Here is a 144179-nt window from a genome sequence, read left to right on the forward strand (position 1 = left end):
TTTGGAATCTCTTCAAGGGTGAGACTCGATAATCCCCTCGTTGCTACCATCTTCTAGATTGCATCTTGGCTTGGATTGCGTGTTCGCGGTAGGAAATTTTTTGTTTTCTATGCAACGTTATCCTACAGTGGTATCAGAGCCGTGTCTATGCATAGATGGTTGCACGAGTAGAACACAATTTTTTGTGGGCGTTGATGCTCTTGTTATCTTTAGTTTGAGTACTTTGCATCTTTGTGGCATAGTGGGATGAAGCGGCTCGGACTAACTTTACATGACCGCGTTCATGAGACTTGTTCCTCGTTCGACATACAACTTGTATTGCATAAGAGGCTTTGCGGGTGTCTGTCTCTCCTACTATAGTGAAGATTCAATTTACTCTTCTATTGAAAACACTAGTATCAACGTTGTGGTTCATGTTCGTAGGTAGATTAGATCTTACTCGAAAACCCTAAACCACGTAAAATATGCAAACCAAATTAGAGACGTCTAACTTATTTTTGCAGGGTTTGGTGATGTGATATGGCCATAATGTGATGATGAATATGTATGAGATGATCATTATTGTATTGTGGCAACCGACAGGATCCTTATGGTTGTCTTTAAATTTCATGTTGAGTAGTATTTCAAAGTAGTTGTAATAGTTGCTACATGAGGTGAACAACCATGAAGACGGCGCCATGAACCTTGACGCTACGCCGACAATGATGGAGATCATGTCCGTTGATGATGGAGATCATGTCCGTGCTTTGGAGATGAAGATCAAAGGCGAAAAGACAAAAGGGCCATATCATATCACATATGAATTGCATGTGATGTTAATCCTTTATGCATCTTATTTTGCTTAGAACGCGACGGTAGCATTATAAGATGATCCCTCACATTAATATCAAGATAATAAAGTGTTCTCCCCTCGTATGCACCGTTGCATGTTCGTCGTTTTGAAGCATCTCGTGATGATCGGGTGTGATAAACTCAACATACAACGGGTGTAAGCCATGTTGCACACGCGGAATACTTGGGTTTGCTTGACGAGCCTAGCATGTACAGACATGGCCTCGGGACAACGGAAACCGAAAGGTTGAACACGAGTCATATGGATGATATGATCAACATGTTGATGTTCACCATTGAAGCTACATCATCTCACGTGATGATCGGTTTTGGTGTAGTGGATGTGGATCGTGTACCACTTAACAACTATGAGGGATGTTGTATTAAGTGGGAGTTCATTAGTAATTAGATTAAAACATGAACTAATTATCATAAACATAGTCTGAGTAGTATTTTGAATTAATTTTGTAGTATTGGCATCCGTTTTCTACCATGCGCTAGTCTTGTAATTGAGATAGAAATACTGTTAAAATCTGACAAGAAACTTTACGGATTGGTACCGTATTGTTAAACAATCAAGAAATGATTAAGTCCTAGTGCAAACTTTTAGTAAACCTCACATTGTTGATTCAAAGAGCTATGGTTTCAATTAGTACATAAAGTCATCTTGTCTCCATGAAACTTGAAGTTCAAATCTGTTTGAAAAGTAAGGAGCTGAAAATTTAGTTTTCAGAAATAATCAAGGTATGAGATATATGTGATATCTAAAACCTTATTTCAAGATGATAGAATATAATTTGGTGAGACTACATAAACTCATAAGTTTTATGGGAATGTACGAAGGTTGAAGACGCAAGGCGTCCCAATCCTCCAACTATTGGGACACTAACGATATTCGCATATCCATGAAGTGATTGTCCTTAGTATGCACGATTGCCATGACTCGTAGTTTTGAAACATCACGTGATGATCGGGTGTCATAGATTCTACGTGTGCATACAACGGATGCAAGCCAGATTTGCACATACGAATACTAAGATTAAACTTTATGAGCCTAGCATGTACAGACATGGTCTCATAAAGTCGTGATGAATTGATGGATAAAATTATGAGTGAAATTGTTCATCATATTAAAAGATTACTAATAGTGAAATCCGGAACACTTGTCATATGATGATCAACTTCAAAAGTAAGAACCTCAAGATTATTGGTATTTGACCAACAAATCTAGAAGTTATTGATGTTGAAGTGTTTTTCTGAATAATGAGGAAAGCTAAAAGAGAAACTACAAAAGATATTTTGGCGGAAAGAAATAAAAGACTAGAAAGTCTAGCTCAGGTGTATATAAATGATATACATGTTATGGTTGTATTCCTAGTTAAGTCACACTATGAAATTCTTGGGTATTAGTACTATATTGGTTGGTATGAAGTGTCATACAAAACAACGCAATACAAGAATACAATGGCCTAAGTGACTGACAAGGAATATGATAGGAATGCACATCTGGAACAAAATAAAGTGTTATTATGTTCGTCGTTAGCATTCTATCTAGCCCTTAGAATTTATAATAAAGAACTTAATAATTGTTATTTTGCTCTTGTCAAATAAAAACAATGAGTTGTTCAAATTATGACATTACTCCATGTACGATGGATAAGTTATTATAAATTTTAAAGGTGAAACTCACATACATAACACTGACGCTAAAATGCCGTAAGGCAAATGATTTGAATTCCACTTATTTGTGGAACCGCTATTTAGGTCATGTTGGAATGGAACGCATGAAGAAACTCCATGCAAATGGATTATTGGAGTCATTTGATTTATGAATCATTTGGCGCTTGCAAATCTTTTCTAAAAAGAATAACTAAAACACCGTTCATAGGCCAAGAGTTGAACGGGCAACTAACTTAGTGAAAACATACATGATGATGTATGTGGTTCACTGGACATAGTTGTGTGCGGGAGATTCTTCTACTTCATGAAAACTTCAATCAATGAATTGAGTATATATATGTGGATATATTCGATAAGGAAGAAGTTTGAAACATTTGAATAGGTTCAAATAAATTTCAGCATGAAGTGGAAATCATCGTAATAGAAAAGTCAAATATCTATGATTGGATCATAGTGGAAATATTTGAATTACTAGTTTTAGCGAACATCTAAGAGAGTTATGAAATTGTTCTACATCTCACATTTCTTGGAGTATCATAGTGATGATGAAGTATCCGAGAGATGTATCCAAAACTTGTTGGATTAATGATGAGATAAAATATTATGACGCCATTATATTTTTGTGGATTATGCTTTAGTGACAACCGCTTTTACACTAAATAGAGCATCATCATGATCCGTAGAAATGACACCATACGAGTTATGACATGGGTATAAACCCTAATAGTCCTTTCTTTAAATTTTGGTCTAAAAGTTTACAACCAAAATCGGATAAATGTCTTTGTTGGTTATCCCAAAGAATTGATTGGGAATTCTTTCCACTATGAAGTAAACGACAAAAATGTTTGTTAATGTTACTTGCTTATTTCCAAGAAATTGTTTTCTAGCAAAATATTTGAGTGGGAGGACAATAGAACTTGATAAGGTTTGTGAACCTGAGCATAATGATCAGAGTAGTGCAGCATCGGAAATTGGTTCCGGAAGCGACCACGACGATCATGGCTCCCATGACTACAAAGTGTTTTAGCCATGGAGATCGAAGTACATATTGAACCTTGTAGGTATGGTTTACTTTGTGATCAAATAAATGATTTGTGAACAAATGATTGATTATTGAACAATGATAAACCAACTACAAACAAAGAAGTTATGATGGGCCCTGACTTCGTTAAAATGGCTATACGCCATGAAATCCAAGATAGATAAATACTTTTTGAAAGTAAATAGATCTATAAAATTGATGGACTTGGATGAAATATCCTTGAAGAAGCTCGACTTGTCGAAAAGTTGTTTACGACAAAGTTCAAAGAGTTGACTACGATAAGATTAGATCTTCCGTAGCAATGCTTATAGTCTATGTGGATTATTCTAGTAATCACTACATATTTCTTTTATGAGATATGCTAGTAGGATGGCAAAATACATTACTTATCAAACGTGTATATTAAAGGTGTATACAAGATACAACCAATTGTTTTGCTAGTCCGTGGAATACTAGATAGGTATACAAACTTCAATTGGATGAAGTGAGTATCACGGAGTTGGAATCTTCACCAGATGAAATAGTCAAAGAGTTTTTGATTTCATCAGAAACGATGAAGAGGCTTGCATTTGCAAGAAATTAAGTGGGAGCGCTGAGACATATTTATAATACTTTATGTAGATGACATATAGTTGGTTATAAATGATGTAATTATATACTTGATTAAAAAGGTTTCATTGAGAAATTAACTTCAATGAAAGGATATGGACTGAAACAAATTTAGTGTCAAGATCTATGAAGGTAGATTGAAACAAATAATAAGTTTAAGTCAAAGTACATAGAATGGATATTGAAGTAGTTCAATATAGAAATATTAAGAAAATGTTCTTATCATGTGAAGGTTTAACAAGACTTGAGTGTATCTGACACTCGATGAGTAAAAACACATGAGTGATTTTAGATCATGAATAATATGTGCATAATCAGATATCTTGTGCTCTAAAAGGTTAGGAGCATATACCAGAATGATTCATGTGATGACCATTGAAAAACAGTAAGAATATTCTTGAGTACTTAAGAAGAACCAAGAATATATATATATATATAGTTTTTGTATGAAGAAATGACAAACAAATCGCTGTAAAGTGTTGCACCGATATTTGTTTTGTCACATATGAAAATAAAATTTCAATTTCAAATTAGACTAAGTGTTGTTTAAAAGGTAGCACAATGAGATAGAAGTTGTCTATGCTAGATTTAGAAGAGTTCTAAATATTGTGACGGATTCTACAAAAGAAGGCAGAGTATGTCATTGTTTTGACAATGACAAAGGATGTTAAGTCAAGAGGTTCTTTTAGAACTTGGTGTAGTTCCGACAGAGTCAGAACTTTGAAGCTATATTGTGTGTGACAATATTAGTGACATATTTCAGACCGCAGAATTAAGGTTCCACCAGAAGACCAAACATATTTAATGCCGACTCATTTGGAAATGAGTGATGCGTTGAGACGAAAATGAATTACAAAATACATACGGTTCTGAGCATGTCAGATCCGTTGACTAAAACCTCTCCCGTGAGCAAAACATGATAAAGCACCGGAAGGCCAAGGTGTTATATCTTTACAAATGTAAACTAGATTATTGACTCTAGTGCAAGTGGGAGACTGAAGGAGATATGCCCTAGAGGCAATAATAAAGTGGTTATTATTTATATCTTTATGTTTATGATAAATGTTTATATATCATGCTATAATTGTATTAACCGAAACATTAGTACATGTGTGATATGTAGACAAACAAATAGTCCCTAGTATGCCTCTTAAACTAGCTTGTTGATTAATGGATGATTAGTTTCATAATCATGAACATTGGATGTTATTAATAACAAGGTTATATCATTGTATGAATGATGTAATGGACACACCCAATTAAGCGTAGCATAAGATCTCGTCATTAAGTTATTTGCTATAAGCTTTAGATACATAGTTACCTAGTCCTTATGACCATGAGATCATGTAAATCACTTATACCGGAAAGGTACTTTGATTACACCAAATGCCACTGCGTAAATGGGTGGTTATAAAGGTGGGATTAAGTATCCGGAAAGTATGAGTTGACGCATATGGATCAACAGTGGGATTTGTCCATCCCGATGACGGATAGATATACTCTGGGCCCTCTCGGTGAAATGTCGTCTAATGTCTTGCAAGCATATGAATAAGTTCATAATAGACCACATACCACGGTACGAGTAAAGAGTACTTGTCAGGAGACGAGGTTGAACAAGGTATAGAGTAATACCGAAGATCAAACCTCGGACAAGTAAAATATCGCGTGACAAAGGGAATTGGTATCGTATGTGAATGGTTCATTCGATCACTAAAGTCATCGTTGAATATGTGGGAGCCATTATGGATCTCCAGATCCCGCTATTGGTTATTGGTCGGAGTGAGTACTCAACCATGTCTGCATAGTTCACGAACCGTAGGGTGACACTCTTAAAGTTGGATGTTGAAATGGTAGAACTTGAATATGGAATGGAGTTCGAATATTTGTTCGGAGTCCCGGATGAGATCCCAAACATCACGAGGAGTTCCGGAATGGTCCGGAGAATAAGATTCATGTATGGGATGTCATTTTATGTGATTTAAAATGATGCGGAAGGTTCTATGGAAGGTTCTAGAAGGTTCTAGAAAAGTCCGGAAAAAACCACCAAGGAAGGCGGAGTCCCGGTGGGACTCCACCTCCCATGGCCGGCCAACCCTAAGGGGGAGGAGTCCCAAGTGGACTCCCCAAGGGGGGCCGGCCACCCCCTCCCAAGGAAGGTGGAACTCCCACCTCTAGTGGGAGTCCTAGCTTGGGTAGGTTTCATGAGTTATGGAAGGTTTTGGTGTGGGGTCTTATTCGAAGACTTGTAGACCAACTCTTGGATGTTCCACCTATATAATGAGGACCAAGGGGAGGGGGCCGGCCACCCCAAGCACTACAAGGTGGCCGCACCACTAGATGGCCGGCGCCCCCCTCCCAAACCCTAGACGCCCCCTCTCTCCGCTATAGCTCCCGCATGCTTAGCGAAGCTCCGTCGGGATTCTCCACCGCCACCGACACCACGCCGTCGTGCTGTCGGATTCAAGAGGAGCTACTACTTCCGCTGCCCGCTGGAACGGGGAGGTGGACGTCGTCTTCATCAACAACCGAACGTGTGACCGAGTACGGAGGTGCTGCCCGTTCGTGGCGCCGGTGATCAAGATCTTCTACGCGCTTTTGCAAGCGGCAAGTGAACGTCTACCGCAGCAACAAGAGCCTCATCTTGTAGGCTTTGGAATCTCTTCAAGGGTGAGACTCGATAATCCCCTCGTTGCTACCATCTTCTAGATTGCATCTTGGCTTGGATTGCGTGTTCGCGGTAGGAAATTTTTTGTTTTCTATGCAACGTTATCCTACAGTGGTATCAGAGCCGTGTCTATGCATAGATGGTTGCACGAGTAGAACACAATGTTTTTGTGGGCGTTGATTCTCTTGTTATCTTTAGTTTGAGTACTTTGCATCTTTGTGGCATAGTGGGATGAAGCAGCTCGGACTAACTTTACATGACCGCGTTCATGAGACTTGTTCCTCGTTCGACATGCAACTTGTATTGCATAAGAGGCTTTGCGGGTGTCTGTCTCTCCTACTATAGTGAAGATTCAATTTACTCTTCTATTGAAAACACTAGTATCAACGTTGTGGTTCATGTTCGTAGGTAGATTAGATCTTACTCGAAAACCCTAAACCACGTAAAATATGCAAACCAAATTAGAGACGTCTAACTTGTTTTTGCAGGGGTTGGTGATGTGATATGGCCATAATGTGATGATGAATATGTATGAGATGATCATTATTGTATTGTGGCAACCGGCAGGAGCCTTATGGTTGTCTTTAAATTTCATGTTGAGTAGTATTTCAAAGTAGTTGTAATAGTTGCTACATGAGGTGAACAACCATGAGAATCCTCGCAGTGCTCCTCTCGCGACCACGGCATTAGCGCTTCCTCAAGCTTCTCTCCACCTTACCGTCGCCGGACCTCGTTGGCAACCGCAAGCTCGCCGCTTCACCGGTGAACCTCTTCCTCTGCGACTCCGCCGCCTCAGGTTAGGCTTAACTCACATTTGCCCCTCTTTTGCTTGCTTTCTAGATCTTGGGCCGGTAGTGTATTTACTTCCTCTTTTCTTTTGCTTTTTCTCTTACTCGTAGATCTTCGCGCAAGGGTACCCCATGGGATTTGTGTTTTTTCGGGTCTGATCTCATGTCTAGCGAAGAGTCCTCCTCCGCTTCATCTTCCAGTAGCCAACATAGTCAATCCTCCGACGGTTTAACCGCCGATCTTGTCCAGATGGACATTGATGCCGGTAGCGACCAAGAGGCCGGTAGCTCTAGCCATGCTTCCGGTGTAGATCCTGCCGGTATCACCCGCGGAGCCTGGATGGGCTCCAACGTTAGCTAGTACGAGATTGACTGGCTTTACCGGTCCAGAAGGATTCCGGAGGGTGTATCCTGCCGGCTTCCTGGCGATGAGATTGAACCGGTACTTCAACCCGGTGAACACGTTGTTTTTCTCGCTCACTTCGAGCGCGGCTTCGGCCTCCCCGCCTCCGATTTCTTCCGGAGTTTTCTTGATTTTTACCAACTCCAACCTCATCATCTTCCCGGCAACGCCGTTTTCTACCTCTCTTGTTATGCCACCTTCATGGAGGCTTACATCGGCATTCGTCCCACTCGCGAGACGTTTGCCCGCTTCTTTGCTCTTCGGATCAATTCCGTTCAGGGCAAAGAAATTCCTAAACCCAAACCCCCCGTGCAATGCGGGTCTTGCATCATCGGCTCCCGCCAAGGGAGCCCTTTCTTCAAGTTTTCCGGTCTCGAGTCCTGCCGGTTGTGGCAAGGGACCTTCTTCTATGTGAAGAACGACGGCGCCGCAGATCTCATCAATCTGCCACCTTTTAATCCGGCGCCGCCCAGAAAAATCAACTGGAGCTACAACCCGAAGACAGATCACATCGAAAGAAACCGGGTGATACGCTTCATGGAGAAGCTGATGAAGGAGACTAACATCTGCCCCGACGATATTATCCGCGCCTTCATCTCGCGCCGGGTGCTTCCTCTTAAGCGTCGGGCTCACAAGATGAGCGAGATGTACGGTCCCGGTGATCCTACCAAGATCACCGGCCTGGCTCTCAGCAAGAAGGACATTGTCCTCAAGGCTAGGCAGATCTGCCAGACTGCCATGCCGGATGATTGGGAATGGGGCTTCCGGCCTCTCAGTTCCACTAACCCTCCAACTCAAGAAGTAAGAGTTTGTGTAACCCGGGTTGCTGTACCGGTGACTTTTATGCTGTGGCTAACCCTTTTTTCTTTTGTTTTCAGGCCAAGGACCGCTTCCCCCGCATTGACGCAGATCGGCGAGGCCCTTGCCGGAAGCGCGCTCTCGACAAAGTCGACCCGGACCCTTACATTCATTGGCAGGACCTGAAGATGGGCCGGACGCCAGCCTCGCGCCTCGGTAAATCTCCACCCGAAGCATCCGGTTCGTGCGACGACCTGACCTTGCTTGAGGTAGCTCTTCTTTTTGATCTCTTATATTCTCCTGTTATTGTTCCTCTGTAGATGTTCCCTCAGCCAACATCAACCCGTAGGTCCACGAGCATGTTCCTCCCCTGCGGGCCGAGGCAGGCCACGAGTTCGTGGAGAAGCTGATGGCCCGGGGCCAGAAGAACAAGGCTCCGGCCTCTGATGCCGGTTCGAGCCAGGCCCCTGCATCCAAGCGCTTCCGGACTGAACCCTTTGCGGGGAAAGTCGCAGGTGTGAGGAGCTACAAGAGCAAGCAGATGCCGACCTCTTCTGGGTAAGCCCCTGTTTCTCTGCTTGTTTTGTTTTTACCAAGTTCTTTTCCGGTTGCTTTTTTCCAACCCTTTCTTTTCTCTCTTTCAGCCCTACGCTCAAGCTCGGCCCCAGGCCTGAGGGCTCTGCCGGATCCACAAGGACCTCAACCCCTCCTCCTCATACAAGCCCGGCACCATCTGGTGCCGGCAACGCTTCTGCCTCCCCCTTGGGAGGCACCACAAGTGCGGGGCGTGCGGCCCCTACACCGCCAGACCACCGCGCGGAGGAGGAACTTATCTCCCCTCCGGAGAAAGAAGACACCGGCGCCAGCAACATCGGCGCCGAAGAAGAAGCTGCCGGGCGGGCGGAACCTTCGGTTCCTCCCGTCCTAAAGAAAAAGAAGAAGAAGACCACGGAGTCTTCCCCCTCCAGAGCCGCGCCGGATACTTCCACGCCGGCTTCCTCCAACCTGGGTCAGGATGCGCCCGACGCTCCCCCTTCTCCCAGGACCACGCCAACGCCACCACCGGAAGCTCCTCGCGCCGAGCCAGCCGGGGCCACGTGATACGTCTCCAACGTATCCATAATTTCTGTCGTTCCATGCTTGTTTTATGACAATATTTACATGTTTTGCTTGCACTTTATAATGTTTTTATGCGTTTTCCGGAACTAACCTATTAACAAGATGCCACAGTGCCAGTTCCTGTTTTCTGCTGTTTTTGGTTCCAGAAAGGCTGTTCGGGCAATATTCTCGGAATTGGACGAAATCAATGCCAAAGATCTTATTTTTCCCGGAAGGCTCCAGAACACCGAAGAAGAGTCGGAGGAGAGCCAGGGGGCCCCCACACCATAGGGCCGCGCGGGCCAGAACCTGGCCGCGCCGGCCTAGGGGGAGGCCACCCTGTCGACCCCCCTGCGCCGCCTCTTCGCCTATATAACCCCTTTCGACCTAAAAACACAGTACCAATTGACGAAACTCCAGAAAGACTCCAGGGGCGCCGCCGCCATCGCGAAACTCCAATTCGGGGGACAGAAGTCTCTGTTCCGGCACCCTGCCGGGACGGGGAAGTGCCCCCGGAAGCCATCTCCATCGACGCCACCGCCTCCATCATGCTCCGTGAGTAGTTCCCCCATGGACTACGGGTTCTAGCAGTAGCTAGTTGGTATAATCTCCTCCATGTACTTCAATACAATGATCTCATGAGCTGCCTTACATGATTGAGATTCATCTGATGTAATCAGTGTTGTGTTTGTTGGGATCCGATGGATGATACATTATGATTAGTCTATCTATAAAGTTTGTGAAGTTATTGTTGCTGCAATCTTGTTATGCTTAATGCTTGTCACTAGGGCCCGAGTGGCATGATCTTAGATTTAAGCTCTATACTTATTGCTTAGATTGTATCTACAAGTTGTATGCACATGTCGCTGTCCGGAACCAAAGGCCCCAAAGTGACAAGAATCGGGACAACCGGAGGGGATGGCGGTGATGTGAGGGACACATGTTTTCACGGAGTGTTAATGCTTTGCTCCGGTACTCTATTAAAAGGAGTACCTTAATATCCAGTAGTTTCCCTTGAGGCCCGGCTGCCACCGGCTGGTAGGACAAAAGATGTTGTGCAAGTTTCTCATTGCGAGCACGTACGACTATATATGGAAAACATGCCTACATAATTAATGAATTGATGTTCTATCTTAATGCTTTATCAATCCTATCAATTGCCCAACTGTAATTTGTTCACCCAACACTTGTCATTTATTGGAGAGTTGCCACTAGTGTAGATCGCTGGGAACCCCGGTCCATCTCTCATCATCATATACTTGTTCTACATGTCATTGGAAGTAGTATCAACTATTTTCTGGTGCCATTGCTCTCATATTGCTATTCGCTGCTGTATTCTTTGTTACTACTGCTCTCATATTACTGCTGCTTTCACATCACCCCTGTTACTAGTACTTTTCCAGGTGCAGCTGAATTGACAACTCAGTTGTTAAGGCTTATAAGTATTCTTTACCCCCCTTGTGTCGAATCAATAAATTGGGTTATACTACCCGCGAAGACTGCTGCGATCCCCTATACTTGTGGGTTATCAGGACTGTTTTCTGGCGCCGTTGCCGGGGAGGCATAGCTCTACTCATAAGTTCACCTGGGAAGTACACTCTACCTTTCTCTCTGTTTTATTTTATTTTGTCTTGCTTAGTTTACTTTTGTCTAGTTTATTTGTGCTTAGTTTATTTCTGTCTAGTATTAGTTTGCTTAGTTTACTTTTGTCTAGTTTATTTCAGTTTTGTTTTATTTTCCTCATATACCCAAAAATCCATAAAAATTTGAAAAACCGAAAAATTAAAAACTGTTGTTATGGGAGAACCAACAACCTAGTTGGAGCTTATAGAATGTTATAATAATTATAGAGAATCAAGAACTGGTAAAATAATGAGTGCTATGATAGAAAAATTGAATACAATGGCTAGAATCTTGCTTAGACGCCATGATATAAACTGTTGCTCTCAACAGGATACTAAACATCTTAAATTTCAATGTGGCTTTAGTGAGGAATTTTTAATTACGAACTATAATCGGAATTGCTATATTCATTATGGGTTCGAAGAGGTAGAACAATTTGTCTTATTTATGGGAGCCTCCGAGATAGAATCCTTCATGGTTGAGAATTATGAAACTTGTGCTATTTGTAAGGACCTTAAAGATTATGTCTCTACTATCCTTAATTCTTGCATAGAATGCTACAGTGGTAATCCTTATATCATTGATTATAAAGAGAGACTCATTAATGCACAAGAATGCACTCACAATTTGCAGGAGCCGGTGGAAGAAGAAATTGATGAACCTGAAAGCGCATTGGATGAAAAAGAGGAGGAAATTGATGAACTTGAAAGCTCATTGGATGAAAAAGAAGAGGAGAGCGACGAACAAAAGGAGGAAGAATGGATTAGCTACCCATGCCAACCTTCTAATGAGAGTAACTCTTTATCTCTTACATTATTTGATTGTCCTCCATGCTTACCGAAAGAGGTTGAATGTTATGTTCCTGTGGATTCTCTTGAAATATTACCTATGAGTAAAACTTGTGAGAATAATTATGCTACTGTTATATACGATAATCCATGCTACTTTGATAAATCTTATGATAATGCTTTGTTTGTGCCTGATGTCGAAATGCATGGTACTAAAGAATTTTGCTTGGCAAATGTTTATGATAAAGCTTTAGATGATGGTCCTATGTTACTTGATAATATTAATTGTACTACTAATGAAAATGGGATTGAAGAGTTCTTGACTTTATCTATGAGTCCCATATCTCTTGAGATTGATCAATCATCTTGTCATATTATTGATAAAAGTGAGTTTGAAAGTTTTAATTCCACTATTTTTGAGCTTGATAAAAATTATGTGTTTGGAAATCATGAAAAGTATGCTGCATGTGATAGTTATATTATTGAGTTTATTCATGAAGTTACTGAAAATTATTATGAGAGAGGAAAATATGATTGTAGAAATTTGCATGGTACTAAAACACCTCTCTATGTGCTTAAAATTTTGAAGTTACTCTTGTTTTATCTTCTTACGCTTGTCACTTTGTTCTTCATGAATTTATTTGTGCACAAGATTCCTATGCATAGGAAGTGGGTGAGACTTAAATGTGTTTTGAATTTGCTTTTTGATGCTCTCTTTTGCCTCAATTCTTATTTCTTATGCGAACATCATTAAAACTGCTGAGCCCATCTTAATGGCTGTAAAGAAAGAACTTTTTGGGAGATAACCCATGTGTTATTTTGCTACAGTACTTTGTTTTATATTTGTGTCTTGGAAGTTGTTCACTACTGTAGCAACCTCTCCTTATCTTAGTTTTGTGTTTTGTTGTGCCAAGTGAAGCCTCTAATCGAAGGTTGATACTAGATTTGGATTTCTGCGCAGAAACAGATTTCTATCTGTCACGAATCTGGGCTGTTTTCTCTGTAGGTAACTCAGAAAAATATGCCAATTTACGTGCGTGTTCCTCAGATATGTACGCAACTTTCATTAGTTTTGAGTTTTCTGATTTGAGTAACGGAAGTATTTCTTTTAAATTCGTCTTTACTGGCTGTTCTGTTTTGGCAGATTCTGTCTCTGTTTTTTGCATGGTCTCTTGTGGACTTTAAGCGAGGTTTTCTAGACGTGGAGAGCTGTAGCTAATGTTTTATTGAGTTCTTGCAATGTGTCACTACAGGACCAAGGTGGATTCAAATTTTTTTTTGAGTACTAACCCCTCTAATGAAGTTTATGAGAAGTTTGGTGTGAAGGAAGTTTTCAAGGGTCAAGAGAGGAGGATGATATATGATCAAGAAGAGTGAAAAGTCTAAGCTTGGGGATGCCCCCGTGGTTCATCCCTGCATATTTCAAGGAGACTCAAGCGTCTAAGCTTGGGGATGCCCAAGGCATCCCCTTCTTCATCAACTTATCAGGTTTCTTCTATTGAAACTATATTTTTATTCGGTCACATCATATGTGCTTTACTTGGAGCGTCTGTGTGCTTTTATTTTTGTTTTTGTTTGAATAAGATCGGATCCTAGCAATTCTTGTTTGGGAGAGAGACACGCTCCGCTTTTTCATATGAACACTTGTTCTTCGTTTTACTTTTAATGTTCAATGATAAAAGTTGGAAGCTACAATACTTATGGTTATTTGGTTGGAAAAAGAAAATGCCTCATATGTCTTGGATAATTTGACACTTGGCAATTATTTTGAGCTCTCAAGTAGATCATGATTAAGTTTTTTCATGTAGTTTGAACCTATTAATGGAGAACTACCGTAGAGCTTGTTTAAATTGGTTTGCATGATTGGTCTCTCTTAAGGTCTAGATATTTTCTGGTAAAGTGTTTGAGCAACAAGGAAGACAGTGTAGAGTATTATAATGCTTGCAATATGTTCTTATGTAAGTTTTGCTGTACCGGTTCATACTTGTGTTTGCTTCAAATAACCTTGCTAGCCCAAAGCCTTGTGCTGAGAGGAAATGCTTCTCGTGCATCCAAAACCTTGAGCCAAAACCTATGCCATTTGTGTCCACCATATCTACCTACTATGTGGTATTTCCTGCCATTCCAAAGTAAATTGCTTGAGTACTACCTTTAAACAATTCAAAATTTATTACCTCTGATTTGTGTCAATGTTTTATAGCTCATGAGAAAGTATGTGGTGTTTATCTTTCAATCTTGTTGGGCAACTTTCACCAATGGACTAGTGGCTTCATCCGCTTATCCAATAATTTTGCAAAAAGAGCTGGCAATGGGATTCCCAGTCCCAAATTAATTAACCAAAATAGACACTCCTCCATGGTATGTGATCGTTGGACGGCACCCGAAGGATTCGGTTAGCCATGGCTTGTGTAAGCAAAGGTTGGGGGGAGTGTCATCATAATAAAACTAAAATAAAAAGGCACTCCTTCATGGTATGAGATTGTTGGCAGGCACCCGAGGATTCGGTTAGCCATGGTTTGTGAAAGAAAGGTTGGAAGGAGTGCCACACAAAAATAAAATAAAATGGGAGCCGCTCTTTGAAGGTTTGTCTGGCAAGGGGGTTAGAGTGCCCACTACCATTCGTTGACAACAACAAACACCTCTCAAAATTTTTTTTTTTATGCTCTCTTTATGTTTTCAAAACCAAAGCTCTAGCACAAATATAGCAATCAATGCTTCCCTCTGCGAAGGGCCATTCTTCTACTTTATGTTGAGTCAGTTTACCTACTTCCTTCCATCTTAGAAGCAAACACTTGTGTCAACTGTGCATTGATTCTTACATACTTGCTTATTTGCATCCATCATATTACTTTATGTTGACAATTATCCATGAGATATACATGTTGAAAGTTGAAAGCAATCGCTGAAACTTATATCTTCCTTTGTGTTGCTTCGATGCCTTTACCTTGAATCTATTGCTTTATGAGTTAACTCTTGTGCAAGACTTTTGATGCTTGTCTTGAAAGTACTCTTCATGAAAAGTTTTGCTATATGTTATCTATTTGTTAGCAACTATAGATCATTGCCTTGAGTCACTTCATTCATTTCATATGCTTTGTAATAGTATGATCAAGGTTATGTAAGTAGCATGTCACTACAGAAATTATTCTTTTTATCGTTTACCTGCTCGGGACGAGCAGGAACTAAGCTTGGGGATGCTGATACGTCTCCAACGTATCCATAATTTCTGTCGTTCCATGCTTGTTTTATGACAATATTTACATGTTTTGCTTGCACTTTATAATGTTTTTATGAGTTTTCCGGAACTAACCTATTAACAAGATGCCACAGTGCCAGTTCCTATTTTCTGTTGTTTTTGGTTCCAGAAAGGCTGTTCGGGCAATATTCTCGGAATTGGACGAAATCAACGCCAAAGATCTTATTTTTCCCGGAAGGCTCCAGAACACCGAAGAAGAGTCGGAGGAGAGCCAGGGGGCCCCCACACCATAGGGCCGCGCGGGCCAGACCCTGGCCGCGCCGGCCTAGGGGGAGGCCACCCTGTCGACCCCCCTGCGCCGCCTCTTCGCCTATATAACCCCTTTCGACCTAAAAACACAGTACCAATTGACGAAACTCCAGAAAGACTCCAGGGGCGCCGCCGCCATCGTGAAACTCCAATTCGGGGGACAGAAGTCTCTGTTCCGGCACCCTGCCGGGACGGGGAAGTGCCCCCGGAAGCCATCTCCATCGACGCCACCGCCTCCATCATGCTCCGTGAGTAGTTCCCCCATGGACTACGGGTTCTAGCAGTAGCTAGTTGGTATACTCTCCTCCATGTACTTCAATACAATGATCTCATGAGCTGCCTTACATGATTGAGATTCATCTGATGTAATCGGTGTTGTGTTTGTTGGGATCCGATGGATGATACATTATGATTAGTCTATCTATAAAGTTTGTGAAGTTATTGTTGCTGCAATCTTGTTATGCTTAATGCTTGTCACTAGGGCCCGAGTGGCATGATCTTAGATTTAAGCTCTATACTTATTGCTTAGATTGTATCTACAAGTTGTATGCACATGTCGCTGTCCGGAACCAAAGGCCCCGAAGTGACAAGAATCGGGACAACCGGAGGGGATGGCGGTGATGTGAGGGACACATGTTTTCACAGAGTTTTAATGCTTTGCTCCGGTACTCTATTAAAAGGAGTACCTTAATATCCAGTAGTTTCCCTTGAGGCCCGGCTGCCACCGGCTGGTAGGACAAAAGATGTTGTGCAAGTTTCTCATTGCGAGCACGTACGACTATATATGGAAAACATGCCTACATAATTAATGAGTTGATGTTCTATCTTAATGCTTTATCAATCCTATCAATTGCCCAACTGTAATTTGTTCACCCAACACTTGTCATTTATTGGAGAGTTACCACTAGTGTAGATCGCTGGGAACCCCGGTCCATCTCTCATCATCATATACTTGTTCTACATGTCATTGGAAGTAGTATCAACTATTTTCTGGTGCCATTGCTCTCATATTGCTATTACTGCTGCTGTGTTAGTGTTACTACTGCTCTCATATTACTGCTGCTTTCACATCACCCCTGTTACTAGTGCTTTTCCAGGTGCAGCTGAATTGACAACTCAGTTGTTAAGGCTTATAAGTATTCTTTACCTCCCCTTGTGTCGAATCAATAAATTGGGTTATACTACCCGCGAAGACTGCTGCGATCCCCTATACTTGTGGGTTATCACCACGCCAACACCGCCGCCGCCCAAAACCTTGAAGACCGTCAAGGGGAAGGCGACAGCCTCCGGTACCTCCTCTGGCGGCCAGCAGCCCTTGGTGCTGCACCCCCTCCTGCGCTGCCATCGCTGCCGGCGAGAAGGCCACCGGCCTGCTTGGCCGGATTACAGAGTTCCGGTGCGAAGGCTGGGAGTTGGGGCACTTGCTGCCCTACGCCCAGAAGTGGAACGTCGCGGACGTGTCTGAGGCGACCCGCGGCCTGGGCAAGGACCGGCTACCGGCGCCTGACCCTGCTGGTACTCGGTGCTCATAGGAGCATTTTATGCGGCTGCGTCGGGCCGTCAAGGAGCTGGACAGCGCGTGGTTCGATGCCACGAACAATATGATGGTAAGTCTCACCAACCTTTTCCGTTTTTCGATTTACACCGGTTTCTTTTCTTCCGGATCTTTTCTATCTTTTCCTCAACTTTTGAACTTATGCCGGTTTCTCTTTCTTGCTGAATCTTGTCTATCTTCCCAGTCCCCGAGTTTCGTGTTGAGAACGTAGCTCTTAGCGCGAAACTTAGGTAAAAACGCGCGAAACCGGCATAGCCACTCCCCGAGTTTCGGGTTAAGAACTTTGCTCTTGGCGCGAAATTAGCTAGAAACGCGCGAAACCGGCATAGCCAGTCCCCGAGTTTCGGGTTAAGAACTTTGCTCTTAGCGCGAAACTTAGCTAGAAACGCGCGAAACCGGCATAGCCAGTCCCCGAGTTTCGGGTTAAGAACTTTGCTCTTAGCGCGAAACTTAGCTAACATCTTTTTCTCGTACAGACCACGGCTGACGCTCGGAAGATCCTCTTTGAGGAGCTTCTTTGGGAGCACCGGGATCTCGCTGAGGCACACAGCAAGTGCCAAGGTAAACTTCTGTGCCTCCGGCATCCTCTTACCGGAAGGTTTTCTTTCTCTTAGTACTTATGATTTTCTGCTTGAATAGCTATCCCGGAAGCTTCTATTGAGGCCCTCAGGACGCAGCTTGCCACCGCCCAAAGTACTGCTTTCCGGTTGGCTTGTTTCCTCTTCACTTTATCAGTTCAACTTTTGCTAACGACTTCTTTCCGGGTTCCAGAGGAGAAGGACCAGCTCATCCGGCAGCATCAGGAGGATCTGAGCGCCCAGAGAGCCATCTCCAAGGAGCTCAAGGATCAGCTTATCCAGCTTGGTCTTGACCATAACAAGGCGCTGAAGGCCGCCGAAGCCGCTGCGGAGACCAAGCTGCATGAGACGCTGGAGGATGCTGGCAATGCCAATGTGGTGTTGCAGGCTAAGCTGGAGGAGGCCGCCAAGGCGCGGAAAGCAGCCGAGGACAAGGCCGCGCGGCTGGAGGCGGAACAGAAGGAGTACGACCTTCTGGTTACGCAGACTGACGCGCTTGCCCTCCGTAAGTTTCTCTTTTTTCTTTCCCGGTTTCTGCTTATAAGCTTATCTCTTTCGGTAGCATTTGCTTAGCTTCTTTCCTTTGTCTTGCAGGGCTCTTCCCGGACTCCCAGGCGTTTGCACAAAAGAGGGTTGGAGAGCGCCGGGTTGCGCAGGCATACCAGAACCTGGACGCACCCTGGGATCCCTATGACCATTTGGTCGCGCTGAATGCGTGGGTCTTCCATATGCGTTGCGTGGATCGGAACCTCTCTGACATCCCGCAGGTGGCCACCCAGCTCTACAGGACTCTCTGGCCTGGAGAAGAAGTTCCAGACACCTTCTCCCTCATCAGCGACCGCTTGAAGGGTGCCGATCGGAGGATCCGGGAGTGGCAGTGTTCAGCTGCCCGAGCCGGAGCAGACTCAGCGCTTCGCGTTGCCTGCTCCTGGTACCCGGAGCTGGACCTGGATGCCCTCATCGGCGTGCGTGAACAAGCTGAAACCGACCTGGACCCGGTTCTCACCGCGAAGCGGCAGGATCGAGCGTACCGGATCACGGAGTACGCTGAAATGCGCACCTTCACCCCCCCTCCTCCAGACGTCAAGGACTATCTGAGCGACGAGGAGGAAGGTGAAGACGCTGAGGAGGCCGGAGCCGGTGATGCGCCCCTGGATGGTCCCGACGCCGACGACGCTCCTCCTGAAGCCCCTGTTGCCTAAGCACTTCTCGTTATCTGATTGCCTGTGATATGCCTGTTTGCCCTGTTCGACTTTGAAACATTGTCTGTTAAATTCTACCCCGGTATGCCGGGGTCTATGATGTAAGATAAACTTAATCCTTCTTTTGGTTGTGGTACAACAGTTTGTGCCGGTACGCTATACCGGTAGCTAATTAACTTATGTTTGCCTTAGCATATTTGCTTGTTGATTTGCTTTTTCTTGCATTGCAAAGATTCCGAAATTGCTTCCGCATTCAATTCGATGCACATTTGGCTCTTTTGCTTTGGCTCTGCCTGCCTTCTCTGGGCGTTCTTTGGCGTATGAGCACAAAGTTCTTTTGCCAAACAAACATTTTCTTGAACTTAGAAATAACTCGAAATTTTTGCAAAAAACCGGTTTAGCCGGGGTTAGTTAAACTTTTCTGGATTGTTCGTTCCCACTCTCTCTTTTCGTAGTTCGCGTGCTTAATTGCTACCGGTTTATCTTGCTTGCCATGAAGCCGGGGTGCGGACAGCAGCAGAGTCGAAGACTCCGGTAGGTTTAGCACGCTACTAAACCGGAAAGAAAAAATGTTCACTAAGCAACCGGTGAACTGAAAAAATAAACATATTGCATGCAACTTTAGGGGTAGTCCCCGAGATTCATTCGAGGTTCCGACATCCTTTATTTATAGCATATAAGGTACAAAAAAGGAACTTCTTACACCACAACTTCAAGAGTAGGAGGGACGCAACAGAGCTACGTTCCATGGACGCTTGCTCTCCTCTCCGGACCTGTCCGCCTTTCTTTTTTTCCATTCCTGTGCATCAATCAAGTAATAGGCATCATTGTGGAGAGCTTTGCTCACAATGAAGGGACCTTCCCATGGAGGCGAAAGCTTATGCCGGCCTTCAGTGCGCTGCACCAGGCGTAGCACCAGGTCTCCTTCCCGGAATACTCTCGGGTTAACCTTCCGGCTATGATAGCGTCTGAGGTTTTGCTGGTAAATGGCTGTTCTTGCCAATGCGAACTCTCTTGCTTCTTCTAGCAAGTCCACATCATTTTCTCTGGCCTCTTTTACCTCTTGCTCGGCATAGAGCTGTACTCTTGGTGAATCATGGATGATGTCGGTTGGTATGACCGCTTCTGCTCCGTAAACCATGAAGAATGGAGTGTATCCGGTGGACCGGTTTGGAGTTGTTCTTATGCTCCATAACACTGATGGTAGCTCATCGAGCCAACACCCCGGTGACTTTTCCACCGCCTCGATGAGTCTTGGTTTGATACCGGAAAGCACCAAGGCATTCGTTCTTTCCACTTGGCCATTGCCTTGTGGGTGTGCTACTGAGCACAAATCCAACCGGATGTTGTTATCCTCACAAAATCTTTTGAACTCACCCTGAGCAAAGTTGGTTCCATTGTCAGTGATAATGCTATGCGGGTATCCATACCGCAAGATGACATCTTTTAAGAACTTCACCGCTGTGCGCCCATCACACTTTGCAAAAGGTTTCACTTCTAGCCACTTGGTGAACTTGTCTACCATGACCAAGATGTGAGTCATGCTGCTCCTTGCAGTCTTGAATGGGCCAACCATATCAAGGCACCAAACAGCAAATGGCCATGTTAGCGGTATGGTTTCTAAACCGGATGCTGGGGTATGATTTTGCTTGGCGTACCTCTAGCACCCATTGCATTTTCTTACCAAATCCTCAGCATTTTCCAAAGCAGTGGGCCAATAGAACCCATGCCGGAACACTTTCGCTACCGGCGCCCTTGATGAAGCGTGGTGCCCGCATTCCCCCTGGTGAATCTGCTCAAGCATTTCTTTTCCTTCTTCCGGTTTCACACACCTTTGAAGGACACCGGTAACACTTCTCTTGTACACCTCGCCATTGATGATGGTGTATGCTTTGGACCTCCTCTGGATCCTTCTGGATTCGTTTTCGTCATCCGGCAAGGTGTCGTTGATCAGGAATTCCTTAATAGGTTTAACCCATGATGGTGCCTCCCGAACCAGAAACGCCGGTGCGTCTATCTCCATGTTATCCACCAGCATTGTTTCTTCCGGTATAGCTGCAGCAGTCCCCGAGCTTGCCGGTGCAGTCCCCGAGTCTACCGGAGCAGTCCCCGTGTTTACCGGAGCAGTCCCCGGGTTCCCTTCATCAATATCCATGGGTACTATGTGCGACTCCGGTACGAAAATCGATTCCGACTCCGGGCTTGGTTTGATCGAGGTGCCAATGCTATTCCGGGAGGAATTTCTTGCCTAGATGAGCCCAACTTGGACAAAGCATCCGTGGCCTCATTTTCCGCTCGTGGCACATGGTGAAACTCACATCCCTCAAAGAAGCCGGCAATCTTTTGCACGTGAAACCGGTACGAGGCCATGTTTGCATCTTTTGCGTCCCAATCTCCGGAACTCTGTTGCACCACGAGATCTGAATCGCCGTAGCAAATGATCCGGTGCACACCGATCTCTTTTGCGACTTTAAGCCCATGAATCAGAGCCTCGTACTCGGCAACATTGTTTGATGCCCTGAAATGTACTTGCAGAACATACCGGAGATGATCTCCTTTCGGTGAGGTAAGCACCACACCGGCACCTAGACCCTCCTTGAGTTTGGATTCGTCGAAGTGCATCTTCCAGTACTCTATTTTCTGATCCGGCGGCTTGTATTGCATCTCCGCCCAATCAACAAGGAAATCCGCCAAAGCTTGCGATTTTATGGCATCTCTCCTTTCATACACCGGTACATATGGTGATATCTGAATTGCCCATTTTGCAATCCTTCCGCTAGCATCTTTGTTGCACATGATATCAGAAATGGGTGCCTCGCTCACCACTTTCATGGGGTGCTCCTCAAAGTAATGCTTAAGCTTTGTGGCGGCCATGAATACGCATAAGTCATCTTCTGGAAATGAGGGTAGTTTTGTTTTGAGAGGGAGAGCACCTCGCTCAGGTAGTATACCGGACTCTGGACGGTTTTTCCTTCCTCTTCTCTTTCAACTACAACCACTACACTCACAACCCGGTTTGTTGCTGCTATGTATAATAGCATAGGCTCTCTTTCTAGAGGTGAAGCCAGTATGGGCGCTGTGGCCAGCATTGTTTTTAGCTCCTTAAACTCCGCGTCTGCCTGAGGGGTCCAGACGAACGTATCGGATTCCTTCATGAGAGCATAGAGTGGCAGAGCTTTTTCTCCCAACCTGCTTATGAACCGGCTTAGCGAAGCCAAGCTTCCGGTAAGCTTTTGTACGTCTTTGAGATCGCGCGGTATAGTCATTCTCTCGATGGCCCAGATTTTTACCGGATTGACCTCAATGCCCCGGCTTGATACGAGAAAGCCAAGCAGCTTGCCGGCAGGAACACCGAAGGTGCATTTTGCCAGATTGAGTTTCATCCGGAATCTTCTCAAGTTATCAAATGTTTGCCGGAGGTCATCGATTAAGGTTTCTTTTACTTTGGTTTTTACCACAACATCGTCCACGTAGACTTGCACGTTTTTTCTGATCTGATCAAACAAGCATTTTTGCATACAGCGCTGGTATGTTGCACCAGCGTTGCGCAAACCAAAAGGCATAGTGACATAGCAATAAGCCCCGTGCGGGGTAATGAACGCAGTTTTTATTTGATCTTCCTTTTTGAAGGGGATTTGGTGGAAACCGGAATAAGCATCTAAGAAAGACAACAGCTCACACCCTGCAGTGGAATCAATCACTTGATCGATCCGAGGTAAAGGGAAAGGGTCTTTCGGGCAAGATTTGTTCAGGTTGGTGTAGTCGATGCACATGCGCCACACCTTTGGAGCTTTTGCTTCCAGGTTCTCTTCTTTCTTCTTCTCGACCAGCACCGGATTGGCTAGCCACTCAGTGTGCAGTACTTCCACGATGAAACCGGCAACCAGTAACTTTGTCACCTCCTCTCCAATGATCTTTCTCCTGTCTTCAGCAAACCGTCGCAGCGGCTGCCTTACCGGCTTTGCATCTTTCCGGACATTTAAAGAGTGCTCAGCTAGCTCCCTCGGAACACCTACCAAGTCATCAGTAGACCAGGCAAAAATATTCCAATTCTCACGGAGGAAGCTGACGAGCGCGCTTTCCTATGCCTCATTCATGCCGGCACCGATACGAACGGTGCTCTCAGGGTAAGCCGGGTCCAGCACAATGTCCTTTGTTTCTTTTGTCGGCTTGAACGCCGGTGTGCCTAGGTTTGCGCTCATTGCCGCTAAACTCAGCTGTGAGGACTGAGCCAGCGCAACAACAGTTTGCATCCTCCTCTTCTCCTCTGCGATCACCAGCGATTCTGCCAGGTTTGATCCGGCGGATGCCGTTTCCAGTGAGACTTTGTAGTTTCCCACTATAGTTAAGGGTCCACGAGGTGCCGGCATCTTCATCTTGAGATACGCCGTGTGAATTGAGGCCATGAAAGCAGCCAATGCCGGTCTCCCCAGCAACGCATGATAAGGACTATCTAAGTCCACCACCTCGAACTCAAGGTTTTCAACCCGACAATTGTCACGTCCTCCAAACGACACATCCACCCGGATTTTTCCAACCGGTGCGCAGGACAGGCCCGGAACGATTCCATGGAAAGTTGTACGAGTTGGCTGAAGCATGTTTTCTGTTATTCATTGTGTGCCGGTACATGATGTTTATGCTGCTCCCATTGTCTATCAGCACCTTGCTGAACTTGACTCGAGCGCTTGGCCCTTGCATGATTGGGTCCAAGACAAGAGCATAGCCACCCGGGTTAGGCATGATCTTGGGGTGATCCTTGAACGACCACGAGATCTCTTGATCAGGCCACAACATGTATTTTGGCACTGCCGGCATCACCGCGTTCACTTCCATAGAACGGCGATGCAGGCTCTGTCTGTCGGTTGGCTCAGTTACGAACACAACGCAGCACATATCTGGGTCATGGTAAACATTCCGGCCCAAAGGTGCCGGTGGAGGCAGTTGGCCATTGCCCTCTCCCACCTGGTTAACTTGCTGGTACTGCTGCCGGTTTGGCTGTACCGGTAAGGCGTTTGCCCCGGTAAGCGGTGGTGGTGGTGGTAGCTGCTGTTGCCGTAGCATATCTTGGGGTGGTGGTTGCACGGTGGAGCACCCTTGTGCTTGTGCATCTTTCGCTGCTCCCTTCAGCATCAAGTACTTGGTCCAGGTACAATCCTTCGTCAGATGATTTGACGGGTGAGCCGGATTCGGTGTGTGCCACCGGCAAGGCTGGTCCATGGCAGCTTCCATGGTGTACTTCGCAGGTTCTTGCCAGTTCTTTTTCTGGCCCCAAGGTTTCTTTTCGACCCACTGTTTCTTTGGACCCGCCCATGGCTGCGATCCGGTTCCTTGCCTCTGACTGCCGCTGGCCTCAGAGTTTTCTTGTGCAGCAGCAACTTGCTGCGGACCGTACCTTCGATCCGGAAAATCTTCCCTTCTTTTGTTGTTCCGGTTATCCCGGTGTTTCTCTTGGCGCTGCTGTGGCGGGTTTGATTGCTCCGGCTCAGGTTGTACTGCCAGCTGCATTGGGTCTCCCAACGCATAGTTATCCGCCACGCGTATCATTTCCGCTAGCGTTGTCGGCATGTTCCGCTGCAGCTTTTGCCACAACGGCGAACCTCTTCTGCACCCACTGCTAAACCAAGCAATGGCTTGCGCCTCTATCACCCCTTCACAGGAGTTCCTTGTGGTGTTCCACCGGGCCAGGTAGTCCCGGTTTGTTTCATTCTGGCGCTGTATGCACAGAGCGAGCTGCTGCGGCCTGTTTGGCCTTCGGTAGGTGCTGCTGAAGTTACTCGCAAAAGCTTCCTCAAAGTCCAACCAACCGTTTATGCTTCCTGCCGGCAAGTTGTTCAGCCAGATTCTTGCCGGTCCCACCAAGAATGATGGTATCATTCTCACGGCCCAACGCCGGTTTCCTCCTCCTGCTACGCTTCCTCCGCCACCAGCGACGTATACCGCGGTTACGTAATCTGCGAGCCAGTCTTCCGGTTTCGTGGTGCCATCGTATATTTTTGTGTCACGGGGCAACTGGAAGTTGCAAACCGGTGGCCCCTCTTTCATGATCCTTGGACCAAAACACTTTGGGCCCGGAGGACCTTCTGCCTCGATCATTTCCGACAAATATACTCTGTCCAGACGGTGCCTCGCATCCCGTTCTGGCAGGTATCTTTCTCCCAAGCGTTCTCCCAATGGGTTCCGGTATGCTGCCGGTCTTGTGGAATCAGCCTCATCATAACATTCCGGTACCGCGGCCCTTGCCTGCCGGTACCTTGGGGGATCCATCTCCTCCTCATCATACGCTGCCCTTGCAGCTCGATAATTTTACCCGGTTTCGTGTCTACCGGCATGATTGTTTCCGGCATAGCCTTCTTTGGCGTAGCCTCTGTTTGCCCCTTGGCTTTTTCTACCGGCATCGTGCTGCCGGGCTTGTTGTTTTCCGGCAAGAACCGGATCATACACAGTCATCTGCTGCGCATTCATCTCTTTTTCTCTTCTTCTGTCCGGATGGGGGGACGAGGCCTGCCCATGGGACTTGCTACTGGCATTCCTTGTTGAACGCGCGGATTTTGAAGCCACAGCCTTGTTCAGCTTATCAAGCTGCTCAGCGTTCTGCTGCTCGATAGTTTCAAGTAGCTCCCGGACACGCTCTTGTTGTTTTGCCAGAGCGTCCCCGGAAAGCGATTCACACAGCTGTACTGCAGCTTTAGCAGTTTTTATAGTTTTATCCGGGCTACTGTACTTAGGCTTCTCTACAATGCTCACAGATGCAGAAGTGCTTTTGTCGGCATGAATTTCTTTACGCAGATCCTGATCAAGATTGCGAGCCTTAAGCCAGTTCTCCGGTATCCTATTAGCATGAGCGCTAACAGAAGCAAAGACATGGGCAGCGTTATACTCACGTATGGTTAGGTTCAGCTCGCGCTGCGCCCTGACGACATCCTTGCCGCTCTCGAGCATCTTCTGGCGCTGCGCCTCCAGCTCCGCCTGAGCCGCTGCCGGGTCGACGTTCTGCGCGATGGGTGTGACGAGGACGCTCATCGCCGCTTGGAGCGGTGTCTCCAGTAGCGCGGACGATGCTCCCGCAGCGCCTGCGTCGCGCTCGAGCGGTGGCTTGGCCGCACGGGTTGAAGCCGCACGCCCAGCACCTTCTTCCACAGCTTCTTTGCCGGCGCCAACCACGCCTGCCATCATCACCTCCACGCTGCCGGGTGCGCGGCCAGCATGTAGCCACCTTGGCGGATCCGGCGCCACCAGCACCGATGAGGGGCGCTGGCGGACGGGAACGGTGCCGAAGTAGATGCGATGGCTGCCGAACTCGATGATGCGGCCGTTCTTGGGGAAGATGCCGCCGTTGGCGAAGCAGCCCGCGTTGTCGTTGATGAAGTCCATGTCATAGATGCGCTGCACCAGCGCGGACACCGTACGCTGGCCAGCGACGTCGAGGATGCCCGCCCGAATGTGAACTCCAGCAAGCGCCACTTCAAGCCCCACGGTGGGCGCCAACTGTCGTCGTGGCGAACGAGCAGATGCCATGGGATGGCTTAAGTTGGGGCCGAATGGGCGCAAGAGGATTCGGGGGAGGGTTTGTGATTAGATGGGATGAACTTCCGGATGCTTTCCTCAAGAACTCAGCCAAAGGCAAGGGTACAAGAAGAAACACACAAGGAAGAACTCTGCTCTAGATCACGATCTTCATTGATCTCCACAGGATACAGGTTTTCTGGATACAAGGTTCACCTAGTCATTCATTATTTTAGATACGGGTGTGCCCCCTCTCCTTATATAGGGGAGAGGGTGGCTTACAGAGCAAGAAACTCTAATGGCATCTTTGACTGGACAAACTACTTTACAAAACTACTTTAATCATATATGACGCCGGGGTATTCTTTAATCAGGAAAGGTGACGTCCTCCGGCTTCTTTCAGCGTCATCCCTCTCATTGGCGCCAGGGCTTCCTTTAAAGCCACTTTGCTTAGCTCATCCTTATCCTCTAGCTCTGAAGAGAATCTTTGACCAGTCTTGCCGACCTGCCCTTCTTACCGGTAGCCCGGTGTCTTCTTCATCCGGTTCCGGTATACCCCTCTTGGGGATACCGGCCTGATTTTACTTAACCAAACTCTTATCTTTGTGCTCCGGTATAAATATTAAACCGGTATCTTGATGGCTCAAACCATCCGGTTTGGCATGCCTTTGGCATACCGGGGGGTCATCCCCCCAACACGTGTCTTTGCGGGCTATACGTGACCCCACTAGTCAGAAGATAACGGTCAACCGTCGGGCAACCGGCCGTTACAGCATCTGTGATGGTTTCAGACAAGGTCTTGGGGAAAACTGAGGAAAAACTAAGGAGCTGGAGAAAACTGAGCACAACTAAGAAACCGAGGGCACGAAAATAGAAATCCCTTTCTGAAAACAAAACAAAACAAAACCTGTTAGTATGGGTTTAAGGATGTTCGTCAAGAGTTAAATGCAGCATTAAGGCAATAAGGTATCTGTGAAGCGTGCTGAATGATACTAGTGTTTAGTATGTGGCCGTTTCAGGGGCAAAATCTCATTTGCAACTAGTTGCGCATGCAATTCATTTTTTTTGTGACACTTTCGAGTGTCCAAAAAATGCAAACTAAAATTCTAGACAAACAATGTGTTATATCTTGTGCATATGTAAAGTTTCATCCAAAAATATGTCAGAATGTGACCTGTGTAAAAAAGAGAAGATATACGTAAATAGTATCACGTACTATTTACATATCATTTATTCTTTTTGCGGAGAGCGCAGGAGCTTCCCCATCGTGGTACGGTGTCGGGCTGTTCTTGGCAGTTGGTCTCGCGGGGCGCGGGCATGGTTGCGTAGCGGCGAGGCAGATTTATTGGGGGATGGATCGATGGGACGCCGGCGAGAGTGGGAAGACGAAGAAAGAAGGCGGCATGTGAGGGAGTTCACCGATTTGGTTTAAAAATTGGCGACGGCGACACATTTGTTGGCTCGCGACTCGTGAGGCCACAGACAGCTACAGGTAGAGCAGGAAGTTCGCTCTGACTTGTTTACCTCGACTCAGACTGATCACTGCTGTGTCAGAGCGAGACAAGGTCAGGATATTATTCCGATACGGACGTCCTAGTTTTTTCAGATAGCAGGAGAGGAATACTATCTCTCGATCTGCAATCAAACACTATCTAAGGTGCTGTAATATAAACCTGTCTGAATTTCTCGCCTTGGCAAGGGTGACCTCGAGAGCATGGCGATTTGAATTTCAGGGCATCTCCAGCGGCGCGACTTTCGGACCTCCAAACGGACGCACCGTGTCCGTTTACGTCGGGCCAAATGGTCGAAATCGTCCCGGCATCCGTTCGCGTTGGGTGGCTCCAGCGGCACGATGCATAATTTTTTTTCATTCATGAAGCCATAATTTGCATTAATAAAAAAACATAAAAAGGGCAGAAAGGCGTGCTAAAAGTAGGTGCTGCCTAGTGGTCATCATCGCTGACGAGGTCAATCAACTCCGGCGTCGGCCATGGAAGCTCGTACGCCGGCGGCAGAGGAGGTACCGTCACATGGGCATGAGGCTGTGGCCAGGGATCCCACGCCGGAGCAGCAGGCGGAGCGCGGTCGTTGGAACGCGTCGGCGTGGCCGGAGGAGTCACCGGTCTCCCCTGCGCGAGCGCTGACTCGCGGAGCTGGATTGCGAGCCCGTCCCACAAAGCGAGCTTGTTGAGCTCGTCCTGCTCGCTGTTGGCCAGTGCCATGGCAATGGCCTCCTCCTCGGAAATGTCCGGCGGCTGGGTCTCCGGATCCCACGCCGGTCCGCCGTCGCCGTGGTCGTACTGTGCCATGGTCACGTCCTCGTCCTCGTCCTCGTCCTCTTCTTCTTCTGCGGCGATCTCGCGCTCGAAGTAGTCTACGTCGGCGAGGTAGCCAGCGCGGCGGCGCGCATCGAACTCCGACGCCCCGAATGAAATCCAGTTGTAGGAGTTCAGCGCGTACGTCGGATTCTCCCGCAGATCCGGCGGCAAGATCGATCCGCGGCGGCGCACCTCGTCCCGCCGCTCTCGCCCCTCGCGCGGCACGGGGGGAACCGGCACGCGCCTCGAGTTGAGGTACCAGCCCCCTCCCGGCAAGTTCGCCTCCGGCCATGGTACCGGCCGGTTTTCCTCCCATAGCTGCCGTGCGAAGTCGACGCCGACGTACCGGCCGACCCGTGCCTTCTTGCCGGACCGCGAGCCGCTAGACTCGTGGTCGTTCTTGGTCTTGTGGAACGGCCAGCATTTCTTCCCCTTGGCGTCGGTGGGCTGGATAACGTGGGATGTGGCAATGGTTTGGTCGGGGAAATGGCCGCCGGCAGCGTCCCTTTAAGAGGCTCGGACGCCATCTCGCCTTCAATGGCCTGCCACTGCAATGCCGCCTCGCTGCGCACGCTCGCGAGCCGAGGCGCGCCATTAACGCGGCCCTGCAAAGGCTGCAGCGCGCCGCACGCAAGTAATACCCTGGAAGACGATGCAGTTGTGTCTCTGCCAGGCGGACCCGTGCGACGACCGAGCGGACACTTTCCGCGTCCGCCGAGCGTCCGCGGGTTTGCGTCTCCGCGAACGGCCCGGTCACTATGCGTCGCCCCGCTGGAAGTAGTGCCAAAAGCATTTCCGGTTACGCCGGACACAAACGGTCGCTCAGTATCTGTTTGCGTCGCGCCGCTGGAGATGCCTCATGGCCTACCACGAGACATGGACACAGGGGTTGGTGTTGGTTGGGAAAATGGTGAGTTTGACAAGACCGCATACAACTTGACTACTTCTTCTTCAACCATAGTTCATGGTTGGCACTGACGAAGATCCAAACCGGAGGCCCCATGACTTGTTTAACCAAGTGGTTTTCCCGCTGAATATTTTGTGGAACTCAACGAACAATGAGAGGGGGGTCGCCAGAACTTCCCTTTTGCGCCGTCGTCCTCGCCAACTTGATCAAACATGGGCGTGATAAATTGGCAGAGGCACGGGGGCATAGTAGTAGTAAGTAAAGCTCGGCGCCGCTCTGACTTTGCAACGGCGGCTCTGGGTCACCGTCAGGCGTCAGCGAGGGCACAATTCAATGACCGGGGTTCGCAAAGTCCATCTCTTTGACTCCGTGAAGCGCTACCTTTATGAGAGGCTGTGTATGTACTGTACGATTTATTGGGGAGGATGAGATTGTCCACGTCGCTTCTAAACTACACTGAACCCGATGATCCTTGTATGGGCCGTGAGCTCATCTCCAACCATGCGACCTAAGCATCCGTTTTGGGCTGTTTGAGTGGTCGCGCGGACACCCGGACAGCGTTCCGCGTTCACGTGTCCGTTTGGATCGCACGCTGCGTCCAACGCATGGACGCAGCGCAAATTCGAAAAAAACAAAATTTAAAATGCTAATTCGAATTAAATTTCATTAAGAATATGCCCTATTTTGGACACATTTGTACATAGCCCTATTTTGGGCAAATAAACTAACAAAAAAAGCACTCTATATGGACTTTAAAATTTAAAACAAATTAAAAAAAACCCTAAGCTAGGGTTTGATCGACGGCGCGGTGGCCGCCGGTGCGCCGCCTAGTCCCTGTGGGCGTCGTCGGCGTCGGCTTCAGCATCGACGACGTCCCCCGGCGGTGAGGCACTGTTGTGGCTCGACCGCGCCGGGGACTCCGGCCACGGAGACCACAGGGCCTCCTCCCAGGGGGAATGGGGGTCCGGAGCCACCCGAGGAAGCGGCGGCGCACGGAGCAGCGCCTCCTCCCTGAGGCGCTGCTCCCTCTCCTGCCAGGCGCGGCGCCTGGCCTTCTAACGCCGCTCCTCCTCCGCGCGGCGCCTGGCCTCCTGCCGCCCGCTCCTCCTCCGTGCGGCGCCTGGCCTCCTCCCGCCGCGCCACTTCCTCCTCGTCCCGTCGCGCCTGGCGGGCCTGGGCGTACAACTCCCAGGCCTCGGCTTCCTCCACCGCCCGCCGGGCCTCTTCCTCAATCGCGGAGGTGCGAATGGCCACATGGAGGTGCGTCCATTTCGCGTCCTCCTCCACCGCCGAGATAAGCAGAGCGGAGCGGAGGTCGGGGTCCTCCTCGGAGGACTCCGGCTTCGGCTCGAGCAGCAGCGGCGGCGGTTGCGCCAATGCCGCCCCGCCGCGGGCGGTCTCTCCGATGTGGAGGCCACCGCGGTTTCCTCCGGCCCGCAGCGCCAGCGGAGGACGGCAGCAGCTGCTCGCCTCCTCGTCGTTGGCTCCGGGAGCGAACCGTCGCTTCGGGGCCATGGCGGAGGTTGCGCTCGGGGAGTGTATAGCCTCCAGTCCACTCCCTTTCCACTATACACTCCCCGGTCACCGACAGGTGGGCCCAAGGGAGACGAGCAGCCAAGTGGCCGGACGCGACCGGACGGCGCGTGCCATCCGCGGCCACGCAAACCCGGTCCAGATTTGGGCCGGGTTTTCGTCGTTCCGGACGCCGCGGCCATCCGCATTTGCGGTGCGTCGCCGCGTTGGACCGCTTTTTTGTCCGGCTGGACCCATCCGGATGCGCGGGCGCGGGATGGGTCGCCGTTGGAGATGCCCTGATGTTCCAAGGGTGACTATTGTTGCCTAGCACCTTTTGCTGATGATGTATTTTTCTGTGCGAGGACGCGGATGCATGATGGCGTCAGATAGCATTTGAGCAGCGAACTCCGTGCTCATTTCTGGTCTCTAGACGGCGGCACGGCGCGGCATGGTCGTGCCGTCCTCCTACCGCTACACGATACTGCCCCGTCGTTTGACTGCCGCTCCGCTGTGTGTAATCGTGGTGCGCCGCCGCTGGATGGATCGTTAGGATGTGTTGAACAGTTAACAGTAGCAAATAGCCTAAAAAGAACAAACAATTTCTGTATTGCAATCAGATTAATATATTTGTTAATTCACAAAGATTAAGAGTTGGACATGTTTGCTCAATATATATATATGATCAGATTAGGATGTATAATCAACGCAGGAGCACTTTTTTCAGAGCCACCTTACTTACTCAGATATCGTCCGCGTGATTCATCACAGCAAACAAAACAAAATAACTTGTAGAATACTAATACAGTAAATAATAATCAATGAACACAGATTGGCAGATGGTTTTGTACATTCCAAAAGATTAGCCATACGGAAAAAGTCAGAACATAATAGTTAGCTCCGATTTTTTTCTTAGATTGGGTAATACACATGAGAGATAGAACCATCGATCAGATACCCCTTGAATAATCATCACAACAAATCTTTCAGCATCGACTAAACAGAGCAGCTACAACGCAAGACTGCAGGACGATCGATACTCTATACGAACTCCCTCCAGTTGCATAGTATGCAAGTAATGTACATGATCAGCGACTGCATAGACTAAACATGGATGCTACAGCTCATGCATTGAATGAGGATGCTATCCTGTACGAATTGCATCCACCTAGACAACGTAGCGGTGTACTACATCTTCATGTTAGACGGCTGATTCCTACTAAGCAAAGCACGCTACATCTCCTAAGACCTCCCATTCCTAAATCCACATCCATCGCGGGCGAGTTTAGGTAGCACGTTCTAACTGGATAAATAAGCATAACGATGTCACTAACACACAATACGGTACCATCGGAATGGAAACCAGTCGCACCTGGAAGGTGCGTGCTCATCGAATCTCTGGAGGTTCGAGCTAGGCTCAGGAAGAGCCACATGATTCATAGAAGTTGGGGGAGATGGGACACCAGATCTGGCGTGGATGGGCCGCGGAGGAGACAATGACACTGTATTTTATACGGAGTACTACTAGTCTAGTAGCTGGCAATATTGATGTGGCTTTAAAAACCCAACAATTCTTCAGGATACTTTTTTTTTTGTTGAACAAGAGGTCTTCAGGCTATAAGAATCCACCAGCTCTTCATCGTGGAGTGTGCTTACAAGGGGCTAGGTGTAGGATCATTTAGGCCAAGTAAAATAAATTTTGTGAACATAGATACTATTAAACTTACTTCGATAGTAAGTTACATAGTTATTCGACCACAAAGCGATTTTTTCTCATTTGGAACTTATGATTTGCCTAAGCTACATACTTTCGAATTTGGGTATGAAAAATGGCACACAGATACATACGTACGTCCTCTGATGGTCTGTTATAGCGTTCATGAGTAACCACATCCCACTGCGTATTTTTGTGCGTCAAGCATCGCGTAGAGCCAAATGAGCATGGAACGCGCCAATGAATTATGGTATGTATGCCTCAAAATGTTGTCCAGTTTGGGGACAACCAGACACTTGTCGGTACAAATGCGGGCGGGTGTCTAGGGGCACGCAAAACGTTCTTTTCAATATATTTTTGGACAACACTTATATCTAAACAAAGTGCTAAATTCATAGAAAGTTAGTGTGAATACAACAAAACTTAAATTAATCCTAAACCTAAACTACTCTTGCGAGTCATGGGGGGCGATGATGGATGTGTCCTTTACCCAAGCGTACATGACGGTTGTGCAGCTCGGCCAGTCTGCAGCTGGGCCATCGTCTGGACTTCCTGCTCGTCATACTTGCCAACGTCGTACCAAAGAGTCCTCAAGCTCCAGCTTGACGGCAGTCGTCTGTTGCGACAAGCGGATATGGCCACGTCTATGCCCTGGTCCTCCTTTGCATCGGGGCTCGTCTTGGGCTCGCGGATGGCACACGCGACCCTTGAGGCTGGGGCAGCTTGTGTCGCTTGGTGGGCGTAGATGCGTCACCGTTACAACGGATTGCCCCAAATTCTTGGCGCCTCGGTAGGCGTACTTCCAACTGGGAAAAGGAAGTCTCACCAGTCGGACTCTGACATGTACCTTGGGTGTTGTCATTCCGCCTTCGACATGTTCAGTCTCTCGTCGGCGATTTCAGCGTAGGGGTATCATGGCGATGCATTTTGGACGTCTAAAATAGTCCCGCTCGTTCGTTGCATGAGACCATCGAGGCAAAAATGGTCGTTTTTTACCGCGCGTTCGTTTACACCTGGATGTCCTAGTAGGCCTACGCATAAATATTTTTACCTAATTTTTCCCTTTTTCATTTAACCATAGATAGAAACATTAGATAGTTGGAACATGGTTTAAAAATTGGAAAATAATAAAATCTAACTAGTGTTGGACTCGCGGGTTTCGTTCTTTCGCTACTAAGACTGAACACTCTCAGAGACCTAGTCGCCCAAACTATAAAATCCAGCTGGGTTATGTGTGCCTATATTCTTAGATGTGCAGGAAGAACATCCAGAAACCTACACTATTGGCTTCAATTGGCCGGTGGCTACGCTGCAAAGATAGAACACTTGAACAACACTAGATGTCCGTGTTCTCGCCGGACTCGTCTGTGTGGTAGTGTCTACGGCAGGATGTCTTGTCGAACACATTGACGATCATCTCGACGTCACCTTCGTAGAGGAAGGTGAAAAGGCATCCGGCCTCGAGGTTGTGGGCGTGGGCGAACTTGTCCCACCCGGTGTGCATGTACATCTTGCCCTGCTCGTCGAACAAGATCTCGACAGGCCACCGACAGAAGCCGCATCTGCTGCAACTCAGCCAGCTCGGCGCCGTCGACGAACTCGGCGAACTTGTTCGGTAGCCGCTTGATGTCGAGGGGGTCCTCATCGATGCAGATGATGAACTGGAAGCACCTCGCCTCCTCCGAAGACAACGACGACGCAGACGATGGCTAGAGGCGGGGTGATGCTGCCATTACGGCGGCCCCGACCATGGCCACGGCGACCGTGCTCGCGGCTCGACCGCCTCGCTGGCCACCTAGACCAGCCATGGATTCCCTCGCATGCTTGTGGAGAGTGACGCTACGGTGGAGGTTGTGCGGTGGCTAGGGTTTGTGTGGAGTAGATGAGATGAGGCAGTCGAGTGCACGCCCCTGTTTATATAAGTCGGAGGCAACCGAGGGGCGCGGCACGCGTGGCATTGCCATTAAATTCGTTAGTAGAGGTGGGTGGCGGCCGCTCGGCGGGCGAGGCATCTCCATTAACTTGGATCAGAGTGCCGAAGAGAAGCCTCGTCGCTAGTACTGGCACGCCTGAGAAGCTGCAGACGGTGGATGGGGCGGAGAAGAGAGTCCACTAGGACTCCTCTTTGGCCGAGGCCGTCGAACGCCACAGGCAGCAGGACGAGGAGGTCGTTCAGCGGCATGCACGACGCAACGAGTGCATCACTCGGATGCGCTCCGACAACGGCAACAGCCCCTCAAGCCACTCCGGTAGCCAGTAGTAGGCTGCGTGACTGCGATTAACCCCGTCTGTAGCAGGCCACGCGACAGCGAGTGGGTACAACCGTCGTAGTTTTAGGTTAACTGGACTAACCATCTCTGTAAAGATGGACCTTTTGGCCAATCAATAGTAATGAGGAACTGTTTTGCTTACCTTTGTCACTGCCCACAAACGCAGTCACTCGGTGCAACCGCGTAGCGTCCGTCTCCGCGGACAGCCTAGTCACTATGGGGTAGGGTAGATGCATTTTTTGATCGGGCGGTTGCAAACGGACGCGTGCCAACCCCCCCCCCCCCCCCCCCCCCCGTGCTCATTTCTGGTGTGGCGTGGTCGGGCCGTCCTCCTGCCGCCGCACCATCGTTTAGCTGCCGCTCCGTTGTGTGTCATCACACCGCCGCTGGATGGAGCGCCTACACAGAGGGGTGGATCTAGGAGGGAAGGAAGACGGTGATTATTCATGGCTGCCATCGTTAATTTAAATGAGAATATAATAATAAAATCATGTTATATTTAGAAACATTTCTTCATATACCATACACATATTTGAAATCTTTTTCTTTTCTTAAAATCAAATCAAGCTTAATCTTGGTTCATAAAATGCCTTGCAAGCACGGCACTACTTGTTGACTTCATATGAATACTTAACAAACGAGTTGTAAGCATGTGTTGAACACTTCGGAGAGTATAACCAATGAATACATTTTAGCAAATAGTTTGCACCGTTGTGAGGCAGCCTACCGAAGGATAAAGTTTTAGTCGAAAAGGCACAAATAGCTTCTGCATTGCAACCAGATTAATATTAATTAAATCAAAAATATTAAGATTCGCACATGTTCTCTCTGAATATATGATTAGATGTATAATCAATGAATGATCATTTTTTTAGAGCGACCTTACTTAGATACTTTCCCCGTGGTTAAACACATCGAACAAAATAATACAATCCGTAGAATACTAATAAATAATAATTAATGAGAACAACTTGGCGGATGGTTTCCACATTTCAAAAGAGTAATTAGGTACACAAAAAAGTCAATGGGTTAGCTCGGATATTAGTCTCGAATTGGATAATACACACGCGAGGGTTAGAATCATTGATCAAATACCGTCCTTGCATAATCATCAGAACAAACCGCATACCATCGACTAAACAGATCATCCACAACACGATAGTGTAGAACGGTCGATACTCCATACGAACTCCATCCCCGCTGCAGTAGAAAATCAAGTACATGATTAGGGGCTGCATCGACTAAACATGGACTCTACAGCTCATGCATTCGAAGATGATGCTATTTTCTACGAATTGCATCCACCTAGACGTGGTGGCGGTGTACTCACCCTTCCTATTGTACAACCGATTCCTAGCAAGCAAAGCACGTTACATCTTCCGAGACCTCCCATCCCTAAATCCACATCCACAGTGGGCAAATCCGATGAAACAAGTTTGGGTAACACAATCTAACCGGATAAGCAAGCATAACGATGTCACTAGCACACAAGATGGTACCATCGGAGTGGAAACCAATTGTGCCTTGCAGGTGCAGTCCAATCGAATCTTAGGAGGTTCAAGCTAGGTGCGGGTAGAATTGAATAGTTCGTAGAAGATGGGGGAGGTGGATGAGCAGTGGAGGGAGTGGTGCCGGATTTTATACTACTCCATAAGTAGTTGTTAGCAAAAAAAAAATTGAGATGTAGTTGCAAGAATATTGATGTGGCTTTAAGAACCCACCGGCTCTTCACCTTGGCGTGTGCGTCCTAGAGAAGTGTGAATACAAATAAATTTTAATTCACCTTAAACCTAAACTATACGTCGGAGTCATAGGGGATGACGATGATGGTGGTGTCATTTACCCATGTGCGCATGTCAGCCTTTTATCCTAGCCAGTCATCATGCTAGCACCGGTAGGAAATAGCTCATAGACGTAAAAAAAATTTAGTAACGACACAACTTAAAAATGTCATGCCGCCGGTATTTGGCCATAATACCGGTGGTGGCATACCGGATTTCCATACTCTCCCAGTACGTATTGCACTCTTGACGACGTGTGTCATAACTATAACGCCGCCAATATGGTTGACCATCCAAAATCTGCGTCTTCCTATGTCGCCTAGCGAGGCAATCTCTACCACCCGCGGACGTGCTCCACCATTGGAACATGGCAGTATGGCACATCAGAGCGCATGCGCTATTGTGGGCAGCCACTCATGGGTGCACTCGTTGTTGGAGTGCAACATGGCACGCAGCGTATGAGCATTAGCACCAGAGGATATCACAGAGCTCATCAACAATATTCAGGAGCCACACACAATGATCCTGCATCTCTTCAGCGGGAAGTCATGTTTCATCAGAAGGCCTATTGAAGAGGACACTAGAAACCCATCCACCCGACGGCCAAGAGAGCTCGCACAAATAAGCATTCATCGCATCAAACAAAAATTGGAAATCAAATCCAGAAGACCAGAAACACCGAGGGCACTATTTGTTTTTCTCGATCAAGGAGCATAGCCCCAGCCTCTGCATCCAAAGGATGCACACAGCTTTCTTTTTTATTAAATTATTCGTAATGCCTTATAAGGGGAATACAAAGATCAACTCGAAGTCTCCTTCCTAGCGACAACTCGTAATACCTATGATGAAGGGGGACCATGAACAAGGCCATACTCGCTGACGGTACACCAACACACATCATCCAAAAAGCAAAACCCTGAGGGTGTGCCATTGCGCACGTCACAGAGTTCGCAACCTCCATCTATCTCAAACCCATCTCCAAGACAAATCAATGCATTGACCGTGCCAGGCCTACTGTCGATGTCACCATAACACCAAACAGCTCCACCATCCTGCCCGCGTCCAGTAGTCCTCGCCCGTCTTCGATACCCCGTAGCTCCACGCCGCCAAGAATCATCGACGACAATGTGGTAGATGAACACCACTCCACCAAAACCACCTCCATCCAGCCGCTGCTCCAAAAACGATGCCCCAAAAGGTAGCACGACGCAGGGAACGCTGTCATCGTCCGATCCTGGCTGGATCTAGAGTTTCCCCCGGAGCAGCACGAGTGAGTTCCCGTGGACTGCGAAACGATGCCTTCAAGAAGGAAGCGACACTTAACGCCGCCATCGCCCGCCAATCTTGACACGGTTTTCACCAATAGCCGCGAGTCCCCAACTCGGCGAGAGCAAACGGAGAGGCTAGCAAAGATGATGCCTTCGCAAGGGAACAACGCCAATAGCCGCCATCATCCGCCAAGAACGAAGTCAAGGCGCGGTGTTCGCCGGTGGCCCCTTCGCCGCTAGCTCATCGTCGACTATATCTTCATTGCCGGGGTAGAGGATCTCGTGATCCGCCACCGCAGCAACCAGCCGACCTCCTCCGGCGAAGAACAAGGCCGCCTCCGCCGTTGAACTCAAGGCTCCTGCCCCGGGCGACCTCGTGTCACGGGAGAAGCCCGAGACCATCTCCACGCACCGGTGAGAGGTCGGAGGGGATGGCCCAGACAATGGGGCCTGGCCGCCGCCCACCACCAGCCCCTGTCGGCGTGCTGCGGGGGGAGCCGACGGGAGGAGGGAGTCTGCAGCGCCAGGCCGCCGCCGCCCATCCATCCACGCCGACCGGTCGCAGCGTCGAGGAGGAGGGAACTCGTCCGCCGTCCACTGCGCTACAGCGAGGGCACTATTTGTTAACTCCTAAATTGATAATGCCCAAAAAAAGATGACGGTGAAGCGGAACAAATCAAAGGATACACAAAAAATGTTTATTTCTCCAGAAAAGATTTGTGGTAATGACCGTCAGATAGAAGGGAAACACTATTTTGTTCAACTAATCATGATTTGATCAACTGAACTATGTATTTGTGATCAACATTCGACCTAGACAAACCGATTGCTTCATAGAAAAATGAATTAGTTTAGGCAACGAATTTATTTTAAGTTGGACATGTTCAAAAAAATAGCAGAAGCACAGCAGCAGCCTCACAAGCGTATTGGTAGTTGTTCATTACAGAATGCACAAGTTTGCTCAGAATTAATATATGATCAGTTAAGGATCTATAATCAATGAAGGATCACCTTTTCAAGAGTTACCTTACTCAGATAACGTTCTTGTAGATTCATCACAGCAAATCGTTAGTTCTGCTCGTTATTGAAAGATAAATAACATGGAAAAAAAGATGGAGGTCTACTCTGAAAACACGAACAACTAGTGAATTGCTTTTATAATCAATGAAGGATCACCTTTTCTGATAAGCCGAAGGCCAAAAGTCGGGATGGCTACCCTTGGCGTACTCCGACGGCTACCCTCGGCGTACTCCGGGACATTGGCGTAGCCCTGGACACGTATCCCTCCAAAGCCAGGCCATGACGGTGTTGTCACATCGTTAAAGCTACGCCGAGGGCTGCCCTAGGCATAGCCTCCTCCCCTTGATGGAAAACACTGCCACCGGTAAGCCTTCTGCCAACGGGCCGCTTTCAGGTGGGCTTGCGGCACGCGCGGCCGGACATTGTCCGTGTAGCGTCCGGCCCGACATGTCGGTTTCCCAAATTTGGGGTGCGAATGGGTCACAACGAACGGGTTGGTCCATTTACGTCGCCCCGCTGGAGCATGCGCGGGCGGTCCGTCTGTCCGTATGCCCCGCTAGAGATGCCCTAACATGTCAGCTCACGTAAGTCTGTCCGGATGAATCTCGGTATTGCCCCGGTCCTAAAATATAAGGCAAATTTTTTCGCCAGGTTTTTGATTCATAAGTTTTATCACTAATATATATACATAATCATATAGTTTCAGAAAGTATAAAAAATGTCGTTGCTTTCGTCCTACAAATCTCATTCATTTGATATATATTTATATAAACAATATCCTTGTTGGGCTCGCATAGTGTCAAACAACCAGAAACAATTGTACACTGTCTGCAGCTCAATCAAATAATTTCTGCGAGGGCATAACTGGAACAATTAAACAGATATGTTTGCCAAGAACGTTTCTGAAACCGAACAAATGATGGAGAATTTGGGATCAACACAACACATGCTATCTGCATGTCAATAACTGGATAAACTTACGTGGTGCGAAAATTGAAAATTCTGATATGGTAGAAAATGGATTGTTTCTTAGTAAGAAAAAGCTGGCGCTGAAAAGTGGTTAAAATGATCCAACTGAATTTTTTGCATGTCCTCTATTTCAAAACTTGCAGAAAAAGCACTAGCATAAGGGTTGTACTGTGCTGAATATTGACGTCGTTGCATTCGGAGCAAAAACAGATATCGCACATCAGGAATACACAAACTGAAACTTTCATTTGTTACAGTTAAAAGTAGATATACAGCTATCTAAAAAATCGATACACAGCCAAGAAAACCGTGCACAGTTAAACACCATAGTCCACATGTGCAGCAAGCACACCCCAGGTAGACAAACATGTCAATTACACTGTCATCCTTCAGATGGCGATGACCCTGCATCTCTCCAGTGGGAAGTCATGCTCCATCAGCCGCCGTGCTCAGCCCTCTGCCGAGCATCACTCATTGGTCTCGTTAACCCACATCATCAGCTTCGTGCCGAGGGACTGGTCAAGCATGTAGAGTGTGCCGTGGTCCTGGACAACTGTCGGACCAGACCAGAATAGGGCAATCTCGTCTGTTCAGACCATTGTGAAGCGACCTACTGAAGGATACGTTTTTATTCAAAAAGAACAACACTTGCAGTCAGATTAATATTTGTTTTTTTTTTAAACGGAGGCAAAAGCTTTGCCTCATTCATTAATTAAAAAGAGAGTGCACAGTTTTTAGGAGAAAACCGTACGAAAACCTACAACAACAGGGTTAAGCCCATACAAGCAGCACACCTACAGAGACCCGAACAACAGAGCCACACCCTCTCTAGCCAACAGAAGAGACCACAAAGCAACATGAACAAACACTCCAAATACGACACTCCAACACCACGCCGACAAAGATAGGCCATGACAATGGGGTCACCCGTCAATCAACTGCGGATCCAGGGTAGGCTGCAACCAAGGTGGCGAGAAAATCGCAAACCTCTCTGGCGACGACAGCTCCTGGCACATCACCACTAGGAACCACATGCTTGCCGGACTCAGGCGATAGTGAGACTGTGGCATCAATAACATCACTCTTCTCAAAACCAATATCAGGCGTGGTTTGCAGCATCGGAGCCAAGATCCCGTCTATACCCTCGCTCTCAGAGGCCGCCGGCACAACAGGCAACAGCGACTGGCAGGGACTGCCACGAGGAGAGAAACAACCGTAGATATCCTCCTCCTCAACAACAGATGACATCTGCTCAACGGAGCCAAGAGGAAGCGAAGCCTGCACGGTGGTGAGTTCCTTCCCACTAGAAGAATATGCCTCAGTTCGCTCCAAGGAATCACCAACATGTGCCAGCAACAGCATGAGCCTTGCCACCTCCTCACGAAGGGGGCGAGACGCCTCCTCGACCAACTGAGTGAGCTCCATGCGCAACAAGGAAAACTGGCACTGAAAGCGAGAGTCCAAACTGGTGTTGACATTGCACTCCTCACAGCACCTAGGAGAGGGTCTTGGGTGCGATGATACAGGCGACGACGAGCGGCACACGACCTCAGCCCAACTCCGGGGCATCGAGGGACGACGAGGCTGAGCGGACGGAGAGCGGCTCCGCTGGCACAGAGAACAATCATCCGAAGGACGAGCACAAGAGTCTGGGGAGCGAGAACGAGCGGCTGGAAAGCGTGCACGACAGAAACGCTCGCGGTGACCAGGACGACGACAACGGATGCATCTGAACGGCTCACGGCATGTGTTGACGTGATGGTCACGCCCGAGGCACCGGAAGCATCTTCCACGAGCCCAACGCTTGAAGGCGAGACTACGTTCGAGGCCATCCTTCTGAAGCAACGACGACGGCTCACCGACGGGACGGCCGCCCCGACCCACATGTACCAAGCCTTCCTCGTCCCCAAGAGCGACATCAGCAGCAGAGAGGCTGCCACAGGGCTCCGCAGGCACCTCCATCACATGGCGCACATCAGTGGTGTCACGAACTGAGCGAGAAACAACATCTTTGGAGGAGGCCAACAGCAACTGTGGAGCCAATTTTACATGGTCGACATCCTCACCGAAGCCCAAGGAATCCTGAAGCAAACTCGGGGCCGGCAGCACATCTTCAGCAGGAACCTCGTCATGGCCACCCGATGCAACCGTCGACAACAACAAGGACCCAAGCCCCTCGATCAACACGGCAGGGTCGTAGAGAAGCCCATCGAGACGGCGAGGTCCGGTTGAAGGAGCAGTTGGCGCTGAAGAGTTGGAGTTGGATGCCTGCATGTCCACGGACTGGCACGGCTTGGGACACTCGAGCACAGCCTCCACCAACTGGTGAGCTGAGAGGGAGCAGTGTAGCTGTTCCGCAGGGATCAACGCTTCAAGAGGAGCTGCCACCAATCCTTCGAGAAGCGCTGCCGGCTGTCCATCAGCAGGAGTGAGGCAGCAGCCCACCGGAAGGAGAGAACGCGGCGGAGCCGGCTGAAACAGCCGGCCGGAGGTGGCAGAGGCGGTGGGCTGGACGGCAAGAGAGGCCTCGGTCGCAGGCCTGGACCGAGGAGATCGCCGCATCCTTCCACCAATGGCAGGGTCGGACCTCATGTGGGCGAGCATCGCAACAGCAGCGAGTGCGGCAGCGGGCGCAGCAATAAGCTGGCGCGGAGGCGCGTCCAGGATGAGCCCACTGGCTTCCCGAAGCGCCGCGTCTTGGATGCAGTCGGCAGCCACAGGAGGTGTCGGAAATACAGGCTCAGTCGGAGTTGTAGACGGAGCGCCGACGCACATGCCGCTGACGTGGGTAGAGGTCGCGTCGAGGGTGCCGGAACCGGTGGCGGCGACCGCAGCGGAGTTCAGACGGAGGAGGTCGGCCCGGCGGCGGCGCGCACGCACCAGCCTCGGGCGGGGTCGCGAGAGCCCCATCGCATACCTGTCGCGGAGGTCGGTGTGGAGCTTGCCGTGGACTCCCGCAGCACGGCTGCAGCAACTCGCCGCAAACTACATACCTGTGCCGAACTGGTCGAGAAGAAGGAGCACAGCAGCCCTGACTTTGCTGTCGGATGGGCCGACTGAAGGGGCAAAGGGAAGAGCACGCGGAGGGGAACCTGGATCTGAGTCCGGTGCGAGCGGAGCTAGCCGGAGCAGAGAGATCAGGGCGGCGGCGGCTGCGAGCACACCCGACGACGAGCAGGGTCGCGAGACCTCATCCCCTCGTTTCCCCTTCTTCACTGAGCCGGTATTCTCAGATTAATATTTGAAATTTCAAAAAAATAAGATTTGTGCCTGATCGCTTAGGATATATGATCAGATTATGATGCAATGCAGGACCATTTTTAAAGCCACCTTACTCATATACCGTCATTTTGATTTATCACAGCAAACAAAACAAAACAATGTGTGGCATACTAATAAATAATCGATGAAGACAGCTTGGCAAATGGTCTGCACATTCCAAAAGATTAGGCATAAAGAAAAAGTCAGAACATATGAGTTAGCTCAGATATTAGTCTCAGATTGGGCAATACCAAAGCGAGAGTTCATTTTTTTAATAAATAGTAGGCCTAGCCCCACGTTAAATTAATAACGCTGACAACGGCAAATACAAACGTGCTTACACATAACTTAGAGGCAACCGACAACACAAGCAACATAGAAGATAAACACAAGGGCACAGCTTGAGGCACCAATGCCACAACTCGACACTACAGACTAAAAACTATGGGGTACACATCAAAGGAGGAAGCACCTAGCAACAGGCCATCGTCCGCTTCAGCCAACACATCAGAGCCCGTACTTCGTCGTCTTCACCTCCGGAAGGGACCCCATGTCCCTCGCCTTGGCTCGAAGAGCGCCGACCCCTCCGGAGGCGAAAGAGTTCACCCTAGAACACCGGGGAGCACCAGAAGCATGCTGCCAGGAAGAACCCACTAGAGACGCTGCAGGAACTCCACCAACCGATCACCACCACCAAAGCTTCAATCACCATAGCAGGCCACAGTTGTTGGATGAAGACGCACCAAAGCCGAAACGACTGGAGTCGCCACGGCCACCTCCGGCGAATCGCTCAACAACTATCCCTTTAGTCCCCAAGATGGCGCCTCCAGGAAGGTGAACGACATCGCAACTCCGCCGTCATTCGAAAGGGGAACCAGGGCCTTCACCCAAGACGGGGAGGGGTAGTGAAGGACGATACCTCGACGAGGCCTTCAAGAAGGAGCACGGCGCCCGCAGCATCATCACCGTCGTGGCCAGCACCGCTGGCCAAGGATTTCCCTCGATACCTGCCCGCACCGAACCAACCCACCTTGCACCTGGACCGACGGAGACCGCCCAGCTAGCACCAGATCAGGCAGGGGAGGAGCAAATCCGGCCAGAAGAGGCTTCGAGCTTCAGATCTGGGACCAGGGCCGGCGGCTCAGCCCGGCCTGACCTTCGGCCACCACCTCCTCGCCGCCCGTACGACCGAGGGAGGGGGAGGGCACGGACCACGGATGCCATCCACCGCCGAATCGACGCCGTCCACCCCACCCGGGGCCGCCACCCCGGCGCTCCAAAGCCCTCCGCGCGAGGCAGCGCGGCGATATCCCTGCCGCCACCTTCCTCGGTGTCGCACGGGCTTGCCCGGCAGCCCCTCTGGTGGCGGCGAGGCTGGGGGGGGAGGGGTAGGGGGGAGGCGGAGCTAGGGTTTTGCCCCCGATGTCACCCCAAGCGGAGCGACACGGGAGGCGGGGGGTAATTCCCCAGGCGAGAGTTAGAACTACTATCGCTCATATTCCGTCCTTAAATAGTCATCACAATAAACTTCAAATCATCGACTAAACAGAGAAACTACAACGCAATAGTGCAGGGCTGTCGATACTCCGTACGAACCACATCCAGGTGGATGAGAAAATAAGGTACGCAATCAGCATCAGAATCGAGTAAACATCGACGCTACTCGCAAAAAGGTCGCTACTGCGAATTGCATCCAGCTACACAAGGTAGCAATGTACTCGGTGTTCGTGCTGCACAACCGATTCGTACTAAGCAAAGCACGCTACATCTTCTGAGACCTCCCATCCCTAAATCCGCATCCACCGCGGGCAAATCCGATAAACGAGTTTGGGAAACACATTCTAAACGGACCAACACGTATTACGATGTCACTAATGCGTAATACGGTATACCATGGGAATGGAAACCAGTCGCACGTCACGTCGCACCTAGGTGTGTGCCCAACGGATCTCAGGAGTTTTGAGCTTTGGAGCGAAAAGAGACAAAAGGTTCGTAGAAGAGGGGGAAGTGATTTCGCATGGATGGGCCGTGGAAGAGGGCGTGGCGCCGGATTTTGTACTACCTCGTAAGTAGTTGCTAGGAAAAAAACTGAGATGTAGTAGTTGCTAGCAATATTGATGTGGTTTTAAGATTCCACCAGCTCTTCATTATGGTGTGTGCGTCCTATAGAATTGGCATAGAACAATTTAGAGTTTTTCCAATTGTGTTCCCAAACCGCCTCCTGCAAAAGCGTCGGATTGGGGATGCTGCACCATGGTGTCGCGCTTGGGGGAGTCCATTCCCAGTCGTGTTCCCCAAACATAGCCCTCAAACTTTGTTTTATTTAAAGTAAATACTTTATTCATGATTTTTGAAATGCTTTGTCGCTTTTACATGAAAAAAAAACCATTGAAATGGTCGACAAAGAACATCCAAAAACCTTGGCAATGCGTCAAAAGAGGGCATAAAAACATAGACTAGAGGTCCCCTGGAGTGGACGAGAAAGAAAGAATTTTTTCTCGGAGCAACCCCCAGGTTCCAGACCCAGGAGTTCACTTTCCCGTATGAGCATTCGGTACATATATAAGTCAGTAGAAGCACTCGCCTTCTTCTCCGCCATCATCGATGTCGTCGCATGAGTCGTAGTGGTAGTGCATGCGGAAAAACTCGGCGTCGAACACCTTGGTTCTTATCTCGTCGTCGCCATCATAGTGGAAGTTCACCAAAAAGTCGGCCTCCAGATTTTCGGCGCGGGCGAACTTCTCCAACCCGATATGGAGGTAGATCTTCCCTTTCCTGTTGAACAAGACCTCTATGGGCCACCAGCGAAAGCCATTGCTTGCTTCCTGCAGGTACACCCCAGCTGGCTCCCGGCCGGCGAGAAATTCCGCGAACTTGTTCGAGAGCTTCTTCTTCTTGAAAGGGTCGTTGCTGATGAGGACGGTGAACTCTAAGTACGTGTCATGGAGGCATTCCGTCTCATCTTCCTCAGGCGACGAAAAGCGTGCAGGAGACAGCGAGTGTGCTGCACGGCCGACCCTGCCCCTGCCATGGCCGGGGCGGCCGCGTCCACGACCATGCGCGTCCTCTCAGCGGACAGTTGAACTTGCCTTGGAGTGCGTTTCTAGAATGTTGGGTGGCATCGTGACAGCGCTAGATTTGAGTGCAAATGGCGATGAGCGAGCACCCCATTTTATACACCAGAGGTAGGCGAGGGGGTAGTGGCGCTTATTAAAATGCTGGCATGCAGGACAAGTTGTGACGAGATGTCTCCCTGCGCGTCTAGGGAAATTGCAACGTCGTTCGCAGAAATTTATTTTCCTTGGCCAGAGGTGGGGAACGGGTGAGCGGAAACTCTGTGTGGATGACACGGCTGGCCCTCCACTCGTCACATCGCTTTTAATTGCGGCTGGTGCCCCCGCACCGTCCCTAGCGGGGACGGGCTCAGGGCGCCGACCGCCGTATTGAGCTGCGCTGGATTGAAAAGGGCTTTGGGATGCGGAGCTAAATGCAGTTAAAGTCTGGCGTACTCTAAATCCCTTTAGGTGACTGTTTATGGGACGCTACTGGAGTTAGGGGACAACGTTGGTGTGAATGCAACCAAATTTCAATTCACATTAAACCTATACTACACGTCCGAATCGTATGGGACGATGGCAATGGTGGCGTCCTCCTTTACCTGCGTGCGCATGACCACCGTTTATCCCGGCCATAGGCTGGCACTAGTAGGAAATAGCTTATAGACATGAAAAAATAGTATCGGCACAGGTTAAAAATGTCACGCCGTCGATATTTGGCCAAAATATGGGTGGCACTATAGTCGGTGTGCGGCTCAACTATTACGCCGCCAACCATTACGTAATCTGTACCAACTGCGGACGAACCTTGCTAAACATAGCGCCTACGCGATTAGTCGTATGGGCATGAGCACCAAATCAACAAATCAAAGGATACACGAAAAATGTTTATTTCTCCAGATAAGATTTGAAATACTATGCACTTGTGGCGTGGCGAGTGTGTCGTCGTCCGTTTTTATTTCTCCAGATAAGATTTGAAATACTATGCACCGGGGACTTTCTCCAGATAACAATTTCTCCAGATAGTTTTTAGGAGAAAACCATGCGAAAACTATACAAAGACACCACGGGGACTTTCGCGTGGCGAGTGTGTCGTTGTCCGTTTGTATCAGCAGTGTGTTCGAGTGGGTTTGTTCTTGCCCCGTGGTGTCTTTGTATGGTTTTCGCAAGGAGTACCTTTTCAAAAGCTACCTTACTCAGCGTTCTTGCAGATTCATCACAGCAAACCGGTAGTTGTGCTCGTTATTGAAAGGTAAATACATGCCAAAAAAGATGGCAGTCTGCTCTAAAAACACGAACAACTAGTGAGTTGATTTTCATTTCAGAAATGCATGTGTCTTCTAAAAACACATGATCAGATTAGGATGTATAATTCGAAGGAGGCCAAGAGCTACCTTACTCAGATACTACCCTTGTGATTCATCGCAGCAAACATGTAAGCAAGGGGAACTTACTGAACCAATGAATTAACTGTCACCAAATATTTCAAGCAGAGCACCATTGTGGAGCACTCACTGAAGGTTAAACTTTTAAGTGGAAAAGCACGGACATGTGATCATGTTTGCTCAGAATAAATGGTCAGATTAGGATGCATAATCACCGAAGAAGGCCTTTTTCAAGAGCGACCTTACTCAGATACCGCCCTTGCGATTCATCACAGGCTCACAACAAACGAGCAAGAACAAAACTCATAGCATCTGTTCAGTAGTAGTAAACCAAATAACCAATAAACACTTCAAAAACTCTTAGCAATTCTAGCAGAAATCAAGGGAATTTTCTAATATATTAGTCTCGGATCGGGAATAGTCACGCCAAAGGGTAGATCCATCGCTCAGATTCAAAATCATCATTGCAAGCCTAAAACTACTAGCTCAGCCGCCACGTCGACTAAACAACTTTAGGGCATCTCTACCAGCCCGTAAAAGGGCCAAAACCGAAAAATAACCGCCAGTTTTCGGGTTCGGGCTAAAAAATGGCGCAGATCAGTGACCGAAAACGAGCCAAAACCGAAAAAAAGTTTTCAGGCCGAGACTGAAAACCCAACTCGCCCTGTATTTGTAGGGGCTGAAAGAGCGAACTGAACGCGAACCCCTACTCGTGGCGCGCTGAAATTTCAGCTCGAGCTAACTGCTTCCGCTAGTAGAGTCGCCGGAATCCAACTAAATTCGCCGGAATCCAACCAAATTCCGACGAGCTCACGACGGCGTGGGGCGGCGTGGGGCGAGCGGAGCGAACGGGCTGGCCGAGAGGGCTGGCCGAGGCGGAGCGAGGCGAGGCTGGCCGAGAGCGCGAGCGAAGCGAGGAAGCGGCGAAGCGGGCGGAGCTAGCATGGTGCGAAGCGAGGAGGCGGGGCGAAGCGGCCGGCGCGGGTCGAAGCGGGCGGCCGCGAGCGTGGCTCGACGAGCGAACGAAGCGAAGTAGGACGGGAGCGAAGCGGCGGCGAAGCGCGACAAGCGCAGGCGGGCCAGCGAAGCGGGCGCGCAGCGTGCGACCAGTGGTCGGGCGTGGCCAGCAGCGCGGGCGCAGCAGGCGAAGCGGCAGCGTCTGGCGAAGCGCAAGCAGCGGCGTCTAGGCGCAGCAGCGCGGCAGCGCGAGCGGAGGCGGGTTGGGGCCGATGTGCTGTTGCTGCCTTGGCCGGCCGGGAGAGCTTTCAGGGAAAGAAGTCTATATAACCCCCACAAATTTCAGAGTCTGGACACAGCACCCCCTCAAGTTTAAACTGGCACATTTAACCCCCCAAACTTTGCAAAACCGGACAAATTACCCCCTAGGCTGTTTTGCACGGCGGTTTTGCGGATGTGGACTGTGGTGGACCTGCCGATCACTTGACTTATACTGCCATTTAACCTTAGGACCCATACGTCAGTGTGATGAACCGGTTCTCTCCTGTTTTATTTTGTCTCATCTTTTGCACGGTGACTGCGACCGGGGGCGGCGCTCATAACTGCGCGGCCCTGCATGCTAGGAGGCCGACGACTGGCGCAACCCAAACCATCCGCTTGTCCGCCCTCCGCCGTGCTAGTTGAACTTACCGGGACGACGCCACCAATTAAGCCGGTTAGCTCTGGGTGGGGACAGCGCTTACATGGCGTTGGTGCTGGAGCCGTCGTCGACTGCGGCGTCGCCGACGAGGCGGTGCAGGCGGCGCACCTCGCGCGGTGAGCGTCCAGCTGCTCCGCCTGTTCGTACTTCTTACTTCTTAGTCAAGCGATGCCTGCATGGGTTGTCCTTGCGTCACCATGTGCTCACAGTGTCCAGAATAAACCTGAGTTAGTAGCTCAGCTGTTTGCTTTGGTAAGGTTCCTATACACGCGAGCACACACATACACTGCTCAGCTGATTTCGATCCATCTAGCGGCGGCATCATCCAGCAGCAGCAGGCATACTTGCATATAGCGGAAGCGCATGGGGCCATGGGCTGATGACCAGGCGAGTCGTGGCCAGTACATCGACAGCCCGCGGACAGAGCTACAGTGGCATACAACGGCATGCACGGCAGGTCCTGCGGCGGTGCACGTGGAGCTGGAGATGCCGACGCGGGTGTGCGGGTTCGCGCCTCCATGCGTACCACGGATCACAACTTCACAAGAGAGAGAAGCGAGCCGGTGCAAAACCGCTTGCCACATATGTAAAACAACCAGCCAAAACTGCTTAAGTCAGGGCTAGGGGGTCATTTGCCCGGTTTTGCAAAGTTTGGGGGGTTAAGTGCGCCAGTTCAAACTTGAGGGGGTGCGTCCAAAATCTAAAACTTGTGGGGGTTATATGGACTTCTTTCAGCTTTCAGGGAAGAAGATGATAGGGAAGAAGAAGACAGGGATAAAAAGAAATATAGGAAAAAAAGGAAAAAGCCTGACATGTGGACTTTTTGGTATATTTAGGGAATATGCTTTTTTGCAGTTTTCGTTTACAGTCTCTGTTCTGCGCCAGCTATTTATCGACCCGTAAACACGAGTTCGGTGAACTGAACTTCGGGTTTTCAGTTTGCGTTTTTACGGGCTCTGTTAAAGATGCTCTTAGGCACAACGAAGAATGTTGATATTCTGTTTGCTGGTGGGTGGTGTAAACTTCGCCCGACTATATGTGGAGTTTAGCGGCAGCAAAGCACTAACCAATAGAGACACGCTACAACATTCGTCTATTAGAGAAGGTCAGAGAGCGCATAATCTAGCAATTCTATACTCTGCAAACAAAACTCAGCCAATGCGATCCCCCTTAGCGAAGAGGTACTAACAAGGCACTCACACAATTGACAATTTTATTTTCATATCCATTGTAGTAGGGCTATCTTACTACGCAAGTATTTAGCAAATTATTATCGGCAAGATTAGGTGTAAGTTGTTCTATGATCGAGTTAAACAGCTCCAAGCCGTCCATAACCGTGGACACGGCTTTACGAAAATATTTACCCTGCAGGGGTGCACCAATGTTATCATACACGCATGCTCGAACCCGCTTAATTACGGCGGAGTCTCACAACAAGACCGTTCCCAGATCAACAAGAACGCCTAGGGGGGCCACCCGACTAAGCTACCCGTAACGAATTTCGGCCGTACTCCGAAGCGGACTCAGGGTTTGCGTCGGCGGCTAGGCGTGCAAACCACACGCTTCGCTAAATGTCCCGCAAGGTACAGTACAGAATGTAAACACCCGAAGGCAACAGTAAGTAAAACATGGCATACATGGCATAGGCAAATAAAACCAAGGTTGTGGCCCCCTTTTCAACAGACTTGAGAAATATGTAATGGGTGATGGGGGTCCCGATAAATCCTCCCACGAGTGGTTAGCGCGCTCAGTCTTAAAACAGATAACAAGAATTCGGGTCCTAGGGGACACAAGCGAGACAAAAATCCGATGCTTTCGCAAAGGGGCTCACCGATGCCTCTGCGTATTATTATCCCTTAGCAATTTTTAGTTGTAGCAAAAGTTATCAACATCATTTTCAAAAAGGTAGTACATGTGTCAACTTCCCAACAAGATATCCCGAACATTTCGAGATATCAACAAAACCCTAAACTCGCCTACAACTCGCAAAGCTGGCAAATAACAAACATCAGGTAGGGCGAGGAGGTGTATCTCGGTAATATAGGGTAATAGGTGGAATAGGACACGTGACACAACAGAATAGCAACATACGGACAGCAATATATAAAAAGAGCATGTAAATGTTAAATATGTGAAGAGGTGGGATCGCCTGTCAGATCAGAGGTAGAAGCACCGACATGATCCTCCTGGGGGTGCTCGTACTCCTGCTCGTACTGCTCTGCGTCGGTGTCTACTCGAGAAAAACCAAATAGCACATACAAGAAAAGTAATAGCACAAATCAATACAAGTAAATGCAATGCGCAATATGATGCATGATGACATGGCAAGATTAAGTGGGGTGCTCATAATTCACATGAAATGATAAGCACCCTCATATATACTTTAATTCAATTTGCAAGTTTTATCTTGCACTTTCCATTTTTCAAATTCAACAAACTTAATATGTTTGAGTATCAGAAAAATATGTAATTTCCAAATATAAACTTTGTTTCAATTTTTGAATAAATAAAATTTGCCAATAATTCAATTTGGGTAATTCAAAATGCAAACTTGCATAATTCATATCTTTGAAACTACAACTCCAAATTCAATAATTTTTATATCTAAATGCATCAGAAAAGTGAGAGGAATTCAAATCTAGCATCATCAAGTTTTATCTTGGACAATTCATAGATGATGCCAATGATGCATGATGATTTGAGTTTGACAAGATACGGCGTTCATACAAGGTAAGGTGTGGAACTGGGTTAACTGAAATTTTAACACTTGCAACTGAAACTGTGACAGTTGCAGACGGTTTTACGCACGAATTTTAAAGCGTAGATCCAGTGAGATCTGGGCAGGCTCAGAGGAAGATCTAGACACGTTGAGAACGAGGAATGTGCCAGGAGTAGGTTGGTGGTGGAATTGGCACAAAAGGTGCACTGTGGCGACGCCGATCATCATCGGAAAAAGAGGCCGTGGCGGAGATGTGGAGCAGCAACAAAACTGCAACGTCACGGGGGTTTTTGCGTCGATGTTGGCGACGAATCCAAGCCTCGTCTTGGGGTGATGCCAACATCAAAGTTTGTCCTGGTGGTGCTACGCATCTAAGGGAAGCAACGGCGCGTGCTCTCGTGGCCGGAGTCGCCGGCGGCATTCGTCGGAAAAAGGCACCGTGAAGCAGACAAAAAGGGACACTTTTTTCGTTTTTCGTTTTCGATCTTGTCTCTCTGTTTTCAACTTGAACCAGAGATGCGGGGCACATGCAGGGGGGAAGAAGGGGCTCTTGCTCACCCTGGGGTTGGCTTCGAGGTGGAGGTGTCGGAGAAGTGGCCAAAGACGAAGAAGAAAGAGGTGGTCTCGCGGCAGGGAGGTGGACGAAGACGTCGAGGAAGATCTTGGCGTCTCGTGCTCCGTGAAGAAGACGAGGGCGACGAGGAGATCGACGTGGACCGATTCCCTCGCTCAGGTAGGGTGGATGGCGGCCATGGCGACGACGGCAGTGGTAGACTGTGTGGTTCCTCTCGGGTAGGGTTTGTCCAGGGAAGGAGGAGAAGGTGGCTGCGGCTGGTAGGAGGGAGAATGAGCTAGGGTTTGGAGGGCTGCTGGTGCTTATAAATGTAGGGATTCGTTGCATAGAAAATAAAAATTTCCTACCGCGAGAACGCAATCCAAGCCAAGATGCAATCTAGAAGACGGGAGCAACGAGGGGATGATCGAGATTCACCCTTGAAAATTTCCAAAGCCTACAAGATGAGGCTCTTGTTGCTGCGGTAGACGATCACTTGCCGCTTGCAAAAGCACGTAGAAGATCTTGATCACGGTGCCACAATCGGGCAGCACCTCCGTACTCGGTCACACGTTCGGTGTTGATGAAGATGACGTCCTTCTCCCCGTTCCAGCGGGCAGCGGAAGTAGTAGCTCCTTGATAACCCACAAGTATAGGGGATCGCGGCAGTCTTCGAGGGAAGTAAAACCCAAATTTATTGATTCGACACAAGGGGAGGTAAAGAATACTTATAACAATGTTAAGGAAATCGGTAATCGTTAACTGCTCGGCCGGCTTGGGAGTAGCGATTAATCGGAATTCGAACGATTAATTGATTTAATCGGTCGGCTATTAATCGGTGCAACCTACACAAATTTGCACTTAAAAAAATTTATATAAGAAAATAATAGTATATGAGCCTCTATATGTCTCTCCCTACTTCTCCAAAGCCTAAAATTCTAGAAAAACTTGTACGCTTCTCCTCCATAGCCTAATCTTTCAGGTCAGGACCGAATCAGGATCCACTAGCCGAAGCCACGTTCCTTCCTTCCAGTTCTTCTCCTCTCACCTCTGGAGTTTATATTCTCCCACCACCTACCTAGGGTACGACTCCTCTTACATCTCAACCACCTAACCTATTGAAGGCGTCCTCCAGTTCCTGGACGAGCTCCTCATGGTGATCGAGCTCCTGTAATCTGAGGTCTGGGAAACTATGAGTAACTGGTATGGGAGGGAAAGAAACTATTTGGCAACAGTGGAAATGAAGCTACTGGAGGCTGCAATCAAGCGGGAGCTTCGCAAAATATACTTTATTGGGGAGGGGTAGCGCCTGTATTAGCGATATGCATTGAAAATATTGTAACTTTTTTGACCAAGTGTGGTAGTTAATCGGGAAAATACCTAGTAATCGGACTTTCGGACAGATTAATCGGGCTAAATGATTAACACAAGAGATTAATGGTAATCGACACGGTCATGTCCCTAGTAGCGATTAATCGGCCTAGTTTTTGAACAGTGCTTATAAGCCTTAACAACTGAGTTGTCAATTCAACTACACCTGGAAAAGCACTAGTAACAGGGGTGATGTGAAAGCAGCAGTAATATAAGAGCAATAGTAACAGTAACACAGCAGTAATGGCACAGGAGCAATGGCACCAGAAAATAGTTGATACTACTCCCAATGACATATAGAACGAGTATATAATGATGAGAGATGGACCGGGGTTCCCAGCGATCTACACTAGTGGTAACTCTCCAATAACAAGTAACAAGTGTTGGGTGAACAAATTGCAGTTGGGCAATTGATAGGATTCAAAGCATTAAGACAGAACATCAAGATTATTAATTATGTAGGCATGTTTTCCATATATAGTCATACGTGCTCGCAATGAGAAACTTGTACAACATCTTTTGTCCTACCAGCCGGTGGCAGCCGGGCCTCTAGGGAATCTACTGGATATTAAGGTACTCCTTTTAATAGTGTACCGGAGCAAAGCATTAACACTCTGTGAAAACATGTGATCCTCATACCTACGCCTTCCCCTCCAGTTGTCCCAATTTCTGTCACTTTGGGGCCTTTGGTTCTGGACATAGACATGTGCATACAACTTGTAGATACAATCTAAGCAATAAGTATAGAGCTTAAATCTAAGATCATGCCACTCGGGCCCTAGTGACAAGCATTAAGCATAACAAGATTGCAGCAACAATAACTTCACAAACTTTATAGATAGACTAATCATAATGTATCATCCATCGGATCCCAACAAACACAACACCGATTACATCAGATGAATCTCAATCATGTAAGGCAGCTCATGAGATCATTGTATTGAAGTACATGGAGGAGAGAATACCAACTAGCTACTGCTAGAACCCGTAGTCCATGGGGGAACTACTCACGGAGCATGATGGAGGCGATGGCGTCGATGGAGATGGCTTCCGGGTGCACTTCCCCGTCCCGGCAGGGTGCCGGAACAGAGACTTCTGTCCCCCGAATTGGAGTTTCGCGATGGCGGTGGCGCCCCTGGAGTCTTTCTGGAGTTTCGTCAATTGGTATCGCGTTTTTAGGTCGAAATGGCTTATATAGGCGAAGAGACGGAGTCGGAGGGCGCCTGGGCCCCCCTCACACTAGGCCGGCGCGGCCAGGCCTGGGGCCGCGCCGCCATGTTGTGTGGTGGCCCCCTGGCCCCTCTCCGACTCTCCTTCGGTGTTCTGGATGCTTCCGGGAAAAATAAGATGTTTGGCGTTGATTTCATCCAATTCCGAGAATATTGCCCGAACAGCCTTTCTGGAACCAAAAACAGCAGAAAACAGGAACTGGCAATGTGGCATCTTGTTAATAGGTTAGTTCCGGAAAATGCATGAAATCATCATAAAGTGCAAGCAAAACATGTAAGTATTATCATAAAACAAGCATTTTGAATTGTTTAAAGGTAGCACATGAAGTATTTACTTGGAATGGCAGGAAATATCACATAGTAGGTAGGTATGGTGGACACACATGGCATAGGTTTTGGCTCAAGGTTTTGGATGCACGAGAAGCATTCCCTCTCAGTACAAGGCTTAGGCTAGCAAGGTTATTTGAAGCAAACACAAGTATGAACCAGTACAGTAAAACTTACATAAGAACATATTGCAAGCATTATAATACTCTACACTGTCTTCCTTGTTGCTCAAACACTTTACCAGAAAATATCTAGACCTTAAGAGAGACCAATCATGCAAACCAATTTCAACAAGCTCTACGGTAGTTCTCCACTAGTAGGTTTAAACTACATGGTGCAAGAACTTAATCATGATCTACTTGAGAGCTCAAAACAATTGCCAAGTGTCAAATTATCCAAGATAATATGAGGCATTATCTGTTTCCAACCAAATAACAATAAGTATTGTAGCTTCCAACTTTTATCATTGAACATTAAAAGTAAAACGAAGAACAAGTGTTCATATGAAAAAGCGGAGCGTGTCTCTCTCCCAAACAAGGATTGCTAGGATCCGATCTTATTCAAAAAAAACAAAACGAAAATAAACACAGACGCTCCAAGTAAAGCACATATGATGTGACCGAATAAAAATATAGTTTCAATAGAAGAAACCTGATAAGTTGATGAAGAAGGGAATGCCTTGGGCATCCCCAAGCTTAGACGCTTGAGTCTTCTTGAAATATGCAGGGACGAACCACGGGGGCATCCCCAAGCTTAGACTTTTCACTCTTCTTGATCATATATCATCCTCCTCTCTTGACCCTTGAAAACTTCCTTCACACCAAACTTCTTATGAACTTCATTAGAGGGGTTAGTACTCAAAAAATTTGAATCCACCTTGGTCCTGTAGTGACACATTGTAAGAACTCAATAAAACATTAGCTACAGCTCTCCACGTGTAGAAAGCCTTGCTTAAAGTCCACAAGAGACAATGCAAAAAACAGAGACAGAATCTGCCAAAACAGAACAGCCAGTAAAGACGAATTTTAAAGAGGTACTTCCGTTGCTCAAATCAGAAAACTCAAAACTAATGAAAGTTGCGTACATATCTGAAGAACGCGCACGTAAATTGGCAGATTTTTGTGAGTTACCTACAGAGAATATGACCAGAATTCGTGACAGATAGAAATCTGTTTCTGCGCAGAAATCCAAATCTAGCATCAACCTTCGATTAGAGGCTTCACTTGGCACAACATTGCAATAAAATAAAGATAAGGAGAGGTTGCTACAGTAGTAACAACTTCCAAAACACAACAAAACAGTAGCAAAATAAACACATGGGTTATCTCCCAAGAAGTGCTTTCTTTATAGCCATTAAGATGGGCACATCAATTTTAATGATGCACTCGCAAGAAATAAGAGTTGAAGCAAAAGAGAGCATCAAAAAGCAAATTCAAAACACATTTAAGTCTAACCCACTTCCTATGCATAGGAATCTTGTACACAAATAAACTCATGAAGAATAAAGTGGCAAGCATAAGAACATAAAACAAGAGTAGCTTCAAAATTTTAAGCATATAGAGAGGTGTTCTAGCACCATGAAAATTTCTACTACCATATTTTCCTCTCTCATAATAATTTTCAGTAGCTTCATGAATAAACTCAACAATATAACTATCACATAAAGCATTCTTTTCATGATCCATAGACACATAATTTTTATCAAGCTCAAAAATAGTGGGATTAAAACTTTCGAACACACTTTATCAATAATATAACAAGATGATTGATCATTCTCAAGAGATATGGGACTCATAGATAAAGTCAAGAACTCTCCAATCCCATTTTCATTAGTAGTACAATTAATATTATCAAGTAACATAGGACCATCATCTAGAGCTTTATCATAAACATTTGCTAAGCAAAATTCTTTAGTACCATGCATTTCGACATCAGGCACAAACAAAGCATTATCATAAGATTTATCAAAGTAGCATGGATTATCATAGATAACAGTAGCATAATTATTCTCACAAGTTTTACTCATAGGTAATATTTCAAGAGAATCCACAGGAACATAACATTCAACCTCGTTTGGTAAGCATGGAGGACAATCAAATAGTGTAAGAGATAAAGAGTTACTCTCATTAGAAGGTTGCTATGGGTAGCTAATCCATTCTTCCTCCTTTTGTTCATCACTCTCCTCTTCTTTTTCATCCAATGAGCTTTCAGGTTCATCAATTTCCTCCTCTTTTTCATCCAATGAGCTTTCAGGTTCATCAATTTCTTCTTCCACGGGTTCCTGCAAATTGTGAGTGCATTCTTGTGCATTAATGAGTCTCTCTTTATAATCAATGATATAAGGATTATCAGTGTAAATTTCATTGCAAAAATTAAGGATAGAAGAGACATAATCTTTAAGGTCCTTACAAACAACACAAGTTTCATAATTTTTAACCATGAAGGATTCGATCTCAGAAGCTCCCATAAATATGGCAAATTGTTCTACCTCTTCGAACCCAAGATGAATATAGTTATTCCAATTATAGTTCTTAATTAAAACTTCCTCACTAAAGCCACATTGAAATTTAAGATGTTTAGTATCCTCTTTAGAGCAACAATTTATATCATGGCGTTTAAGCAAAATTTTAGCAATTGTATTCAATTTTTCTATCATAGCACTCATTACTTTACCAGTTCTTGATTCTCTATAATTATTATAATATTCTATAAGCTCCAAGTAGGTTGTGGGTTCTCCCATAACAGCAGTTTTTAATTTTTAGGTTTTTCAAATTTTTATGGATTTTTGGGTATATGAGAAAAATAAAACAAGACAAAAAGAAACTAGGCAAAAGTAAACTAAGCAAAATAGTACTAAACAGAAATAAACTAAGCACAAATAAACTAAACAAAAGTAAACTAAGCAAAACAAAATAAAATAAAACAGAGAGAGAGGTAGAGTGTACTCCCCAGGTGAACTTATGAGTAGAGCTATGCCTCCCCGCCAACGGCGCCAGAAAACAGTCTTGATAACCCACAAGTATAGGGGATCACGGCAGTCTTCGAGGGAAGTAAAACCCAAATTTATTGATTTGACACAAGGGGAGGTAAAGAATACTTATAAGCCTTAACAACTGAGTTGTCAATTCAGCTACACCTGGAAAAGCACTAGTAACAGGGGTGATGTGAAAGCAGCAGTCATATGAGAGCAATAGTAACAGTAACACAGCAGTAATGGCACAGGAGCAATGGCACCAGAAAATAGTTGATACTACTCCCAATGACATATAGAACGAGTATATAATGATGAGAGATGGACCGGGGTTCCCAGCGATCTACACTAGTGGTAACTCTCCAATAACAAGTAACAAGTGTTGGGTGAACAAATTACAGTTGGGCAATTGATAGGATTCAAAGCATTAAGACAGAACATCAAGATTATTAATTATGTAGGCATGTTTTCCATATATAATCATACGTGCTCGCAATGAGAAACTTGTACAACATCTTTTGTCCTACCAGCCGGTGGCAGCCGGGCCTCTAGGGAATCTACTGGATATTAAGGTACTCCTTTTAATAGAGTACCGGAGCAAAGCACTAACACTCCGTGAAAACATGTGATCCTCATACCTACGCCTTCCCCTCCAGTTGTCCCAATTTCTGTCACTTTGGGGCCTTTGGTTCCGGACATAGACATGTGCATACAACTTGTAGATACAATCTAAGCAATAAGTATAGAGCTTAAATCTAAGATCATGCCACTCGGGCCCTAGTGACAAGCATTAAGCATAACAAGATTGCAGTAACAATAACTTCACAAACTTTATAGATAGACTAATCATAATGTATCATCCATCGGATCCCAACAAACACAACACCGATTACATCAGATGAATCTCAATCATGTAAGGCAGCTCATGAGATCATTGTATTGAAGTACATGGAGGAGAGAATACCAACTAGCTACTACTAGAACCCGTAGTCCATGGGGGAACTACTCACGGAGCATGATGGAGGCGATGGCGTCGATGGAGATGGCTTCCGGGGGCACTTCCCCGTCCCGGCAGGGTGCCAGAACAGAGACTTCTGTCCCCCGAATTGGAGTTTCACGATGGCGGCGGCGCCCCTGGAGTCTTTCTGGAGTTTCGTCAATTGGTATCGCGTTTTTAGGTCGAAATGGCTTATATAGGCGAAGAGACGGAGTCGGAGGGTGCATGGGCCCCCCTCACACTAGGCCGGCGTGGCCAGGCCTGGGGCCGCGCCGCCATGTTGTGTGGTGGCCCCCTGGCCCCTCTCCGACTCTCCTTCGGTGTTCTGGATGCTTCCGGGAAAAATAAGATGTTTGGCGTTGATTTCGTCCAATTCCGAGAATATTGCCCGAACAGCCTTTCTGGAACCAAAAACAGCAGAAAACAGGAACTGGCAATGTGGCATCTTGTTAATAGGTTAGTTCCGGAAAATGCATGAAATCATCATAAAGTGCAAGCAAAACATGTAAGTATTGTCATAAAACAAGCATGGAACATCATAAATTATGGATACGTTGGAGACGTATCACTCCTCCTTGAATCCGGCAGCATGACGGCGTGGTGGCAGTGGCGATGGAGAACTCCGGTGGAGCTTCACTAAGCGTTGCGGGAGAGGTGGAGGAGAGGTAGCGGCTAGGGTTTGGGAGAGGGGGTGGCCGGCCACTAAGGGGTGCGGCCAGCTTGAGGGCTTGTGGTGGCCGGCCCCCTCCCCTATGTCCCTCATTATATAGGTGGAATCCCCAAGTGTTGGACTACAAGTCTTCGAATAAGACCCCAACCCAAAACCTTCCATGTAGTAGGGAAACCTACCCAAGGTGGGACTCCCACCCAAGTGGGATTCCCACCCTTCCATGAGGGGGGGTGGCCGGCCCCCTTGGTGGAGTCCACCTTGGACTCCCCCCTCTAGGGTTGGCCGGCCATGGGAGGTGGAGTCCCTCCGGGACTCCTCCTTCCTTAGTGATTTCTTCCGGACTTTTCTAGAACCTTCCAAAAAATCACCGGATCATTTTCAAACTTATAATCTTATTCTCCGGACCATTCCGGAACTCCTCGTGATGTCCGGGATCCCATCCGAGACTTCGAACAATACTTCGAACTCCATTCCATATTCAAGTTCTACTATTACAACATCAAACCTTAAGTGTGTCACCCTACGGTTCATGAACTATGTGGACATGGGTGAGAACTCTCTCCGACCAATAACCAATAGCGGGATCTGGAGATCCATAATGGCTCCCACATATTCGACGATTACTTAGTGATCGAATGAACCATTCACATACAATACCAATTCCCTTTGTCATGCGATATTTTACTTTTCCGAGGTTTGATCATCGGTATCACTCTATACCTTGTTCAACCTCGTCTCCTGACAAGTACTCTTTACTTGTACTGTGGTATGTGGTCTCTTATGAACTTATTCATATGCTTGCAAGACATTAGACGACATTCCACCGAGAGGGCCCAGAGTATATCTATCTATCATCGGGATGGACAAATCCCACTGTTGATCCATATGCCTCAACTCATACTTTCCGGATACTTAATCCCACCTTTATAACCACCCATTTACGCAGTGGCGTTTGATGTAATCAAAGTACCTTTCCGGTATAAGTGATTTACATGATCTCATGGTCATAAGGACTAGGTAACTATGTATCGAAAGCTTATAGCAAATATCTTAATGACGTGATCTTATGCTACGCTTAATTGGGTGTGTCCATTATATCATTCATACAATGATATAACCTTGTTATTAATAACATCCAATGTTCATGATTATGAAACTAATCATCCATTAATCAACAAGCTAGTTAAGAGGCATACTAGGGACTCTTTGTTGTTTACATATCACACATGTATCAATGTTTCGGTTAATACAATTATAGCATGGTATATAAACATTTATCATAAACATAAAGATATATAATAACCACTTTTATTATTGCCTCTTGGGCATATCTCCAACAGTCTCCCACTTGCACTAGAGTCAATAATCTAGATTACATTGTAAGGTACCTAACACCCATGGCATTCTGGTGTTGGTCATGCTTTGCCCTAGGGAGAGCTTTAGTCAACGGATCTGCTACATTCAGATCAGTGTGTACTTTGCAAATCTTTACTTCTCCATCTTCAATGTACTCGTGAATCGAGTGATAACGCAGCTTGATATGCTTCAGCCTCTTGTGTGACCTTGGTTCTTGTGCATTGGCGATGGCACCCATGTTGTCACAGTAGATGACTAGTGGGTCCAATGCACTAGGAACCACACCGAGTTCTACAATGAACCTCTTCATCCATACCGCTTCTGATGAAGCCTCTGAAGCCGCTATGTACTCTGATTCTGTTGAAGACTTCGCCACCGTGCACTGCTTCGAGCTTGCCCAGACTCTTGCAGCACCATTCAATATAAACACGTACCTGCATGTGACTTAGAGTCATCAGGATCAGTGTTCCAACTTGCATCGGTGTAACTTGTTACAACGAGCTCTTGGTCACCTCCATAACAAAGAAACATATTCTTAGTTCTTTTCAAGTACTTCAGGATATTCTTGACCGTTGTCCAGTGTTCCATTCCTGGATCACTTTGATATCTGCTAGTCAAACTAACAGCATGTGCTATATCCGGTCTTGTACATAGCATGGCATACATGATAGAGCCTACTGCCGAGGCATAGGGGATCTGACTCATCCTTTCTCTTTCTTCTGCCGTAGCCGGTCCTTGAGTCTTACTCAAGACCTTGCCTGGTAACATAGGTAAGAATCCTTTCTTACTTTCGTCCATTCTAAACTTCTTTGGAATCTTGTCCAGGTATGTACTCTGTGATAGCCCTATTAGGCGTCTTGATCTATCTCTATAAATCTTGATGCCTAATATATACGATGCTTCACCAAGGTATTTCATTGAAAAACTATTATTCAAATAACCTTTAACACTGCTTAATAGTTCTATATCATTCCCAATCAATAATATGTCATCTACATATAATATCAGGAATGCTACAGAGCTCCCACTCACTTTCTTGAAAATACAGGCCTCTCCATGACACTGTATAAACCCGAAGTCTTTGATCACCTTATCAAAGCGTCGGTTCCAACTTCTCGATGCTTGCTTCAGTCCATAAATTGAACGCTGAAGTTTGCATACTTTGTCAGCATTTTTAGGATCGACAAAACCTTTGGGTTGTACCATATACAACTCTTCCTCAATGTCTCCATTAAGGAACGCCGTTTTGACATCCATCTGCCAAATCTCATAATCGAAAAATGCAGCTATTGCTAACAAAATCCTCACAGATTTTAGCTTCGCTACAGGTGAGAAAGTCTCATCGTAGTCAACTCCTTGAATTTGTCGGAAACCCTTTGCGACAAGTCGAGCTTTATAGACAGTAATATTACCATCAGCATCTGTTTTTCTCTTGAAGATCCATTTATTCTCGACAGCCTTGCGGCTATCAGGTAAGTCTACCAAAGTCCACACTTTGTTATCATACATGGATCCCATTTCGGATTTCATGGCTTCTTGCCATTTGTTGGAATCTGGGCTCATCATTGCTTCTTCATACGTCGCAGGGTCTTTATCATTGTTGTCCACAATCATGACATTTAGACAAGGATCATACCAATCAGGAGTGGTACGTTCCCTTGTCGATCTGCGAGGTTCAGTAGCTTCCTCGTTCGAAGTTTCATGATCATTATCATTAGCTTCCTCTGTTGCCGGTGTAGGCGGCACAGGAACAATTTCCGGTACTGCGCTACTCTGATCAACGAGTAAAGATTCATCAATCTCATCGAGTTCTACTTTTCTTCTAGTCACTTCTTTAGTGAGAAATTCTTTCTCAAGAAAGGTTCCGTTCTTAGCAACAAAGATTTTGCCTTCGGATCTGTGATAGAAAGTGTACCCTATAGTTTCCTTAGGGTATCCTATGAAGACGCATTTCTCCGCTTTGGGTTCTAGCTTGTCCGGTTGTAACTTCGTTACATAGGCTTCGCAACCCCAAACTTTAAGGAACGACAACTTAGGTTTCTTACTAAACCATAATTCATACGGTGTCGTTTCAACGGATTTTGATGGTGCTCTGTTTAAAGTGAATGCGGCTGTCTCTAATGCATAACTCCAAAATGATAACGGCAAATCAGTAAGAGACATCATAGAACGAACCATATCTAAGAGAGTTCGATTACGACGTTCGGACACACCGTTTCGTTGTGGTGTTCCCGGCGGTGTCAATTGTGAAAGTATTCCGCATTTCTTTAAATGCATGCCAAACTCATAACTCAGATATTCACCTCTGCGATCAGATCGTAGAAATTTAATCTTCTTGTTACGTTGATTTTCTACTTCACTTTGGAATTCCTTAAACTTCTCGAAAGTTTCGGATTTATGTTTTATGAAATAGATATACCCATATCTACTCAGATCATTGATACGTCTCAAACGTATCTATAATTTCTTATGTTCCATGCTACTTTATTGATGATACTCACATGTTTTATACATACTTTATGTCATGTTTATGCATTTTCCGACACTAACCTATTAACGAGATGCCGAAGAGCCAGTTGTTGTTTTCTGCTGTTTTTGGTTTCAGAAATCCTAGTAAGGAAATATTCTCGGAATTGGACGAAATCAACGCCCAGGGGCCTATTTTTCCACGAAGCTTCCAGAACACCGAAAGGGAACCGAAATGGCGCGACGAGGCGCCGCCACACTAGGGCGGTGCGGCCCAGGAGGGGCCCGCGCGGCCCTGGTGTGTGGGGCCCTTGTGGCGCCCCCTAACCTACCCTTCCGCGTACATAAGCCTTCGTCGAGAATAGTTCCAGTACCGAGAGCCACGATACGGAAAACCTTCCAGAGACGCCGCCGCCGCCAATCCCATCTCGGGGGATTCAGGAGATCGCCTCCGGCGCCCTGCCGGAGAGGGGAATCATCTCCCGGAGGACTCTTCACCGACATGGTCGCCTCCGGAGTGATGTGTGAGTAGTTCACCCCTGGACTATGGGTCCACAGCAGTAGCTAGATGGTCGTCTTCTCCTAATTGTGCTATCATTGTTGAATCTTGTGAGCTGCCTAACATGATCAAGATCATCTATTTGTAATGCTACATGTTGCGTTTGTTGGGATCCGATGAATAGTGAATACTATGCTATATTGATTATCAATCTATTATCTATGTGTTGTTTATGATCTTGCATGCTCTCCATTATTAGTAGAGGCTCTGGCCAAGTTTTTACTTGTAACTCCAAGAGGGAGTATTTATGCTCGATAGTGGGTTCATGCCTCCATTAAATGCAGGACGATGTGAGAAAGTTCTAAGGTTGTGGATGTGATGTTGCCACTAGGGATAAAACATCAATGCTATGTCTAAGGATGTATTTGTTGATTACATTACGCACCATACTTAATGCAATTGTCTGTTGTTTGCAACTTAATACTGGAGGGGGTTCGGATGATAACCTGAAGGTGGACTTTTTAGGCATAGATGCATGCTGGATAGCGGTCTATGTACTTTGTCGTAATGCCCAATTGAATTTCACACTAATCATCATAACATGTATGTGCATGGTCATGCCCTCTTTATTTGTCAATTGCCCAACTGTAATTTGTTCACCCAACATGCTATTTATCTTATGGGAGAGACACCACTAGTGAACTGTGGACCCCGGTCCATTCTTTTACATCGAATACAATCTACTGCAATACTCGTTCTACTGTTCTCTGCAAACATCATCATCCACACTATACATCTAATCCTTTGTTACAGCAAGCCGGTGAGATTGACAACCTCACTATCACGTTGGGGCAAATTAATTTGGTTGTGTTGTGCAGGTTCCACGTTGGCGCCGGAATCCCTGGTGTTGCGCCGCACTACACTCCGCCGCCATCAACCTTCAACGTGCTTCTTGGCTCCTACTGGTTCGATAAACCTTGGTTTCTTACTGAGGGAAACTTACTGTTGTACGCATCACACCTTCCACTTGGGGTTCCCAACGGACGCGTGCTGAACGGAGAGACACACGTCAACTACGCGCAAGCAAGTAAATTTCTGGCACCGTTGCCGGGGAGATCAAGACACGCTGCAAGGGGAGTCTCCACTTCCAATCTCTTTACTTTGTTTTTGTCTTGCTTTAGTTTTATTTACTACTTTGTTTGCTGCACTAAAACAAAATACAAAAAAATTAGTTGCTAGCTTTACTTTATTTGCTATCTTGTTTGCCATATTAAAAACACAAAAAAATTAGTTACTTGCATTTACTTTATTTTATTTCATCATGTTTCCTCCAAAGTTCACTCTAAAAGATATATATGTAGGAGAAGGGTCTATAATTGGAAGAGATAATATAGAAGCATTTTTCACCCATGTTAGCATGGATGAAGATTTTGAAGATGTACCATTATTAAAAGCTGCTCCTACTTATGAAAGTGCTTCTGCCTGTTTAGTACACATGTTGGAAACTAGATTTATTAGTCTCAACCCCATGATACAACACATGTTTCTTACACTTTCTGATATGGAGATGGGAGAAAAGAGAGATTTTGTTTTAAAAGTCCTTGTTAGAGAATTTAAAGAGGTAGCTAAAGAAGCTAGAAAAGTTTTCATTAAGCATAAGAGGCTTGGTTTGTTCACTGATTTTAAGAAAACACTTGAAAAGATGGACATGGATAGAATAAGGTACACTAATAACGTTAATGATGGTGGGGAGATTAAAGTACCGATACCTAGTAAGCTCCTAGGAATATATGAAGCTCTAGAAAATAATTATGCTTGGCTTGTCCCTGAAAATTTGTTTGATGAGAATAGCAAGCCTAAGACTAATGAAAAGGGAGCCTCTGAAACTTACATATGCAAAATACAATGCATGGTTGAGAAAACTCCAAACCCCGCTGCCAATGCTTCATCTCTTGATAACACTTGATACACACTTTCTGCGCCTAGCTGAAAGGCGTTAAAGAAAAGCGCTTATGGGAGACAACCCATGATTTTACTACAGCATTTTTGTTTTATATTTGAGTCTTGGAAGTTGTTACTGCTGTAGCAACCTCTCCTTATCTTAATTTTGTTGCATTGTTGTGCCAAGTAAAGTCTTTGATAGTAAGGTTCATACTAGATTTGGATTGCTGCGCAGAAACAGATTTCTTGCTGTCACGAATTTGAGCAGTAGTCTCTGTAGGTAACTCAGAAAATTCTGCCAATTTACGTGAGTGATCCTCAGATATGTACGCAACTTTCATTCAATTTGAGCATTTTCATCTGAGCAAGTCTGGTGCACCTAGAAAATTCGTCTTTATGTACTGTTCTGTTTTGACGGATTCTGCCTTTTATTTCGCATTGCCTGTTTTGCTATGCTTGATGGATTTCTTTATTCCATTAACTTTCAGTAGCTTTGTGCAATGTCCAGAAGTGTTAAGAATGATTATGTCACCTCTGAACATGTGAATTTTGATTATTCACTAACCCTCTAATGAGTTGTTTTGAGTTTGGTGTGGAGGAAGTTTTCAAGGATCAAGAGAGGAGGATGATACAATATGATCAAGGAGAGTGAAAGCTCTAAGCTTGGGGATGCCCGGGTAGTTCATCCCTGCATATTTCAAGAAGACTCAAGCATCTAAGCTTGGGGATACCCAAGGCATCCCCTTCTTCATCGACAACATTATCAGGTTCCTCTAATGAAACTATATTTTTATTCCATCACATCTTATGCGTTTTACTTGGAGCGTCTGTATGTTTTCGTTTTTTGTTTTGTTTGAATAAAGTTGGATCCTAGCATTCATTGTGTGGGAGAGACACGCTCCGCTGTTGCATATGGACAAATATGTCCTTAGGCTTTACTCATAATGTTCATGGCGAAGGTTGAAACTGCTTCGTTAAATTGTTATATGATTGGAAACGGGAAATGCTATATGTGGTAATTGGTATAATATCTTGAATAATGTGATACTTGGCAATTGTTGTGCTCATGTTTAAGCTCTTGCATCATATACTTTGCACCTATTAATGAAGAAATACATAGAGCTTGCTAAAATTTGGTTTGCATGATTGGTCTCTCTAAGGTCTAGATATTTTCTAGTAAGGGTCGAACAACAAGGAAGACGGTGTAGAGTCTTATAATGCTTACAATATGTCTTTTATGTGAGTTTTTCTGTACCGGTTCATACTTGTGTTTGTTTCAAACAACCTTGCTAGCGTAAGCCTTGTATTGAGAGGGAATACTTCTCATGCATCCAAAATCCTTGAGCTAAACACTATGCCACTTGTGTCCACCATACCTACCTACTACATGGTATTTCTCCGCCATTCCAAAGTAAATTGCTTGAGTGCTACCTTTAAATTTACATTCTTCGCCTTTGCAATATATAGCTCATGGGACAAATAGCCTAAAAACTATTGTGGTATTGAATATGTACTTATGCATCTTATCTCTTATAAGTTGCTTGTTGAGCGATAACCATGTTCCTGGGGACGCCATCAACTACCCTTTGTTGAATATCATGTGAGTTGCTATGCATGTTCGTCTTGTCTGAAGTAAGGGCGATTTACCATGAGTTGAATGGTTTGAGTATGCATATTGTTAGAGAAGAGCATTGGGCCGCTAACTAAAGCCATGATCCATGGTGGAAGTTTCAGTTTTGGACAACTATCCTCAATCTCTTATGAGAATATTATTTGTTGTTGAATGCTTATGCATTAAAGAGGAGTCCATTATCTGTTGTCTATGTTGTCCCGGTATGGATGTCTAAGTTGAGAATAATCAAAAGCGAGAAATCCAATGCAAGCTTTCTCCTTAGACCTTTGTACAGGCGGCATAGAGGTACCCCTTTGTGATACTTGGTTAAAACATATGTATTGCGATGATAATCCAGGTAATCCGAGCTAATTAGGACAAGGTGCGGGCACTATTGGTAATCTGTGCATGAGGCTTGCAACTTGTAGGATATAATTTACATAATGCATATGCTTTATTACTACCGTTGACAAAATTGTTTCTTGTTTTCAAAATAAAAGCTATAGCACAAACATAGCAATCAATGCTTCCCTCTGCGAAGGGTCATTCTTCTACTTTTATGTTGAGTCAGTTTACCCATTTCTCTCCATCTTAAGAAACAAACACTTGTGTTAACTGTGCATTGATTCTTACATACTTGCTTATTGCACTTATTATATTACTTTATGTTGACAATATCCATGAGATATACATGTTACAAGTTGAAAGCAACCGCTGAAACTTAATCTTCCTTTGTGTTGCTTCAATGCCTTTACTATGAAATTATTACTTTATGAGTTAACTCTTATGCAAGACTTATTGATGCTTGTCTTGAAAGTACTATTCATGAAAAGTCTTTGTTATATGATTCAATTGTTTACTCATTATATTTACCATTGCTTCGAATCGCTGCATTTATTACATGTGCTTACAATAGTATGATCAAGATTATGATAGCATGTCACTTCAGAAATTATCTTTGTTATCGTTTACCTACTCGGGACGAGTAGGAACTAAGCTTGGGGATGCTTGATACGTCTCAAACGTATCTATAATTTTTTATGTTCCATGCTACTTTATTGATGATACTCACATGTTCTATACATACTTTATGTCATGTTTATGCATTTTCCGGCACTAACCTATTAACGAGATGCCGAAGAGCCAGTTGTTGTTTTCTGCTATTTTTGGTTTCAGAAATCCTAGAAAGGAAATATTCTCGGAATTGGACGAAATCAACGCCCAGGGGCCTACATAAGCCTTCGTCGAGAATAGTTCCAGTACTGAGAGCCACGATACAGAAAACCTTCCAGAGACGCCGCCGCCGCCAATCCCATCTCGGGGGATTCAGGAGATCGCCTCCGGCACCCTGCCGGAGAGGGGAATCATCTCCCGGAGGACTCTTCACCGCCATGGTCGCCTCCGGAGTGATGTGTGAGTAGTTCACCCCTGGACTATGGGTCCATAGCAGTAGCTAGATGGTCGTCTTCTCCTAATTGTGCTATCATTGTTGGATCTTGTGAGCTGCCTAACATGATCAAGATCATCTATTTGTAATGCTACATGTTGCGTTTGTTGGGATCCGATGAATAGTGAATACTATGATATGTTGATTATCAATCTATTATCTATGTGTTGTTTATGATCTTGCATGCTCTCCATTATTAGTAGAGGCTCTGGCCAAGTTTTTACTTGTAACTCCAAGAGGGGTTATGCTCGATAGTAGGTTCATGCCTCCATTAAATCTGGGACAGTGACAGAAAGTTCTAAGGTTGTGGATGTGCTGTTGCCACTAGGGATAAAACATCAATGCTATGTCTAAGGATGTATTTGTTGATTACATTACGCACCATACTTAATGCAATTGTCTGTTGTTTCCAACTTAATACTGGATGGGGTTCGGATGATAACCTGAAGGTGGACTTTTTAGGCATAGATGCATGCTGGATAGCGGTCTATGTACTTTGTCGTAATGCCCAATTGAATTTCACACTAATCATCATAACATGTATGTGCATGGTCATGCCCTCTTTATTTGTCAATTGCCCAACTGTAATTTGTTCACCCAACATGCTATTTATCTTATGGGAGAGACACCACTAGTGAACTGTGGACCCCGGTCCATTCTTTTACATCGAATACAATCTACTGCAATACTCGTTCTACTGTTCTCTGCAAACATCATCATCCACACTATACATCTAATCCTTTGTTACAGCAAGCCGGTGAGATTGACAACCTCACTGTCACGTTGGGGCAAAGTAATTTGGTTGTGTTGTGCAGGTTCCACGTTGGCGCTGGAATCCCTGGTGTTGTGCCGCACTACACTCCGCCGCCATCAACCTTCAACGTGCTTCTTGGCTCCTACTGGTTCGATAAACCTTGGTTTCTTATTGAGGGAAACTTACTGCTGTACGCATCACACCTTCCACTTGGGGTTCCCAACGGACGCGTGCTGAACGGAGAGACACACGTCAACTACGCACAAGCAATCATCTGTGAAGGTTAGAACATAACGATAACCACCGCGCGATGCTACACTCATTGGTCCGCACACATCGGTATGTATGATTTCCAATAAGTCAGTAGCTCGCTCCATCATACCAGAGAATGGAATCTTAGTCATTTTTCCCATTAGACATGCTTCACATCTATCAAGTGACTCAAAGTCAAGTGATTCAAGTAATCCATCGGTATGGAGTTTCTTCATGCGTTTCACTCCAATATGACCAAGACGACAGTGCCACATATAAGTAGAATTATCATTCAATTTAATTCGCTTAGCATCAATGTTATGTATATGTGTATCACTACTATCGAGATCTAACAGAAATAAGCCATTCTTTTCAGGTGCTCGACCATAAAAGATATTATTCATAAAAATAGAACAACCATTATTCTCAGACTTGAATGAATAACTGTCTTGCATTAAACAAGATCCAAATATAATGTTCATGCTCAAAGCGGGTACAAAATAACAATTATTTAGGCTTAAAACTAATCTCGAAGGTAGATGTAGAGGAAGTGTGCCGACAGCGATCACATCGACTTTGGATCCGTTTCCAACGCGCATCGTCACTTCATCCTTCAGTAGTCTTCGTTTATTCTTTAGTTCTCGTTTCGAGTTACAATATGAGCAACTGAACCAGTATCAAATACCCAGGTACTACTACGAGAACCAGTGAGATAAACATCTATAACATGTATATCAGATATACCTTCATTCTTCTTCTTGACAAGGCCGCTCTTCAGATCAGCCAGATACTTGGAGCAATTACGCTTCCAGTGTCCCTTCTCCTTGTAGTAATAGCACTCAGCATCAGGCTTAGGGCCGTTCTTAGGTTTCATAGGAGGCGTGGCAGCTTTCTTGCCATCCTTCTTGAATTTTCCCTTAGACTTGCCCAGTTTCTTGAAACTGGTGGTCTTGTTGACCATCAACACTTGGTGCTCTTTCTTGATCTCAATCTCAGCAACTTTTAGCATGCCAAAGAGTTCAGGTAACTCTTTGTTCATGTTCTGCATGTTGTAGTTCATCACAAAGTTCTTGTAACTAGGTGGCAGTGATTGAAGGACACGATTAATCCCCAGTCTGTTAGGAATCACTATTCCCAAGTCACTGAGTTTCTTCGCATGCCCGGTCATAACGAGCATGTGCTCACTAACGGAGCTGCCTTCTTCCATCATGCAGCTGAAGAAGTGTTTCGATGCTTCATAGCATTCCACGGCCGCATGAGTTTCAAATATAGCTTTCAGCTCATTGACCAACTCATGAGGATCGTGGTGCTCAAAACGTTTTTGAAGATCGGCTTCCAGACTGCACAGGATGGCACACTGAACTTGAGAGTACCGAGCTTTCCGAGTCGCGTAAACATTCTTTACTTCATCGGTTTCAGTTTCTGCAGGAGGGTCATCTAGCGGTGCATCAAGCACATATTGCAGGTCTCCACCAGCAAGGAAGATCCTCACATGACGGAACCAGTCGGTGAAGTTGCTACCGTTGCTCTTAAGCTTTTCTTTCTCTAGGAACTAGTTAAAATTGATTGGGGACGCCATATCTACAACATATATTTGCAATAGTTTAGACTAAGTTTATGACAAATTGAGTTCAAATTTTAATTCAACATAATTAAAAATCTAGATGAACTCCCACTCAAAACAATATCCCTCGAATTGTCTTAGTGATCACACGAACCAAATCCACCACACCTAAGTCCGATCATCACGAGACAAGATGTAATTTCAATGGCGAACACTCAAAGTGTTCATCATATCAATCATATGATTCATGCTCTACCTTTTGGTATCACGTGTTCCGAGACCATGTCTGTACATGCTAGGCTCGTCAAGGCCACCTTAGTATCCGCATGTGCAAAACTGGCTTGCACCCGTTGTATGCACTTGTTGATCCTATCACACCCGATCATCATGAGATGCTTCGAAACGACAAGTCTTGGCAACGGTGCTACTAAGGATGAACACTTTATTATCTTGATATTTTAGTGAGAGGGATCATCTTATAATGCTACCGTCGTGATCTAAGCAAAATAAGATGCATAAAAGGATTAACATCACATGCAGTTCATATGTGATATGATATGGCCCTTTTGTCTTTGCGCCTTTGATCTTCATCTCCAAAGCACGGACATGATCTCCATCATCAACGGGCATGATCTCCATCATCGTCGGCGTTGCGTCAATATCCATGGCGTCATCTTCATGGTTGTTCACCTCATGTAGCAACTATTACAACTACTTTGAAATACTACTCAACATGAAATTTAAAGACAACCATAAGGCTCCTGCCGGTTGCCACAATACAATAATGATCATCTCATACATATTCATCATCACATTATGGCCATATCACATCACCAAACCCTGCAAAAACAAGTTAGACGTCTCTAATTTGGTTTGCATATTTTACGTGGTTTAGGGTTTTCGAGAGAGATCTAATCTACCTACGAACATGAACCACAACGGTGATACTAGTGTTGTCAATAGAAGAATAAATTGAATCTTCACTATAGTAGGAGAGACAGACACCCGCAAAGCCTCTTATGCAATACAAGTTGCATGTCGAACGAGGAATAAGTCTCATGAACGCGGTCATGTAAAGTTAGTCCGAGCCGCTTCATCCCACTATGCCACAAAGATGCAAAGTACTCAAACTAAAGACAACAAAAGCATCAACGCCCACAAAACCATTGTGTTCTACTCGTGCAACCATCTATGCATAGACATGGCTCTGATACCACTGTAGGGATCCGTTGCATAGAAAACAAAAAATTTCCTACCGCGAGAACGCAATCCAAGCTAAGATGCAATCTAGAAGACGGGAGCAGCGAGGGGATGATCGAGACTCACCCTTGAAGATTTCCAAAGCCTACAAGATGAGGCTCTTGTTGCTGCGGTAGACGATCACTTGCCGCTTGCAAAAGCGCGTAGAAGATCTTGATCACGGTGCCACAATCGGGCAGCACCTCCGTACTCGGTCACACGTTCGGTGTTGATGAAGATGACGTCCTTCTCCCCGTTCCAGCGGGCAGCGGAAGTAGTAGCTCCTCCTTGAATCCGGCAGCACGACGGCGTGGTGGCGGTGGCGATGGAGAACTCCGGCGGAGCTTCGCTAAGCGTTGCGGGAGAGGTGGAGGAGAGGGGGCGGCTAGGGTTTGGGAGAGGGGGTGGCCGGCCACTAAGGGGTGCGGCCAGCTTGAGGGCTTGTGGTGGCCGGCCCCCTCCCCTATGCCCCTCATTATATAGGTGGAACCCCCAAGTGTTGGACTACAAGTCTTCGAATAAGACCCCAACCCAAAACCTTCCATGTAGTAGGGAAACCTACCCAAGGTGGGACTCCCACCCAAGTGGGATTCCCACCCTTCCATGAGGGGGGGTGGCCGGCCCCCTTGGTGGAGTCCACCTTGGACTCCCCCCTCTAGGGTTGGCCGGCCATGGGAGGTGGAGTCCCTCCGGGACTCCTCCTTCCTTAGTGATTTCTTCCGGACTTTTCTAGAACCTTCTAGAACCTTCCAAAAAATCACCGGATCATTTTCAAACTTATAAAATGACTTCCTATATATGAATCTTATTCTCCGGACCATTCCGGAACTCCTCGTGATGTCCAGGATCCCATCCGAGACTTCGAACTCCATTCCATATTCAAGTTCTACTATTACAACATCAAACCTTAAGTGTGTCACCCTACGGTTCGTGAACTATGTGGACATGGGTGAGAACTCTCTCCGACCAATAACCAATAGCGGGATCTGGAGATCCATAATGGCTCCCACATATTCAACGATGACTTAGTGGTCGAATGAACCATTCACATACGATACCAATTCCCTTTGTCACGCGATATTTTACTTGTCCGAGGTTTGATCATCGGTATCACTCTATACCTTGTTCAACCTCGTCTCCTGACAAGTACTCTTTATAAATCTTGTGGTATGTGGTCTCTTATGAACTTATTCATATGCTTGCAAGACATTAGACGACATTCCACCGAGAGGGCCCAGAGTATATCTATCCATCATCGGGATGGACAATCCCACTGTTGATCCATATGCCTCAACTCATACTTTCTGGATACTTAATCCCACCTTTATAACCACCCATTTATGCAGTGGCGTTTGATGTAATCAAAGTACCTTTCCGGTATAAGTGATTTACATGATCTCATGGTCATAAGGACTAGGTAACTATGTATCGAAAGCTTATAGCAAATAACTTAATGACGTGATCTTATGCTACGCTTAATTGGGTGTGTCCATTATATCATTCATACAATGATATAACCTTGTTATTAATAACATCCAATGTTCATGATTATGAAACTAATCATCCATTAATCAACAAGCTAGTTAAGAGGCATACTAGGGACTCTTTGTTGTTTACATATCACACATGTATCAATGTTTCGGTTAATACAATTATAGCATGGTATATAAACATTTATCATAAACATAAAGATATATAATAACCACTTTTATTATTGCCTCTTGGGCATATCTCCAACAATAAACGGGGAGAGGAGGCCAGAGGATGAAAGGAAGAGGTGGCGTGGCGTCCAGGGACGTGGCCATTGCCCGATTTGGTGAGGAGCTCCGACGTGTAAAGGTGGATCGAGACGAGGAGGGTCACGTACCCCTTCGGGAGAGATGAGATGGGCCAGTTCACTGGTGGGCTGCCTCGGTGAGAAGGTTGGGCCAGCAAGTGGGCTTCGGTTGAAGGAAAAGGAGAAGGGGGAGATGGGCTTGCTGCTGGGTTGGGCCATGGTGAGGAAAAGAGAGGAGAGATGGGTTATGGTTTAGTTAGCTAGGGTTTCTCTTTTGTTTAATTATTTTTCTGTTTTTATTTTATTTTCAAAATAAATACTATTTTATGAATTTGGAGAAAAGGGTTTGGTTGAGTATTTGAAGAGGGGAAGAATATGAGAAAACATCATATCACATGTGATGAACCTTGTTAAAATAAAGGGGAGAAGAAAGGGTTGGTGCATAAAATATAGAGAGGTGCAAAATATTTTGGTATGCAACTATTTTGCAAAACCCTAACATATTCCAACCACCTTGAGGAGGAGTATCTCCAACTCAATCAAGTGGGTCTAGCAAGGTTGGGAGGTAGAGGAGAGGTCTAAGGATGCCACCAAATTTTAGAAATAATTTGGCATGACCTTTGTGTATTAGGTTAAAAGAGGGGAAGGACTTTGTGGTGCCTTTCTTGGAACATCACAAGAGGGAGAGGATGAACCAAGAGAGATGAAGAGATGAAGAAAAACAAGCAAATAAAGAAAAGCCAAAACCAAATGCAATTTATATAAGCCAAAGGTGGTGATATGCATGAATGCAACATGATGATATGAAACAAAAATCAAGAAAGGTAAAAAGGATCTATGTATTACTCTTGGGATGTTACAAACGCCTCCCTTGAAGGAATCGCCACCCGAGATTCTCAGGAAGAAGAGAAAAAAGGACGGGTACTCGGAACGGAGTTGATCTTCCCGCTCCCAAGTTGCTTCTTTATCGGAATGGTGCGACCACTGCACCTTGAGGAACTTGACAGAGTTGTTGCGAGTTCGAAGTTCAGCTTCATCAAGAATCCAAACGGGATGCTCTTTGTAGGAGAGGTCTTCTTGGAGGTCAATGGACTCGTGATCAACTGCACGTCCCGGATCTTTGAAGCACTTCTTGAGCTGTGACACGTGGACGACATCGTGCACTTTTGAGAGCTTCTCAGGGAGTTCAAGGAGGTAAGTGACTTCACCACGCTTTGCCAGGACTTTGAAGGGACCAATGTATCTTGGCTCCATCTTGCCTTTGATACCAAAACGATGAGTGCCCCTCATAGGAGTAACACGAAGGTAGGCTTGATAACCAAGATGATATAACATATCACGATGCTTGCTATCATAATAGCTTTTCTGCCGAGATTGTGCTATCTTCAGACTATCGTGAATGATTCGCACCTTTTCTTCAGCCTCGTTGATGACATCGGGGCCAAAGATTTTCCTTTCACCGGTTTCAGACCAGTTTCGAGGTGTTCTACATCTGCGACCATAGAGAGCTTCGAAGGGTGCCATGCCCAAACTTGTTTGACAGCTGTTGTTGTAAGAGAACTTAGCGAATGGAAGGCATTCTTCCCATTTCATGCCGAAGGAGATAACACAGGCACGGAGCATGTCCTCGAGAATCTGATTGACTCTTTCGACTTGCCCACTCGTTTGCGGATGGTAAGCTGTGCTGAAGAGCAGATTAGTTCCCATAGCTTTCTAAAAGCTAGCCCAAAACTTGGAAGTGAAGATGCTTCCGCGATCAGAGCTTATTTCCAAGGGAACACCATGAAGAGAAACAATCTTTGCAGTGTAGAGCTCAGCCAACTGACTAGCGGATATTGTTTCTTTGACATGAAGGAAGTGATCAACCTTGGAAAGACGATCGATCACCACGAAGATAGCATCATTGCCTTTGTGGGACTTTGGAAAACCATTTACAAAGTCCATCTCAATCTTATCTCATTTCCATTCAGGAATTTCCAGGGGTTGGAGGACACCGGCAGGTCTCTGATGTTCTTCTTTGACATGGCGACAGACATCACATTATGAGACATAGTGAGCAACATCCCTTTTCATCCTAGTCCACCAATAGGTAGACTTGATATCGAGATACATCTTTGTGCTGCCAGGATGGATAGAAAGAGGAGTGTCGTGAGCTTCTTTGAGAATGAGGTTTATCAGGTCTGGATCGTTCGGAACAACAAAACGACCTTGGAAGAACAGAGTTCCTTGATCGTCGAGAGAGAAGGACTTGTACTTGGGCTTGTGCATATTCTCTTTAATGTTCTTGCTGCAAATATCTCACAACTGTCCTTTTTGGATCTTATCGTCAAGAGTTTGCGTGATCACCAAGTTTGCAAGGTAGCCTTGGGGAACGAGCTCAAGATTCAATTTCCTGAATTCTTCATAAAGAGCAGGTTGACTTTCTTGAATCATGAGGTTGTTGCAATAGGACTTGCGACTAAGGGTGTCAGCCATGACATTAGCTTTGCCTGGAGTGTAGCTGATAGACAGATCAAAGTCCTTGATGGTTTCCATCCATCTCGTTTGACGGAGGTTCAAGTTAGGTTGGGTGAAGATGTATTTGAGACTCTTGTGGTCGGTGAAGATCTCGCATTTTTTTGCCCAACAAGTATTGGCGCCATGTTATTAAAGCATGTAACACGGCTGCAAGCTCAAGATCATGTGTGGGATAGTTGAGTTCATGCTTTTTCAACTGACGAGAAGCATACGCCACAACTTGACGTTCTTGCAGGAGGACAGCGCCTAGTCCATGAAGAGAGGCATCACAGAATATCTGGAAATTAAGGTTTAGAAGTATCTGGAAGAACAAGGACATGTGTGGAAGTGCGCTTCTTCTTGAGGAGGTCAAAGCTTTCTTGGCATTGAGAAGACCAAAGGAACTTCTTGTATTTCTTCAGGAGATCTGTAAGAGGCTTGGTGACCTTGGAGAAATTCTCAACAAAGCGGCGGCAGTAACTTGCCAAACCGAGGAAACTTCTCATTTGCTTGACATTCTTCGGAGGAAGCCATTCAACGATTGCCTTGACGGTTTCAGGATTGACAGCAAAGCCTTTTCCCGAAATGACATGGCCAAGATAGACGACTTGAGGAAGCCAAAATTCACATTTGGAGAACTTGGCATAAAGGCGATGTTCACGTAGCTACATGAGGATGAGGCAAAGATGCTTGATGTCTACGGGTGCTTCTATTCTTGTAGACAGTGTTGGGCCTCCAAGAGCAGAGGTTTGTAGAACAGCAGCAAGTTTCCCTTAAGTGGATCACCCAAGGTTTATCGAACTCGGGGAGGAAGAGGTCAAAGATATCCCTCTCATGCAACCCTGCAACCATAAAGCAAGAAGTCTCTTGTGTCCCCAACACACCTAATACACTTGTCAGATGTATAGGTGCACTAGTTCGGCGAAGAGATAGTGAAATACATGTGGTATGAATGTATATGAGCAGTAGTAACGGCACCAGAAAATAGCTTGATGCTACAACTGGCGTGTGGTTGATGGTGGTAATATTGCAGGCAGTACAGATGCAGTAGAACAGTAAACAAGCAGCGATAGCAGTATTTGGGAACAAGGCCTAGGGATTATACTTTCACTAGTGGACACTCTTAACATTGATCACATAATAGAATAGATAAATGTTATACTCTACACTCTCTTGTTGGATGATGAACACCACTAATTGTGTAGGATTACACGAACCCTCAATGCCGGAGTTAACAAGCTCCACAATATTCGATATTCATGTTTAAATAACCTTAGAGTGCACAATAGATCAACACAACTAAACCAAGTACTAACATAGCATGCACACTGTCACCTTCACACTATGAAAGGAGGAATAGATCACATCGATACTATCATAGCAATAGTTAACTTCATAATCTACAAGAGATTACAATCATAACCTACGCCAAGTACTACACGATGCACACACTGTCACCATTACACCGTGCAGGAGGAATAGACTACTTTAATAACATCACTAGAGTAGCACATAGATGAATTGTGATACAAAACACATTGCAATCATAAAGGGATATAAATAAGCACTTCACTATGCTATCCATAACAGTGAATAAGTATTCTGTGAAATATAGCCTAAGAGACCCACACGGTGCACACACTGTCACCTTTACACACGTGGGACAAGGAGTCTCCGGAGATCACATAAGTAAAATCCACTTGACTAGCATAATGACATCTAGATTACAAGCATCATCATATGAATCTCAATCATGTAAGGCAGCTCATGAGATTATTGTATTGAAGTACATAGGAGAGAGATTAACCACATAGCTACCGGTATAGCCCTTAGCCTCGATGGAGAACTACTCCCTCCTCATGGGAGACAGCAGCGGTGATGAAGATGGCGGTGGAGATGGCAGCGGTGTCGATGGAGAAGCCTTCCGGGGGCACTTCCCCGTCCCGGCAGCGTGCCGAAACAGAGACTCCTGTCCCCCGGATCTTGGCTTCGCGATGGCGGCGGCTCTGGAAGGTTTCTCGTACCGTGGCTTTTCCGTGTCGAAGATTTAGGTCAGGGACCTTTAAATAGGCGAAGAGGCGGAGTCGGAGGGGGTACGGAGCTGCCACACAATAGGGCGGCGCGGCCAAGGCCTGGGCCGCGCCAGCCACATGTGTGGGCCCCCTGTGGCCCTCCTCTGCTGGCTCTCGGGTGTTCTGGAAGCTTCGTGGGATTTTAAGATCTTGGGCGTTGATTTCGTCCAATTCCGAGAATATTTCCTTACTAGGATTTCTGAAACCAAAAACAGCAGAAAACAGGAACTGGCACTTCGGCATCTCGTCAATAGGTTAGTTCCGGAAAACGCATAAAAATGATATAAAGTGTGAACAAAACATGTAGGTATTGTCATAAAACAAGCATGGAACATAAGAAATTATCGATACGTCGGAGACGTATCAGCATCCCCAAGCTTAGTTCCTACTCGTCCCGAGTAGGTAAACGATAACAAAGATAATTTTTGAAGTGACATGCTACCAACATGATCTTAATCATACTATTGTAAAGCATATGAGATGAATGCAGCGATTCAAAGCAATGGTAAAGACAATGAGTAAACAATTGAATCATATAGCAAAGACTTTTCGTGAATAGTACTTTCAAGACAAGCATCAATAAGTCTTGCATAAGAGTTAACTCATAAAGCAATAAATTCAAAGTAAAGGTATTGAAGCAACACAAAGGAAGATATAAGTTTCAATGGTTGCTTTCAACTTATAACATGTATATCTTATGGATATTGTCAACATAAAGTAATATGATGAATGCAAATATGCAAGTATGTAAGAATCAATGCACAGTTAACACAAGTGTTTGCTTCTTGAGGTGGGAGGAAATAGGTAAACTGGCTCAACATAAAAGTAGAAGAATGGCCCTTCGCAGAGGGAAGCATCGATTGCTATATTTGTGCTAGAGCTTTATTTTTGAAAACATAGAGAGCATAAAAGTAAAGTTTTGAGAGGTGTTTGTTGTTGTCAACGAATGGTAGTGGGCACTCTAACCCCCTTGCCAGACAAACCTTCAAAGAGCGGCTCCCATGAAACATTTTTATTTTTGGGTGGCACTCCTTCCAACCTTGCTTTCACAAACCATGGATAACCGAATCCTCGGGTGTAACATCCCAAATTTCAATAAAAGAAAGTTAGAGAATTCCAGAGAGCAAAAATTCAAACCAACAAAAACTTTTTAAATTGCATATAGTGCCATGCATAGGACTTGTGCATTTGATTTATAGGCCATGATGATTGCTATTATGTGTATAAGCTAAACCCTAAAACCCTAATGTGATCATGAGAAGATCACAAACAAAATAAACCAAAAAGAGAAAGAAATCAAATAAATGCAAAACCCTAAAAACCCTCACATATGCTCTATGGCATTTTTATAAATTTTGACCCTAGACCAATTTGGTCTTCACCATTAGTTGAATAATGTTACTAAACACTTACTACAACTTTTGGAATCAAGGAATCACAAATCAAATGGATTTCAAATACAAAACTTGCTCACATATGATAATGGTCAAATCTGCCAATTATAGTCTGATCACTACTTTGAGCCCTTGCAATTCAAAATTTTCAAACTAAACCTTGCTAACTCTTTGCACCACATCCAAGTCAACATCAAGGTGAACACTTTTTGTAAAGATCACCATGCCAAATTCTTTCTTGATCATTAGCTATGCTCAACCAAAGTTGCAACATTTTAACATATGCAACAATCTCCCACTTAGCCAATTTTGCAAAAACTTGAATTCAACAATGCCACCACCACACTTCACCACCTCTGATCATTTCTAACTCAATGAGACACTTACAATTCAAAACTTGCAACAATTTGAATTAAATCAAATTTGGACAAAATTCACAAAAAGGCATCTATGTGACTATTTGACACTATTTGCTATAGTGATCTACCCCCTCTAATCTACCCCAACCTACACCAAATGGTCCCCTGGTTCCCTCTAAACCATTCAATGCCAAATAGAAACCCTAGGGGAGGGCTAACAAGGCATGGACATGGCCATGCCGGCCATGTCACCACCTTGCCGCACCACCTCCTCTCCCCTTCCTTCCCCAACCTGTCCACCTTGCCAACCGACGCCACCACACTCTACTGAGCATGCTAGGGCAAGCCCTAGTCGAGGAGGAGCTCGACACTGGCCAGACCAGCTCGCGCCCATGGCGGCCAGTATGCCGCTCATGTCGCGCGTGGCGCGCCACAGACGCGCCTTGGACACGCGCCGTCCCACGCCCTCACGCGAGCCCTGGACCCCCTTCGAGCACGTTGAGCATCACCGTGCCACCTCGGACGCGCCAGACACGCTCTCGACCACGACCCGTGCCCACCGTCGCCGGAGAAGGAGACCCCGATCCGCCGCAGACGCGACAGACATGGAAACAATGCGACCAACCTAGCCACCGCCCGACCACGTTGTCGCCGCCAAACGCTTTGCCAGGAACCGCAGAACAGCGCCACACGCTCGCCTAGCTCGCTAGCTCGCCGGAGACGCCGCGAGCATGTCGACTTCCTCACTGCCCCGCAGCACCCTCGCGTTGCTATAAATAGAGCACTCCCCTCGTCGATCTGAGCACACCACCTTGCTCTCCACCTCTCACTGCTTCTCAACCAACACACCACTCGCTCGATTCTCGCCGGAGCTGCTCCAATTTGGAGATCGGAGCCGCCAGTACCTAGTGGACGCCGCCGTCGATTGGAGCCACCCCAGGACGAGCCGCCGGTACCAGGAGCTCCGCCGTCATCCACAACTTCACCGCGCACACTGCCAAGCCTTGCTGGAGCCACGGTGAGCTCTTCGACCCCCTAGGCTCGCCGCCAGCACGTCGGGTTCTCGTCGGAGAAGACGATGAACCTCGACCGTCGATCTGTGTTCTAATCCAACGCGCCCGATTAAAACATACCGCTTCGGGTTTTATGAGCCGCTGACGCCTGGACCCCACCCTGTCAGCGCACCGCGCGTCTCTGGACCGTGGTGGGCTGGACTGGGCCGTTTTAATTCGAATCTAGCCCAGTTTAGTTTCCCGCCGGCCTTTTTAATTCAAACTTCATTTAAACAAATCCAAATAATTTCAATACTGCCCAAACTTTGAAATTTAATAGATTCAAATTGTCTTAACCAAATTCAATGAATTTTATATGGTTGGAAAGCTATGGAAAAGATCTACAGAATTCCACTGGTCCCATGACCAAATTTGCTGTAGAATTAATCTGATAAAAAGAAGAATACAATGACTTTGCCCTATTCAAATAATTATTAAAAATCAACCAAAATAGATATTAAGTTAATTACAACTCTAATAGCTCACATTTGACTTACACTAATTGTTTATGCAATAAAATGGTGTGGTCACTTTGCATGATCATGCCCTAGTTTAATTAATGGACAATATGGCTAGTTTATGTAGTTGATATTGTCCAAAACTATTAAGTAAATTATATGAAGTCTTATACTTCATTTAAACTTTGTCTCACATGAATTCATGTGATGTTTGGACCCCTGGCCAAACTCACTTATATGGATTACTTGGAGATTTAAATCATATGTAACACTATTAAATAGTATGAGGTGGTCTACCTCATTTAAATCATTTTCTCAAATGATAATGATGAATGTTTGACTTAGGTCAATATAAGTTCATATATGATTGTTTGAGAAATTAAATCTTAAGAAGATTTCAATGAGAGGAAATTATTTCTCAAGAACCCTATGGAAACTATCATTTAAATATTAAATAAAAAGAAGTAAATTCTCCTCAAGCAACACAACCCATGCACCCTAATTAGATTATTGGTGTGCATAGAATAGTTTGTGTGTTTATATGTGATACATGGAATAGCCATTGAATTAGTGAGTAATTATACTCGTATTCAAATTTAGACGCTAGCACCGGAGAGTACACGGAAGAAGAAGGTTGCTACCAGGAGGAGGAGGAGGTGAACTTTGAGAACTACCAAGGCAAGCTAATATTCTTGCAAAGTGCAAAGCCCCTTGGGGCAAGGCACCATGAATCTTACCTTTTCTTACATAAGCCTATCCCAAGTTTATACATTACAAGTTCTTACTTGTTTCTCAAGAAGTTACTTTTATAGTTAACTTTGGTCAAAGGACAAGAGTTTACTAGAGTAGTGAAGTTATTCTAAATCAAGCCAAGCAAGATAGCACCCCTCATGAATTAGAGCTAGTGCTAATGATATAAAACTTGACTACTCTAGATGGGAACAATGTGACTTGAACTGAATTTGAAACCTTGGAATGATGATGCATTCCGTTGAATGATTTTTGAAGGTGAATATGACCAAGAGAAGATAGTGATTTTTTGATCAACATGATATTGGTTTGAATGCGATACCTTTCCAATATTAAGTACCCCCACAATACCTGATTATGGGTAGGGCTTACCTGGAAGTTTATGCATCTTAGTATGGGTTCCCTCTGAACACACGTCATAGGGGTTACGCTTGAGGCTGCCTCCGTTGTTGAGAAATGATGTGAAATTGAGGTGAATTGTACGGCCAAGCCCTGTGCAGTTCCCAGGTTGACAGTTGGTCTTCACTGGGAGGCCAAGCTCATGGGGAGAGGTGCTCATACTAGGATTCGTAAGTGAAAGGTTATGGTTGATGATCCGCGTACTGTGTTACGATGATTCGGGGTAATCCCGACGGATGAAATCAAATGTTGTAGCACAAGTGTGCAACCTCTGCAGAGTGTAAACCTATTCGAATAGCCGCGTCAACGGTTACGGGCGGTTGGAAAGGCCATACAGTTTCCGATGTCATATTTTTGAAAATGATGTTGAAAGAAGATGGTGAAATAAATTGTGGTGACTTGAATTGAAATCACCACTTGAATGGTGGGAATGACACTAATGTTCCCACTTGAGTTAGTTAGCATTTGAATAAGCTTTTCTCAAATACTTATGAACTAAAACTGGCTTTATGCAAATAAACTAGAGCTTAGCAAACCTTACTAGAATGTCTAGCACTTACATTGGTATTAGTTTGCGAGTACTTAAAGTACTCACGGCTTTGTCCCTGGCTATTCAAATGGCCAGAGTATGAAGATGAACAAGGAGATGACCAGCAGGACGCCTACGACAACTAGGAGTCTTCCGACGTCAAGCGTTGGCCTGTGGACTCGAGAGTCCTTGTATCTTACGCTTCCGCTATGAACTTGTGTTTGTTCGTTGATCAATAGAACAACTATTCGTGTAATATGGATGATGTGATTCCAAGTTGTAAGACTTTATGGTTTGTAATGAATGATGACTGTGATACTTAACTATTATGCCTCGCAACAATAATATTCCTGGGATTGCGATGTATGACATAATAGGCATTCGGACTTAAAAATCCGGGTGTTGACAAGTTGGTATCAGAGCCATTGTTTGACCTTAGAAGACCTTAGTTAGAATGGGCGTTCTGAAAAACTTAACTTTGAAAATCAAATGAAGAGAATATTTGTGAAAACTTACTTACACTCTTGTCTTTGAGACTTTGCCAAAATTTGATGAATCATGTTCTATCTTATTTGAATCGACTTAAAATTTTGCCACACTTTACACTCTCTAACTTACTCATCCAATTCTCTTTCAGATGGAGCCGAATGAACCCATCAACACCAAGTTTTACCAGCTTGGGAACGGAGGGAGCTTGATCTTCGAGCACGACCTCAACGCCGTCTCTGACTTCCTTGGACGCCCACACCCCGAGTTCCACGGGGTTCAGCTGGACGACACGCCCGGAGGAGAGTTGCAGTGGGTGATCACTGCCGACTTAAGGGGCAAGATGGAGCCTCCTACCTCGGAGAGGATCCTCTTCTCCTTCCACGAGAGCAACTGGCTCGACGGACTCGCACGTGGCCTTTAGGAGGCACTTGCGCGCCTCTGTGGACAGAACGTGGTGCGCATCCTCGCCTCTCGCTTCGCGCATCTTGTGAGGCGTGATGCCATGGGAGTGCCCATGGATGCAGCCGCACCCGGAGTTGAGGCACAATGCTGAGCACCTGGACTTCATGCTCTACCAGACTCAGAAGGACCTCGACGCCACTCGCGCTTACACGAACCAGACCCATGCTCACATCATCGAGCCGGGTGAGGCGATCAAGCTACTCAACAACGACCGCAAGAGCCTTCGCCAGCAACGTGCCAAGAAGGACGCTACGATTGCGCGCCTTCGCGCCAAGATCGCGTCCCTTGAGGCCACTGTCAAGGCCCAGGAGGATCAGATTAGAGAGCTGGAGGATGACGACGGAGGCATCGACCTTCAGGGAGGAGGAGCCTTCCTGAGCGACGACGACGACTTTGAGGAGGACGAGTTCACCGAGGAGGAGGACTACGAGTTCCTGGAGGCAGGACCTGATGACTACGTCCCGATCGACGTCGAGGATGAGGAGTAGTTGCACTAGTTTCACTTATGTAGGTGTGAGTTGTATCCCGTCCGTTGTATCGTAGCATGAGAATGGTTCTTAAAACCATTGGAGTATGAGTGTGTTAGTTTGTACTATGTGTTGAATGAATGAATGAATGAATGTTATGTTTGTCATGAAAAGATTACAAAATTTCAAATGTTTTCAAACATAACCAAAATGAACCATAGAATGTTCCCTCTCATCTCATGATCCCCTCCCAATCGCACCAACGACGCGATGATCCAACTGCTGCAAACCCTGCTTACCGACAGGGAGACCGAAAGAGCTGAACGCCAAGCCAACCTCAACGCTTTGCAGAACATAGCCAACCAAGGCCATGGAAATCATGACCACCCCGGATCCAAGCTCAAGAACTTCCAGAACACCAACCCTCCGGTGTTTAGCAAGACCGAGGAACCCCTCGATGCCGACGACTGGCTCCAAACTATGGAGAACAACCTGGAAGTAGCCGGAGTGGAAGCCAACGAGAAAGTCTTGTTTGCAACCCACTATCTCGCTGGACCAGCCCGCGCTTGGTGGACAAGCACCCGTGCCATGAACGGAGGTCAGTTCATGACTTGGGAGGATTTCAAGCTCAAGTTCAGCAAGTACCATGTACCCCCGGGTCTTATCAAAAAGATGAGGGATGAGTTCCGTGAACTGAAACAAGGTCGCATGACGGTGGTAGAATACCGCGACAAGTTTCTCACACTGTCGAGGTATGCCCCTGATGAGACCGACACCGTTGAGAAGAGGAAGGAGAGATTCCTGAACGGACTGCATGATGAGATGCAGACTGTCCTCGTCAACATCCCCTTCGCCGACCTCGAAGCCCTTGTTGATTCCGCCATTCAGATGGAGGGCAAGCTGAACCAAGCCAATGAGAACCGCAAGCGCCGCATGGCGAATCAAAGTGGGTCTAGCCATACCCAGAAGTTTCGCCCCAGCTCAAGCGGAGGTTTCACTCCGAGAAACAACAAGCCACCGATGCAGAACTCGCGCCCCGGTTATCAGAACCGGAGTGGAGGAAACTCCAAGCCAGGAGGCTACAACAACAACAACTACTACTACAACCGCGCTCCGCCCAGAGCCCCCAACAACAACAACAACAACACCAACACCGCTCCCAGAACCGGAAGCAACGTCGTCCCCATTGCGAACAAGCAGGACAAGACCACCATCACTTGCTATGAGTGTGGTGTAGTGGGGCACTACTCCAACGAGTGTCCCAAGCGTCTCGCCAAGCTCGCCGGCAACACCGCTGCACCTGCTCAGCAGCAACGCCGTGTCTCCACCGGCAAGAAGTTCGCCCCCAACAACCCCAATAACCGCAACGGCTGCCTCTACCACATGAACGCCAAAGAAGCCCAGGAAGCACCAGATGTTGTACTGGGTATGTTTTCTGTCAACCACATCCCTACCAGAGTATTGTTTGATTCCGGAGCATCTCATTCTTTTGTCACCGAAGACTTTGCATCAACAAGTAAAATTCAACCCCTCAGTTTGAAGCATGTTATGATAGTTCAAATTCCCGGATCAACCACCAAAGCCAGAAAATTTTGCAAAAATGTACCTATCAAAATCCATGATGTAGATTTCTATGCCAATCTAATCATTCTGGGAACCAAAGGTTTGGAAGTTGTCCTAGGAATGGACTGGATGTCCAAGCACAATGGATTGATAGACTGTTCCAAGAAAGCCATAACCATGACTAGCAGCACCGGTATCGTAGTAGAGCACGTCTCTGAAAAACTACCCAGAAAATTCACCTGCAACCAAAGTGTATCCAAGCCAACTCTGGATCAAATCAGGGTCGTTTGTCGCTACCCTGATGTGTTTCCGGATGATCTACCCGGCATGCCCCCGGATAGGGATATCGAGTTCATCATCGAGTTAATCCCCGGAACTGGACCCATAGCCCAGAGAGCCTACAGCATGAACGCAACAGAGCTTGTGGAGCTGAAGAAACAAATAGATGATATGTTAGCCAAAGGTTTGATTAGACCAAGTGCATCCCCCTGGAGATCACCAGTTTTGTTTGTGGACAAGAAGGATGGTGCAAATCGTTTATGTACGGACTATCGTAAGCTTAACGATGTCACCATCAAAAACAAATACCCCCTACCCAAGATAGAAGACTTGTTTGATCAACTCACCGGAGCCAGAGTTTTCTCCAAGATAGATCTTAGAACTGGATATCATCAGCTGAAAATCCGAGCCACCGACATTCCAAAAACTGCCTTCACCACCAGATATGGGTTGTACGAGTACAACGTCATGTCGTTTGGACTGACCAATGCCCCCGCTTATTTCATGAATCTCATGAATAAGATCTTCATGAACTTTTTGGACAAGTTTGTCGTTGTCTTCATCGATGACATCCTTGTGTACTCCAAGTCCGAAGAGGAACATGAACAGCATTTGGAGACTGTCCTAGAAACCCTTAGGCATCACCAGTTGTATGCCAAGTTCAGCAAGTGTGAGTTTTGGTTGGAAGAAGTTGGATTCCTGGGACACATCTTGTCTGCAGGAGGAATTGCCGTAGATCCCGCCAAAATCAAAACTGTTATGGAATGGCAAGCCCCAACCACCCAAACCGAGGTCCGCGCTTTTCTTGGATTAGCCGGATATTACCGCAGATTTGTAGAAGGCTTTTCGAGCATCGCTCGACCAATGACCCAATTGTTGAAGAAGGACAGAAAGTTTGAGTGGACCGATAAGTGTGAAGAGAGCTTTCAACAGCTCAAGAGTAGACTGACCACAGCCCCAATCCTGATCATGCCCGATATCGCAAAACCCTTTGACGTATATTGCGCCGCTTCCAAGACTGGTCTTGGATGTGTGCTTATGCAAGAAGGCAAGGTTGTATCCTACCTTTCAAGACAGCTAAAGCAACATGAACAGAACTACCCAACCCATGACCTCGAGCTTGCAGCCGTGGTCCTAGCCTTGAAAGTTTGGCGTCATTACCTCATGGGTAATCGATGCGAGATCTACTCCGACCACAAGAGCCTCAAATACATCTTCACCCAGAAGGAGCTGAACATGAGACAACGCCGATGGATCGAATTGATCAAGGATTACGACATGGAGATTCACTACCACCCCGGCAAGGCCAATGTGGTAGTGGATGCTTTGAGTCGACTGCAGTGTCAGTTGAACTCCATGCTCGCAACTGAACAGCCCAGCCTGCATCAAGAGTTTGAACAGTTCAGACTTGAACTTGTTAGTGAAGGATTCCTAGCCAGCATAGAAATACAACCCACCTTGGTTAGCCAAATCAAGGAAGCCCAGAAGGACAACGCTAGCATCGATGGAATCAAGAAACAGATAGCTGCAGGAAAAGCCCCCGGATTCACCGTAGATGAAGCCGGAGTTCTTTGGTACAAAGAACGTCTCTGCGTACCATCGGACTCAGACTTGAAGCAAGTCATTCTGCAAGAAGCCCATGACACCCTTTATTCAATCCACCCCGGAGGTACCAAGATGTACCAAGACCTGAAGGAGCAATTCTGGTGGCATGGAATGAAGAGAGAGATCGGCAGCTACATCGCCAAGTGTGACATCTGTCAAAGAGTCAAGGCAGAACATCAACGACCCGCCGGACTGTTACAGCCACTCCAGATTCCAGAATGGAAATGGGACTCCGTAGGAATGGACTTTATCACCGGACTGCCCAAATCCAGCAAAGGCAATGATTCAATATGGGTAGTTGTCGATAGATTGACCAAAGTCGCCCATTTCATTGCCGTAAAGACCACTTACCAAGGCCCAAAGTTAGCTGAACTATACATCTCCAGAATAGTCGCCCTGCACGGAACCCCGAAATCGATAATGTCAGATAGAGGATCACAGTTCACCTCAAGATTCTAGCAGAAAGTGCATGAAGGACTAGGCACCCGTCTGAATTTCAGCACCGCCTATCACCCTCAGACCGACGGACAGACTGAGAGAGTCAACCAGATACTGGAGGACATGCTGAGAGCATGTGTACTGGAATATGGATCCAAGTGGGAAGACTGCCTACCTTATGCAGAATTCTCTTACAACAACAGCTACCAAGCTAGCCTACAGATGGCCCCCTTTGAAGCCTTGTACAGAAGGAAGTGCCGTACCCCCCTGAACTGGTCGGAAGTCGGAGAAAGCCAAGTCTTTGGCCCAGATGTTCTTCGTGAAGCCGAAGAGAAAGTCCACAAGATTCGCGAGTACCTCAAGACGGCGCAATCAAGACAGAAGAGCTACGCCGACAAGAGACGTCGGGAGATGACCTTCGAGATCGGAGACTTCGTCTATCTCAAGGTATCCCCCTTGAAAGGAATGCAGAGATTCCAACTGAAAGGAAAGCTCGCACCCCGATATGTCGGACCCTTCAAAGTTCTCAGCTGCCGAGGAGAAGTATCTTATCAACTGGAGTTGCCTGAAGAAAGGTCGGCTGTGCACGACGTGTTTCATATCTCACTCCTCCGGAAGTGCCTTGAAGTCCCTGAGAAAACCGAAGTGTTCAAGAACATCGATCACCGATCGGTGGATATCAACAAGGATCTGACTTACCGCGAAGTGCCGATTCGCATCCTGGAGGAAGCTTACCGAACCACCCGCACCCGAAGCATCAAGTTTCTGAAGATACAGCGGAGCAATCACACTGAAGATGAAGCCACATGGGAACGCGAAGACTTCATGAAGAAGGAGTACCCAGATCTCTTTAGTACCTAACTTTCTTTTCGATCTCGGGACGAGATCTTTTGTAAGGGGGAAGGGTTTGTAACATCCCAAATTTCAATAAAAGAAAGTTAGAGAATTCCAGAGAGCAAAAATTCAAACCAACAAAAACTTTTTAAATTGCATATAGTGCCATGCATAGGACTTGTGCATTTGATTGATAGGCCATGATGATTGCTATTATGTGTATAAGCTAAACCCTAAAACCCTAATGTGATCATGAGAAGATCACAAACAAAATAAACCAAAAAGAGAAAGAAATCAAATAAATGCAAAACCCTAAAAACCCTCACATATGCTCTATGGCATTTTTATAAATTTTTACCCTAGACCAATTTGGTCTTCACCATTAGTTGAATAATGTTACTAAACACTTATTACAACTTTTGGAATCAAGGAATCACAAATCAAATGGATTTCAAATACAAAACTTGCTCACATATGATAATGGTCAAATCTGTCAATTATAGTCTGATCACTACTTTGAGCCCTTGCAATTCAAAATTTTCAAACTAAACCTTGCTAACTCTTTGCACCACATCCAAGTCAACATCAAGGTGAACACTTTTTGTAAATATCACCATGCCAAATTCTTTCTTGATCATTAGCTATGCTCAACCAAAGTTGCAACATTTTAACATATGCAACAATCTCCCACTTAGCCAATTTTGCAAAAACTTGAATTCAACAATGCCACCACCACACTTCACCACCTCTGATCATTTCTAACTCAATGAGACACTTACAATTCAAAACTTTCAACAATTTGAATTAAATCAAATTTGGAAAAATTCACAAAAAGGCATCTATGTGACTATTTGACACTATTTGCTATAGTGATCTACCCCCTCTAATCTACCCCAACCTACACCAAATGGTCCCCTGGTTCCCTCTAAACCATTCAATGCCAAATAGAAACCCTAGGGGAGGGCTAACAAGGCATGGACATGGCCATGCCGGCCATGTCACCACCTTGCCGCACCACCTCCTCTCCCCTTCCTTCCCCAACCTGTCCACCTTGCCAAACGACGCCACCACACTCTACTGAGCATGCTAGGGCAAGCCCTGGTCGAGGAGGAGCTCGACACTGGCCAGACCAGCTCGCGCCCATGGCGGCCAGTATGCCGCTCATGTCACGCGTGGCGCGCCACAGACGCGCCCTGGACACGCGCCGTCCCACGCCCTCACGCGAGCCCTGGACCCCCTTCGAGCACGTTGAGCATCACCGTGCCACCGCGGACGCGCCAGACATGCTCTCGACCACGACCCGTGCCCACCGTCGCCGGAGAAGGAGACCCCGATCCGCCGCAGACGCGGCAGACATGGAAACAATGCGACCAACCTAGCCACCGCCCGACCACGCTGTCGCCGCCAAACGCTTCGCCAGGAACCGCAGAACAGCGCCACGCCCTCACCTAGCTCGCTAGCTCGCTGGAGACGCCGCAAGCATGTCGACTTCCTCACTGCCCCGCAGCACCCTCGCATTGCTATAAATAGAGCACTCCCCTCGTCGATCTGAGCACACCACCTTGCTCTCCACCTCTCACTGCTTCTCAACCAACACACCACACGCTCGATTCTCGCCGGAGCTGCTCCAATTTGGAGATCAGAGCCGCCAGTACCTGGTGGACGCCGCCGTCGATTGGAGCCACCCCAGGACGAGCCGCCGGTACCAGGAGCTCCGCCGTCGTCCACAACTTCACCGCGCACACTGCCAAGCCTTGCTGGAGCCACGGTGAGCTCTCCGACCCCCTAGGCTCGCCGCCAGCACGTCGGGTTCTCGTCGGAGAAGACGATGAACCTCGACCGTCGATCTGTGTTCTAATCCAACGCGCCCGATTAAAACATACCGCTTCGGGTTTTATGAGCCGCTGACGCCTGGACCCCACCCTGTCAGCGCGCCGCGCGTCTCTGGACCGTGGTGGGCTGGACTGGGCCGTTTTAATTCGAATCTGGCCCAGTTTAGTTTCCCGCCGGCCTTTTTAATTCAAACTTCATTTAAACAAATCCAAATAATTTCAATACTGCCCAAACTTTGTAATTTAATAGATTCAAATTGGCTTAACCAAATTCAATGAATTTTATATGGTTGGAAAGCTATGGAAAAGATCTACAGAATTCCACTGGTCCCATGACCAAATTTGCTGTAGAATTAATCTGATAAAAAGAAGAAGACAATGACTTTGCCCTATTCAAATAATTATTAAAAATCAACCAAAATAGATATTAAGTTAATTCCAACTCTAATAGCTCACATTTGATTTACACTAATTGTTTATGCAATAAAATGGTGTGGTCACTTTGCATGATCATGCCCTAGTTTAATTAATGGACAATATGGCTAGTTTATGTAGTTGATATTGTCCAAAACTATTAAGTAAATTATATGAAGTCTTATACTTCATTTAAACTTTGTCTCACATGAATTCATGTGATGTTTGGACCCCTGGCCAAACTCACTTATATGGATTACTTGGAGATTTAAATCATATGTAACACTATTAAATAGTATGAGGTGGTCTACCTCATTTAAATCATTTTCTCAAATGATAATGATGAATGTTTGACTTAGGTCAATATAAGTTCATATATGATTGTTTGAGAAATTAAATCTTAAGAAGATTTCAATGAGAGGAAATTATTTCTCAAGAACCCTATGGAAACTATCATTTACATATTAAATAAAAAGAAGTAAATTCTCCTCAAGCAACACAACCCATGCACCCTAATTAGATTATTGGTGTGCATAGAATAGTTTGTGTGTTTATATGTGATACATGGAATAGCCATTGAATTAGTGAGTAATTATACTCGTATTCAAATTTAAACGCTAGCACCGGAGAGTACACGGAAGAAGAAGGTTGCTACCAGGAGGAGGAGGAGGAGAACTTTGAGAACTACCAAGGCAAGCTAATATTCTTGCAAAGTGCAAAGCCCCTTGGGGCAAGGCACCATGAATCTTACCTTTTCTTACATAAGCCTATCCCAAGTTTATACATTACAAGTTCTTACTTGTTTCTCAAGAAGTTACTTTTATAGTTAACTTTGGTCAAAGGACAAGAGTTTACTAGAGTAGTGAAGTTATTCTAAATCAAGCCAAGCAAGATAGCACCCCTCATGAATTAGAGCTAGTGCTAATGATATAAAACTTGACTACTCTAGATGGGAACAATGTGACTTGAACTGAATTTGAAACCTTGGAATGATGATGCATTCCGTTGAATGATTTTTGAAGGTGAATATGACCAAGAGAAGATAGTGATTTTTTGATCAACATGATATTGGTTTGAATGCGATACCTTTCCAATATTAAGTACCCCCACAATACCTGATTATGGGTAGGGCTTAACTGGAAGTTTATGCATCTTAGTATGGGTTCCCTCTGAACACACGTCATAAGGGTTACGCTTGAGGCTGCCTCCGTTGTTGAGAAATGATGTGAAATTGAGGTGAATTGTATGGCCAAGCCCTGTGCAGTTCCCAGGTTGACAGTTGGTCTTCACTGGGAGGCCAAGCTCATGGGGAGAGGTGCTCATACTAGGATTCGTAAGTGAAAGGTTATGGTTGATGATCCGCGTACTGTGTTACGATGATTCGGGGTAATCCCGACGGATGAAATCAAATGTTGTGGCACAAGTGTGCAACCTCTGCAGAGTGTAAACCTATTCGAATAGCCGCGTCCACGGTTACGGACGGTTGGAAAGGCCATACAGTTTCCGATGTCATATTTTTGAAAATGATGTTGAAAGAAGATGGTGAAATGAATTGTGGTGAATTGAATTGAAATCACCACTTGAATGGTGGGAATGACACTAATGTTCCCACTTGAGTTAGTTAGCATTTGAATAAGCTTTTCTCAAATACTTATGAACTAAAACTGGCTTTATGCAAATAAACTAGAGCTTAGCAAACCTTACTAGAATGTCTAGCACTTACATTGGTATTAGTTTGCGAGTACTTAAAGTACTCACGGCTTTGTCCCTGGTTTATTCAAATGGCCAGAGTATGAAGATGAACAAGGAGATGACCAGCAGGACGCCTACGACAACTAGGAGTCTTCCGACGTCAAGCGTTGGCCAGTGGACTCGAGAGTCCTTGTATCTTACGCTTCCGCTATGAACTTGTGTTTGTTCGTTGATCAATAGATCAACTATTCGTGTAATATGGATGATGTGATTCCAAGTTGTAAGACTTTATGGTTTGTAATGAATGATGACTGTGATACTTAACTATTATGCCTCGCAACAACAGTATTCCTGGGATTGCGATGTATGACATAATAGGCATTCAGACTTAAAAATCCGGGTGTTGACATCGGGTGCCTGCCAACAATCTCATACCATGAAGGAGTGCCTTTTTATTTTAGTTTTATTTAGATGACACTCCTCCCCACCTTTGCTTTCTCAAGCTATGGCTAACCGAATCCTCGGGTGCCGTCCAACAATCACATACCATGGAGGAGTGTCTATTTTTGTAAAATTATGAAGGTTAATTAATTTGGGACTGGGAATCCCATTGCCAGCTCTTTTTGCAAAATTATTGGATAAGCGGATGAAGCCACTAGTCCATTGGTGAAAGTTGCCCAACAAGATTGAAAGATAAACACCACATACTTCCTCATGAGCTATTAAACATTGACACAAATCAGAGGTGATAAATTTTGAATTTTTTAAAGGTAGCACTCAAGCAATTTACTTTGGAATGGCAGGAAAATACCATGTAGTAGGTAGGTATGGTGGACACAAATGGCATAGTGTTAGGCTCAAGGATTTTGGATGAATGAGAAGTAATCCCTCTCAATACAAGGCTTAGGCTAGCAAGGTTGTTTGAAGCAAACACAAGTATGAACTAGTACATCAAAACTTACATAAGAACATATTGCAAGCATTATAAGACTCTACATCGTCTTCCTTGTTGTTCAAACACCTTTACCAGAAAATATCTAGACCTTAGAGAGACCAATCATGCAAACTAAATTTTAGCAAGCTCTATGTATTTCTTCACTAATAGGTGCAAAGTATATGATGCAAGAGCTTAATCATGAGCACAACAATTGCCAAGTATCAAGTTATTCAAGACATCATACCAATTACTACATGTAGCATTTCCCGTTTCCAACCATATAACAATTAACGAAGCAGTTTCAACCTTCGCCATGAAAATTAAAAGCTAAGAACACATGTGTTCATATGAACCAGCGGAGCATGTCTCTCTCCCACACAAGCATTTATTCAAACAAAAACAAAAACAAAAACACACAGACGCTCCAAGTAAAGTACATAAGATGTGACCGAATAAAAATATAGTTTCAAGGGAGGAACCTGATATTTTGTCGATGAAGAAGGGGATGCCTTGGGCATCCCCAAGCTTAGATGCTTGAGTCTTGTTGAAATATGCAGGGATGAACCACCGGGGCATCCCCAAGCTTAGAGCTTTCACTCTTCTTGATCATATTGTATCATCCTCCTCTCTTGACCCTTGAAAACTTCCTCCACACCAAACTCGAAACAAACTCGTTAGAGGGTTAGTGCATAATCAAAAACTCACATGTTCAGAGGTGACACAATCATTCTTAACACTTCTGGACATTGCTCAAAGCTACTGGAAGTTAATGGAACAAAGAAATCCATCCCACATAGCAAAAGTGGCAATGCGAAATAAAAGGCAGAATCTGTCAAAACAGAACAGTCCGTAAAGACGAATTTTATTGAGGCACCATACTTGCTCAAATGAAAATGCTCAAATTTAATGAAAGTTGTGTACATATCTGAGGATCACTCACGTAAATTGGCATAATTTTCTGAGTTACCTACAGATAATTAGGCCCAGATTCGTGACAGCAAGAAATCTGTTTCTGCGCAGTAATCCAAATCTAGTATGAACCTTACTATCAAAGACTTTACTTGGCACAAAAAATGCAATAAAATAAAGATAAGGAGAGGTTGCTACAGTAGTAACAACTTCCAAGACTTAAATATAAAACAAAATTGCTGTAGTAAAATAAACACATGGGTTATCTTCCAAGAAGTTCTTTCTTTATAGCCATTAAGATGGGCTCAGCAGTTTTAATGATGCACTCGCAAGAAATAGTATTTGAAGCAAAAGAGAGCATCAAGATGCAAATTCAAAATACATTTAAGCCTAACATGCTTCATATGCATAGGAATCTTGTAAACAAACAAGTTCATGAAGAGAAAAGTGACAAGCATAGGAAGATAAAACAAGTATAGCTTCAAAAATTTCAGCACATAGAGAGGCATTTTAATAACATGAAAATTTCTACAACCATATTTTCCTCTCTCATAATAACTTTCAGTAGCATCATGAGCAAACTCAACAATATAATTATCACATAAAGCATTCTTATCATGAGTCTCATGCATAAAATTATTACTCTCTACATAAGCATAATCAATTTTATTAGTTGTAGTGGGAGCAAATTCAACAAAGTAGCTATCATTATTATTCTCATCATCAAATATAGGAGGCATATTGTAATCATAATCAAATTTATCCTCCATAACAGGCGGCACCAAAAGACCACTATCATTATAATCATCATAAATAGGAGGTAAAGTATCATCAAAGTAAATTTTCTCCTCAATGCTGGGGGACTAAAAATATCATGCTCATCAAAGCCAGCTTCCCCAAGCTTAGAATTTTCCATATCATTAGCAACAATGGTGTTCAAAGTATTCATACTAATATGTTCCATGGGTTTTTTAATTTTCGCATCAAACCATCCATGTCTTAACTCAGGAAAAAGAATAAAAAGCTCCATGTTGCTTTCCATTATGCCAAACTAGTGTAAAACAAGAAACAAAAAGATGCAATTGCAGGATCTAAAGGAAATAGCTTCGAGCACTTACAACGGAGCCGGAAAATAGCTTAGTAGCCGAGATCCGGAGTGTGAGTACCTTTTACCTTTCCTCCCCGGCAACGGCGCCAGAAAAGTGCTTGATGTCTACGGGTGCTTCTATTCTTGTAGACAGTGTTGGGCCTCCAAGAGCAGAGGTTTGTAGAACAGCAGCAAGTTTTCCTTAAGTGGATCACCCAAGGTTTATCGAACTCAGGGAGGAAGAGGTCAAAGATATACCTCTCATGCAACCCTGCAACCACAAAGCAAGAAGTCTCTTGTGTCCCCAACACACCTAATACACTTGTCAGATGTATAGGTGCACTAGTTCGGCGAAGAGATAGTGAAATACAGGTGGTATGAATGTATATGAGCAGTAGTAACGGCACCAGAAAATAGCTTGATGCTACAACTGGCGTGTGGTTGATGGTGGTAATATTGCAGGCAGTACAGATGCAGTAGAACAGTAAACAAGCAACGATAGCAGTATTTGGGAACAAGGCCTAGGGATTATACTTTCACTAGTGGACACTCTCAACATTGATCACATAACAGAAATAGATAAATGCTATACTCTACACTCTCTTGTTGGATGATGAACACCACTAATTGTGTAGGATTACACGAACCCTCAATGCCGGAGTTAACAAGCTCCACAATATTCGATATTCATGTTTAAATAACCTTAGAGTGCACGATAGATCAACACAACTAAACCAAGTACTAACATAGCATGCACACTGTCACCTTCACACTATGAAAGGAGGAATAGATCACATCAATACTATCATAGCAATAGTTAACTTCATAATCTACAAGAGATTACAATCATAACCTACGCCAAGTACTACACGATGCACACACTGTCACCATTACACCGTGCAGGAGGAATAGACTACTTTAATAACATCACTAGAGTAGCACATAGATGAATTGTGATACAAAACACATTGCAATCATAAAGGGATATAAATAAGCACTTCACTATGCTATCCATAACAGTGAATAAGTATTCTGTGAAATATAGCCTAAGAGACCCACACGGTGCACACACTGTCACCTTTACACACGTGGGACAAGGAGTCTCCGGAGATCACATAAGTAAAATCCACTTGACTAGCATAATGACATCTAGATTACAAGCATCATCATATGAATCTCAATCATGTAAGGCAGCTCATGAGATTATTTTATTGAAGTACATAGGAGAGAGATTAACCACATAGCTACCGGTACAGCCCTTGGCCTCAATGGAGAACTACTCCCTCCTCATGGGAGACAGCAGCGGTGATGAAGATGGCGGTGGAGATGGCAGCGGTGTCGATGGAGAAGCCTTCCGGGGGCACTTCCCCGTCCCGGCAGCGTGCCGGAACAGAGACTCCTGTCCTCCAGATCTTGGCTTCGCGATGGCGGCGGCTCTAGAAGGTTTCTCATACCGTGGCTTTTCCGTGTCGAAGATTTAGGTCAGGGACCTTTAAATAGGCGAAGATGCGGAGTCGGAGGGGGTACGGAGCCGCCACACAATAGGGCGGCGCGGCCAAGGCCTGGGCCGCGCCAGCCACATGTGTGGGCCCCCTGTGGCCCTCCTCTGGTGGCTCTCGGGTGTTCTGGAAGCTTCGTGGGATTTTAAGATCTTGGGCGTTGATTTCGTCCAATTCCGAGAATATTTCCTTACTAGGATTTCTGAAACCAAAAACAGCAGAAAACAGGAACTGGCACTTCGGCATCTCGTCAATAGGTTAGTTCCGGAAAACGCATAAAAATGATATAAAGTGTGAACAAAACATGTAGGTATTGTCATAAAACAAGCATGGAACATAAGAAATTATCGATACGTCGGAGACGTATCAATGCTCTTCATGCTCCTCATTGGACTTGGAGTAGACAAGGATATCATCGAGATAGACTACCACAAACTTGTCGAGGTACTCCATGAAAATGTAGTTCATCAATCGAGAGAAAGTGGCATGAGCATTAGTGAGGCCAAAGGACATGACGGTGTATTCATAGAGACCATAACGAGTTTTGAAGGCTGTCTTGGGTACATCCTCCTTACGGATTTTGATTTGGTGATAACCACTTCTCAAATCCATCTTAGAGAACACAGTTGCACCCGCAAGCTGATAAAAAAGCTCATTGATGCGAGGAAGAGGATATGTAATCTTGATCGTTTTCTCATTGAGAGGGCGGTAGTCAACCACCAATCGATCAGTTTTATCCTTTTTCTTCACGAAGATGGTAGCACATCCCCATGGAGAAGTACTTGGCTGAATGAAACCAAGTTTTTGCAACTCGTCTGGGTGCTTCTTGGGCTCAGCCAACTCATTGGGACCCATTTTGTATGGCCGCTTTGAGATATGAGATGTTCTAGGCTCTAGTTCAATGACGAACTCAACAGCCCTATCAGGTGGCATACCTGGAAGTTCTTCAGGAAAGACATCAGGAAAGTCGCAAACCACCGGTATGGACTCAAGCTCCGGAAGAGAACTAGGGTTCAAATCAAAGAGTTGAACGGAAGGTTTCTGAGAAGGTGTATAGGTCAAGGTTCCTGACGAAGTAGGAAAAGAAACTGAATGCTTGGCGCAATCAATAACAACTTTGTTGGCCTTCAACCAATCCATGCCGAGGATAACATTAATGCCAGAGTTTCGAAGGAGTATCAAGGAGGCGAGAAAGATATGGTTTCCAATTTGAATTTGGTTACCATGGCTTATCTTCAAAGATAACATTTGTCCTCCGGGAGAGTGAACCACGAGATTAGATGGCAATATCTCTTGTACTAACTCATGAGTATGAGCAAAACTTGAAGACACAAACGAAAGAGAAGCTCCTGCATCGAACAGAACTTTTGTCGGAAAAGAGTTAACAAGCAAAGTACCAAGCACGACGTCGGTAGCTTGTTCAGTTTGCTCGATGTTGAGGTTGTTGACGCGAGCAGCTCTCAGACCTTGCCTATTGTTGTTGTTGAAGGCACGGCCCGGAGCTGGTGCACGAACCATCACATTTGTCGAAGTAGAGCGAGGTGGTGGTGGAGGCAGCTTCTGAGGGAAGAAGGTAGAGATGTGCCCTGCCTGACCACACTTGTAGCACGTGGGGTCAGTGCGTGGACCCATCGGCCTTGGTCCCCCATATGCAGGCCTTGGCGGAGGTTGGTAGGTCCTCTGCGCCAGCTGTGGGGTGGGAGGGCGGGGAGCATACCCAGCGTTTGCTGCGCGGGGAGCATACCCAGCTTGTGCAGCTTGTCTTGGCGGTGCGGGATAAGGAACCCACAGCCTCCGCTTCTGAGGCGGCGCTGATGAAGGAGCACCAACCTCTCGAGTATGCTTGCGCGACTCCTCGAACGCAAGCCTACCCGACTCTTCCTTGATAGCAGTGTTGACAAGCTTGTCGAAGGTATCCAGCGTGACATGAGTGAGCGCGTACTTGAGTGCCAGCTTGAGGCCATTACGGAACCTCTTCTGCTTCTTGGCATCAGTGGACACTTTTTCACCACCATAGCGAGCTAGCTTGGAGAACTCGATGCTATACGCCATCACATCTTTGTTTCCCTGAACAAGACTAAGAAATTTCTCCTTCATCCTGTCCATTAGCCCTTCAGGAATGTGGTGGCTCCTGAAAGCTTCCCTGACTTCTTCCCAAGTGACATCAGGCGCATTGGCGGGACGCATCTCGAGAAAGTTCTCCCACCATGCGCCCCATGCGGCGGACCCTCCTTTCAGTAGGTGAGTCGCAAACCGCACCTTGTCTTCTGGGGCGACTCCCGCTGTGTTGAGCATCCGATTGACATCGCGCACCCAATCATCTGCATCCAGCGGTTCATGAGTAGAGTCGAACGATCGCGGGTTCAGCTGCAAGAAGTCCCGGATCATCACTCAGTCATTGCCATGACGAGCTTGATCGAAGTTGTGCTGGGTTTGCTGCATCTGACCCAACAATTGAGTCATTTGCAACAGGGCTGGTCCCAGCGGAGGATGTGGTGGAGGTCTAACCATCCTGTTGAGGGAAAACATTAAGACGGTTGAAACAACATATGACAACATAGCTTAGAACAAGGATTTAAAACTAGATAACACGTCGATCCATAGAATTTATCAAGGTACACCATACAAGGTTCAAGTACACATGAGATCCATACAACCGGATACAGAGATGGAACAACTAGAACCCACACATGGATACAAAGATAGAAACTCTAACGCAACCACTCAACCCATGGGCTGGTAGTCACCACGACGCGACGACCACGACTGTGCTGGTCCACGGGGAGACGGAGCCTCGAAGTGTACAAAGAGTGAGCCTCAGAACCCTGCTCTCCGTACAGAAGTGGCCCTCGGTGGTACGGGTCGACTGAGAGAAACTGCCCACGGTCAGGAACGTACCCTCCAACATCTGAAGGAGCACAAAAGCGTACTTTGATGTCTCCGTGGTCGAACCATTCCCTCTAAGCAAAGCACACTACATTGTCCGAGACCTCCCATCCCTAATCCGTGTCCGCTGCCGGTGAATCCGTCGAACCGAGTTGGCGTGACATATCCTGAACGGATCGACGAGGTCACGAGGGCGCAATACAGTACCAACCGAGGGAAAATCAGATATGAGAAGACTCCAGCTGTGGAGCGGGCATCGGCGGAGGGGTGACAGGCAGTGGATTTGGTTAGGTCATGGATCAAGATGCAGCGTCGGCGAGGCAATGCTTACTCTCGGCGAGGCAATGCCTACTCTCCTCTCAGTCTCCCGGCAAGGAATTCCGAAATGCTCAGCCTCCTCGCACTTTATATAACAGGGCGTTTGGTGGTCTAAGGGAATTAAAAACGGGGAATGGGAGTTAATGAGGTAGGTGACTTGAAATAAAATTAGATGTATGATTCGTGGTTATGGGATTTGATTAGGGATGAGAAAGGGAGAAAGGTAGCCTAATTTCCTCGTAATTTGTCCAGGGAAAGGAAATTCAAGGGGAAAAATGATCTCTGTTCGTTGCGCACTACCTGCATTGAAGTCAGGGAGGGAACCTATGAATCTTCTTATTAATACGCGAGAAAATCACATGCAGATCTTGAGCAAGATCCTTCAATGATTTATCTGGGCTCTGGCTGTCACATAGCTGCGCTCAGGAAGAAAACAGCAGCAGGCGTCTCCTACGAGCAACTCTAGCGGACATTGCAAACCGCAAACCTAAAATAAGACACTAAAAAGGTAGACCCCCTAAAATATGATTTGCGGGTAATAAACACTCCCACATACTAGACCCCCTAAAATAAGACACTAAAAAGGTATATTTCGAAATATTCCATCTTTTTTTCTCATTTTTCTTTCTCACATATCTGCGTGCCGCCTCCCGCGCGCGAGCCGGCCTGCCGCCCGCCCCGCCGCCCGCCTCTCCGCGTGAGCCCGCTGGCCACCTCTCCACGCGTGCAGCATGCCCCGGTGCCACCCCTGCTCTCCGCTCGCCCCGACACGCCGCCCCTGCTTGTTGCCTGCTCCGGTGCCGCCCATGCTCGTCGAATTCAATCCAACCGGCGGCCAATTCCAGCGAGCGTGGTTCAATTTTTGGTAATATTCTGTTAGATTATGTGGAAGTTCATTTTTTGGTAATATTCGGTCGGATTATGTGGAAGTTCGTCGGAATTTGGCCGGACTCCGGCGAGTTTATTGGGGAAATGTGTGGCGTGAGGCCGTGAGTTGTTGCGAGTGTGTTGACCGTATACAGGTTGGCCTAAAAAATCGACTCCGAAACTCCAACTATAGCTATCGCGGGCTTGTATGCAGGTTGGGCTAAAAAAAAATTATGGTTTTGACTGTTTTGAGGAGACTGATTGTCTGTCACCCAAAAAAAATCCAAACCCTCAAACTGACCTGTAAATTTTGACCAATTTAAATTGTCTGCTAGAGTTGCTCTAAACTGTACCATGCCATCTCCATATGATGACAGGTTGCGTTCCATTTGCTGGACATGACCCTGAAATTGACTGAACGCCCAGGAGCAGATCTTCGAGAGCAGAAATTGGTGTAGTTTGCCACAACCATTTGTTGACAGCATTCTCCATAGATTTTCTCTACTAATCGTGAGATTCAACATAGATGATTTCGTTATTTTCTTATCCTACTGTAGTACAAATTCCAATGTAGTGCTTTTTTGAAAATCACACCTATCGTCAATGTAAAAAAAGTAATAAAAAATACAAATAGGTAGTTGGATCACCTAGCGACGACTAATACTAGCACGAGCTCAAGACGCGCTGCCGTCCTTGCCCCTTCATCACCGAGACAGAGCCAAACAAATCCTATCATAGTTAGATTTTATTGTAGTAGACATATAGAAAGTCGTCGTGCTAATGCCTTAAACGACCAACCATTACCGATGATGTCAAGCATAGAATGGAAGACGCTGACCTGTAACTACACCAACAAACACGAAAAACGACCAAGAAATGAAACTCGTACTTTCCATCTGTTCAACATAGTAATAAACGAAATAAGCGATGAACACTTAGCAACCGGTTAGCAAGTCGAGCAAAATATCAAGGGCATTTGCTCAGATATTAGTCTCAGATCGGGTATAATCACGCCAAGGGTACACTCATCGTTAAGATACCGTCCTTCACAATCATCACGGCAAAGCCTAAAACAACCAGCTCAGCCACCACGTCGACTAAACTGAACATCAACGTTAGCTACAAAGAAGACTACGGCTTATTCCGTACGAGTCACGTTTACTAGAATAATACAGTAACCTACTAGCACTCCGTCACTTGGGAACGATTCCCGCTAAGAGCATGTCTAACAGACCCCTTACTTTTCTACCCCTTAAAACACGAGTAAAGGGCCCTGTATTCACTTTTTGCTGGTTGAAAACTCGTCCGAGCTAGCAGACCCTGTATCCCCACCCCGTAAAACAGAATCCTACGGAATATTCTGTTTTCAGTGACGGCGCGCGGGTAGCTATGGCGGCGGCGCGGGGAAAACGGTTGGGAATTCTGAAATATCCGCGCGCCCTAGTGAAATGGGATGAGGGGTTGGCCCTGTATTCAGCCTCCCGCCCCGTAGAAGTAAGGGGCGAAGAGCCGCCCCGTAACCAAAACTGTAAAAAATCGACCCGGGGGCCAGTTTTACGGGGTCTGCTAGACGGCCGAGTAGCACCCAACCCCTTATTTTGACGGTTATTATACGGGTTTGCCTCTTTTACGGGGTCTGTTAGACCTGCTCTAAGCAAAGCACACTGCATTGCCCGAGACCTCTCATCCCTAATCCACTGAACCGAGCTAGCGTGACACATTCTGACCGGATCAGCGAGCTCATGAGCACGTAATATAGTACCAAACGAGGGAAAATCAAATCTGAGGAGATTCCAGCTGTGGAGCGGGCATCGGCAGAGTAGTGATGCAGTGGTGGCGAGGCAAGGCCTACTGTGCTCTCAGTCTCAGGGCAAGGAATTTGCAAGTGCTCAGCCTCCTCGCACTTTATATAACAGCGCGTTTTGCTGGAGAGAATTAAGGGAAATGGGAGTTAATGGGATAGGGCACTTGAAATAAAGTTAGATGTGTGGTTCGTGGTTATGGGATTTGATTAAGGATGAGGAAAGGGAACAAGGGAGCCTAATAGTCTGTAAAAGGAAATTAAAGGGAAAAATGCTCTCTGTTCGTTGCGCACTTCTGGCATCCAAGCCAGGGAGGGCGACCTATGAATTTTTCTTGTTAATACACGTTAAAACCAAATGCAGATCTTGAGCAAAATCCTTCGATGAATCATGGCTCTGGCTTTCACATAGCTGCGCTTAGGGCATCTTCAGCGGGCCAATCCAAACGGTCCTAGCTTCTCTATTTCACGCGGACAGACGAATACCCCGCGCACGCTCGAGCAGGGAGATGCAAACGGACCGACTCGCCTGGACCGACGCATCCGCGCCCCAAATTTGGTATGCCGATGCGTCGGGCCGTACAATTCGCGCGCCCTCCCATTCCCTCCCTAGAAAACCCTAACCCCTCCCGTCAGTGGCGCGCAAATTCCCTCCAAAAACCCTCTCACAGAAATTCGCCCGGCGTGAAAGAAAGCGGAAGCGATGGATTCCGCCGCCGCACCTACCATGGCCACCGCCACGCTTGCCAAGGCCACCGCCGACAAGAAGCAGGCGAATCCGAAGAAAGCCGCAAAGGATATGACGGAGGAGGAGCCCCGGACAGAGTCCAGCAAGCGCGCAGGCCGGAGAGCCGCCGCCAAAGCTCGGAAGGCCGCGGCCAAGCTGGAAGAAGAGCGGTTCAGCACGAACGACCGCATCATCGCCCAACGACAGCACGCCAACGGCGAGCTGCTGGCTCAGAAAGCCACCAAGCAAGTTGTCATGTTGATGAAGCAGGAAGCGCCTACAGCCATGCGGCGGTGCTCCCTTTGGCTGCCGGCACATCGCCGGGGAGCTTTGTCACATTGACACTGAGCGGCCGGCCTCCTCTTCAACCCATGCTATCCCAGCACGGCGACGGCAACGGCAAGGCTAGATGCGCATTGTCTATGATCCGCGTGCGACATCGTTGGATACTTCTGGCCAAAGTATCTACCTCAACCGCACTCCCACGACCGGGCTATCAACGCCGGCAGGGCTGAATAAGCAACGGTTAATCTCTGCCGCCGATATGCCGCCGCCAGCCAACCCGTTCAACATAATTACAGGCGAGCTCCTATGGCGACCAAGATGGTAAAGCTCTTGCCCATATCTTGTAATTGTTTCACATTGCTACTTGGTCCTACCGGCTTGTCACGGCAGCTATGCGCGCAAGAATGTGGGCCCGCGCACGGCAAGGCCTTTCATGTTTTATCAACAATTATGGGATATTGGTAAACCGAATTTTACAAATGTTCAATGTCCAGTGTTTCATGGTGATCTACTCTAGATATTTTTAGAATGAACTTTCTATAATTACTCAATGATGCTAGAGTAATGAAAATATTATGTCTATTAGTTTATTAATTTTATCCTCTAAGATCTTTAATAATGCACTTACCGTTATTACCGACAAACAGTTATTCTCATGGATAGAGTAATAAAAAAAGTCCATGCCTATTAATTTACTAAATTGCTTAGTCGCTCTCTGCTTCATCCACCTAGATCACCTTCCGGGGCCATCTTCTCGACATATCACCGCTCGCTCTTCAGCTGCAACGGCGCATACCTACGTTTCTGCAACCCAAGCTGTGTAGGGAAACTACCTACATACCATGGCCGTCACACCACACCCGCCACCACCTCAACATATTGCAGAGCGCCCCCTCTGGAGTGCGTCAACCGAGTCCACAACATGCTGCACTCATAGCTCAAGATTTTTACCCACACCATGCAAGGAATGACACCACCCCATAGAGTCATTGGCGCCTCGCCGCATAAATACGTCAACCACCCGAGGTTGCTGCCCTACAACCACTGAAACCCCACGATAGGAGAAGTGCGGGAAAGGACCACATGGAGGCTTCCAAGGAGACACTTGCAAGGAGGATGCCACGTAACCGCCGCCGTCTAACGGTCGAGTATCCTGAAGCTAGGGCTTTCACCATGAGAGACCAAACACCCTCATGTCAGAGGGGAAATGGATAGAGTTCCATGACAACGCCTCGAAGGAGGAACACATCACCATATACTATCATCCGCACAGACCAATGACCAAGGCAAGGTTGTCACCCCAACTATACCACCGCGAGAGATCGTACTAACGTGCTTAGACGTGCTCGCGCTTACGCTCCAGAGACTTACTCCCAAGCAAGACGACCGACACCACGCGGGATTTGCCCAGCAACGGCAAGGGAGGGGAGGGGGGATACGATGGCGAGAGGCGAGCTAGCTTTTGCTCCACTCCTTACACCACGTGGGACATATTGATGGGGTTCGTAGCATAGAAAACAAAAAAATTCCTACCGCAAAGACGAATAAATCCAAGATCTAATCTATGGAACACCCAAGATCTGATCTACAAGATCGAAGCAACGAGATGGGGATGAGACTAACCCTCGAAGATTCCAAAGCCTACGAGATTAATCTCGTTGTTGGTGTAGACGATCGTCCCCGGTGCTGCAATCCGGCAGCACTTCCGTACTCGGTCGCGCGTACGGTGTCGATGAAGCTCCTTCCTCTCCCGTTCCAGCGGGCAGCGGAGGTGTGGTAGATCTCCTCCAAATTCCAGCAGCACGACGGCGTGGTGGTGGTAGTGGAGGAAGAAAAGCTGCAGGGCTTCGCCTAAGCCGGAGCAGCGTATGGTGGAGGGAGAGGCGGCCAGAGGAGGAGGCAATGGATGGGGGGGTGATACGTCCAAAACGTATCTACTTTCCCGAACACTTTTGCTATTGTTTTGCCTCTAATTTGTGTGTTTTGGATACAACTAACGCGGACTAACGCTGTTTTCAGCAGAACTGTTCTGGTGTCTCGTTTTTGTGCAGAAATCCAACTTTCAGGAAAATCCTCGGAATTTATGCGGAAAGTCTTATTTTTCCAGAAGATTCACGGAGCCAGAAGGGCAAGCCAGGTGGAGGCCCGAGGGCCCCACACCATAGGGCGGCGCGGCCCAGGAGGGGGGCGCGCGGCCCTATCGTGTGGCCCCCTCGGCCGGCCTCCGACGCCCTCCTCTGGACTATTTAAGGTGTTTCGATCTAAAAATCGCGACCAAGAAGTCGAAGTCGCCAGAAACCCTCCAGAACGCCGCCACATCGCGAAACTCCGTCTCGGGAGCCAGAAGTCTCCGTTCTGGCACTCCGCCGGGACGGGGAATTGGAGGAGATCATCGCCATCATCACCACCGACGCCTCTCCATCAACCAGCCATGTTTCCCCCATCCATGAGTGAGTAATTCCCCCGCTGTAGGCCGAAGGGGATGGTAGGGATTGGATGAGATTGGTCATGTAGTAGCATAAGATTGTTAGGGCATAGTGCCTAGTGTCCGTAATTGGTACTTTGATGATATTGTTGCAACTTGCTATGCTTAATGCTTGTCACTAGGGCCCGAGTGCCATGATCTCAGATCTGAACATGTTATTGTTTCATCATGATATTCATTGTTTATGGTCTTACCTGCAAGTTGTATACACATGTCGCTGTCCGGAACCAATGGCCCCGAAGTGACAGAAATCGGGACAACCGGAGGGGATGGTAGTGATGTGAGGATCACATGTGTTCACGGAGTGTTAATGCTTTGCTTCGGTACTCTATTAAAAGGAGTACCTTAATATCCAGTAGATTCCCTTGAGGCCCGGCTGCCACCGGCTGGTAGGACAAAAGATGTTGTGCAAGTTTCTCATTGCGAGCACGTACGACTATAATTGGAACACATGCCTATTGATTACTTTGTACTTGGACACCGTTTTATTATTATCTGCAAATGCCCTGCTATGATTGTTACATGAGTTTCTCTCATCCATGCAACGCCCGTCATCCGTCCCCGTGCCTACAGTATTTTAATCCTGTTGTTTACTAAAATCACTACTGCTGTCTTTATTACTCTGATGCTGTTATTTCACTACTAATACTGCTATAAAACTGTTACTACTGATAAACTCTTGCGAGCAAGTCTGTTTCCAGGTGCAGCTGAATTGACAACTCCGCTGTTAAGGCTTTCAAGTATCCTTTGTCTCCCCTTGTGTCGAATCAATAAATTGGGTTATACTACCCGCGAAGACTGCTGCGATCCCCTATACTTGTGGGTCATCAAGACTGTTTTCTGGCGCCGTTGCCGGGGAACATAGCTTTATTTGGAAGTTCACTTGGATTGATATTGTTCGCTGCAAATTCTCCATCATGGGTAAAACTCGCGATCCTAAAGTCGCCATATTACCATCCACTACAAGAAAAGGTACAACTCTGAGTACCTCTGCCACTCTTGATTCGCCATCTGTGATAAGTCAACTTGTTTCACCGCCACAAGCTTCACTTGCTGGTACTTCTGCTGAATCTGAAAACTCTCATAATATTGATAATGTTTCTGTTGTGCTTGATGATAGTGGTTCATTGGGATCCTTTCTAGATGCTACAATTGCTAGGTCTAGACAAATTGAAAATGCTGAAACTCCTAATGAAAATGCTACTACACCTGTTAATTCACCTGAACTTGATTATTCTAGTGATGATCCTGATGAGGATTATGTGGAGCTTAATGATGATTTTATTAATAGATGCAATGCTACTGCTGATGCAAGAAAAATTAAAAAGTTTCTCACACAATATACTGTTAGACATAAGTTATCTCCTGATCCTAAATTTGCCACATCTCCTATATGCATTAAGGATAAAGATTATGATTGTTCTCTTGATCTATCTCATATAGCTATTGTAGAGAAAGCTCCCTTTTGTGGTACTGAAAAAGAAAGTGATGTAGAACACATGATTGAACTTTCTTCTATGAGTAGCTTGTTCTCTGATGATGTCAAGATGCGTACTTACTTTGTCGCTAAAATTTTTTCTTTCTCATTAAAGGATGATGCTAAAACTTGGTATAATAATTTGCCTCCTGGTTCTATTAAAAATCCAACTGAGCTGCGTGATGTTTTCTTTCGAAAATACTTTCCTGCTAGTGCTCAACATATTGCTTTACAGAAAATTTATAGGTTTGACCAGGGAGATGAAGAGAAATTGCCTGAGGCATGGGCAAGATTTTGTTCTCTTATCAGAGCTCGACCTGGACATGATTTAGAAAAGAATGATCTACTTGATATATTTTATAGTGGACTAACCATTGAGTCTAGAGCATATTTGGATAGTTGTGCTGGTTGTGTTTTCAGGAAAAGAACTCCAGACGAAGCTGAAGAATTATTGGCTAGAATAAGCCGGAATCATGATGATTGGAATACACCTGAACCAACTCCAACGCCAATATTGAAGAAGAGGGGTTTAATTGAATTGAATGATGAAGATATGAGGGAAGCTAAGAAGTCTCTCAAGGAGAAAGGTATTAAATCCGAAGATGTGAAGAATCTACCTCCCATAGAGGATATATGTGAGATAATTCCCCCTTCACCCATGATTGAGGTAAACTCCCTTCAACGCTTTACTAGGGAAGATATTCCGTATTCGAAACCTCCTGCGCAATGCTTAGATGAGTTTGATAATTATATTGTTAAGCAAGAAAATTTTAATATGAGAGTAGAGAATCATCTAATGGAAAATTCTCAAGCTATTAGCAATTTGCATGATATTGTGGAGAGAACCTCCAATGATGTTAAGATGCTTGTTAAACATTTTCAAATGATTCAAACTCAAATTGATCAACTCACTAAAGTGCAAAGTGACTTGTTAAAAAATAATTCTAAAGAGAAACATGCTTATGAAGTGACAACTAGAGGTGGTGTCTCTACCCAGGATCCTCTCTATCCTGAAGGGCATCCCAAAAGAATTGAACAAGATTCTCAATGAATTGAACCTAGTGCTCCTTCTAAGAAGAAAAAGAAGAAGAAACATAAAAATATTGTAGAATCCTCTGAACCTATTAATGATCCTAATAGTATTTCTATTTCCGATGCTGAAACTGAAAGTGGTAATGAACATGATAATGATAATGATAATGATAAGAATGATGCTTCTGATAAAGAAGAAGTTGAAGATGAACCTGACAAGCATGCTAAAAATAAAAAGTATACTAAAGAAGATTTTATTGCTAAGAAACATGGTAATGAAAGAGAACCTTGGGTGCAAAAGCAAATGCCTTTTCCTGCTAAGAAACTAAAATCAAAGGAAGAAGAACACTATAATAAATTCTGCGATTGGATGAAACCTTTATTCTTGCAAATCCCTTTGACTGATGCTATTAAATTGCCTCCTTATTCAAAGTATATGAAAGATATTGTTACTAACAAAAGGAAAATCCCCAATGAGGAGATTTCTACTATGCTTGCTAATTACTCTTTCAATGGCAACGTGCCAAAGAAGTTGGGCGACCCAGGTATACCTACTATTCCTTGTTCTATTAAGAATAATTATGTTAAAACTGCTCTATGTGACTTGGGAGCCGGTGTTAGTGTTATGTCTTTTTCTCTTTATAAGAGACTTTATCTAGATAAGTTGATACCTACTGATATATCTTTGCAAATGGCTGATAAATCTACTGCTATTCCTGTTGGTATATGTGAGGATGTTCCTGTTCAAGCTACTAATAACTGTTTGATATTAACTGATTTTGTTGTGTTGGAAATGCCTGAAGATGATAATATGTCTATTATTCTTGGGAGACCTTTTCTTAACACCGCAGGGGCTGTTATTGATTGCAATAAAGGAAAGGTTACTTTCAATGTTGATGATAAGGAGCATACCGTCTATTTCCCCAAGAGGATTGATAAAGTATGTGGAGTTAATACTATTTTTTAATGTGAGAACTATCAAAATTGGAACTATTGATTGTCCTATATATGAGCCTAAAGAAGGATATCAAAATCTTATGATTGGATCCATATCAATACAATTCAAGGTAACATGATTGATTTGAAGTTTATTTCTTCATATGCTATGTAAAATTTATTTGGTGGCAAGACTTGATCAACCTTGTTAACAAATACCCTTTATATGCATAGAGGAGGTAAACAACATCTCTTTCTTCTTCCACTTACTTTACTTGCTGTAGCACTTTTGATTTGCAAAGTTCCTTAGTTAATTAGAGATTTCAAAAAAATTCCTGGCCAGTAATAATAAACTTAATACCCAGAAATGTGCATTTTTCAAAGTTTTCAAAAATTCACAAAAATTATACCGTTGGTCCTATTTTTCGAAAATGCACCAGGGAGCACCTGGGGATGACCAGTGGGGCACCCCAGGGTGGCACCTGTTGCTGGCGCGGCCAGCAAGGGGGGCGCGCCACCCTGGTGTGTGGGCCCCCCTTTACCCCACTTCAGCATCTCTTCCTCCCAGACTCTTCTCTCTCCCGAAAAAATCGACACCAGCTTCCTCTCACTCGCGTTTTTTCTCAAGAGCTCAGGATTTTTCGATCTCTTTGCTCAGCCCAGATTTCTGTCTGAAATTTGGCACATTTGCTCTCCGGTATGTGACTCCTCCATCTATCCAAGTAGAATTTTGTTTGGTTGGGTATATCTTGAATATTTTGCTGCTGTAGGTAACATGTTTAGTGAGCTTGCATGCTTGTTCTAAGTTGTATAAACTAGTTTTGATGCATGATTAGTACTCTAGCAAGTTCCTATAGTAGTTCCCCTTGATTATATGTCACCAAATCAAATTTTATATTGTTTGTTGAAAAATTTCAGAAAAGGAGGATGAAAAACTTCAACTTTGGAGAATTGTTTCAGAGAGGGACAACCAGCACCGGAAGGCCCTCTAGGACCGCCACCCGACTCAGGCGATCCTACAATGAGGATATCATCGCGCCAAGCTTTGCGCCCGAAGAAGACAATGGGGCTCCTAATGCTTCGTCTTTCCCATGTTATGATTTTCTGAGAAATGCGGGGTTATTGGATGATTTCTTCACCCTCGTCAACAGGGCGGGCTTAGCCGCCTACGTGGGAGATGAAAGGGAGCAATACTACATGCTCACCAAAATCTTCGTCGAGAGCTTCAAGTTCCACAACAAGCAATATGGGCCGACAGTTGCATTCAAGATTTATGGTAATCCTATTACTATGGAATTGGAAGAATTTTGTGTTGCATTGGATATTGCCCCTGTAGGTACATCAAGGAGGATTGATGACAACCCTCGGGACTTGTTGGAGCTCTATCGAGGGATCACCGATGATGATTGTCGCACCATTCAGCGTGGCAAGATAAGAAACATCCAACTCCCCGCCATTAAGTATTTTGCCTATTACATTGCTACTAGCATTCTTGGTAGGGAGAACACTAGCAATATTTCTAGCTACCATCTTGCTTTCTTGAATGCTGCACTTACTGGACAGACACCTTATCATATTGGTTCTCTTATTGCTCGTCGCCTGTCTAGCAGGGGGCCTATTTTTGGAGGAACTATTGCGTTGCGCATTTTAACACATCTAAGACTTCCTCTTGATTCTAATGATGTGCCATTAACCCCTAGGAGGCTTGATATTGCTGCTATGAAAAGCCATCATTTTGTTACCGTTGATTCCACTTTAGATAATATGGTCTATAGAATGTTGTTTGCTGACGGGGATGAGAAGGAAATCCCTCTTCCCCAGCCAGATTTGTTCAGCATTGACAGGGAACCATGGTCGCGCACTAAGGAGGAGGTGGAGGAAAAGATGAAGATACAAGACTTCCACCAGCAGCATGACTCCGAGGACGCCGATCCCTCCTACGACTGCACCGTCACGTATCCGGGTGCTTCTTCTAGCACATAACCGGAATATGATCCATCTTCATCGTACTACGGAGATGCAACTTCATGGCCACGATGGGATTGAACTCCACTTAGGCCAAAAGCCTAAGCTTGGGGGGAGGTATACCGGCATCACTCATTCTCTGCATATTATGGTTGCTGGATACTTGTATATACTTGTTTGGTTTGTTTGAGTGGTTTTCTAATGAGAGGGAGATGATATTTGGGGAAGTGCTGCCTGAAAACAGATTCTGGACTGTTACCGAAAAAATTCTCAAAAATATCCAGGACAGTATTTTGCGAAGCCAATTTTTGTGCATGTTCCCCAGGTTGTTATCTAACTTTCATTAGTTGAACACTTTTCTATTTGAGCAGTGGAAGAATTTCTTAAAAATCGAGTACTGTACTGCTGTTAAGTTTGACGAATTTCTGCTGCTTTGTGTTTATGTGACTTTTCTAGTTTGCCATTTCTTGTTTTTGCTTTGTTTCTTTCCTAAAACACAAAAAGACCAAAAATATTTCTGTTGTTTCTCTTCATTATTTGTTTGTTTTGGTTTCTAGCATTTATTTCGCTTTATTTTGCTATCGTTGGTTTGCTATAAGAAAATCCAAAAAGATTTTGCTTTGTTTGCTTGTTTCCTTTTGTTCTTGTTTCCAATTCGAAAACACCAAAAATATTTGCTGTTCTTCTTTGGTTTGTAAAGTTCATCTTGAGTTCAATGGTCTTCGGTGGCTGGAGCGTAGTTTTCATTTCATATTATCCAAGCTACACAAGTGAAAGGCAATAATGACGATCTACGACAATTGGATTGTGGTGAGAGGCTGGTATGAACTCTATTTGTCTTCATTTTTGTACATATACTCATCCATGTGAGCATGCTTAGTTGGTTCATGTGAGGTATATGTCATTTAAGAAAGTCTAGTAGTTCATGATCTCTCATGTTTAGCTCCAATTTATTAATATGAGTAGCATGTCATGGATGTTTGCTTGCATTGTTTTATTCATAAGTATGTATGGTATTGTGGTATCCTCCTCTGAATAATTCATTTATATCGACTTGGCACATGCTCACGCATGCATATGACTGAACAAAAGTCAATTAAGCCTCGATGATTTACATTGCTTAAGAGTTGTTGTATCACTTTTATGCCTCTGTTAATTTATTTTGCCGCAAGCATGATTGTGACAGTTACTGCTCTCTTGATTCGTCGCTCCCCAGTCTATTGCTAGCATTCACTTGTACTGAGCGGGAACGCTGCCCGTGCTTCCAAACACCTGAAAACCAAGTTGTTCCAAAGCGTCCACCATAAATACCTATGCATGGCATTTCAAACCATTCCAAGTAAATTCTCATGCGCTACCTTTAAAACCTTCAAAATGCTTCTCAATTTGTGTTAATGTTTCATAGCTCATGAGGAAGTATGTGGTGTTTAACTTTCAACCTTGTCATTTACTCTTGACGGACTTTCATTATGGACTAGTGGCACATCCGCTTATCCAATAATTTTGCAAAAAGAGCTGGCAATGGGATTCTCAGTCCCAAATTAATTAACTTAAATAGACACTCCTCCATGGTATGTGATTGTTGGATGGCACCCGAAGGATTCAGTTAGCCATGGCTTGTGTAAGCAAAGGTTGGGGGGAGTGTCATCATAATAAAACTAAAATAAAAAGGCACTCCTTCATGGTATGAGATTCTTGGCAGGCACCCGAGGATTCGGTTAGCCATGGTTTGTGAAAGAAAGGTTGGAAGGAGTGCCACATAAACATAAAAATAATTCATGGGAGCCGCTCTTGGAAGTCCGGTTGGCGAGGTAGTTGGTGTACCCATTACCATTCGTTGACAACAACAAACACCTCTCAAAATAATTCTACTCCTGTTTAAAAAAATGAAAAGCTCTAGCGCATGTTAATCCCTGCTTCCCTCTGCGAAGGGTCAATCTTTTACTTTTATGTTGTGTCTCCATTCTTTCTTTGAGCACTATCTTGAGAGCACAACTGTCATTCTTAGTATAATATGCTTGTCTCAAAATATGATTGATTGTGGTATAACTTTGATGCTTTTATCTTTGACAATCACTACTTCTAGTCTTTCTATGAACTTCAGAGGTGCCTGAGCATTTATGTTTTGCTGATCAAATATGGGCAAGCGAGATACCACTTCATCATACTCTCTTATGAACATTGCAATTCTGCTTATATACATGATTCATGATGCCTATTATTAATTGTTGGTACCTCTCCATGATTGACATAGCTGTTAGATGATCTTATTTGTATGCATCTCATTATGAACTGCCTAAGTATTAGCCATAGCATGAGAATATATACATCATATGAGTAAATGTGTTCGTGAAAGTTCTTTTATCGCTCAGTTGTTAACTGAATTGCTTGAGGACAAGCAATAAGCTAAGCTTGGGGGGAGTTGATACGTCCAAAACGTATCTACTTTCCCGAACACTTTTGCTATTGTTTTGCCTCTAATTTGTGTGTTTTGGATACAACTAACGCGGACTAACGCTGTTTTCAGCAGAACTGTTCTGGTGTCTCGTTTTTGTGCAGAAATCCAACTTTCAGGAAAATCCTCGGAATTTATGCGGAAGGTCTTATTTTTCCAGAAGATTCACGGAGCCAGAAGGGCAAGCCAGGTGGAGGCCCGAGGGCCCCACACCATAGGGCGGTGCGGCCCAGGAGGGGGGCGCGCGGCCCTATCGTGTGGCCCCCTCGGCCGGCCTCCGACGCCCTCCTCTGGACTATTTAAGGTGTTTTGATCTAAAAATCGCGACCAAGAAGTCGAAGTCGCCAGAAACCCTCCAGAACGCCGCCACATCGCGAAACTCCGTCTCGGGAGCCAGAAGTCTCCGTTCTGGCACTCCGCCGGGATGGGGAATTGGAGGAGATCATCGCCATCATCACCACCGACGCCTCTCCATCAACCAGCCATGTTTCCCCCATCCATGAGTGAGTAATTCCCCCGCTGTAGGCCGAAGGGGATGGTAGGGATTGGATGAGATTGGTCATGTAATAGCATAAGATTGTTAGGGCATAGTGCCTAGTGTCCGTAATTGGTACTTTGATGATATTGTTGCAACTTGCTATGCTTAATGCTTGTCACTAGGGCCCGAATGCCATGATCTCAGATCTGAACATGTTATTGTTTCATCATGATATTCATTGTTTATGGTCTTACCTGCAAGTTGTATACACATGTCGCTGTCCGGAACCAATGGCCCCGAAGTGACAGAAATCGGGACAACCGGAGGGGATGGTAGTGATGTGAGGATCACATGTGTTCACGGAGTGTTAATGCTTTGCTCCGGTACTCTATTAAAAGGAGTACCTTAATATCCAGTAGATTCCCTTGAGGCCCAGCTGCCACCGGCTGGTAGGACAAAAGATGTTGTGCAAGTTTCTCATTGCGAGCACGTACGACTATAATTGGAACACATGCCTATTGATTACTTTGTACTTGGACACCGTTTTATTATTATCTGCAAATGCCCTGCTATGATTGTTACATGAGTTTCTCTCATCCATGCAACGCCCGTCATCCGTCCCCGTGCCTACAGTATTTTAATCCAGCTGTTTACTAAAATCACTACTGCTGTCTTTATTACTCTGCTGCTGTTATTTCACTACTGCTACTGCTATAAAACTGTTACTACTGATAAACTCTTGCGAGCAAGTCTGTTTCCAGGTGCAGCTGAATTGACAACTCCGCTGTTAAGGCTTTCAAGTATCCTTTGTCTCCCCTTGTGTCGAATCAATAAATTGGGTTATACTACCCGCGAAGACTGCTGCGATCCCCTATACTTGTGGGTCATCAGGGGGTGTGGCCGGCCACCCCCTCCCCTCTTTATATAGGGGGCCAGCCGGCCAAGGTGGCCCCCTTTCCCATCTAGGGTTGGGGGGGCGGCGGCCAAGAGGGGGAAGAGGGCTTTCCCCTCCCCCAAGTTGATCCCCCCTAGGAAACCCTAGGGGGTTGGCCGGCCTGGGCCTTGGGGCCATGTGCCCCTAGCCCATTAGGCCAGGGAGCATCCCCTCGGCCCATGCTAGGCCTCCTAGGTCGTGGGCCCCATGGTGGAGCCCTCCGGAACCTTCTAGAACCTTCCAGTCAACCACCGGAAAAATCCCGAACATTTTCGAAACCCAGAAATCAACTTCCCTTATATGAATCTTATTCTCCGGACTATTCCGGACCTCCTCGTGACATCCTGGATCACATCCGAGACTCCGAACTAACTTCGTCTCCATACCATATTCAAATCTACTTATGCGACATCGAACCTTAAGCGCGTCACCCTACGGTTCGCGAACTATGCAGACATGGTCGAGACTCCTCTCCGAGCAATAACCAATAGCGGGATCTGGAGATCCATAATGGCTCCCACATATTCAACGATGACTTAGTGATCGATTGAACCATTTACATACGATGTCAATTCCCTTTGTCACACGATATTTTACTTATCCGAGGTTTGATCATCGGTATCTCCATACCTCGTTCAACCTCGTTACTGACAAGTACTCTTTACTCGTACCGCGGTATGTCATCTCTTATGATCAAATCATATGCTTGCAAGCTAATCAGACGACATTCCACCGAGAGGGCCCAGAGTATATCTATCCGTCATCAGGATGGACAAATCCCACTATTGATCCATATGCCTCAACTCACACTTTCCAAATACTTAATCCCATCTTTATAACCACCCATTTACGCAATGGCGTTTGATGTAATCAAAGTACCCTTCCGGTGTAAGTGATTTACATGATCTCATGGTCGAAGGACTATGACAACTATGTATCGAAAGCTTATAGCAAATTGAACTTAATGACTTGATCTTATGCTACGCTCATTTGGGTGTGTGTCCATTATATCATTCAACTAATGACATAACCTTGTTATTAATAACATCCAATGTTCATGATCACGAAACCATGATCATCCATTAATCAACAAGCTAGTTATACAAGAGGCTTACTAGGGACTCCTTGTTGTTTACATAACACACATGTATCAATGTTTCGGTTAATACAATTATAGCATGGTATGCAAACATTTATCATAAACACAAAGATATTATAATAACCACTTTATTATTGCCTCTTGGGCATATCTCCAACAGTCTCCCACTTGCACTAGAGTCAATAAACTAGATTACATTGTAAGGTACCTAACACCCATAGCATTCTGGTGTTGGTCATGCTTTGCCCTGGGGAGAGCTTTAGTCAACGGATCTGCAACATTCAGATCTGTGTGTACTTTGCAAATCTCTACTTCACCATCTTCGATGTACTCGCGAATCGAATGAAAACGCAGCTTGATATGCTTCAGCTTCTTGTGTGACCTTGGTTCCTTTGCATTGGCGATGGCACCCGTGTTGTCACAATAAATGACTAACGGGTCCAATGCACTAGGAACCACACCAAGCTCAACAATGAACCTCTTCATCCATACCGCTTCCGATGAAGCCTCTGAAGCCGCTATATATTCAGATTCTGTTGAAGATTTCACCACCGTGCACTGCTTGGAACTTCTCCAGCTCACTGCCGCACCATTCAATATAAACACGTACCCAGACTGAGACTTAGAGTCATCAGGATCGGTGTTCCAACTTGCATCGGTGTAACTGGTTACAACGAGCTCTTGGTCACCGCCATAACAAAGAAACATATCCTTAGTCCTTTTCAAGTACTTCAGGATATTCTTGACCGCTGTCCAGTGTTCCATTCCTGGATCACTTTGATATCTGCTGGTCAAACTAACAGCATGTGCGATATCCGGTCTAGTACACAGCATGGCATACATGAGAGAGCCTACTGCCGAAGCATAGGGGATCTTGCTCATCCTCTCTCTTTCTCCTTCTGTAGCTGGACCTTGAGTCTTACTCAAGACCTTACCTGGCAACATAGGCAAGAACCCTTTCTTGCTTTCATCCATTCTAAACTTTTTTAGAATCTTGTCCAGGTATGTACTCTGTGAAAGGCCTATTAGGCGTCTTGATCTATCTCTATAAATCTTAATGCCTAAAATGTATGCTGCTTCACCAAGGTCTTTCATTGAAAAACACTTATTCAAATAACCTTTAACACTGCTTAATAGTTCTATATCATTCCCAATCAATAATATGTCATCTACATATAATATCAGGAACGCTACAGAGCTCCCACTCACTTTCTTGTAAATACAGGCCTCACCATGAGTCCATATAAAACCGAAGTCTTTGATCACTCTATCAAAGCGTAGGTTCCAACTCCGGGATGCTTGCTTCAGTCCATAAATGGAACGCTGAAGTTTGCATACCTTGTCAGCATTTTCAGGATCGACAAAACCTTTGGGTTGTACCATATACAACTCTTCCTCAATATCACCATTAAGGAACGCCGTTTTGACATCCATCTGCCAAATTTCATAATCGAAAAATGCAGCTATTGCTAACAAAATCCTCATAGACTTTAGCTTCGCTGCAGGTGAGAAAGTCTCATCGTAGTCAACTCCTTGAATTTGTCGGAAACCCTTTGCGACAAGTCGAGCTTTATAGACAGTAATATTACCATCAGCATCTGTTTTTCTCTTGAAGATCCATTTATTCTCGACAGCCTTGCGGCTATCAGGTAATTCTACCAAAGTCCATACTTTGTTATCATATATGGATCCCATTTCGGATTTCATGGCTTCTTGCCATTTGTTGGAATCTGGGCTCATCATCGCTTCTTCATATGTCGCAGGGTCCTCATCATTGTTGTCCACAATCATGACATTCAGACAGGGATCATACCAATCAGGAATGGTACGTTCCCTCGTCGATCTGCGAGGTTCAGTAGTTTCCTCGTTTGAAGTTTCATGATCATCATCATTTGCTTCCTCTCCTATCGGTGCAGGCTGTGCAGGAACTTCTTCCGACACTGCGCTACTCTGATCTATGAGAGAAGGTTCATTAACCTCGTCGAGTTCTACTTTCCTTCCAGTCACTTCTTTGGTGAGAAACTCCTTCTCAAGAAAGGATCCGTTCTTGACAACAAAGATTTTGCCTTCGGATCTGTGATAGAAAGTGTACCCAATTGTTTCTTTAGGGTATCCTATGAAGACGCATTTCTCCGCTTTGGGTTCTAGCTTGTCAGGCTGTAACTTCTTTACATAAGCTTCGCAACCCCAAACTTTAAGGAACGACAGCTTAGGTTTCTTTTCAAACCATAGTTCATACGGTGTCGTTTCAACGGATTTAGATGGTGCCCTATTTAAAGTGAATGCGGCTGTCTCTAATGCATAACCCCAAAACGATAACGGCAAATCGGTAAGAGACATCATAGACCGAACCATATCTAAGAGAGTTCGATTACGACGTTCGGACACACCATTACGCTGTGGTGTTCCCGGCGGTGTTAACTGTGAAAGTATTCCGCATTTCTTTAAATGCATGCCAAACTCATAACTCAGATATTCGCCTCCGCGATCAGAACGCAGAAACTTAATCTTCTTGTTACGTTGATTTTCTACTTCACTTTGGAATTCCTTGAACTTCTCAAAAGTCTCGGACTTATGTTTCATAAAGTAAATATATCCATATCTACTTAGATCATCCGTTAAGGTTAGAACATAACGATAACCACCGCGCGATGCTACACTCATTGGTCCGCACACATCGGTATGTATGATTTCCAATAAGTCTGTAGCTCGCTCCATTGTACCAGAAAATGGAGTCTTAGTCATTTTTCCCATTAGACATGCCTCGCATCTGTCAAGTGACTCAAGAAGTCCATCGGAATGGAGCTTCTTCATGCGCTTCACTCCAATATGACCAAGACGACAATGCCACATATAAGTAGAATTATCATTCAGTTTAATTCGCTTAGCATCAATGTTATGAACATGTGTATCACTACTATCGAGATTTAACAAGAATAAACCATTCATCTCAGGTGCATGGCCATAAAAGACATTACTCATATAAATCGAACAACCATTATTCTCAGACTTAAACGAATAACCGTCTTGCATTAAACAAGATCCAGATATAATGTTCATGCTCAACGCAGGTACCAAATAACAATTATTAAGGTTTAAAACTAATCCCGAAGGTAGATGTAGAGGGAGCGTGCCGACGGCGATCACATCGACTTTGGATCCATTTCCAACGCGCATCGTCACCTCGTCTCTTGCCAGGCTTCGTTTATTCCGCAGTTCCTATTTCGAGTTACAAATGTGAGCAACCGAACCAGTATCAAATACCCAGGCACTACTACGAGAACCAGTAAGATAGACATCAAGAACATGTATATCAAATATACCTTTCTTTTTGACGTGGCCGCTCTTCAGATCGGCCAAGTATTTGGGGCAATTGCGCTTCCAGTGCCCCTTCCCCTGGCAGTAATAGCACACAGTCTCAGGTTTAGGACCAGCCTTAGGCTTCTCAGGATGCGGTGCAACTTTCTTGCCGCCCTTCTTGAAGTTACCCTTGTTAGGCTTGCCCTGCTTTTTGAAACTGGTGGTCTTGTTGACCATCAACACTTGGTTCTCCTTCTTAATCTCTACTTCAGCAGATTTCAACATGGAAAAGATTTCAGGTAAATTTTTATTCATGTTCTGCATGTTGTAGTTCATCACGAAGTTCTTGTAACTTGGTGGCAGTGATTGAAGGACACGATGAATACCCAGCTGGTTAGGGATCATCATCCCCAAGTCATTGAGTTTCTTCGCATGCCTGGACATGACGAGCATGTGCTCACTAACGGAGCTGCCCTCTTCCATCATGCAGGTAAAGAACTGCTTCGAGGCCTCATAGCTCTCCACGGCTGCATGAGTCTCAAAGATAAGTTTGAGCTCACGCATCATCTCACAAGGGTCGTGGTGCTCAAAACGCTTTTGGAGCTCTGCCTCTAAGCTGCACAAGATGGCACACTGAACTTCGGAGTACCGAGTTGCCCGAGTCTCATAAACATTCTTTATGTCCTCGGACACTGCAGGAGGTGGTGGGGGACCTAGCGGTGCATCGAGCACATATTGCAGGCTTCCACCAGTGAGGAAAATCCTCACATGACGGAACCAGTCAGTGAAGTTGCTACCATTGCCCTTAAGCTTTTCTTTCTCTAGGAACTGGTTAAAATTGATGGAGGGGGGCGCCATGATCTACAACATATTTGCAAAGAGTTAGGCTAAGTTTATGATAAATTGAGTTCAATTTTAATTCTGAAATTAACTAGGTGAACTCCCACTTAAAACAACATCCCTCGCATTGTTTTAGTGATTACACGAACCAAATCCACTACACCAAGTCCGATCTTCACGAGAAAAGATGTAGCTTCAAAGGCGAACACTCAAAGTGTTCATCATATCATTCATATGAATCATGCTCTACCTTTCGGTATCCCGTGTTCCGAGACCATGTCTGTACATGCTAGGCTCGTCAAGGCAACCTTGGTATCCGCGTGTGCAAATCTGGCTTGCACCCGTTGTATGCACATGTAGAGTCTATCACACCCGATCATCACGAGATGCTTCGAAACGACAAGTCTTAGCAACGGTGCATACTAAGGATGAACACTTTATTATCTTGATATTTAGTGAGAGGGATCATCTTATAATGCTACCGTCGCGATCTAAGCAAAATAAGATGCATAAAAGGATTCACATCACATGCAATTCATAATGTGTGATATGATATGGCCTTTCTTCTTTGTGCTTTTGATCTCCATCTCCAAAGCACGGACATGATCTCCATCATCACCAGCATGGCGTCAAGGTCAGTGGCGCCGCTTCATGGTTGTCCATCACTTATAGCTACTATAACAACTACTTGAAATAAAGTTATTACATGATGAATAGTGAAAGATCGAGATGTCGCCTAGAGGGGGGGGGGTGAATAGGCAATTACAAACTCTCGCGGATTTGTCTTGTAAGAATGCGGAATTAAACTATCGTTTAGTTTACAAGCACAAACCCTAAATATGCTAAGCTCAACTAAGTGTAACAATAGCAACTAGAGCTAAGCAAGATAGGCACAAGATATATGTAGCACAAGTGATAGCAAGATATATGTACTTCAAGCACGATGGCTATCACAAGGAAAGAGAGCTCGGGTATAGAAATAACCGAGGCACGCGGAGACGAGGATGTATTCCCGTGTTCCCTTGCTTTGCAACAAGGTACGTCACGTTTGGAGGAGTGGAGGTCCCACGAAGGATTCCCCGCGCCACGAAGGCTCACCCTATTCTCCGAACCACACCCACGAAGGATAATGGCCCTTTCCTTATGGTTAGCTTTTCCTCCGCTCCGGAGATGGCAAGCTCCACAACCACTTCACAAGCTCCACGAAGGAGAAGCCCGGGCCTCTTCACAATCTTCTTGAAGAGATCACCGGAGCACCAATCACCAAGCCAACTAGGAGGTTACCCTCCAAGAGTAACAAGCTCACGGTCTCTCACTCGAACAAATCGTGGTGGAGAGCTCAACACAATGCAATGATGCAAAGCAAGAACACCGGAGGTGTTCAAGTCCTTCACACTCAAATCCCACCAAAGCAACGAATGCTAGGATGAGATTGGAGAGGAAGAACAAGGGGAAAGTCAACCAAAGACTCCAAGATCTAGATCCCAAGAGATTCCCTCACTTAGAGAAGAAATGGTTTGGTGGAAGTGTAGATCTAGATCTCCTCTCTCAAATCCTCAAATATGAGCAAGAATGGTTGGAGGATTCAAGGGGAAGAGCAAGTTCTTCAAATAGTAGCAATGGAGGAGAGAGAATGGGAAGAACTGATTGCTCAAGGTGGAAGAAGGGCTATTTATAGTCTAGGGAGAAAAATAACCGTTGGGGAGAAAACCGGGTGAAAAACGGCTCAAAAACGAGTAAAAAAGACAGCCCCAAGCAGCCGGCCGACCTGAGCTGGGCCGGAGAGGCCGGTGGCCTGCCCGGTCGGACCGGCCCACCGACCGGGCTGGGCAGAGGCGCGCTTGGGCGGCGGATAGGCCGCGGCCGCGCGTGGCGAGCAGGTGGGCGCGTGGGGCGCTAAGGCCCAGCCGGCGTGGAGGCCGGTCCGGCCGGAGCTGGCACCGGCGGGCCGGTCGGTGACCGGGCCAACCGCCGGACGTGGGCCGAAAGCCCCGGGAAGCAGCCGGATGGCACCAGCCACTGTGCCGGTCGGTGACCGGGTGGGCTGACTCGCGGCCCGGCAGACCGGGCGGCCGGCCGGCTGCCACGCCTCTCTTTTTTTCTTTTCTTTTCTTTTTATCCTTTTCTCTTTTTCCCTTTTCTTTAATAACAAATGCTCCCGAACTCCGAATCGCATGAAACCAATTTTGTTTGGAAGATAACAACAAATGCTATCTTATGGAAAGTGAAAACCCAAGAATCTGCAGGAGGGGATTTTATCATGAATATAAAAGGTAGAACCTTATATCATGAATAAACGGTAAAATCACCCAACCTCGAAAACGCAATAGAAGATGCATGTGAACTCCGTTTTTGATGAACTTGGGCTTGTTGTAAAGCTAGCAACAAACTCAAGAACCTCACACCGAGAAATACCAAGAAGCAATAAGAATATGCAACGCATGCAAGGATTGAGCTCCCTAAGACGATGTGATCAAATTACCCAACCGGAAGCCCCTCTTGATAGTGCGGCTATCTATCCTATAATCCGGTCTCCCATCAACCACCTCGAGACCGGTAAAAGGAAAACCTATCAAGGTCATACCTTTGCCTTGCGCATCCCATCACTTCGTGTATACTCACAAATGCTCCCCCATACACCATGATGGGAAAGCTTCATTGATGCACATCTTCACATGTCCATTATCACCAAATGGACGGCAAGCTTCAAGCATGTGATCCACTCAAGATGCTCATCTTGAACTTGCCCAACTCAACCTTGTATCTTCTCATACTCACTTAAGATAGAGCATGGCTAATATTGAGTTCCACATAAGAACTCCATCTTCATTTCTTCTTCTTGATCATATCACATATATATCTTCATACCGATGATCTTGATGCCAATACACAAGGTATATCTTTATCTTCATGGCATCCATACTTGAATCCAACACATGGAGAGCAAGTAGTACCTATGGAATATTCCTTCATATAAACTCAATGAAAACATTAGTCCATAGGGGTTGTCATTAATTACCAAAACCACACATAGGGGCAATGTACCCTTACAATCTCCCCCATTTTGGTAATTGATGACAACCACAATAAGAGGGTTTATATAATGAATATTAGTGACAAGTACGCAACTTATCCGAGAATAAGTTGTATACAAGAGGTTGTATTTGATATGGTCAAGTAACACAAAGCAACTAGTCCATATCAAAACCGGCTCTACTCACAAAACTACAACAAATGCAATGGATGTGAGTAGAACCAATATATATAGAGAAAACTCCCCCACAATGTATGCACGTGTGATGAACATGAATTCATTGCATACATTGTCAAGATTAACCTTTGGGATAGTTTCCACTATATATATACAACCATGCAAGACATATAAATATGGAATGCATGAGAGGCACAACACTTAAGCACAAACCAAGCTTAAGTATAAAACCATTCCCTTAAACCCTCTAAACTTCTCCCCCATTGGCATCGATTGTCAAAATGGGTGAAAAATTTAGAAGGCCAATATAATGTGAGTTCCTCCCCCAAAGTGTGCACTTCTCATAATTTGAGTGGAATCAAGTGCACATATCCAATGATGAATACTTGAAGGAAATCAAACTATATTGAGGAACAAAGATTGCATAAAGATAACATGGTGAAGTGAGCTTCAACAAATAAAGCAAGCAATCAAAGATCCAATTGGACAAACAAAGATATCATGATAAGAAAGATATAGTGCTCTGAAAATAAGAAAGCTCCCCAAGGTTCGTGCACAATTTATAATGTTTGCATTTGAATACAATATGCACAAACATGGAATCCTCACTCCCTATATATCATTTAGAACACAACTAAGATAAAGAGAGTATGCTTATCAAGAACAACTTGAGTCCAACAATTACGAGATATGAGTGCATGAAGAAAATAAATAAACCAAGCACTCATAAATTTTCTTTACCAACCCACTAAAAACAAAAGGGGTAAAAGATGGTCGGCAAAGATCAAGGATATCAAGGTGATGGATTAACACTCTTATGTATATGAGTTTCTAAAGTGGACAAAGTGATCCATAAAGAAACATGCACACACAAGAGGTTAACAAAATAGATAAAATAAGATATCCAAGATGAAGTCATAAAATATACCAAAGGATGTTTGCTTAAGAAGCATATATAGCCAATGGCTCCAATTTTCACTTATGGTATATATGAATGAACTTCAACCAAGTTAAACCTCAAAAGCATTACAACTAACAATAAGGGAAGTAGAGCTAGTTGGAGTGTTTTGAGAAAGGCAACAAGTATCACAAATACGGATTTATTTCACAAATTCATCAATATTGCACACAAGAGCTCTTTGAGGAATTGATATGCAATAAATTGCTAGAGGGCATATTTGTGATAGGTGAATCATAAAATATGATATATATATATATAACCTATCATATGCATCTTCTCAAATTACTCAAATGTTCAATAAGAAGTTTTACTTTAAAAGGGTTTTTCAAGAACCGCAATATTTTTTGAAATAAATAATTTCACGCCAAGATACAACCTACAAGAGGTTGGATGCTATATGAGAATGCATGAATAAGATACTTGTTACCGAGATAGCAATGACTTGATGTAGTAGATAAGAGTTCATTGATCATCCTAGCTTGACTCCAATTCTCATATGGTGATAACACCTTCCTTATAGATGAGACAAGCCTCCATTGCATCTCTAATGTACCTAAAACATTATTCAAGTACATCTTGGTCCCCAAACTCATTGGGTCCAACATGGTTAGACTAACCACAATATATAGGACACACTCCATATAAACATGTGCATATTTAGATGAAGTTTGAATTTCATGCACATCTTAGCCATTTAGGATTTGATGGAGTATATCCTACATAATGGATCAAAAGAAAGCAAGCATGCTACAAGTATAAACAAATTACATATAAGCATGCACCAAAACCTTTAAAGATCCAAGAAAGATATACTTTGGACAAAACACCAAAAGAATTAGATAAGGCATAGAGGTGCCACAAAACAAATTTGTTGTCCAAGTTATATCTAAGAAGCAAATCACAAAAGATTTGTTCAACAAAGTTCAACAAATGAACTAAGAAGAAACCATTGAGCATAAAGGATGAAATAAAGCAAACATGCTCAAGGATTTATCTCATTCAAGCAAATAAATCATGTAAGAAAGAATGAGATAGCAAACTCCCCAAAAGAGCAAGGTTCAAACAAAATAAACTAAACCCTATACACTTTTCACAATGGCACAATGTACCGTAAGGAAAAGGTTTGTCTTCCAAAACAAACACTTGATATGAATCAAGAGAATTTATCAAAAGATTTTTCAAAGGGACAAGGAAGACACATGGGAGCAACAAAGATTTGTTGGAAGTAAAATAAGGCAATAAGAAACAATCCAAGGTGAAGATGATCCAAAAATTCAACCACATACAAGGTTATCAATTGTCAAAGACAATGAGTATATTGGAAATAATTTCCGGTGGAGTATTGACAATGTTAGAAAGGATCAACTTCACAATAAAAGGCATAGGATAAGTATATAGAATTGAGCACTATGCAAGGATGAAGATTCTTGATAGCTTCAACTAGTCACACAATCAAGCACGGCAATGATTAGAATAACTTGAAGCAAACGGTGTCCCAAATAAGATATAGAGATATGTATTTGAGGAAAAACCGCACCAAGAATTTCATATTCAAACAAGAGCCCACAAGGTGAGTAATAAAATATTTTTATTAGGAATGGAGCTTGTTTGAGCAAACATGCCACCTAGGAACAAGATAATTAAGAGCATCAACTCTAAGTGGCATAACCTCATATGTTCACATTTTCTAGGCTTGTGATATGTACAAAACATATTACTCCCCCATAATGTGATAAAACATTTCTTCTAAATAAGAGGCAACTAAAATTCAACTAGAGATGATTAATGGATATTTAGAATTTGAATTTCTCATGAGTATGACACACCACATAGTGACTAGATAATCTTGCAATATCAATACTAAGTGGTGCTACCCATATACACACATTTTATAGAAAGGGAGATGCACAAAGCATATCACTCCCCCAAAATGGGATGCTCCATTAATCACTCAAAGAGAGCCAAATAAGATATCATCAAGATGCATTAGGCTCAAAACAATACATAAGTATATGATGAGTCAAACAAACATACTTGAATACACAAGATAAGCAAGTAAGACACAACACATACATACACATATTTGGTACAAAACCAAACATGCAAAGGGGCAAGTAACTTACAATAAACATGAAGAGTTGAAGTATAAGTTACCGCAAAGAGGAACATTGGATATAAGATATAGATGATAATCCATACGACTTGGCTTGATAAAAATACAATATATGAAGATCCCTTAATTCTTCATGAAGTAGCCAAATCTCCAATGCCCTCCACATGCACCTATTGATCAAGTTTGAGATTGTTGGTCCCCAACCAAGTTGGGTCCTAAGAGATTAGTCACAATAGGCTTGGCAACCCAAATGGTTCTTTTCTTGAAACCACTTTGAGTTCCAACAAACTTGGCAAACACATTGCCATCCTTATCCTTCCCTAGAGAATAATCATTATCAACAATTATAGGGTTAGATAAGGTACCACCTAAGCAAGAAGAAGCAAAATGCCCCTTCTTATGACATAAGTAGCAAGTGTTCCCCTTTTTCTTCTTCATTGATTTCTTCTCTTGGGGAACTTTATCTTGATTCTTCTTGGGAAGTGGCCTATCTTCAACTTGAGGTCGAGCATGAGCTTGACCTTGACCTTGTGGCCATTTCCCTTGTTGTTTCTCACTCAAGTGCTTCTTCTTCTTCAATGGGCATGATCTAACATGGTGCCCTTCAACTTTGCACTTGAAGCAAACAATCTTGGCCGAATCCTTGACTTTGTCTTGGCCCTTCTTCTTGTTGTTCTTGCTCTTGGACTTGTTCTTGTTATTGGAGTTGAATCCAAGTCCACTCTTGTCATTGGGGGATTGTTGCGCACTCAACATCTTGTCAAGTGCGGATTTCCCTTCATGACGCTTTTCCAAGTCTTTCTTCAAAGAAAGGACTTGGGCCTCGAGCTCTTTTATTTCCTCTACATGGTTAGTAGAAATACAAGTACTAGAGAAAGTAGAAGCTTCATTGTTAGAGCAACAAGGCAAAGTGAGTAATCCAACACAAGGTGTATCACTAGTTTAACTAGATGGATTACAAGGACTAGCACATGAAGATATAGCATTTGTAGTAGAGATTGTGCTAATGTCCACATGAGGCTCACAAGATGTTACCTTAGTGATACTAGCCTCATGAGCTAACTTTAGCCCATCATAGGAAATTAGAAGGTCATCATGAGAGCCCGAGAGCTTTTTATGACTTTCTTCCAATTCCCTATAATTGCTAGTTAGCAACTCAAGTTGAGCCCTTAGCTCAACATTCTCCTTTAAGGTCGATGCTTCACAAGAATTAGAGTTAGTAGCACAAGCATCAACAATAGTTTTCTCATTTTCATGCATTTAGGATTCAATTTTTTGTGTAAGCATGAAATTAGTATGCTTCTCATCTTTTAGCTCATGCTTGAGGAGAGTGAATCTCATTTCCCCATTTTCAACATGGGACTCCAACTCCACTATGGTTTCCCTATATTTATTCAAGGTATCCATAGAGTGTTCGAGATAAGCACGAGCTTCTTTATTACCACGAAGAGAAGCATATACCATTGCCATATCATGCACCAAGGTATTATGTTCTTCATCATTATCATCATCATCACTCTCATCATTAGAGGATGTGTTAGGAGTCAAAGTAGGAGATACCTTTGATCCATTTGCCATAAGGCACATGTGCATACCGGAGGATAAAGATGAAGGTATTCTTGAATCCTCATTTGAAATCATGTCTTGATCCATAGAGTGTTCGGTTTCCTCTACATTGTTAGTCAACAAGCAACTAGAGGAAATAGAAGCATTTTGATTATGGGAGCAAGACAAGGCAAGCATATCCTCATGAGATCTATGTAAGCAATTTACACATGATATGCAAGGACTATCAACACTAGCATGTAGATTATTTTCAATGCTAGATGTGTTTAAGTCCAAAGAGGAAACATTGCAATGAGATAGAGATGAAGAGTCATCACTATTGAGCACAATATCAACATTGCAATTTCCCTCACCACTCACCATATCATTACCTTGTGTCTTGCAACACGTTGGTGAAGTGGAAGAAGATGATGACTCATCGCGGCCGGAGGTGGAAGCAACTTGGAACTCTTCATGATGTGAAGGGGAAGAGAGCTCCTCGGAGTCACCACCGACCAAATGAGAAGTGGATCCACCAAACATTTCTTTAAGCTTGATCCACATCTCATGAGACGACTTTCGCTTTATATATATCAAGAACCTACGAAAATCGGGTCTCAAAGAGAATAAAAGCTCATTAGATACTTGAGCTTCAAGATGTAAGTTTTTCTCATCCTCTAAAGATAGATTTTGAGGATCCATCGGAGGAGAAAAACCTACATCTAGAAATTGCTCAATGTTTGGACACAAGGTCCGGAGTTTATAAAGCAAGCAATTTCGCCACAAATGATAATTTGTGCCATTAAAGACAATTGTGTCATTGTGCACTATACTAGCCGACATCTTTACTCTCAAGGCGGTGAAGCCTAAAACAAGGAGAGACCTTGCTCTGATACCAATTGAAAGATCGAGATGTCGCCTAGAGGGGGGGTGAATAGGCAATTACAAACTCTCGCGGATTTGTCTTGTAAGAATGCGGAATTAAACTATCGTTTAGTTTACAAGCACAAACCCTAAATATGCTAAGCTCAACTAAGTGTAACAATAGCAACTAGAGCTAAGCAAGATAGGCACAAGATATATGTAGCACAAGTGATAGCAAGATATATGTACTTCAAGCACGATGGCTATCACAAGGAAAGAGAGCTCGGGTATAGAAATAACCGAGGCACGCGGAGACGAGGATGTATTCCCGTGTTCCCTTGCTTTGCAACAAGGTACGTCACGTTTGGAGGAGTGGAGGTCCCACGAAGGATTCCCCGCGCCACGAAGGCTCACCCTATTCTCCGAACCACACCCACGAAGGATAATGGCCCTTTCCTTATGGTTAGCTTTTCCTCCGCTCCGGAGATGGCAAGCTCCACAACCACTTCACAAGCTCCACGAAGGAGAAGCCCGGGCCTCTTCACAATCTTCTTGAAGAGATCACCGGAGCACCAATCACCAAGCCAACTAGGAGGTTACCCTCCAAGAGTAACAAGCTCACGGTCTCTCACTCGAACAAATCGTGGTGGAGAGCTCAACACAATGCAATGATGCAAAGCAAGAACACCGGAGGTGTTCAAGTCCTTCACACTCAAATCCCACCAAAGCAACGAATGCTAGGATGAGATTGGAGAGGAAGAACAAGGGGAAAGTCAACCAAAGACTCCAAGATCTAGATCCCAAGAGATTCCCTCACTTAGAGAAGAAATGGTTTGGTGGAAGTGTAGATCTAGATCTCCTCTCTCAAATCCTCAAATATGAGCAAGAATGGTTGGAGGATTCAAGGGGAAGAGCAAGTTCTTCAAATAGTAGCAATGGAGGAGAGAGAATGGGAAGAACTGATTGCTCAAGGTGGAAGAAGGGCTATTTATAGTCTAGGGAGAAAAATAACCGTTGGGGAGAAAACCGAGTGAAAAACGGCTCAAAAACGAGTAAAAAAGATAGCCCAGCCGGCCAGCAGGCCGGCCGACCGGAGCCTGGGCCGGAGAGGCCGGTGGCCTGCCCGGTCGGACCGGCCCACCGACCGGGGCTGGGCAGAGGCGCGCTTGGGCGGCGGATAGGCGCGGCCGCGCGGGGCGAGCAGGTGGGCCGCGTGGGGCGCTAAGGCCCAGCCGGCGTGGAGGCTGGTCCGGCCGGAGCCGGCACCGGCGGGCCGGTCGGTGACCGGGCCAGCCGCCGGACGTGGGCCGAAAGCCCCCGGGAAGCAGCCCGGATGGCACCAGCCACCAGGCCGGTCGGTGACCGGGTGGGCTGACTCGCGGCCCGGCAGACCGGGCGGCCGGCCGGCTGCCACGCCTCTCTTTTTTTCTTTTCTTTTCTTTTTATCCTTTTCTCTTTTTCCCTTTTCTTTAATAACAAATGCTCCCGAACTCCGAATCGCATGAAACCAATTTTGTTTGGAAGATAACAACAAATGCTATCTTATGGAAAGTGAAAACCCAAGAATCTGTAGGAGGGGATTTTATCATGAATATAAAAGGTAGAACCTTATATCATGAATAAACGGTAAAATCACCCAACCTCGAAAACGCAATAGAAGATGCATGTGAACTCCGTTTTCGATGAACTTGGGCTTGTTGTAAAGCTAGCAACAAACTCAAGAACCTCACACCGAGAAATACCAAGAAGCAATAAGAATATGCAACGCATGCAAGGATTGAGCTCCCTAAGACGATGTGATCAAATTACCCAACCGGAAGCCCCTTTTGATAGTGCGGCTATCTATCCTATAATCCGGTCTCCCATCAACCACCTCGAGACCGGTAAAAGGAAAACCTATCAAGGTCATACCTTTGCCTTGCGCATCCCATCACTTCGTGTATACTCACAAATGCTCCCCCATACACCATGATGGGAAAGCTTCATTGATGCACATCTTCACATGTCCATTATCACCAAATGGACGGCAAGCTTCAAGCATGTGATCCACTCAAGATGCTCATCTTGAACTTGCCCAACTCAACCTTGTATCTTCTCATACTCACTTAAGATAGAGCATGGCTAATATTGAGTTCCACATAAGAACTCCATCTTCATTTCTTCTTCTTGATCATATCACATATATATCTTCATACCGATGATCTTGATGCCAATACACAAGGTATATCTTTATCTTCATGGCATCCATACTTGAATCCAACACATGGAGAGCAAGTAGTACCTATGGAATATTCCTTCATATAAACTCAATGAAAACATTAGTCCATAGGGGTTGTCATTAATTACCAAAACCACACATAGGGGCAATGTACCCTTACAAATAGACACGCATGTCTTTAACAAAAATTAAAGACAACCATTAGGCTCCTGCCGGTTGCCATAATACAATAATGAACATCTCATACATCAAATATAATCATCAGCACATCATGGCCATATCACATCACCAAACCCTGCAAAAACAAGTTAGACGCCTCTAATTTGGTTTGCATATTTTACGTGGTTTAGGGTTTTCGAGTAAGATCCAATCTACCTACGAACATGAACCACAACGGTGATACTAGTGTTGACAATAGAAGTGTAAATTACAATCTTCACTATGGTGGGAGAGACAGACACCCGTAAAGCCACTTATGCAATACAAGTTGCATGTCAAGCGTGGAGTAAGTCTCATGAGACGCGGTCATGTAAAGTTAGCCCGGGCCGCTTCATCCCACCATCCCGCAAGAAGCAAAGTACACAAACTAAAACAACAAGAGCATCACTGCCCACAAAACCATTGTGTTCTACTCGTGCAACAGATCTATGCATAGACATGGCTCTGATACCACTGATGGGGTTCGTAGCATAGAAAACAAAAATTTTCCTACCGCAAAGACGAATAAATCCAAGATCTAATCTATGGAACACCCAAGATCTAATCTACAAGATCGAAGCAACGAGATGGAGATGAGACTAACCCTCGAAGATTCCAAAGCCTACGAGATTAATCTCGTTGTTGGTGTAGACGATCGTCCCCGGTGCTGCAATCCGGCAGCACTTCCGTACTCGGTCGCGCGTACGGTGTCGATGAAGCTCCTTCCTCTCCCGTTCCAGCGGGCAGCTGAGGTGTGGTAGATCTCCTCCAAATTCCAGCAGCACGACGGCGTGGTGGTGGTAGTGGAGGAAGAAAAGCTGCAGGGCTTCGCCTAAGCCGGAGCAGCGTATGGTGGAGGGAGAGGCGGCCAGAGGAGGAGGAAATGGATGGGGGGTGTGGCCGGCCACCCCTCCCCTCTTTATATAGGGGGCCAGCCGGCCAAGGTGGCCCCCTTTCCCATCTAGGGTTGGGGGGGGGGGGGGGAGGGCGGCGGCCAAGAGGGGGAAGAGGGCTTTCCCCTCCCCCAAGTTGATCCCCCCTAGGAAACCCTAGGGGGTTGGCCGGCCTGGGCCTTGGGGCTATGTGCCCCTAGCCCATTAGGCCAGGGAGCATCCCCTCGGCCCATGCTAGGCCTCCTAGGTCGTGGGCCCCATGGTGGACCCCTCCAGAACCTTCTAGAACCTTCCAGTCAACCACCGGAAAAATCCCGAACATTTCTGAAACCCAGAAATCAACTTCCCTTATATGAATCTTATTCTCCGGACTATTCCGGACCTCCTCGTGACATCCTGGATCACATCCGATACTCCGAACAAACTTCGTCTTCATACCATATTCAAATCTACTTATGCGACATTGAACCTTAAGCGCGTCACCCTACGGTTCGCGAACTATGCAGACATGGTCGAGACTCCTCTCCGAGCAATAACCAATAGCGGGATCTAGAGATCCATAATGGCTCCCACATATTCAACGATGACTTAGTGATCGATTGAACCATTTACATACGATGTCAATTCCCTTTGTCACACGATATTTTACTTATCCGAGGTTTGATCATCGGTATCTCCATACCTCGTTCAACCTCGTTACTGACAAGTACTCTTTACTCGTACCGCGGTATGTCATCTCTTATGATCAAATCATATGCTTGCAAGCTAATCAGACGACATTCCACCGAGAGGGCCCAGAGTATATCTATCCGTCATCAGGATGGACAAATCCCACTATTGATCCATATGCCTCAACTCACACTTTCCAAATACTTAATCTCATCTTTATAACCACCCATTTACGCAATGACGTTTGATGTAATCAAAGTACCCTTCCGGTGTAAGTCATATATATCCCAAACTCTTAGGAAAATGGGAAATAAAAACATTCGCTAAGCCAAACCGATGGACGAATAAGGTTTCTAGAATACTAGATTTAATCTGTGGTGGATTAAAAGTACAACCACTTTTACCCTCTTTCTGTTGAGATGAACTTTGGACCAGAGTACGCAGAGCCACATCCGGCAGCTGCCATCGTAACAGAAAAGAACTCCAGATAGCAGCCGAGCACGCACGTATCCTCGTCATTCTTTTCCCTTTGTCACGTCACGAAATCTCTTTCCAGGGTACACGTCCCTAACTGCATAACGGCCCGCACGTTTGCAGTCCAGCCCAGGAGTTTGCAGTCCGCAGCCCAAAAAGAAGCTTCCCACCCAAAAGGCGTTAATAAAAAGGGAAGCTCCATCTACGTTTTATACTGCGTAGAAGCTCCCACTCCTGCAGTTTTTTTCCTCCCTCCTCCTAACTCGAGATCGGGATCAGAGATCATCCTCCTCCTCGGATCACGAGGCGGAGGCCAAACCCCACGGTGATCCCTCCCGCGGATCGGGAGGCGGAAGCCGCCACGCCAAGGTGAGAATCGCTGCCACCATCCTTCCCTCTCCTCTGTTACCGTCTCTCCTCGTCGCCGTGATTGGCTCCTCGAATTGATGAATCTGTATAAGTTGATGGACGGCGAATTGCTTGTTCTTGTCTGGCCTGATGCGCTCTACTTTCCTTTTCTGATCTCTTCCCGGGTGCAAGTTGCCTTCGAAGCTTTGGAGGCGTAATCTGTTCTGCTCTGTTCTGTTGTTTGATTTTGATTGCAGTTTTTTTTTCCGCCCGTTTTGCATCGGATTTTGTATATCTATATGCGGTACATGTTGAGATTGGTTCATCCGGAGTGTTTCTGATTCGTTTGTTTGTTGCTATATTTTGTATATCTTGTCCTAGCGATAGTTCCGTATACTGTAAGGCGCCGATTCTGTTCGATCCGGTTGAAAGTAATATCGATTTATTTTTTCGGGCATTAACGTAGATCTACTGTTTTCTACATGCAAATAATTAATGTCAATACTACAAAGATGGTAGTACGGGACAGTAGGATATCGGCAGTAAGAATCTGATTTGTACTCACTCCGTTCCCTATTAATTGACTCTGATTTAGTACACCGCTGTACTAAATCAGAGTTAATTAATACTAGGAAACAGTGGGAGTAGAAACCTGAAGTGGTCAGCAGGTAGGCAGTACATCGTGTCAGGTTCTTATCCTACGTAGGAAATTGTATAGTATGAGGATGTTCCTGTAAAAGGAAACTTGGAAAACCTGCACCAGCAAGATTTCGCCTACCCTGAAATCCTGCAAGAGTCCCACCAATCCCTGTCGTCACTCATAGTCGACCTTCCTGACATGTCTCAGAGCAGATGGAGGCAGAGCAATGCATGCTAAACATGCAACTCTAAGTCTAATTACTTGCAAAAAAAAACCCAACCGTATATGTAAAAGACGGAACACTATTAAATGTGTTCTGTAGGAATTCCGATATCTATCAAGCCTAACCAATTTTTGCGAGACAAACACAAAATTTACAGTCGTGCTGCAGCAGAATCCCAAACCTCCAGTTACGTGACCCTGACAGAGTTCACCACCAGAGGCCCACCGGGTCGCAGATCTGGAGGCTTAACCATGACTAAGTGGCTAGGTTTGGTCGAACCCAGAACAGTTGGACTCTTGCAGCCCGTATCTTTCTGGTGCACTGTCTCCTTTTACAGGGACATGTTCGTTTTTAGAAACAGCGGTGTAGATAAGGGTCTGGTTGATGTCAATTCACTTTCTTACATATATTCGTGGTGTTACTTGTGATATTCCTTCTGCTGTCTCTTGCTGTTTGTGTAGGATTGATATTGAGTATCTGTATCATAATAGGACTGTTGTAGGATTGGATTTGTGAGAATTGTCGGCATTGTGATGATTAATTATCTTTAATTAATTCAACATATGATCTTTTTTTTCCATCGTTCTAGTCACCTACACCTTGTGAAATCCAAATGCAAAGAAAATTATAAATTGTTCTATTAAAATAAGAATTGTGGAAGAGGACTCAACTAAATTTGGCTAAACAGCTAATGGAATTGCATTTCCTTTTAAATGCAGTATATAGCTGCTATCATGGCATCAAACACAGGAGCTTCAGGATGGCTAAGGGGTAAGGTGAAGGCCGTGACTTCTGGGGACTGTCTTCTCATCATGGGGAGCACAAAGGCAGAGATCCCGCCAGAGAAGTCCATCACTCTGTCGTATCTTATGGCCCCAAGGCTGGTAAGGTTTCTTTTTGTGTGTGAATGAAGGCTGCTAAAATTCAATCTGCACTTTTTGTCGACATTGGTTTGGCATTTTAACTTACTGCTTGTCTTCATTGTGCAATCAATTTAGGAAACTCATTGTTTAATCTATAACCTTGTGCCTGTTTCTTCCCTTTTTTCTGTAGTGAAATAGGTTTCCGTGTTATGCTTGGTAGCCAATGGAAGCTCATATTTTAACTGGAATTTCTTCTGGAAGCTCATATTTTAACTGGAATTTCTTCTCATTATTGCGTTATTATTCTTACTGTTTTATAGCGTTTTCCTCATATAGTTTAACATTTATGGATGCACTTATAATAAAGTTGTTGATATTTGTTGCACAACTCTTACATTTTTTTTAGTGTTTTCTCCCTTTGTGCTTGCCTATTGATTCTGAAAGTTCATGTTGCTCTAGGCTCGTCGTAATGGAGTGGATGAACCATTTGCTTGGGAAAGCAGAGAGTTTCTGAGGAAACACTGCATAGGAAAGGTACACCATGTGAAAATGAAATCCTCTTTTTTCTATTCCAGAATCTCCTAGTCATATAGTATATTCAGTGTATTCACATGAGACCTTCTCTTTTCTATTGAAAATTAAAAACTAAAACATATTGCAGGAGGTCACATTTAGAGTGGATTACACAGCTCCCAACATTGGACGAGAATTCGGCACTGTTTACCTCGGTGACAAGAATGTTGCCTACTTGGTAGTTGCTGCAGGATGGGCAAGGGTGATGATCATTTAATTTTTCTTCAATTGTTTAGTTGTGCTAAATGTTTCGGTAGTTTAAATCTTATTTGCTTGTTCAGGTAAAGGAGCAAGGCCCGAAGGGGGGTGAACAAAGCCCATCGCTTGCTGAGCTGCAAAGGTTGGAGGACCTTGCTAAGGAACAGGGTTTAGGGCGTTGGAGCAAGGTCGGTTTTCTTGGGGGTTCCTCCTGTCCTGCAGCCATCATTTTTTGAATTCCATGGCTACAAATATTCAATTGAATGATGACTATCTTTTGTATGCATTAATTCTCTGCCAACTTATAGGAACCTGGTGCTGCTGAAGAATCTATAAGAGATCTTCCACCATCAGCAATTGGTGAGTCGAGTGGTTTTGATGCGAAGGGTTTTGTGGTTGAGAATAAAGGCAAGAGTTTGGAAGCAGTTGTCGAACAAGTTCGCGATGGCAGTACCGTTCGTGTTTACCTGCTCCCAAGTTTCCAATTTGTACAGATCTATGTTGCTGGAGTACAGGTGTGCCTATCATATATAGTTTTTATTTCCTTCCATACGTATTCACCTTTAGAAGGTAAACATTAGGAACTGTGAAACGTAGGCTCCATCCATGGGGAGACGCCCACCGAATCCAGCTGTTGTTGCGGAAGCAGATGGCACTGCCGAAGACACTGCAAATGGTGAAGATTCTGTGGAAGCTCCTGCACCACTGACAACAGCACAGAGGCTTGCTGCATCGGCAGTCTCTACTGAAATTCCACCAGATAGTTGGGGAAGACAGGCTAAACACTTCACAGAGACTCGAGTTCTGAACAGAGATGTAAGCCACCTTTTGTTTCAATTTTTCCCATCTTTGGAGTCAATGTTTACCATCTTTCATCATTTTTTGTTTGTATTTTTTTTTGTAGGTGAGGATTGTGGTCGAGGGCACAGATACTTATAACAATATAATTGGTTCGGTGTATTACCCTGACGGTGATACCGCAAAGGACTTGTCCCTTGAGCTTGTCAAAAATGTATGACTAACTGTTTATCCATACCCATGTTGAGTTCACATTATTCATTCTAAGAAGCAAGCTTTGCTAAATTGCTTCTGTGAATTGTTGGACCTTTTCATATCGAAATTGTTCTGTAACCTCCCCTTCCCATTACAGGGACTTGCGAAATATGTTGAGTGGAGTGCGAACATGCTAGATATTGAAGTCAAAATAAAGCTGAAGAATGCCGAACTTCAGGCAAAAGATGAAAAGCTTAGAATGTGGAATGCATTTAAGCCACCAGTGACAGACTCGAAGCCTATCCATGACCAGAAATTCACTGGAAAAGTGGGTTTGCACCTTCTCAGTGTTTTTATCATAATTCATGTGACTGTAACTAAATTGGTTCATGTTGATGTCTTCATAGGTGGTGGAAGTGGTCAGCGGTGATTGTATTATTGTTGCTGACGATGCTGCTCCACTTGGCAGTCCTTTAGCAGAACGGCGGGTTAATCTGTCTAGTATTAGAGCTCCTAAGCTAGGCAATCCTCGCAGAGAGGACTATCAGCCTGTCAAATTTGCTCGTGAATCTAAGGAGTTTTTGCGCACACGGTTGATTGGCAAACAAGTATGTGTTGGGCTTGCCTTCTGACTGAAGTTACAATGGTGAAAAAGTTATTGATGTTTTTTTTCCAAAATTTCAGGTGAGTGTGGAAATGGAATATTCTAGAAGGATCAGCACCATGGATGGACAGAATGGTGTGCCCGCAACAAAGATGGCTGATACCAGAGTTTTGGATTATGGTTCGGTTTTTCAAGCTTCGCCATCACAGGCTGGCGGAGATGACACATCGTCTATTCCGAGCACAGGAAACCAGCCTAGAATTAATGTTGCTGAGCTTTTGCTCTCGCGGGGATTTGCTAATATATCGAAACACCGTGACTATGAGGAAAGATCACATTATTTTGATGTTCTATTAGCTGCTCACTCACGTGCTGAGAAAGGGAAGAAAGGACTCCATTCTGACAAGATTCCTCCTGCGATGCATATAACTGATTTAACGATGGTTTGAAACTTTTGCTTGCGCCATTAGTTATCTTTGACATTTGCTCCACACATTTATTAGCTTATAATCAATGAATATCGCCTCAGGTAAATGCTAAGAAGGCCAAAGACTTCCTTCCATTCCTACAGCGGAGTAGGAGGCACACAGCCATTGTTGAATATGTTTTCAGTGGCCATCGTTTCAAACTTACAATTCCAAAGGAGACTTGCAGCATCGCCTTTTCATTGTCCGGTGTTAGATGCCCTGGTAAAGATGAGCCCTACTCGAGTGAAGCTATTGCTTTGATGAGGAGGATGATTCTACAGCGTGATGTTGAGGTATGAACTTAGGTACCTCTCTAGTTTGTCCATATCTCCCATCTTCCATTTCTAATAGCAAATCAATTTGCAGATTGAGGTGGAGGCAGTTGATAGAACTGGAACATTTATAGGGTCCTTGTGGGAGTCCAAGACCAACATGTCTTCTGTTCTTTTGGAGGCTGGCTTGGCCAAGATTAGTTCATTTGCGTTGGATAGGATTCCAGATGCTCATGTTCTCACAAGAGCGGAAAAGTCTGCAAAGCAGCAGAAACTGAAGGTAACTCTTTTTTCATCTTTGAGTACCTGATGAGTACCTGATTAGTTTTTTTGTTACTGACACCTCTTTATCAAGATATGGGAGAACTACGTTGAGGGTGAAGTAGTTTCAAATGGAGCAGCCTCTGCATCCAAACAAAAAGAAATTCTTAAGGTTTGTTGATGAGAAAATATTGGAACATAGTACATATTTGTCGTTGCTAACAATAGTGCTGACATGGCTATAATACCTTACTCCAGGTTGTTGCTACTGAGGTTCTTGGTGGTGGAAAGTTCTATGCCCAGGCAGTTGGTGACCAGAGAGTATCTTCCATTCAACAACAGCTTGCATCGTTGAAACTTAAAGATGCACCAGTCATTGGTGCTTTTAATCCTGTGAAGGGAGAGATAGTCCTTGCTCAGTTTAGCCTCGACAACTCCTGGAATAGAGCCATGGTATGGATACAGTTAATTTACTCATGTTGAAACTAACCAAATATTCTTCAAGGTCATAGATTGCACTAAGCTCAAATGCTCATTATCTTATTGTTTCTTGCAACTTCATTGAAAGTTTGTTTGCTATATCTAATTATTTAAAGTTCTCCCTGTAAACAGTATGTTGTGCCCTTAGTTTAAGATATCTACCGAGTCAAACTGTGTTCTTAATTACTTCCAGCTTTACAATTGGTTATACATTTCAGACAGTGGCTCAGGCCTATACCTGTCATTAGCCATTTAACTTGATGTCCATTCAACAAATATCAGTGTCTACATGAGCCAGTGGACCTTGAGAATTGGCGTGCCCGTTTCATTAATTTCAATTAATTATTTTCCTAAAATAAAACTATTGTTTTTCATGTTGAACAATTACTATTCTCCTGCTAAAATTACCATGTTATAAAATACTTCTTGTTGAAGTTCCGATGGCTACTTAGTTTAAGGTTTTTCACAGATACTGAAATGACCAGTATACTAATTGAAGCATTTCCGTTATATCACCTGCAGATTGTTAATGGACCTCGAGGAGCTGTAGAGTCTGTAGATGACAAGTTTGAAGTATTCTACATTGATTTTGGTAACCAGGAAGTGGTTCCTTACAGTCGCATACGGCCTGCAGACCCATCAATATCCTCCTCTCCTGCTCTTGCTCAGCTGTGCAGTCTTGCCTTCATAAAAGTACCTGGTCTGGAAGATGATTGTGGTCAGGAAGCAGCCGAGTATCTTAGTGAACGCCTTCTCAGCAGTTCAAAACAGTACCAGGCAATGATTGAAGAGCGTGACACTTCTGGTGGAAAATCAAGGGGACAGGGCACTGGAACTATTCTCATTGTGACTCTTGTTGACCCTGAGACAGAATCCAGCATAAATGCTGCTATGCTTGAGGTTTGTGCTACTGACTGTTATGCATTATGAATTGCTCATGAGCTTATGTTTAGTGTCTAGGGAGTTTCTGCGAAGTCAGTCTGCTTTGATCTTTCCACAAGGATCTTTCTTTATGAAAATAGTTTTACATGATATGAAAATAGGTTGTAGAATATCACTCAAGCAGTTTGAGTAGGTTTATAACAATAATTTATAACAATAACTCAAGAGTGGCTCACTTTTCTTTTGCGACTAGTGTTGACCTTGAAAACTGAAAAGGATACAAGATTAAGGCAATGTATTTGTCCTTGTCTGTGCTGTTTTTTGTTTGCAAATGTTACTTCGGAAATGCTTTACATTTCATTTGTTATCCACTAGTTCTTTAAGCTTGAAAAAACGTTTTGTGGAGTAGATGGCCGCTGTGTCTTAGAAAATCAATGGCACCGTAATATATATATATGAATCCAAACTCTAAAATCATTGCATTTAATATTATTAAAAAGTGGAAGCACTGGTATCAGTTACAGCTTACTCTAGTTTATATGACATGTTAATTATATTTCAATGATATTCGACATATATAACTTCTGAAAATTCATATTATGTATTTTCATTCGTAACATGCTCATTCTGGATGTGCAGGAAGGGCTTGCTCGGCTTGAAAGAAGCAAGAGATGGGACACCATGGAGAGGAAGACAGCCCTCAAGAACCTGGAAGAGTTCCAGGAGAAAGCAAAGAAGCAAAGGGTGGGGCTGTGGATCTATGGAGATGTCGATTCCGACGAGGATGAGCAAGCTCCA

The 144179-nt window shown here is 45.2% G+C and overlaps 2 protein-coding genes, 3 non-coding genes and 2 pseudogenes across 5 annotated transcripts in view; 1 reads left to right on the forward strand and 6 right to left on the reverse strand.

The window, feature by feature from the left end:
• Positions 1–32066: 32066 nt before the first annotated feature.
• LOC127297710 (small nucleolar RNA Z118/Z121/Z120) lies at positions 32067–32182 on the reverse strand (annotated as a pseudogene).
• Positions 32183–39162: 6980 nt separating this feature from the next.
• Positions 39163–39255, reverse strand: LOC127297754 (small nucleolar RNA snR60/Z15/Z230/Z193/J17). Its single transcript, XR_007849444.1, has one exon. It is a non-coding gene; the product is annotated as a small nucleolar RNA snR60/Z15/Z230/Z193/J17 (small nucleolar RNA).
• Positions 39256–39392: 137 nt separating this feature from the next.
• On the reverse strand, positions 39393–39505 carry LOC127297709 (small nucleolar RNA Z118/Z121/Z120). Its single transcript, XR_007849401.1, has one exon. It is a non-coding gene; the product is annotated as a small nucleolar RNA Z118/Z121/Z120 (small nucleolar RNA).
• Positions 39506–43698: 4193 nt separating this feature from the next.
• LOC127297713 (small nucleolar RNA Z118/Z121/Z120) lies at positions 43699–43797 on the reverse strand (annotated as a pseudogene).
• Positions 43798–48302: 4505 nt separating this feature from the next.
• On the reverse strand, positions 48303–48411 carry LOC127297711 (small nucleolar RNA Z118/Z121/Z120). The gene has a single exon (XR_007849403.1). It is a non-coding gene; the product is annotated as a small nucleolar RNA Z118/Z121/Z120 (small nucleolar RNA).
• Positions 48412–54160: 5749 nt separating this feature from the next.
• On the reverse strand, positions 54161–101934 carry LOC139839039 (uncharacterized). Its single transcript, XM_071829083.1, has 3 exons — positions 100944–101934; positions 100329–100481; positions 54161–54258 (listed from the first exon to the last, which is right to left on the reverse strand). The coding sequence occupies exons 1-3, from the start codon at positions 101932–101934 to the stop codon at positions 54161–54163; spliced, it is 1242 nt and encodes a 413-aa protein (XP_071685184.1).
• A 34851-nt stretch (positions 101935–136785) lies between these two features.
• LOC127293379 (ribonuclease TUDOR 1) overlaps positions 136786–144179 on the forward strand; it is a 7698-nt gene continuing 304 nt past the window's right edge. Inside the window, exons 1-17 of the mRNA XM_051322977.2 lie at positions 136786–136946; positions 138508–138672; positions 139111–139185; positions 139313–139426; positions 139506–139610; positions 139731–139937; positions 140020–140238; positions 140327–140434; positions 140573–140743; positions 140823–141023; positions 141100–141462; positions 141549–141779; positions 141853–142038; positions 142114–142191; positions 142278–142472; positions 143022–143399; positions 144021–144179. The exon at positions 144021–144179 is cut by the window's right edge and continues 304 nt beyond it. Coding sequence (XP_051178937.1) covers positions 138523–138672; positions 139111–139185; positions 139313–139426; positions 139506–139610; positions 139731–139937; positions 140020–140238; positions 140327–140434; positions 140573–140743; positions 140823–141023; positions 141100–141462; positions 141549–141779; positions 141853–142038; positions 142114–142191; positions 142278–142472; positions 143022–143399; positions 144021–144179 — 2940 coding nt within the window. The 5' untranslated portion in view covers positions 136786–136946; positions 138508–138522. The remainder of the gene's footprint in view (positions 136947–138507; positions 138673–139110; positions 139186–139312; positions 139427–139505; positions 139611–139730; positions 139938–140019; positions 140239–140326; positions 140435–140572; positions 140744–140822; positions 141024–141099; positions 141463–141548; positions 141780–141852; positions 142039–142113; positions 142192–142277; positions 142473–143021; positions 143400–144020) is intronic.

The sequence above is a fragment of the Lolium perenne genome, chromosome 4 (genome assembly GCF_019359855.2).
Source record: "Lolium perenne isolate Kyuss_39 chromosome 4, Kyuss_2.0, whole genome shotgun sequence".
Taxonomy (NCBI): domain Eukaryota; kingdom Viridiplantae; phylum Streptophyta; class Magnoliopsida; order Poales; family Poaceae; genus Lolium; species Lolium perenne.

Coding starts and splice junctions, on each gene's coding strand:
- LOC139839039 (XM_071829083.1), bottom strand. CDS start 101,934: ATGATCCGGGACTTCTTGCAGCTGAACCCGCGATCGTTCGACTCTACT. Junction 100,482..100,943: donor AGCTACCGACGTCGTGCTTG/GTACTTTGCTTG, acceptor AAGAACTTCCAG/GTATGCCACCTGATAGGGCT. Junction 54,259..100,328: donor ACTTGGTTTCATTCAGCCAA/GTACTTCTCCAT, acceptor CTCCCATACCAG/TTACTCATAGTTTCCCAGAC.